The sequence below is a fragment of the Thunnus thynnus genome, chromosome 18 (genome assembly GCF_963924715.1).
Source record: "Thunnus thynnus chromosome 18, fThuThy2.1, whole genome shotgun sequence".
NCBI lineage: Eukaryota > Metazoa > Chordata > Actinopteri > Scombriformes > Scombridae > Thunnus > Thunnus thynnus.
The window spans coordinates 6,645,714-6,789,892 of record NC_089534.1 but is presented as its reverse complement, the minus strand read 5'-3'; the positions used below and the strand labels follow the sequence as shown (position 1 = coordinate 6,789,892).

Sequence of the window (144,179 nt, the reverse complement as noted above, 5' to 3'; positions counted from 1 at the left end):
TGTTTTTTAAGCTCAAAAAGTCTTGAAAACTGGCCTCAGAAATCACGTTCCGCTGTGTGATAGAAGTGTGAGGACAAAAGAAAGGATAAAAGTATCAGAGAAGGACCGGCGCAGGTCTGTTCAGCCGTTTATTGAGGATGTTATTTGAGCCACAGATCACAGCAGGTGATTTCACTGATTAGCACTCAGACAGAGGAGCACAGAAAGGAAATAATAGGAGAAATCACCAGCTCTGGTCTTTTGCTGGGATGATAATGTGCTCACACAATGTTCTGCACTGCGGGTCTGAATAACACTATAGCTGCATCCGAACAGGAGAGGAACGAATCCTCACTGTTCAAAACTTCAGGAGGGCAGTAACCCTCCTTTTAATGCAATACACACTACACACATAGCTGCTAAATGAGACTTTTAAACCTTTAGACTGGGAAAATGTTCTCAATCTGCAGGATGGGATAACAGTATGGGATCAAAAAAAGGAGCATCTGAACATTTGGAGCATTTGAAATGATATTCATTTATAAATCATGAAGTCTACCCAGCACACCTCCCTGGATGTTCCCTGTTAGCTGGGATATGGTTTCATGCCACCTTATATGACATGTAAACATATTTATATATAGAAACAGTTCCATAGACTAATGACAGCAATCACGTATTCAGTTACAGGAGAGTAGTTCTGCATAACCTCTTGACTTTGCACTACACTGTTTATCTCTCAAAGTACTTTCAATAGTTCTGTTATTAGTCTTTGGAGCCGCTTCTTCAACAAACTAACACGACCAAACTCTTCATAATGAAGGAACCAGTGCAGCAGTGTGGCTCATTGACATGTTTTTAGTTGTTTTGGACAACAGTGGAGGTCTATGGCACAGAGGAATAAGTTATATCATGTTGGTTTGGACCCAAATATGAGATTTGTTGACAAAAAAACCACCAAAATCATTTTTTAATGGAAAAGGATTCATCTAAAAAGAGGTCTGTGTATGTTATCTTCCTCATCCTGTGGGTCACTCTTTATGTATGGGGAGAGCAGAGAGAAGTAAAGAGTTAGAGATTTGGTTTAGGGGGAAGAAGTAGGCTATATGCACTAAAACCACTTCAGATGAACCGGTCAGTCATCTCTTTCTTGTCTTCTACCTTCCGGTTTTACTTTCAGAGGCAGTTTGCAGATTGTCAGCTGCAGTCTTCATCATTATAACCTCACACCTTCTGAAGCAAAAGACAGGGTAACTTTAACTAGATTGGTGCATTTCTTCTTCTGCTCATTCACAGATTCAGTGAGTGAGAATGAGACTCTGCATGAAGTCACACTGATGGCTGAGGAGGCAACAGTCAGGATGAAGGTCAAGAAAAAAACAAAGGTGCAGATGTAGAAACTGAAAAAAAGAAAAAAAGGATGTAGCCACAGTGACGTCACCCATTGGTTTGTGGACTGGACTCCCGTTTTGAAGCCTTTAGTTTGGCATTTTGACCAGCACCATCTTGAATTATTGGAGCCAGAAGTTACCATATTTGGACGACAGGGTGGAGCTGACCCTAATGCTAGCTGCTAGCTTGGTTAGCATGGTGCATTTATAGTCTATGGTTAACTGTGATAATGCTAATGCTAATACTAATTTTCTCTAGCAAAAAAAAGGCTTAAAACCACTAAAACATTCTTACCAGAAAAACTGAACATCCGACTCCTTAAGAGGGTCTTTTAGTACAACTATCGCTGAACAAGACTTTTTTATATGATCAAAATGTTACAATGAACTTTCATGGACTGAAAACAGCGACAGCTATGGCTTCACCTATACTAACCACATCTATTAACCAAAGTATTCACACCTAAAGCATACCCTGCTTTTTACCCTTGCTATTTTACTCTAAATGGGACCATAATTTACTAAATAAACATCATGCTGTATTAAAGAAGATTTGCAACTGGCGATTGAGACCATAAACTCATTAGGAAAGTGTTTATGGAGGTAACAAAGTGAGACGTAGGGTCATTTTCTCAGACTTCTTCTTGGAGGTAGTGGAGTCGCCCCCTGGTGGCCATTACAAAGAATGCAGGTTTGAGTCACTTCCTCATTGGCTTTTCAGACCAGGAGTTACCCGCTTGGTTGAAACAGATGTTTCCACCAACACCGACTGCAATGTTTACAGTAGTACAGTATCTCACTGGAAGAGGAAGAAGAAACGCAGCAATGTGAACAACAACAATGTTGGACGGTTTCATGTGAGTGTTGTTGTCTTTATTGTCTATTTTGATAGCTTTTATAGAGTTAACTGTAGCTATACACCACCTTTCTCTGCTCAAACTGTTGTAATCTGCTCGCATTAAACTAAATGTCAGGAAGCCACTGCGGAAAGGGAAATAGTATACTGTTTCTTCTTCGCTGGTTTTCTGTGGCTGACTAGCTTGTCTGTCCTCCACACATGCCCAGTGGGAGGAGAATTTAATGTGGATGGAGGTATTTGCAGAAACCAGCTGAGGATGCATGTTGTTTTGGTTGAAAACAGCATTTTAGAATTTAGCCGGCTTAATGTAGACACAGTCTTAGTTTATGGTCTTAGTCTTGTTATCTTATATAGGTTTAAACTACCTATTGCAGCACCTTCCAACAAGGCAATGCAAAGTCTTTTACATAAAACATAAAAGGTATTCAGACAAGATATAAAAGAAACATGAGACATTGTTTAAAAAAAAAAAAAATCAAATCAAATAAATAGAATACAAATTACAGTGTAGTGCCAGATATGAATAAATAGTCCCAAATTTGATTTATTAAAAGGCAGCAGCAAACAGAAAATGTCAAAATGACTTTATGTGTGTTTATTAATTATATTTTAACGATCTGGATCAAGTCAATTTCCTGTCAACTCTACACTGCTGCTTTCAAATAATAAAGGCAAAAATGTTTGAAAAATACAAAAAAATGTGATTATTATTATTAAAATAACACATTTATTGTGTTTTCTATTTATTGTCTGAACCCAAGTAGTTTTCTGCAGCTTCAGGCTGACATCCTCCTTTTGTTTCTGATCCAACATGTTGTTGTGACATCCAGTTACTCCGCTTTTTCTCAGCCACTCTGTAAAAGCATCATGCTTTGCAGATCCCGTTAATCACCTTATATTCCTCCAAATTGAATGTGAACAGGCTGACGTTACTAATAATTAGCAGCGTGCTTTTCCTCCTCTGTCAGGTGTGCTTTGTTGAACTTCAAAGGGAAGTTTTCATTCCGAGCCGGTGTTAATTGCTGACCTGCTTGATCATTTGTGGATCGGTGAGACGTGGAGGTGGATAAACATGCGAACATGTGGCGTTTTTGTGACTCATTGGTTGGATGGTTAATGGACACAGGAACGGGTTGTTGCACTCTACTCCTCGCATCAAACAAATTAGCCTTTTCATTCATTCTCATGTCCATCAGCAGCAGCAGCGTATTATTTCAACAGAGGATAATTAGATGTCATTATCATCTTTCATTCAATAATCTGCCTCCTCTTTCACAGCGTCCCCAGAGTCTTTTCTCTGGCCTGTTTTTTCTGCTATTGTACACATCATTTGCCGTCATATCAATAAGTAACACAAGCTGTTTTCAGTTTAATCAGTTTTCAAAGAAATGCATTTAGCCACAGTGATGAGATGTCCAATTAGAGCTCAGTGTTGCGTTGCCAGAAATACAATTAATTCTTCCAGTAAGAATGTGAATATGACTTGATCATGGATCGTTTGCACTGAATATCACTTTCAATTTGCATCAAATTACTGTGCTCCAATTTAGGAGTAATTTTACTTAGAAATATAAGACATACACTTCCCCTGTGTGTTTATGTATTATTTTGTGATGCCTGTGATTTAGTGAACGAGTCAGCATTAAAACAGGAAGGAATTTCTGTCAGCGATTTCATGAAAGAAGGTGGATTAGTTGGCTTTCTGATTCTAATAGGGGATGGTTGAATTACTTACAAATTGCTTAAATGATAATCACTTGTTCTGTACCATTGAGGGATTCTTAAAATAAGATTTATTATTATTTATTACACTGATGCAGCTTTTTCCATTCATGCCACTAAACTGTGGAATAGCCAACAGGCAACTTCAGTAGTGTTGTTTAAAAAACTACAAAAAAACACATTATGTTTTAATGAATGCTTCAGTTTTTATCTTGTTTTTATTATTATTCATTAATTCTGTATTGTTTTTATTCCATTTTATTTTTTCTCTTGATTTTCATTATGTGAAACATTTACGAATTTGAATATGAATACTTGTGAATTTTGCTCTGTTAATACATTTTAAAAGATTTTTTTAGGGGGGGGGGGGCAGAATAATAACAGTCACTCATACTTCTACTAGATAAAACAAAACTAACATGGAATAAATGCAAAAACGATTTAAAAATAAAGATGCATCTTATAACTACGTTGCTTTGGACATAAGAAGAAGGGGTTGAATTGGAAAAAGTCTCTACATACAATTATCTTTAAAAAGGCTGGATGAAAAAATTACTTTCCATACTCACATTGAAAACCTTGTAATGAAAGTGAATTTTTATTTTTACTTTTGTTTTAAGAAATGTTTTCCCTTTGTAGTGAGAACAGTCTTGTTCAGTCCACATTTGTATCTGTTTTAGATTATGTTGATACCCTGTAAACAGCTGTCAGACTAGATGTATAATGGTTATAGTCTACTCTGAACATGTATTTTCCTATTCTGCACCCTGGACTTGGTAAAATGTACAAGATAAACTTCTTCTGGAAACGCTGCCTTCATATCGAACATTCAAGCATCAAGTTCAAATGTTTAACGAGGAACGTAAATAGTCAAGTTTGATCTTTCTCGTGTTTCTCAGGTCCTGTTTTGTTGTGTTGCAAATGAATGACGTATGTTTTTATGTAACTATGTGACACCTAATTTTTACACTGCCATTTGTCCAGGTCTTCCTCATAAAGATAGAGAGGTCCTGTTTAAATAAAGATTGAATAAACGAGTGCCAGTTTGGTGTTTTGATGACTCTCCATGCGTTGCAGTGGGACGAGAGGCACAGTACAGGATGTGCCGATCCAGCGTCACACTGCAATCTTGAGGCCAAGACTGTTTGTTTTCTCCCCATTTGTGCAATGCTGAAGGTCTCCCAGGTGACTCACTTTACAGCAATCTGAAGGTGGCGGGTATCTGTCCCATCTGCAGTCTCTAATTGGGGTGATGTTGCACAGACTGACCAGACCAGACTGTTGCAAAATATCCACATAAACTTTGCTGGTTATGATTAAATAATCGATCATTTAAGACTCCCCTCTCTGCTGAAAAGTCCCTCAGGACCGTCTGTTCCCTTAAATCCTCTCCTGGTCACCATGCAAAAGTGCAATTTTAATTACAGTATATGTATTTTTTCATATTATCCTGCAATATGGCTGTCAGATGGCTCGCAGTGTCACCTGAGTATTCCCAGTTCTGATTGAACTGAGCAGATTTAGATGCAGGCATTTAGATCTCATTCAGCTGTCGCACTCAACACCACATTATCAAGATAATAGTTTCAGCTAAACTCCTAAAATAGAAGTGTGAACCAAATGTAAATTCATTATAACCATCATTATATGAACAGCACACAATGATCACATGTGGGATTTCTAAGAACAAAGCTATTAGCCGACAGTTTTTCTATCACTGCCCCACAACAGATACAGCTAACAGCTAATTTGCTGCAATAGATAAGGGAACAGCTGTCTTCCCTGCTCATTTCCCCACTTGTTACATTTTATATTTTAGGCATTTAACAGCTGCTGCCATCCAGAGCGAGTAAAAGTTAACTGAACAGAGCAGGAAGACTGACATCAGAATATCTCTTCATTCCAACTGGAAGCAAATATTATTTCTTCATCATTTTTTTTGCAGTCAAAAATAATGTCAACATGTTCAAACACATTTTTGTTTATTTATTAGGAAGAAAAAGGATTTTTGGGGAAATATCAGAAATACTCCCTTCTGTCTCAGCTGGCTGTTGGGGTGGCAGTGGTCGGTATCTGTGTTTGATTGACAGCTTTTAGAGGGGAGTGTTGGTGTCTGTGTTTGATTGACAGCTTATAGAGGGGAGTGTTGGTGTATTACTGTTTGACAGTTTATAGAGGGGAGTGTCAGTGTCTGTGTTTGATTGACACCTTTTAGAGGGAAGTGTCTGTGTTTGATTGACAGCTTATAGAGGGAAGTGTCAGTGTATTACTGTTTGACAGTTTATAGAGGGGAGTGTCAGTGTCTGTGTTTGATTGACAGTAGTTGAAGGAAGTGTCAGTGTCTGTGTTTGATTGACAGCTTATAGAGGGAGGTGTCAGTGTCTGTGTTTGATTGACAGCTTATAGAGGGAAGTGTCAGGGTCTGTGTTTGATTGACAGCAGCTGGCAGGCTACTGGTGTTACACAGACAAAGTAAACAAACTGCTGTAGCTACAAGTCATGGACAGGCAGCATGTCGCTAACAAGAATTTTGCAACAAACAAACCAGCATCTAACGGGTCCAAACTGACATTTGCAGGCATGTTTACATGCTGTTTGATGTTTATGTAATGTTTAATTCTCTGGAGAATTCACTGTTATATTCATACATGGGCTCAATCGGACTTTACACAGACTTTGTACCAGGCAGCTGGCAGGGTTAAGTCTGTTTAATGTCCAGTCCGACTGATTCGGACATTTGCGTTCACACATGCAGCTCCTCTGGGTAATGTCTGGAAAATTTCAGGGTTAGAGAGCATGTGTGAAAGGGGCATAAATTAGAAAAGAGGGAGACTTTAACAGAAGAAGGTAATATGGGTTGTTGTTCAGTCAGTACAAGCAGCATGTGATGTTTTAAAAAGAGTGGAAACTCCATCCATCTAAGGCTGGCACTGTGCCAGACAGATTTTGGAAACCCCACCCACATTCTGTCACTAAGCTCCTTTAATAAGAGTGATGAAGATCACTTTGCTTTGGGTGCAGGCAGGGACAGTGAAGTAATGTACCATGAGAGAGCAGTTCCGAGTATAAAAACTGCACTCTGAGTGAAAAGTATGTGCAATAACATCATGAGCCCCTGTCTTTGATTGGAAGTAAAGAGTCTAGTTAAATTGGATTAATGATGCCTCTCCTCCACTTTCCTGCTCACTATGTACACTGCAGCTCACATATCAGTGTTGTTTTTGTTGAACACGACAACGAAAATTATTCTTTGCAACATTTTTCATCATCTTGGTTTTTTCTGCAATAAAAGGAAGATGACGATTATACTATAAAAGCAAAGTTTGAAGATAAAAACTATGAAAAAAAGACAATTTCTGACCATGAACAAATATTATACAATAAAAGTAAATAAGATAATGTGAAACAGTCAAATTGTCCTCCAAACATGTCCTCCATCTCCCAAAATATCTTCAGTAAAGTCATGTTTCTTCCTAACTTTACTTTTAATCTTGAACGGATAAATGGATGATTTTACTTTTCAGACTCAGAGACAAATGTTTGAAATGATTCATGTAAAAATCGTGTATATTTCGAAAGATGTAGGAGGCTCACTAAGTTCACCCCAATATACGTTGTTTTAAGCAAGTCCTCATTTCCCAGAGTCTCTTAACAGAGCTGTGGAGTGCAAAGTTAGCATGACCCATAGAGCCACAATGGCCTCATTTATGGGAAAGTATTTTAGTGAGTCAGTAAACACAGCTTGTAAAATTTCAGTTTGTAAAACTAGACTAAAGCCAAAATTTTGGTCACAAGACTAAAACTAAATCAAAATCAGGTGGCAAAATGATATATTTAGTTTAAAAAATATAAATAGTACTCAATAGGTTTGTTTTCCAAAAAAGAATGAGACAAAGTCTGGTTGTTATTTAAAACATCACCTTATGTCTTTATCATTTTGCAGTTATTATAAGTGCAGAAAAACCTTCAGACATGGTTTAGCTTGAAACCCTCTTTAGAATATATTAAATTAATGAGTCGTATCATACGAGCAGGTTAGTGACCTAATTTCTTTCAGGGAAAACAAAAGAAATGTCAACATCATATATCATTGTTATGGTTTTGTTGCAGATCATTTTCTTTCCATCTCTTTTTTAAAAGTAGAAACACTGGAAAAGTCCCAGAGGAACAAAACTGCAATCAGCTGCTGCAAAAGGCCAAAGTCTGGGTTTAGGTTGAGCTTCACCAAACATGAGCAATGTACCATGAAATGCCTTCATTACTTTGGTGTCAGCATCAAGCAGAAGATAAGTCTGTGGCTCGACGTGATCTGCAACCTGCACAGTCAGCCCAGTCTCTTCAATCTGTGTATAAATAACATGACTTTACACTTTCGAAATTGAGTGCAGTGCATACGCCAAAGTCCAATTTTGCGTGCAGACGATTTGCCGATCCTTCCCAGAGAAGTGATGTCATTATAATGCGACATTCTTTTATTTTATAAGGTGATTTTTGGCTTATTAGAAGGGAGCAGATTGGGTGGATGGCTAGATAACTTGTTGTCAAAAAGTTGCAAAAGCAGCAGGAGGGCACTGTTCAAGACCGTCAACCGGGCATCTTCAATGCACGACGGGCATTTTAACCACAGAGTTTTTGCATCCCCTCAGGACGTTTTTATCGCATTATACTGTTTTAACCCAAACCATGATCTTTCGCTAAACCTAACCTAGTAGTTTTTGTGCCTGAACCTAACCAATGGCGTTAAATGAGATGCGAAAAGGTTAAAAATTCACTGTTAAGTTGGCGTATCACCTTGGACTTTGGTGTATGCACACAAAGTACACAAAGTGTAAACTCGTGTTATTTGTATGCTGATTGTGATTAACCCAGCTGATCCAACTCGTAAATGTCTGAGGCTGCATGAGTTCCTGTCTATAGTTCAAATGACTGGGGAAAAGAGGAAATGAATAACAACATCAATAATAATCATAATAATCATAATCAATCAAACCCACATCTCTGCCAATCTCTGAGGCAACTCTCTGGTCCATTTACTCCGTCACCATGTAGCCTAGATGCGATGTCATCACTACTGTCACATGAGTGCTTACAGTGAAAGTCCATGTCTGATTTTATTTTAGTTTGCACTAATGACTGTTCTCATGTTGCAGCGCTTTACTTAGATTTTTTATTTTTAATAGCCTATTTTTATTTTAGATATTGGTCTAATGGTGAAGCAACATAAATCACTATGAGTGGGATACATTTTTTATCCTCACTGGTGATTAAAAATAACTCAGCAGAAGCAGGGATATATAGATCAGAGGGCGGGGAATCCCTGCCATCCACCCCCCAACCTAATATAATAAAGCTTATTTGTATAGTACTTAAAGTACTTTACATAAAACAAATATTGAAACAGCACAGATTAGTTAAGGGAGAGCAACTCTAAAGCAGCCAATACTAGTGGAGTAATATGTTCCCTTTTCCTGGTTTTAATTAAAAGTATAGCAGCTGTGATTTCTGTTAAAAGTCCTCTTCAGTAGTCCAGGTGTGAGGAGACAAAGGTATGTAAAACAGGAAAATAACTTCATAATAAATAATAACACACATATAACATGGGACCAGGATCAATAGATAGTGCAACAAAGTGACTGTACATGTAATTTACTACCTCAAAAACTGTATTAACTGTTAATAAACATGGTTGTAATAATATAAAATATGTCTTCTTAGGAGAAGGTATAATTGTTGACAAATACTGTACATTAAAAAACACTTCAAAAAGGTCCTTATATCTGCTTATAACCACATTATAGTGTGCTATAAAACATTTATTAGATGTTTATATGGTGCTTATAAGGGCAAAATAGTGGAGTTAAAGAAAGTGTTACCCATGTATGAATTTAAATAAAATGTGTGTAGTTATAGTTACATGCAATTCTCAATTATTACAGAAAACAAGTTATTTGAATAATATTTGAATAAAGATGCATCTGTCATGTGTATGTAGGATCAGACTGCTTGAGCTGTGGTACCTTATAATTTTGATAAAACTATAAATATTTTACATCTTTTGGGATGTTATGCCATTTAATGTAGTTAATTAGATTACTTCTGTTGTGCTCAAGGGAGCTCTTGTTAGCAGCGTGTATTTCTATGTTATTTATATGTAGGAAATTGGAGGGTTTGGTTTAGTTCCAGTTAGTTTATTTTGGCATTTCTCACCCTGAAGCTCTTTGACTGAAGAGAAAAAAAACCTACTACTTTGGACTGTCATCCTGTCATGTTGCTCATCCTGTTTAGATGCCATCTCATGGAGTTAAGAGCCTTGGTTTACCTCCAGTTTGTTTATTTTTCACGGCTCACCCTGAAGCTCAGCGACTGAACTAAATAATAGACCTGCTACTTTGGACTGTCACTCTGTCTGCCGGTCAGCCTTCAGAGCACTGATGAGAAGGGAGTCTTTTACTTTTCATGTTGTCTGTTGCTATGACATGATAATAACGAGCCCCATTTAAAGATAGCACAACCTCTGCGGGGGTTGCTAGCCTTGACAGACCTGGATCTTTTGACTTTGAGAAGGAAAATGAAAGGAACGGCTGCATTTCATGTTCACTTTTGGCAGAGCAGATGAGCGAGCAACCAGAGGTAAAATGGTTAATTGAAAGACATAATTTACATCATGATATTTGTGCACATTGCTGAAAATCAAGTGTTGTTTTTAGTTTGTCAGTGTTTTATTATGTAAAAGTGAATATATATATATTATGGTAAATATTGCCATACTGTTCCAGTGCAGCTGTTCGGAGGGTTGCAGGTCAGATTGTTGTTGTACAAGTCTGATTCCAGATATGAATGAATGTGTTTAAATATATGAAAATCAAGCTGGACATCTCACGGGAAAAAAAGAGTCACAGAAGCTGTGGTAGCAGTTGCTAGGAGCAGCTGAGAAACTGAGAAACATCATGTTTATTCACTTTACATGGAGGTACCAAATTATGTTAAATGTTCGCCAAACAAGAAGGAGTAAATGATTAAATTTAACAATATGTTTTCCTCCGACAGTAGGAAACAGTTGAAGACTTTATCTGGTGATATTTAACTACATTTAACTGATAAAATGTTTACGGTTACATACTTTTTGAATGCAGGACTTTTACTTTACCTTTTTCAGTCGTTAGTACACAGGTGACTGTAGGCCAAACTACGTAGTAAAGACCGACATGTTTGTGTTGCTGCCTTGTCGTCAGTCTCGTCAGTGAGACTGGGCTTTTTGGGTCACCAGGTCTCAGGGGAAGGTTTATCTGTGTGTTGTCTGCGTAGCAATGAAAAGATACACTGTGTCATTGGATGATTTGGCCACGTGGAAACATACAGAACTAACTAAGTGTAGAGTCCTTATTGCCAATCCAGGTGTTACGATGGTCAAATAAAATGGCATCGCCATACCAAAACAACAGAATAGGTCTATTTCCAATGACTCTCAAAACAATATATATGAGTGTTTGCCCTCTAGAGGACAGATGGGGACCAGACGAACGACCCACAGGACTATTTTATAACATAATGATGTTTCATGGTGTGACAACACTGTGGTTAAAGTCTGGTTAGGTTTAGGCACAAAAACCACTTGGTTCGAGTTCGGGAAAGATCATGGTTTGGACACCCGAGCCTCTGTGACTTGCAGTGAAAAACACCAGTGAAATACAGTCCTTTTTGCAGGAAAAACACATCTGAACTGCAGCAATTTACAGTGAAAAACACAGGTGTAACACAGTCCTTCTTGTGTAAAATGACAGGGGGAGGGGTGAAGTTAGAGAACCCTTGTGTTGTCTTAAGGGTCAAAAATGAACAATGATACACACACACACACAATGAAAAATCGAGATTATGTGTGCAACTGATTGAACTCGGACAAAACTGTGCAGTATCTCCCCTCCATGACACCACACGACTAAAGTTCACAGACAACATAAAAATAATCTCAGATGTGGACTTCCGGTGGCGCTACAACAAGATGGACGTGTAGAGGTGAGCCCCTCCGAGTTGGTTTTTAAAAGTACCTTCCATCAATATAAAACAGCATTAAATCAGCTCAATTTAAGTATGAAAGGAGGGAAATTGCAAAGGAGTCATAAGACTGACAAGAAAATGAATAAAACACAAGAAAACTCGGATGTGGCTGAGATCACTGAACAAAATGAAACTGGTAACGACGAGAGAACAGCAGCAGGAGAAGCTAATGCGCCGCTAGAGGGTCTGATGTTACTCTCTAAAGAGTTAAAAGACTTTAAAAAGAAGATATGAGAAGAGATCTTAGTGAATTTAAAAACTATGTCAAGAAAACTTAGAAGAAGACCTTACTGAGTTTCAAGGACATAGTTTTGAAAGAGCTGCAGAATCAAAACTCAAGCATCATGGAATCAGCCTGCCATGAGATGAAAGACAGCGCTGACAGTACTGAAACAGAACATGGATACAGAGCAAGACAAGGTAGTGGATTTGGAGAGCCACTTTAGGAGAAATAATCTCCATATTTATGGGGTACTGGAAGATAAAAAGGGGAGATCAGTCACTGAATTTTTAAGTGACCTATTTAAAAGTCATCTCACACTACCTGATGGAGTGGACCTCGAAATTCAGCGGGTTCGCAGCGCATTGATCCCAAAGCCAGCTGCGACCTCAACTTCAGGATCAATAATAGTCAACTTTCAGCAGTTTCATGTTAAAGAACTAATCTTTAAGAAAGTTTGGGGAAAGGGGATTGAACTCGATGGCAACTTTACTTTGACAACGACTACGCAACTGGCATCATGGAAAGACATACAGGCCAATTAAAGCAGTACTAAAGGAGAAGGGGATCCGGTACCAGACGCCCTACAGGAGATGCGAGTGTGCTGGAACTTCGGACTGTGAATCTACCAGAGCGCGGACAATCTGACTAACACGGAATCAAGGTGATGGTGACGTCGGCGAGCGCCGTGACGGCTGTGGAGGAGTGACTGAACAAACTGACGCCAAGAGAGATGCTCACAGAGTTCAGATGAAGCCTGCAGTGTTTAAACTGGAGGGACTAAAAAGATAAGTGTGATCCAGATAGATAGTATAGATAATAAACATGATAGATCAAGATTTCTATATGACAGAGTTTGGTAATACATCTCGTTTGGGAAGAGGCACCTGCTGAGACAGAGGTGTAATTTTTAGTTATTAGAACTACTGATAGCTTTACAATCCTCTTATTATTTACACAATACAAATTTTAAGAATATGCCTCTTATATTCCTCTTTAGCAACTATGATGATGACAAATAGTAGTTGGTTGTTTTCTCTCTCTCTCTCTTTAAGATGCTAATTCTGGGCCACATACTAAGAAAGACTTATGACTTAATCAAACAAGTTTATGAAACTGATGGGAGTGGTTTATGTAAGTTTATGATTGTGGGTATTTTTTTCTACTACTAGGGAAGGCCCTGACAGTAATGAGGCACTGTACCCTCCTCCCATCAATAGGGAAATTAAAGGATGGCAAGATGAGTCCTTTTCTTTCGAAGTCACAAAGTTCTATGTTCGACTGATGTTTCATAGTTTATAACTTCTTTTTATGTTTGAGTTTGGATTGCTACAAAACTCACAAAAACAAAATGTGAATGGTTTGAATAACACTGTTAAACGTCGGAAAACAATGACCAAATCAAGGAAATACAAAGCACAGATTATATACCTACAGGAAACACATTTATCTTGGCAGGAAAATGAGAAGCTTAAGAGGTTCGGCTTTGCAAATACATTCTTTAGTTCCTTCCGCCGTGGTTGTAGAAGAGGCGTGACCATAGTCATTCCTAACTCAGTGAAATCTGAATGTAATAAAGAACTCAGTGATAAAAGAAAAGAGGATATTTTATTGTGAAAGGAAAGCTGGAAAATGAAAAAGTGACAATGGTTAATGTTTATGCCCCACCTTTAAAAAACATTTGTTTTTTTTTAAACTCTGCTTGATAACGTGATTTTGGAAATGGGAGGAATATTAATATGTGGGTTTGATTTTAATATTGTGATGAATAATAATCTAGACACAACATCATTCATAATATTAAGTCATGATATTATGTCTACATACATGGGAGCTTTTTTTCCCCTCACAGACAAACACAGTGTCATCTTGTGGAGGGTGTGGCATGAACAACATGACAACACAGATTTTTGGCAACATTATCTATAAATAAGACTTATTTGAGTTTCATTCTGCAGCAGCATCAGTCCATTTCAACATGAGTAAGAGATGGACTGTCTTCGAGGCTTTTGATCATATCTTTGATCATGACAGTGATATGGAGGACAGAGAGTGGTCTGAAATTTGGAAGATGTGTCTTAGGATGAGGATGATGTTGGCGAAAGAGGTGCCAGTCCTGCCCTGCCAGCAAGGACAGAAAAACCAGCCACACATGTGAGAAACACATCTGCAAGGAGCACACTAAAACAAGAACACACACAAACCATCTTGTTAATGTTCAATTTGAACGTATTATTATGAACACACACACAGAAAGAGAGAGAAACACTTTCCTCCTGTTCAAGTTCAGTTTGCATCTGCTATTTTGAACAAACTAAAGTTTTTACCTTTTTCCTGACATAGATCCATACGGGTCAATTCTGACCCGTAACACCAGAGATGTCACTATGATTAATAATATAAAGTTTAAAAAGCCCACAAGCAATTTATTCTACAAAACATGTTCTAATATTAGTCTGTTATAGTCAAATAACACAATTACCCCTTCTCATCACTATAGGAAATATAATGAGTGAATTTAAAGCCTTTTAAATTGAAAACAAGTGGTATATTGTAAGATAAATGGTGTTGGGACCATAAGAATAAAATTTAAAACACTGATTGCACATGGATATGAATACATAATAAGTTAGTTATGTGCAGAAAAGCGTCTGGAGGCAGGAATTCGTCAGCGGTCTCCTGCAGCTAAGTCCGCTTTTTGCCATCTATCAATCTAGCCGTCGACCCAACTTACCACCTCCGAACATGGACATTTGTCACCTTACATGGACGTCATCTGAACTGCATCACTTCTCTGGGTCATATTTGTCTGTCTACCACGACAAAGGATCCTAATTGACTATCCATTTGCATTGCTTCCGTGGTACCAGCATGTAATTTTAACACATTATGAGCCACCACAACGTAATGCGGTGTTAAGAGGTCATTTTACGTATTTCTGTGAGATCAGGCTGATAATCACTCAGCAAACTCTTGGATAAAAACATTGTTTGGCCTGAACAGTCTGTAGATTATTAAAATCATCACTGGATCTTTAGAATTTAACATAAAACCAAAATATTCAAATGATGTTAAACTACTATGTAAAATGGGAGAGCATTTAAAACATTTTCTGTAAATAACAGCAACCCTCCTTCCCTTTGCCTGACAGCAGGGATTTAAGGTTGGTGCTTCAATAAGAGGACTGCAGTCTCCCTGAGATAACTATGTCTCTGTGATGATTTAAAAAAAAGTCCAAATTATTAAAAGTAATAAAATCATACCATAAAAGATGTATTATTTAGAGATCTGATATTTAAAAGATTACAATCTGTACATTTACAGGATTACAATCAGGAGCAGAGGGTAATAGAGGTTGCCGAGGGATTTGAATTATTTTGTTATAATTAGCAGCAGAGGGGTTTGATACTGAGCATGCTGCAGTGGGTCCATGATAGGAAATAGGAGCGGATATAGAAGAAGGCATACCAGTCCTGTTTAGGAGAGCTGAGCAGGGTGCAGAAATAGGGGATGGCAGCTACTGTGCCATCAGGCCAGAGTCCGTGACGCTGTTGATGTAGGGGATCCCAGTGGCAGAACAATAGTCTGTCAGCCAGGTGCTTAGAGGCGAACAGTCTGGACCACCTCTCGAATCCTCTGCGGTGGGTGGGGATGGGGCCTGAGATTATGATCTTGTTACCTGACAGCTCAACAGTGAACTGAAACTCGCTATAAAGCTCCGTAAAGCCGAGGGGAGCAGCAGAGTCGCCACGACCAACACGTCACACACTGACAGCTCAGATGGTGTTATAAAAATATTGCATTATAGCAGTTTCAACTCTTTTGTAGCCACAAGCTGCGTATTAGGAGTGAAGTTACATTTTTTCTGTCTATACTGTCCCTGCTTTACCACAGTTGTACACCTGAATAATAAATATTGATGATGTATTTCCTCCATCATCAGTCTTGTTTTGTTCCATGTAGGTTTTTCGGAGCTGATACCAACCTCCCTCTATAAGCCTCGCAGACTCTGCTTCTCAAAACCTTTTCCAGGTCTTCAGTTTGTGTCGTCCTCCGTCTTTATCTTGTTTGAAATCATCCAACCAGACAAAGCAAGACAGAGACAGCAGAGAGAGAGAAGTGAAGCGACATAAAAAGAGACGAAATTAACGGCAGCAGAAAGAAAATCTCCACGCTAGATGAGAAGAGCGAGAGGGAGGAAACTCATGGCAGTGGAGAGCAGGTGAGCTCATTACTGAAGGAAAGATGACCTACACAACACTCCACACAGTGAGAATGATTGATCTGCCACATTAGGCCGCTTACACTGAAGGAATTCCCACATGGGCTTAACACTGGGTGACTCAATCCGTCAGAAGGTCCTTCCATTAAATTTGATTTTTAAAATGTGTGTAGGTAAAACCTCCTCTCAAATGCACATCAATTTCCTTCAGACTGGAAAGGGAAAAAGTTTCCTGACTTAGAGATGATTCCACTTTTCAATTTAGCTCTCAGTATGCAAATGTGGTCCCATCATATAAATGCAGACGGCAAAATAAGTTAGTAATTGGTTGCGATAAAAAGGACCTTTATCCATAATGAAAAAAGTAACAATTTGAAAGCAAAACCTTTGAATTTATTTTATTTTTTATGTTTTGATGCACTTTGCTAGAAAAATGACCTTTTTTCCATTTACAATCAACCATTAACATCTTTAGTACAATATTATACAACTGGACTAAAAGAAACGGAAGCTTTGCTCTCAAACACCGAGCAACAAGCTGCTCAGTGTTTATTACTCACTTCTGAACTGTGATATCACACTCTTGTCACAGTTCAAGCAATTAGAAAGACAATGTATTCACATAAATTTGAACATTTTTTGAGAACAAATAACTCAGTAATTGACAATATTCAAGATTTAAAAGGTTTGTCGACAAGAGTTCCTTGTCAATAAGAGATGAAGGAATAACAATATAAAAGAATCAATTATACAAACACAAATTTGACAGTAAACAAAGCAGTTTAATAAAATGAAATACTAAAACATACCTCACACACTGGGAACTCTATTTGTCTATAATAAGATAATAAAAGATCATTTCTAGGAGACAGAGTTGCTGCTAGAGAGCTTTCATATGGATCAGTCCTCCAGCCTCCTGGAAACAAACTTTTATGTAAATACTGGTTGAGATACATAATGCACAAGCCAAAAAAAATGTCCTTGTTATATAATCTGAATTTTAAAGTCCATAAAAAACATGTTTTTACCTCCAACTTTTTACAAACAAAACACACACTGAAGATTAAGTGAGTAAAAACTGTTTGTTGGATATTTTGGTCGTGATGATTCACCTGTTTGAATATTTTATGTCACCTGTCCTCTATCTGCTGCTCTGTTGTTCATGTTATCTTAAAATTTTTGCTTGTAGCCCCCCAGAATTTCTGTCATGAAGAAATTCCCACCTTCAAGTTTAATTCACTGCAGCGAAAGTAAAAAAAAACACATAATGAGATGCTTCATCATCATCACATCTGGCTTCAGAAATGTAAAATGTAAAAAGTCTGTGTGCAAATGCAGGCTGGAGAAAAATGCAAAAATGCAACCGCAGATGCATTAATACAGTTGAAAGATGAGTCAACTTCTCTGCTGCGCATGTATTATTCACAGACGGAGAACGGATGAAAGGGCTGTTTGCTCAGACGGGCCTGGAGCTGGACGGCTGGTGTGTGTGTGTGTGTGTGTGTGTGTGTGTGTGTGTGTGTGTGTGTGTGTGTGTGTGTGAGGTAGGACTGCACAGGACTAATGAAAAAAATACTCAAAGTGCAGTATTGATTACTTTTATTTTGGAGGGTGGGGGGAGTTTGTATTTCAGCCAGCTTCTCTGACAAGGTGTTTTTTGCTATTCGGTTTTCTGTGTTGCCTGCAAATAGTGTTTGTGTTAGAGAAAGAAAAACACTTTTTTCTTAGTTTAGAAGAAGTGAGATGAAACTTTATTGATCCTGTGTGGAGTCTCTGCAGCAGCAAAAATTATATTAAAGAGAAAAGCAAAACACAATGAAGTAGGGCTGCAGCTAACGATCGTTTTCTCTACATCAAATTAGAGCCCATGATCACTTTTCAGATGTCTTGTTTTGTTCTACCAAAAGTCCAAAAGATAATCGATTTATCATCCTGGGAAAGTTTTTCCCCTTTTTTTGCTTAAAAAATTGCTTAAAAGATTATTCAATTCTCAAAGTGCTGCTGATTAATTCGACTAGTCAACTAATTGTTGCAGCTCTAGTGTGAAGTGTTTGAAAAAGTTCGCCTTTATTGTTCTATAAAAATATTTACCATTTCTTCCAGGTTTGTTCTTAATAAAATTGAGGCTCTTAAAGGAAAATTCTGGTTCATTTCAACGTGACTTCTAACTCTGCACCTTCCACCTCCATAAAGAGATTTAAGAAAACAAGGACGTATTCAGCTTTCCAAATAAACATAATTTCTACATGAATCCTTTCATTTGTCTCGAGTCTGAACAAAAGTAAACACAGGAAGTAACCTGGAACGGCCATTATGGTTAACTACATCAGTATCTACGTCTGGCTGTATATTCATCTGTGCACACTGGTTTGTTTGTATGTATGAGGCTGACTTTTACTTCCTGAAGACTGTTGTGACGGACTGATGCTTCTTGAACGCAACCCTGCTCTCTGACACTAAGCCCTGCTAAACTCTCCCTCTGTGGTCTTTGGTACTTCACCTGCTGACACTCTTCTGATTAGTGCAGACTAGTATAGAGAATAGAGAGAGCACGTGCACAGATGATCAGCTCAAGTGTTGTTGGGCAGATGAGTGGCCAGAGAGACGAGTATTATGTGGTTTTATTCAAAATCCAACTGAAATCCCATTTAATCATCCCTCTCTTTGCACTCAAAAATAATAAACATGTTTTATGTGTGTGTATATATTAGTATTATTAGAATAAAGAAAAAAGCAGGCTCAGCTGGCTGGGGGAGCGTGTTGGTGTCTGTGTTTGATTGACAGCAGCTGAGGGGGGGTGTCTGTGTTTGACAGCTGTTATTTATCTGTTAATTTTCATTTGTATGCTTTTAGTTAAAGTATTCGTTTAACAACCTTGTATTTTAGCTGTGTAATGTAATAAATTTCCTATACATAACAATCCACATTGGTCTTAATTTGAAAACATCAGCTCCGTTATACTCAAACAGCTGACTGCAATCTTCCTGTAGACTAACTTTAGTACACAGATGAGGAGCTAAAGAAAGGCATAATCTGTTCTGGGTAAATTTACAGCTCTTCGGTTCATCTGCTCATTTTTTTTTTTCCACTTGATATATGGTTTTGTCTGTGTATAAATTCCTGCAGCACAAGGTGGAGTATTCAGATGTCTTGTTCTATTAGACAAACAGTCAAAATTTACATGTATGAGAGAGAAAAGCATAGAATCGTGACATTTTAGACGCTGGAAACAGCAAATATTTGGCTTTTTTTCTTAAAAATGATTAGTCAGTTATCAAAATAGTTGGCGATTTCATATTTTGTCTTTGACTAATCATTGCAGCTCTAAACTCCCTAATTATAAAAAAGGGTCTGAACTGAATTATCGAAGAAAACTTACATTGATGATGTCATCTGTTTACTTGATGAGCATGTTAATATTACTGATAGAAATGGGAAAAACATTCAAAACTGAGAATTAGCTTATTAGAATTTATGTTAGTTGATTGAACAAGTTTTGCTGTTTTGTTTTCCATCTTTAAGTCTCAATCAGCAGCTTATTTCACCCTTTGATTCTGTTCTGCTCTGAAGCGCCACAGAATTTAATTTATTTTTCTTTTATACTGATTATTCCTGCTTTATTTATTTTAGTTGGCCTTCAAATAATCATTCTCCCAGTCTTCACATGATGCAACTCAGTGTTTGCTTTGGGATTTGTCTGTAGCTGAACATCATCGACGGTGGGATTGGAGTCCAGAAAGCGACGTCATCGTCCTCCGTGTGTTCGGTAACCTTTGTAATCCTTCGGGAAATTCATTTCTGTTGACATGGCTCTGAGTCCTTTCTGTCCTTGTCGTGACAAAATGCAATTTCTTTTATCGATATCGGAGCCACCTCTTATCTGCTGTCACTAAATTGGAATTTAACCTTTCGTGTATAATCTGATGTTGTATCTGTCTCCAGCATCTTGTCCAGAAGAACCACAGAGACTTGAGACCCCAAACTGTGAGATGGTTCAGCTCCTCCTTTGTGTTGTTCTGTCCTGGTGGTTACAGACACAGCAGAGTTCATGTTATATCTTAAATGTTTCCCCCCTTACCTTTACAGTTTCAGGTTTTCCTACTAAAATCTCTGTGTCCCCTTAATCGCCCAATTGAATGGGAACTTTGGGAACTACATTCAAAGCCAAAAGAGTTGAAGGGGAGGCAAAGATAGCGCGTGAGGTGAAGAGTCAAAAATCCTTCTCAGGGGTCATAACTCAGTCAAATCTTCACATACAGACATGAAACACATAATCTGAGTCAGTGTGACTTCCACTTCCCGAGGATATAATTATCTCTGATGTCCATCGCCAATAAACCTCCATAAATCCGCCAAGAAACCAGAGGAAAAAAGAGGCTTCAGGCCTGAGAATCATCACGTTTTCTTCAGTATCAAAGTAATCTAGTGATACTTGTCTGTACATTCATGAATATATTGCAAACAGGAGCTGCTAATAGCTAATATAGCAGACTTTTAATGGAGCCGATGTGCCAAAATAAACAAATATAAAAAAATAAATAGGTACCTATATATCAAATTCAAGCTTTATTGGCATGACAGATCAGAAATCTACATCGCCAAAGCAGTACAGAAAATTATAAACATTGACAAATGATTAATAATTATACAATAATATGTAAAAATAAACAATAATATTAAATACAATGTAATAAAAGGCATTTTACAGATGCAAACACACAGAAACATTTACTACAGAGCTTATTTCTCTCAGATTATGACAAGACTTAATATGTTTTACAGCTTTTACTGCACATTGACTTTTCTCCCCACATAGACGGGACAGTTTCTGAAGATCAGGGAGGTGGATAAATTCAGGATATATGATTTTATTTTTTCAAAGAAAACTTCACTGTATAACAGGAAGTGAGATTCTGTCTCAACTTCTCTTTTGTGACAAAGTGTATATCTATATATCTGTAGCTCACATTACAACAACCCGTATTTCTACATACTGCTTGTGCATTTCCAAACACACTGTAAGTGTACCTGAAAACTCCAAAACTACAAATGTATTATAGGGGGATTTTAAAGTGTACTACCAATGTTCTTAAATATACACTACACCACACTTATGCACATGAAATGTACAAATCTACTAATAGAGTACAAGTACATTGACAATATATTGTCAGTGTACCTGTATAACACTCCCAGTACACTTTAAGTGTAACTTAATATTCCTAAAATGTATTATAAGTTAGAATTTAAACCATACTAACATGTACTTAAATTTACTCTGCTGAAATGTGAAGAATGTTACATACTTGCAATGTAAATTATGATATTTCAAATGTGTTTTAAGTACACCTGTTACGCAGGGCGAACAGGTGAACCCAAGTGCAGGCACTCAAAGTCGAGGAGGCAGGGATATAGTAGGAACAATGTGGGGGGTAAAGGAAAATGCAGGCCTGGGGAAGGTTGGGCTAAAAGCTGGGAACCTGGGGCCGAGGCTCGTGCTAGAAGCTGGAGAGAGCGGGGGTCCAGGGCGGGGAAGCGGAGCTGATGAAATGACGGGGACAGGAGACGGGGACCAGAGCCAGAGCAGATGGAACTGCAGGGAACAGGAGACAGGGTTAGGCAAGGGAAACCAGGTAACAACAACAAAACAGGATAAATGCAGGTGAAGTGGCTTGACAAACACTGATGGATAGCAGAGTCTATGATCTGGCGGAGTGGAAGTGGCATGGCTGAGTATTTGTAGAATACGGCTTGATTACTGAGATGAGTTGCAGCTGGCGTGGTTCTGCTCTGACGCCGGCACACCTGCAGACAATCACACACACACACACACACAGGGAGCGTCACAGCCCTGCTCAATGGGAGGACGGCACATGACTTTTGACTAAAGAGTTATCTAACAAAACATAAGTCAACCAATGGCAATATAAAGTATATAAATCAGTAACATCAGTAGCATTTTGAGTGTTTGAATGAGAAAACCTAACCTAAATGTATTTGGACTCTATTAGTTGTACATTTAATTTACATTATGAGTGTGATGTAGTGTTTATTTATACTTTAAGATCTCCCTGTGATACATTTGTAGGAGTTTTCAAGAACACTTACAGTATGTTGGAAATGCACAAGCAGTATGTAGAAACACGATTCAGTGCGAGTGCCAGGGCCGAGGAGAGCAGCAACCGAGCCAACTGCCAATCACAGCTGTCAATCAACGCCCGCACAGCACAGACATCAAAGCTACTATGATACTTCAAATCTTATTAACAAGCAATAATTTCCAAAATGACCACCAGCACACTTATTAGAGGGCCTGAATTAGGAGATTGACACCATAATGACTTATTGAAAAACATGAGTAACTTTGCACTGTTGATGGCACTTGGAGGTAATTCAGATTCTGTCCACACTAATGCGGATATTTTGCAAAAACTGACATTTTCCTCTATGTTTTGGCCTCTTATCCACACACAAGCAGTGTTTTAGGTAACTAAAACAGATTTTTTTTCTTTTTAAATGCCTTCTCAAGTGCAGATTTTTAAAAAGAGCGGTTCTGTGTATCTGTGTTGACATGTAAAACGGAGCTTTCAGACTATCGCCAAAATAAAATAAACTCACTACGCATGCTCAGAATGTTCTTCTCTGGTGTTTATCGCAGACTTTATCGCCACCCACTGGCCCGGCATGCTCGTTTGAGCGATTGTAGTCATTTTTGTGTTCTCGTGCACATGCAGATTTTTTGTTAAATGAGGGTTGTGTGGGCAGAATTTTTTCTTTTTTCCTTAAAATAGCTGTTTAGAAAAATATCCATATATGTGTAGACAAGGCCTCAGACTCAGGACATGGTGGCTGCCGCTTGGTTGCTGCACAGCTGGCCAATCACTGCATGAAGTGGGTGTGAATGTCTGATTGTTGGTTTCGGAGGATTGGCAGTTGAGTATACTGACAGCTTAAGTCCATTCGATCTGGGCACCAAATGTTGCAGAACACTTAAACAAAAAAGAAAAGAAAAAATCAGTTTATTTGTCAGTGTTCATTAATGCTCATCTATCATTTGTAGTTTCAGCACATGCATCATTTCTCTTCTATTTAGCTCTTACCAATCAACCACATGGTGTCCTTTCTATTTGCCAGATCTCCGCTGCTGCGCGCGGTGAAGCTGGGCTCCTCTCTGAGTTTCTTGCTGATGCAGAGGTCAACATGTGCTCTGACTCATTGTTAAATGGTCTCTTTCTTTCGCCTGCAGTCCAATCCTGCCTCTGCATTTCCTGGCATCACATCTGCCACTTGGACAAACGTTTCTCTCTCTCTCTCTCTCTCTCTCTCTCTCTCTCTCTCTCTGCTTTCATCACTCGTCCCCTCGACCCTTTTTGATCTTTTGATTTGTGGTCACACTTTCAACGAAAAATGCAGAAGTGATTGGCTCCGTAATGGCTTGTAGCGCAGCGGTCGAGGACGTGGAGAGCTTTTTTTCCTGATCTCAAGTTGTATCTCTGATATTACTCGCTGCCTCTTTCTTTGTGATGATTATGTGACTCACTCAATTTGGCGCTTACGTCTTCTTCTTTTTTTCTGCTTCTCTCTGAGTAAAGTCGGTAACATTATGGCAATCGTTCACAATCGATCTGACGCAATTTGTCTTCAGGAAACAGTTGAATAAGCAAGAGAATAAAAGACTACTTTATGGCGGGGAACGGGAGGAGGAGGGGGCCTCGGTATCCCTCCCTCATGTCAATAATCCTGCATGTGCTTGTTTTTGAATGACATTATCAACATGAACATTTCAAAGTGGAAAAGCTGTCAATAAAAGCTGACGACAAGTCAGATACACGTGCTTCAGGCCTCTGCTCTGAATTGAAAGAATAAAAAACAAAGAAAATGTAGGAGTCGGGGGCGTAGAGGTGAACACAAAGGCAAAGTCCCCGCTTCATGTGGCGTGTCACACCTCCTCCCTATCACCATAGCAATAAATAAAAACACCACAGGGTAACATAACACAAAACGCCATGTCGAATTAGAGTCAGGTGAAGTGAAGGTTGTGCATTTATTCATGTTTTATTTTAGGAAACTGTCAGAGTTCTTTCCAAACTTAATGAAAACATAAGTAATGCTTCATTAAGCGCGTCGAGCTTTTGAGGATGTTGAAGGTCAGACGTCTGAAGCAATATTTTGGTGGCACTCTGAGTTTTTGGAACATACTGAGCATATGAATTGACAGCAGAGAAGTGGATTAAGCCTTGTTATGCTTGACGCAATGTGCCAGGTGTGAGGGTGCAAGAGCCAAAAGTGATGTCATTGCACCTCTTGCGTCAACCTCATAGGCTCTTCAAGTTGTCACAGCGTTTGGTCATTCACTTCCCAGTTTTTGAGACTAGGTGCCCCCTCTGCGCACGCGGCCCTTTTCGTTTCAAGATGAACGAGCTTGAAAGGTAGACCGGCTGAACGGGGGACACGTACAGACATTTGTATGACCCTTGAGTGACCACAAGGACAGTCAAATGGCCTTAAAACTGTGGAAAGAGTTTAATTTACCAGGCACCACCGTTTTTGTGCACAAGCCAAAAAATAATGCACCCGAAATAAGAAGGTTACTGTTCTTCACCTTGGTTTGATTTAAAAGGTAACCCTTTAAATTTTACAACCAAAAAGTCAGAATGAGTATAAGTGATCCTAAATTATAGCACCAACAAGGTTAAAGTGTCCCACAGGCAGGACAGTGTTGTTTAACAGGTGAAGGAAGACTGGAGCACTTGGACCAAAATGCTCGCTAAAGTCGACTCAGAGCGTAAACCAGAGGTTAAATTTAAAAGCTACCAGGTACTCTTTGAGGTGGAGAGGGACTTCCTAAAACATAATCATAAATAAAAGATATTTTTTTGGCACGCCCCAGTAGCCTACTGGTTAAGATGCACGCCACGTTACTGCAACGTCCACAGTTTGATTCCGGTTTCTTTGTTGCATGTCATAACCCATTTCTCTCTCCTCTAGTTTCCTGTCATGTCTTAATCGTCACTGTCTAATAAACATATTCATATAGAAAATAGATAAAAGGCATTTTTCATTTTTGATCTCCAACAAGTGTCAAAAATACACAAAATAATGTGAATAAGACAATCACTCTTCTTGCATCAATTTTTTTTTTTGTTGATTAGCCATAATCACATAAACACACAGCAGCCATGTTTGGTCTCTGACGTTTACTGACTTTTAGCTTCTTTACTGAATATTTTGATTGCACCCCCTGGCATTTCAGATAATACTGCTACGGAGAATGCATTCATCATAGAAACCTCCGTGGAGGTCCGCGTGAGCATAGACAAAGCTCTATGCTGCAGGAGTCGTTTGTTTGCTGGAAGTTTTCAATTAATAAAAATGTGTCACCATCATGATTCATTGTAACTAATTAAATTCAAGGTGAGGACAATCCCCACGGTTGAGAGAGGGTTTCATATTTTACAGGTTATTCATCTAAAGTTTCATTTTATTGTCTAAAATGAATCCTCGTGTGCATACTTACAAATCTCTGTGAATATACTGCATAAGTGTTTTAGCCCTGCAGGGCCAAAGATCTGTGTGTGTGTGTGTGTGTGTTAGAGCATGTTAAAGCGTCTTTTTCTCTCCAGCTAATAGCTGAACTGACCAATGAACTCTGACAGCCCCAAAACACTACTTTGCTTCAAGGAGATTTTAATGGTCTTTCTGCCTCATAGCCTGATACACTAAACACCAAGGAGAGACCAGAGGGAAGGAGAGAGAGAGAGAGAGAGTTTGCTGTGTACTGTATGTACTGAGGAACATGTCACCCAGTTCAGCGATGTGGATAATTGATGTGTTTTTAAGAGTTTTGAACAACAACAGAGGGCTACAGCTCAGAAGAATAAGATATATCAGGCTTTGATAAACACACAATACTTATAAGTAGGACACGTTCATTGTTGGTTTGGCTCTGCACATGAGATTTGTTGACAAAAAAAATATAGAAACTCATCCTTTAACATTTGACTGAAACCAGCATCTTTCAGTAAGTGTTGCCTGAACCTAACCAGACACAGGATGTGATCCCGGGTCTGTGATGTCGGAGTCCTGCGTCTTATTTCTGCTGCTGTCATGATACAACATACAAACAAGTTGGTACATTTGTCTTTATTTACTGTAAAAATAATACACACATAGCATCGACACAATTATCACAGTAAGTAAAGTAAATGTACTTATTGTTATCAGCTTTATTTAGCCTATAGCCTCATATTTTGGGAGGATAATCAAGCAAAAATGCTTTTCTTCAACTTGACATCCACACTTCCTGTTAGCGTGTCCGGCACTCGAATATTCAGACACTATTCAAACACTTGAACTTCCCAGCATGAGCAATAACAACTCACGCATATTCTATTATGCTAATCTGTCATAAGGTGGGAAACATGAAACACGAGCTGTCGGATATCTAGATTCACACTCGGATTCATACTCGCATCTCAAAAATAACCACTGAATAGGGTGAAGGATATTTCCACTCTCGCTGTCACTCACTCACTCTCACACACACACGCACACACACACACACACACACACACACACACACACACAGAGGATCGACCCCGAGGCGAGATGAGAGCTGTGAAGTAAGAACTGGTGGCTGGTGTTGCATTAGCGTGTAACGCCTTGTCAGAGCAGGCACCAGATACAGTCACACACACACACACACACACACAGAGGATCCATTGTCTGTGTGATTAAGACTCCTTGACTTTTAATCAGTTTAATTAGGCAGCTGAAAAGGCCAATCTGTGCTTTACTGGTCAGATAATCGAGCAGGAAAGGCCGGCCTTTCTTCGCTCATTAAACCAAACTGATGGATTAAGTTTTTAAACCTGACGGGATAACAATTACTGACTCCGATCTTACTTAAATCTCTGCGGTTGGTCCTGCTCTCAAACTGAGGATCTTTTTATTTCTGTTTGACCAGCAAAAAGCCCACAGAGTGTCTTTGTTGCTAATGATTTAATAAAGACAGCCTGTGGAGTTTTCTTCTTGTTTACATTCAGTGTTGCTCACCAATGTAAGTACGCACAGATTTGATCTGAACTTGTGTGTGTGAACAACTTTTATCAAATGCACTCATGCTTTTGTATTGGCAAAATGTGATTAGGTACAAAATTGTGTTGTTGTCACTTCAGTTCAATGCAGCATATTATGATGTTTTTATCGTTTCTACTTTCTTATTGTTACGTTTGTCTACCTTCGTCTTTGACTGAGCCGTGTCAAAGAGGAATTTCTGTTACTTCAGGTGCATTTCAATTCTCTTATTTGATCGTTCCTCACTCCTGGAAAGACCTGGAAATTATTCCGGTCTGTCATCCTGAAGGCCGTCCCAATACATTTATTTCTGCTCTGAGGAGCGAGGAGGGATCTCTGAGGAGCCATGAGCGAGGATGCATGACAGCAGCCTTCCCAAAAGACGTTTAGCTCAATGTCACGATGTGTAAATACTCTCTACGTCTGGCACTATTGGATGAGTTGGCGGAGAAACAGTACAAGTATGAGTGCCCATTATATTCTTTTTGTTAAAGGCTCCAAAGAGCAATGACATTTAATGCAAGAAGGTGGGGATCCTAAACATTGTCATGTTTAAATTAAATTTATTTCATCCACAACCTGTTCTATTATGTAATAACTCTCACTAACAGCACTCTCCTAAGGTATGTATGTAAATGTAACATCTTTGATTACTATTATTCATCAGACCCCGTGTTAGAAACTGTTACATTCTGACAGTAACAAAATTACAAGTACTCACTTGGCTGCCAAATTTTATGTTTAGCTCCTCATTTTAAGAAACAAACTCACTCCTAAAAACCATACACATTTGCCTATCATGAATTGTTCTGCATGTTATATGAGTGAAATAATGTGTTTCATGGTTTGTAGGTTGCCCTTTACTGACAGGACTGAACTATGCCTCATTTAAGAGGGAAAGACAAAGACACGGCAAAGCTTATATGGTACAGGTTAGAAAATGACCACCTCATCACGATGAAGAGGTATACAGCCAAGAAAGCCTGGGGGTGAGTTTACTGTTTTAAGTCTGTTTTCTCATTGCTATCACTATTGTTCACGTGCCAATTAAATATAGTGTTTGCTGTAATTATTATGTATCTCGCTTATTACAATCACACACAGGTTCTTCCCCTTACTTTGTATGTGAGACTATCATCAGTCAAATGCCATATGTGAAAATAAACCTTGCTTGCTAGGAGACTGATGGAGGGGAGGCCACTGTGGTTTCCCAGATGCATTAGGACATCGGGATGCGGCCCTCAAATGATCCCCCAGTCCCGATGGACTCGTGTAGGAGGAAACCATGCCTCCGGTGGCAGTGGCTCATCGTTTGCTGAAGCTGGAGCTGCTACTTGTGGCCAGGCATGTGAGGAGGAAGAGGATTCTGCACAACCTGGCACATCTAGCGGCTCCACCGCACAGGCGGATGATGAGCCATCCACCTCTGCTTGTCCCCCGCCCACCAAGAGACCACATATCTCCACAGGGACATTAATGGCATTTTTAAAGGAGGACACAAAAAAGCAGGACTAACGGTTCCAGGCTGGGCAAGCCAACAATAAAAGATTGTGGATTTGTTTGAGGAATAAGTTAGAAAGCCATAAGTTTATAATTTCATTCATTTATCATGTATTTATTTATTTAATGTCATATGTATTATTATCCATCTGTCTATCTCTCTATCTAGGGAACTGATACTGAGCCTTGAAGAAATAAAGTTAAGCTTTGATTTATGTGATCTTTTACAAAGAAGTGTTATCTGTTTTTGATTCAATATCTTAGGAGAACAAACTCGATAGAGAGAATATAACTGTACAATAAAGTTGGCACAATGATTTATTATAAGAGAAAGAAAATTCCCAGATGGAAACTGGGAAATGCTAATTGGGCTGCTTTCCAAGAGATTAAGAGAGCTTGGGATACTGGCCAACTTCCTTCAGTGTGGAAACAAGCTTTAATAGTGCCTGTTGTAAAACCAGGAAAAGACCCTGCAGATACTTCTAGCTACAGACCTGTTGCCTTCACCTCCCATTTATGTAAAATCATGGAACGAACGGTCACAGAGAGATTAACATATTTCCAAGAAAGTAAAGCTCTTATCTCCCCATCAAAGTGGGGTCCGTAGGGGTCAGAATACAATGGATTCTGTATTGTGCTTAGAATCGGACATCAGGAAACAACAGACCAACAAGAAAGTAGTGATAGCTGTCTTCTTTGATGTGGAAAATGCATATGAGATGCTCTGGAAAGAAGGGCTACTTATTAAGTTGAAGTCATTAGGAATTGGCGGTAGAGCATATAATTGGTTTATGGACTTTTTATTTGACAGGAAAATACAAGTAAGAGTAGGTACAAAAAACCTAAATGTACATACGGTGGAGAATAAACCTCCACAAGGTAGCGTATGTAGTCCATTGTTATTCGATTGATGATATCTATCAATCGATCTATCTCTCAGGTTGAACAAAGTAGAGGAAAATCTTTGCACACCGATGATGGAGATCTGTGGATAAGGACCAAACTGTATCGTATGTGTGTATCTAATAAGAAAATGCAAGCTGCAATAGTTGACGTGGAAAAATGGATAAGTAAATGGGGATTCAAACTATTTGTAGCAAAAGCAAAAGTAATTTGTTTCTCAAGACAGCATCAAATTGCACCCATCTCCTTAAAAATTCTATAAACAACCTCTTGAGCAAGTAAAAGATTAGATTACTATTAGATTTCTTGGGGTTTGGTTTGCCAAAAAGCTTGCATGGAATGTTTATTTGGATGAAGTTAAGATCAAATATAAAAAGGTCATCAATATACTTCACTGTTTATCAGGGCAGGAGTGAGGAGCAAGTAGGAGGACGATCTCTACAAAATATATACTGGGCACTCATGAGATCTATGCTTGACTGTTGGTGTGTAGCTTACTTATCAGCAGCAGAATCAAACCTTAAGAAGTTAGATGTATTACAAACTCAGGCCTCTGAGAATCTGTAGTGGATAATTCAGAACAACTCTAGTATCAGCGATGCAGGTGGAAATGGGAAAAATGCCTTTAAGGGTCAGAAGAGTGAAGTTAATGTTGACATACTGGGTTTATCTCCAGGGGCAAAGTGATACACATCCTGTCTAGAGTGCTTTAACAGACTGCTGGGAACATAGTGAGACGAATTTCATATGTTTAGGGTGGATTGGTGATGTAAAGGCAGAAAACTTACTCCTCTTGCCCAGTATAGACCTCAACATACGGCAGGAACTGAAGGACAAGTCAGAGCGACTTCCAGTATCGCTCATAGTCAAGAACTATTTTGATCAGCATTTTTCAGACTCAGTGTTTATATTCACAGACAGCTCCAAAGATCCTGATACAGGGTGTGCAGGTGCAGCAGTATATATCCCAGTGAGTGAGTCATATTATGAAAAGGGTATCAGACCATTTGTCAGTATATACCACAGAGCTATTGGCAATATTATTGGCCCTGCAGTGGATAGAGAAGAAGGAGATAAATAACACCGTTATTGTATCTGACAGCTTTTCAGCACTAACCAGCATAAGATCTGGCAGATTGTCATGTAGAACAGATATTATAATTTAAATATTCCTTATACCCCTTATTTCCATCCTGCATATTACATCTACACACTTCTTTGGTTTCCTGCTCATGTTGGTGTGAAGGGAAATGAACTCGTCTGAAAATAGAGCACACAGGTCTCAATCATACATTATATAAAATAGAGAAGCACCCAAATGGAAAATGAACACACTGTAGCCAACCGGAAACAGTCAAACATGTACTACTTCATTGTTGAAGATCACCTTCAGGCAATAAGGAAGGCGAAACACCATGACTTTTCATTGTCAGGTCTGTTGGAGGAAAACAGAAGGCAAGATATGTTGTGATGTTATTCAATTTTTAAAAGAAACTGATTTAGCTAAAAAAAAAAATCTTTTTGATTTCCTCCATAATCTCTTGTTCCACACTCCAGTCCAGTTAATGCGCCTCTAAGCTGGTAAATACTAAAGAAGAAGAAGACGAAGAAGAGGAAGAATGTAGCTTCCACAGGGTTTCCACGGTCAAACTACTGTCCAGGTAAGTTATGTAGCTAATAGTCTGCTACATGTTTTGCTTATATGTTATAAGTGACGCCTTTCTTTGCCATTCCTCACATGGTTTACATATTAGGGCAGTGATTTAAAGGCTGACCAATTGTTTCATCTTTATCAGAGCAAAAAAAAAACCCAAAAAACTTGTGAAATCAGGCTTGCTGGCTGGCTAGCTGACGTTCAACATAAGCTAACACTAGTTTATGAGCTGAAGGGTAGCATGGAGCATTAGTATGGGTCTCACGCCTACAAAAATGTGTATGTTATTGTGTGAGCTCCACTAAACATTGTGATATTTTGGTTCACACATACAGTAATGTATCAGCCTTTTAACAGTGTTAAAGGAAAAAGAAAGATGTGAATTTTTATTAATTTATCTTAAGTTTTTATAACAAAATGTGAAATCATAATTCCTCAGTTTGAATAAACTTTTTAAACCTTTCAATATAAACTAGCCTCCACTACATAATTAACTTTTTCTGTTCTCCCTGCAGCTCATGTCAAACCAAACAACTGTAAACAACTGATTTATAAAACCCAAAGGTACTTCTAAGAGCCAACCTCTATCCATCTATCTATACTTCTATCAATCTCTCTAATCTCTATCTATATCTTTATTTATTTCTCAATCTTTCTCTCCATCTTTCTGACTACTTGTCTGTCTTTGTCTTTCTGTTTGTCAGTCTGTCTGTCATCAGTCTGTCAGTTTGTCATAATGCCAGGGGGCGTCTACAAAAAAGACGTGTTCCTTTTGTCGGGGCATTTTATTTTGTGTGCAGAAGATCTATTTACATTGTAAAAAGGAGCAGGCTCTGGAGCAGCGCTTTAAGAGGAAGTTTCAAAAGTCTGATGAGAAGCAAGAGGAATGGGTGAATCACAGCATTGCATCCATCAGGGATGAAGCCATGGTCATGGTATGTACATTTTTTACAGGACATTAAACTCTACAGATAATCTGGGAAATAAATTCAGTGGAACCATTTGTTATTATGTGAGCATGCCACTGCAAGGTCGGATTTATGACCTTTTTGCCAAATAATAGGCCAGGATAAATTTGAATTAATCATTTTTTCAATTATTTTATTTGTTCGTGCTGGCTGTGTCATCAGAACTAATTTATGTTACAATTTAACTGTTAACTTTGAAGATAGATGTAATTACGATTCTGCAAGAGTCTCATCTAAATTATTTATTACAGCATAATTGGAACACACAGCAAATCTAACTGATACTCAGGAATTCATCAGGAGTTCATAACTAATACAGGCCTACATTATGACAGAATCACAGGTGCAATATAATAATCAAAAGTTCTTATCAAGTGGATAGGAAATAACAAATGGAATGCATTCATACTACAACATTCATGCTCAAAGCACTTTACAATGTATGCACATTGTCTACTGTATATCTATGTGCAGCAGCATTCGCCCATTCAGTGACACAATCACAAAGGTTCTGCCTTTATTTTGAATAAACCTACAGATTGTTAGTGTTAACTGTCCATTTGCACAGTGGTTACACATTCCCATCTATGCAATTATGTTGCCATTGCAGCTTGAGAAAATCCATGTCATTGGCTAAAAGCCAGTGCTGCTTCTTGGCAAGGAGAAACAAACACAAAAAAACCAAATGTGAAATATTAACCCCTTGCTGCACACTTACCGCCTACGCCCAGGACCACCTTCAGAAGATAATGTCATTTTATGAGTACCTTTGCGAAGGTGAGACGCATGCACTGTATTTTTAAAGTCACAGTTCACAACTAGTGTTGGGTACGCAAAAGATTTGATCAGTTTTCACCCGAAAACTTAAATTCAGTCATCAACTCCTCACGTCCTTGTAGGGCTGCCCTCAACTGGAGAACAAACCGTCCATACCTACGGGCTATCCCACCACCAGTAGTTTAAATTCTTTCACTATTGCTACAGTTAAAACGTCCCAGAAATCTGTGCATTATTAATTTGTTTAAACTTTGTTAATGTTTTTTTGTTTTTTATGGTTTTTGTTTTGTTACAACTGGTTACAATCATTCTCAGTACTTCGTTTATTTTTTCAAAATGGTGTTGGTCCTTGAAATGAATGATGAAAAATGAAACACTTATAAAAGACATGTTTGGTAATGATAAGTGCTTGACACATGTTAAAAGGTTTAAGTTTACTGGAAAGACTCAACAAGTACCAGTAAGAGAAGAAAATTCCCCTCTGTTTTCAGTAGCGAATGGGCCCATACCCAGCAGCCAAAGGATTCCCTCTAAATTAATGCACAGAAATAAAATGTCATAATTGAGGTCATATCTCATCTTTTGCTAGTCGAGATAAGGTGAAAACGTCCAATTAGGTTGATACATGGAGTTTAACCTCAAGTAGGCCTTGTCACAATCCCAGCATAGCCCTTGTGTCCTCTTTTTCCCTCTACCTCCCGGTCTGTCTCTGTGTGTGTTCAGGCGTGTCTGTTCTCTGTCTCTCTCTCCCTCCACACCTGCTACTCGTTCCAGACCTGCACAGCTGCCATGCATCCAGTCATCACTACCTGCTACAGATACCCTGCTCAGTCTGCCAGTCCCTGCCAGATCATTCCTAGTCTCGGTTTGCTGTTGGCATATTTTCCAACCATGTTTTCCTAGCTTGCTTTGATGCCTGACCTGCCGGTAGCTCTGTGTCTCCACGTGCATAGTTTGTCTGTTCTGCTTGCCTGTTCGCAACCCCCCCCCCCCCCCCCCCCCCCCCCCCCGTCCTGGATCCCTCAGCTCTGTACACCTGTCAGCCCTCAGCTCAAACCTCCAGCCAGCTGGTCCTTGGGTTCACCTGTTCAGCCCCATGTACCAGGCCTAAATAAAAATGTACTTAATCCAACCCAGTTTCAGATGTTTTTCAGACACTTTTTTTTTATATTTTATGATTATACATCGTGCTTACAGCCTTATGACTTGTTTGACAAATCTGCATTTGGTGTATTTTCACTTTTACTGTTGTGAAAAACAACTAACAATTGCTAGGGAAAAAAAACAATACAGCTCTATGCTCCCAAGTCCCAAATGACAGAAAGAAAAACATAGTGCAGGCACGAAAAAGATACTTCCGATTCAAATACATTACTTTGAAAGTCACGCTGAGTGTCATGAAAAAAATGGAAAATTTGTGTCCATGTACACGAATCTATAGATTAGATTTTGTGACTATTTCACGAACTGCTGTGACACCGGGTTGCACAGCTCAAACTTCTTAAATACATGTTCAACTGAATCTGTGTGAGTTCCTTTACCAGTGAAATGCTATTTTATTCATGGATGTCTCATTACAATTCGAGCCCCTTAATGGGAGCCCTGTGAAATGGGTGTGGATGGTGTGGTGCATTGTGTGTGTGTGTGTGTGTGTGTGTGTGTGTGTGTGTGTGTGTGTGAGAGGTACCCAGGTCGGTGAGGATAATGGAAAATAAGAGGATTTATTTTCCCAGACAGCCTGCTTCACGCTCTGTTGCTGCATCCTTTAAAAAAATAAAAAATACAAAGACAGCAACCCTGTCCTGTTGTTGACTTTGTGAAAACAAACAGTGATATAGTGGTATGTAAGACTGTGGGTGAGTGTGGGTGTTATCATTAGGCAAATAACCAACTAATGAAACAATAATCAATAATATATCAGGCAGCGCTGGTTGTGATAGAGCTGGAGATAATTTTGGGAGTTGTGGCTTTATGAGTAACAAAGTAAACAGTTATTTCACAAAACTGGTACGATTTGGACTTTGACGTTGTTAGAGATTTATTTATTTATTTTATTTATTTATTACCAAAATGTATTTCTCGCTGTATTACACCCCACAACATTAAGGCCATTTTTAACTTCTAGAAACACATATTTTCACACCTCAGGCATCAAATCTATTATTATTGCCCATGATATGGGCACTTTTAGTCTAGTCTTCAACCCTGTTATGGACACTTTAGAAGCTGAGTATGATTTTTTTAAAATGTATTTGTAGTGAAATCAACACTTTCCTAGTAGTCAGATGTCCCTCACATTAATTCAACAATTGCAAATATAAAAATTTATGGAAAATATCACTTTTGCTATACCAAAGCCTGAAATGGGCACTTTTTGTGACAGCGACCCCCTCTTTTTTTTTTTTTTTTTTTTATTCAAAGATGTGGCTCAACTTCAGAATTTGAACTAAAAGAGTTCAACAAACCATTAAATTACTTTTTCATAACCTTAAAAAAATAAAAAAATGTAGGTGAGACAGGGTTGAGACTAGGATAACAGGACTGAAGAGACAAATACAGCCTAACATAAGTAGTTGTTTTTATTCTCAAATTCACTTTAAGATTTTCTATAAACATTGTATTTCATTAAGTAACAATATAAGAGGGACAGTAGATATGCATTGAAATTGAACAGAGTTTTATTAAACCAACTGCAGGAAAAACAATGATAACACCAACATAGCACACATTAAAACATTGTAAACTGACTGAATAGGTCATTAAAATAAAACACAACGCTTGCTTTTGGAATATGTGTGTATACGCACTTGCCTACCTATGCAACAGTGGACCTCGGTGTTGTTACACACCCACCAACAGAGGACCACCAAGCCAACAGGGGACATGTTGGAGGTCAAACACATCTATGTTTCTAGTAACAGTTGTAGTTACAGAAATTAATCCAAGTTATCAAAAACAATCATTTCAACGTTATGAAACAGTGATTCTGTGTTACATGTACTACCAATGTTATGACACAAAAATGCTCCATTTACATGAATTACTAATATTGTGACCCTTGACACTGATGCTCCATAATGTGAGCTCCCAATATTCAGGCACATGACACTGATACCCCGTAATGCAGGCTCCCAGTATTCAAACACTTAACATAGATGCTCCATAATGTGAGCTCTCAGGCTTCTGCCTCCCAGTGTTACTGGTCTTAATACTGTTGGCACAAATTTCTCTTGATAGTTAGTATTTTGTTGTGTACAAAGGATTTCACTGCTTTCCAGTCTCTTCCATTATTCCTTAGTGTATGACTTTAATTTAAGCATCTATGACAGTCCACTTTTCCAGGGATCTTCATTTCCTTCAGGAAGTCCTTGAAATGATTTTCAACAGTTTCTCTCGGTCTTTGACCAGGGCCTTCCTGATTTCTCTATAAAGTAACTGAATACATAGATGAATGAGAAATTACCATCAATTCTTGTCAACAAATGTCAAGATGTTCCATGTTCACGATATTCTTTAGAGTCGATGGAATAACGCACCCTTCTAACTTGATGGCAATGAAGATTTTTATAAATGTCTCGAATTGCAGCCCTTTCTTCAGAATGTCCATCCTTGGAGTTTCCTGAAACCACATGGGTGGAAACAAAATGTTTAAACTTAAAGTGAATGAATAATTTAAAGTCACACTGCATTTGGTGGACAGATTTATCTTTATTTCAGTGGTCTGAAATAAAGAAATGTAACCTATTCATTAATTATTCATGCACACACTACTTTTTTTTCATACAAAGTTATCATATGCAGTTTTTAACCACCTCTGGTTATGTAATTAAACCCCTAATTACCATTTCACACACATAAATTCTCTTCAGTGGGAGAAGATTAATCCATCAGGTCACTGCCAGTAATTTCTGGCTGATCACTGACAATACTCTCTGAAATGTCTATTCCATCTCATCTGGTGTTTGGGGAGAGCAATTTGCTGTATGGGTTTTGTCCTGTAACAACCAAAAAAAAAAAAAATAAATCCACACACCAAGTACTTGTTTTATGGTCTGTATCTTTTACTGACATGTGTTCATTCCTGTTATTATTGTTGTTCCTCTCATGCTTCATTCTGTTTTTTCACCATTTTAAAGTATTGTCCATCTTTTGAGTCTTTGACTAATATTTTAAAATTAGGTCAATATGCAGGTGTCACACATTATACAATGGTTGAAAATGGGGGTGGGCAATATGGATATAATCTTGTCACTGTAATATAACACTTAATTTTCTGGAAAGTCAATTAATATCCAGATGGGACTATCCTTATTGATAATCTAGAAAATGATTAACCTCACAAATTAAGGTGTACGAATCCTGGAAATCCCGTGCAGTCTTCCCATGCAGTTCATTTACAGCATTTCCCAGAATGGCCTTATACAACCAGAGATATTATAGATTAGTGCCTTGGTATGAACACTGACAAAATCTCTACCATAGAAGTCTTGGTGGGACATTCTTCGAACAATCTACTCAGCATTCTGTAATATCTCTTTGAAACAAGAAACAGGTGAATACATGAGGCAATCAACAAAGGCAGGAAAACACAGGAAGTAAAGGTAACAAAACACAAGGAGAAAACATTTCAAAATGAAACAAGAACTAAAATAATCAGACTACTAGGAACAGGTGACACAACACAAGGGCAGACTGGGAGCTGATAGACTGGGGAAGACACTTGGAGCAGGGCAGGGCTAACGAGGATAATGCAGAGCAGGTGAGAGGAGGAGCACATGAACACAGGAGGAGTGAAGGAACACACAACGGAATCAGAGAAAACCAAATCTCAGAACACACAACACAATCCAACCGAAAAAATGCAAGAAAGTCCCCCAAAGTCAAATAACATAAACAAACTCAACCAAATGACCCGGCAACATAAGGGTAACACATAAACCCAAAAGAACAAAAACACAGAGTCCAAACACAACAGAATGTCCTGGCAGGATGTGACAATATGAAAACCATCCCACAGTGTTGGAGCCACCACTTCAAAAGCGCAATCACCTTTTTGTTTTCAGTCAAGTGCGAGGGACAACCAGTAAGCCCTGGTCAGAGGATGGAGCATGCCAGAGATGTACACAGGTGCCTGACTATGCAGAGCTCTATATGTGAAAACAAGAACCTTAAAATGAATCCTGAACCTGATGGGAAGTCAATGTAAAAATGATAAGATGGGTGTAACCATGACCATTTTTAGATGGTACAGGGACGAATCGCTGAGGCAGGTGAAAAGGGAATTGCAGTTGTCTAGCCTGGATGATAGAAAGCACGAATAATCATCAAGGCCTTGAACAGCTTGTGTGCATCCGGCATATCACGGCCCTTCATGTCAGCTGTTCTTTTTGAGGCTCCCACGACGCCATCCGGTGCTACTTTGCCTTGACTAGCCTTGAAAAAATTCCAAGAGCCAGCCCTGAGGAGTCCTCTTCTGTCTAATTCTGTGCTAAAAAGGAAGAAGTTGCTTCGTTGTTTGTACTGAATACAGGGGCCAAAAAGTGCAGCACAGACACTTGTGGATGTGTGGACTAAATGTCTTGCTATATCCCTGGAGGGCCTTTATGTCTGCAGAGGGAGATGGTTTTTCACCAACATAAAACACCTGCATATGCAGAGTTGCCTGTTGATATGAAGCCTCAAAGTGGACTGCTCGAATGTGGGAGCTGAAATATTACATTACAACATATTGACTGAAAAGTCAATATGTATTAAGGCCTCTTCCCCTGACATGTTTCTCTTCAGCTTGCGGCAGAAGCATGGATGTATAATAAGATCTGGATAGGGCACTGCTGTTCAGCCAATTTTTCCCCAGTGGTCTTGCAGTATTGCAATGAAAAATCCCCCTGTAGCCCAAAAAGCATTTTTCCACAGACCACCACGGTAAAAGAGACATCTGCAAAACTGTTGACACTACACCTTGCACTGCAAACATCAATTATGACTCTTTCTCTTAGGAATTTTTGATCCATGGAGGTTTTATATTTATAAAACTTTCCTTGAGCCGAGAATCACAATGCAAAGTTTATGGGCCAAGTGGGAACGTGCGGGCCAGCAGGGGAAGCAGTACTATATGTAGCAGTACTAACATATGTTATGGTATTAATATGTTATATACTACTACTCTCCGTACATGCAGCTCGTTGGATGAGTTGCAGCACATCTTCTCTACCAAGCTTTCAAAATTGGCATTCTCAATAAGTTTTAGCTGATTGAGCTTCCAAGCCACAAAACTCAGATTTCCATGCAGCTTACAAATGCATGTCTCGTTCTGAGATCGTTGGATTAACGACCCAAAAAGGTAGAAGATGTCAAAACAAGGAATGAGACCTTTTCATCTCTGTTCCCTGATAAAAGACTTCTGTTAAGATTTTTCAGTGTATCAACCAGTAACCTTTTCTGCTTCTTGACTTTGTTCCTTGTGAATGTTTGTTTGGTTGGTGTTGTGATCCTACTGACATCATCTCTTACATAAAACACCTTCACTCTGGTCTTGAATTCATCAGTGAACCTGTTGGTCTTCTTCCGTTCAAAGTTAAGACTCTCCTCATGTTGCCAACACTTACTTGAAAAGCCTAGGGAATCCTCAGCAAATCTCTGTGACCTGTATTTTTGGACTGTTCCTCTCTGTCACTTTTGCAATTGGTTGTCTTTTCCTTTTCATCAGTGATTGCTGATAACAGCAACGTCTTCCTTATTCTGGGGTTTATGGGGCACTTTGCTGTTAGCTCATTCACCTTTGACTGCAGTGAATCGGAATGCTTCTTTAGATGTTGGCAGCTACTTTTTGTATTTTTCTTTTTGTTTTCTTTGTCCAGTCTTTCCTGACATTTTTATTTTCTTCTTCTTCAGCCGGTCTCTTTCTTATTTTTTTTCCTTCCTCACCACATGTTGCCTTCAAACACAGTCAATAAATTAGTAAACACCTCTGTGACAGCTGCAGCCCTGAGTAGTACCAGACTTTTTTTTGTCCGTTTCGGCAGCCATCCGCTGGATTCCTTTTTCAAAGACCTTTTAACCCATCCACAGTCCTGATTTTTTTTTTTTTATCATTTCTTGGTGTTTTTTTTCTATACATATTAATTTTCTCATCATTATTTAATAAATCATTATTTTTCACTTTAAACTTTGGTTCTCTGTGTTTTTTTTGTTATGTTTGATATCAGGGGGTTTCATTGGTAACATAAAATTGGGGGCTCGTCAACAATTTTATGTTATGGCTGTTCCTAGACGAGCCCCCAATGTTATGGCTGAAACACCTGATCTCAACCATAATATGAAATATATATATATATTTATATATATATATATATATATATATATATATATATTAGTACAAAGTTTAAAGTGAAAATATATAATTTATTAAATAATGATGAGAAACGGATATGATGTAAAAACATGGGAAAATGGATCAACCAGTAAAAGTATCACGTGCAACCTCAAAAACTAATAGTACTTGTTCTCTTCTAGTTTTCTACACTCAACCTAGTCATTTTCTAACACTTTTAACTGCTTATTGCTCTAACCTTGAAAATCCTGGCCATGGATACATGATCTGGACATTGTGAAGGAGTGGTTAAGTTCTTCAGTGCTTTTCTCCTTTCCTTGCTTGTTTTGTAAGCTGCTCTCCACTTTTTATGCCTCTGCCACTATTCTCTTTCACTTATGTCATTGATTCCTTTTTTTTCCCCTCTATCTCTGGCATTCACTCTGCAGGGATTTCTCCTTTCTTTCAGGATCGGCGTTTAGGTGTGCACAATACTGCCTCTGCTGGTGTTTTTCATGCCATCATGGACTCATAGATGTCTGTATATGTTTAAATTGATCATTAAATCAAACATTCTTTCAGAGCAATTTATTTAAGACTGAGATGTGCAAATCTAGGCAGAAACTTTCACAAGAATAGAGAACCCTTTCCAGTCATGTAATTCTAATAAGCTTATTATGACTGTATTCGTAACAGGATAACAAGATATGCTTCACTAACGCGCGCACACACACACACTGGTACTGCATACACACAGCTTTAACATGGACATTATTACATTCAACACATGCATGTGGTATAAGAATGTCAATCAAATATAATGTTTCATTTAAATAATTGGAGAACTTCACGACCAAAGCGTTAAAAACACTACAATCTCACAACCCTGTTATGATCAAACAAGTAACAAGGCTGAGTGTGATGAGGTTGTGATTTGTTAGTTAAGATGGCCGCTGTTCTAGATATGGTGAATAACAGTAGAGCATGTCAAAGCCGAGTTGGTGTCACTGGCACACTCCCTATTTCTTGCTGGCATCCTGGTGTACCAACAGCTGATGTTATAAATTAATCCCAATCTCAAGTATTTTTCTTTGCCGAAGGAGGAGCCCAAAATCATAAAGAACCTCCATTTGGCTGTACAGTGGGTCTGCAGCAACCCAGGGGTGTTCACAGGGGAGGTGAAAGAGTCAACCTTCCTGAGTATGGATGAAGAGGACCAGCATGACCACTGAGTTTGAAAACACGGGGGACATGGAGGTTTTGCTCACAGCCTGTTGGGATCAGCAGAGCCTGAAAGTCAACTCTGCATGTACAAACCCTCACACTCCCTTGTGTCCGGACGCTGATTAAGTGCCTCACACACACACACACCCTCATCCTCCCTTGTGGCTGGACACTGATTAAGTGCCCCAAACACACCCTCCCTTATGGCTGGACGCTGACCCTCCCTTTTTCCCCACACATGGCCTGCTTCTTGATGTGGTGAGTGGGCTTTCAACCAAGCCTGGCCACACCTGTTGAAACTCTCAACTAACTTAAAATTCTCTCTATTTTAGACTCAGTTTGACTGTGCAACTCTGAAGTCACACCTGTGCATATTCTTTATCTTTACTTTCTATATTCTGTAATTGCACACTGGAAAACTGTCACTTATCTATGTATACTTTGCACATAAAAACATGCTTAATCCTATAAATATGCCATCTGCACATTCTGTACATATGCTCTATACTCTAACAAAGATAATCTAGTTCTTGCTAACTTAGTCTAGTAAAATACTATACTGGACTTGTGAATAATAGTGCACTACTAAGTTGCATTTTGTTAGCTGTGTACTTGTACTCTGCACAATTAAATTGAGTCTAATGTAATCTAATATAATAAATGATAACTGCAATGAATAGATTGCATTCTCTGGCTCATATAATGATAGGATATGATGTAATTAGGTTAACTGTTGTGTGTGTGTGTGTGTGTGTGTGTGTGTGTCAATAAATGTATATTGTTTAATCACTGTGTTAATCAGTGTTCATGTCCATCACTGAGAAGGGTGACAACATTACAACTATCTTTAATTTTAGGGCTACTGGAGTAAATAAACAACATTTATTACATGTACCATTATCACTAAAGAAAGTAGGGGAATAGCTAAACATAAGACACACTGAGCAAGAGAGAGCAGGAGAGTGAGAGGGAGAGAAGGAAGCCATTGCTAACTGCTAAGCTAAAGTAACTAGCAGATCTGAAAAGCGTGTGAACAACTGTTTGACTTGTGAGAAAGTCCCTAAAACAAGGAGAGAGCTAAAAGTGAGCAGAACTAGTGTACGTTTAAATTTACAGTGGGTAATAAGCCGCAGTAATGAAGAATATAGGAAAATGAACTGGGTTGAGATGCAGAAATGCTACCAATAACACAGAAACGCCCGCAACTGGAGACAGTACACTTACCACAGCACGTCATGTTGTTTATGTGTTTGTATTACACCACATGATGTACAACGGTATGGTGTAGAATAAGTTCACTTTTTATTGTACACGATAGATCTGGTAAAACATAAAACAACAAGCTGTCGATGCAGCACCAGGCGCAAAAAACACTCCTCAACTACAAACTACTTCTTCTGCAGTTACTTAGCTAGCAGTACTCTTTCGACAAACAGCTTCACTCTGCCCCCTGCTGTCGGGTACAAATATACATACTAAATCAAAATAACTGAATATTACTGATAATACTTAACCAAATGTGAATAAATGATATTAACAAAGTGCTATAAAATAAAATATCCTTTCGGGTGCTACATTTTCAAAAACATAAATGACAATATTTCGAATTTGGATTGAAATTAATTTCTAATACCTTTTTAGATGCTTGTTGTTATGTCCATAAGACCCTAAATTACATGGTTAGAAGGCTATTGTGTATTTGTGTTTCCAGTGGCTTTAAAACAATCAGGTGCCCATGTGAACACTGAAAGAGGTTTTCCTCGTTGTAATTATTCCTCTTGTTCATACTGGCTATTAAAGGATCCGCTTCAAATATGCTTTCAGTGTCTATATGTTTTTTTCTTCTGTTTGTATTTATGTACTGTATGGCGTCTGTTGCATTTTTAATGACTGCTGCAAGAAGTGTTTTTCTCAAAGGAACAATAAAGTCAAGTCTTATGAATATATAAAATGTAATTTGGTGCACAGTGGGTTGAAGGGTACATGCAGCCTCACCATAAAATAACATTTATTTCTTTGTAGTTATTATTCAGCCGATGGAGTTGTTGGATGAAGATGAAGAACGCTTGAAAGCTCCAGAACAGCTACTAAATGGATCTTGAGATGAGCTTGTTTTGTTAGCTGCTTGTTTTCAAGATCAAGAATGAAGTTTGAACATTAAATTGTCAGATAAGTGTTTCTGTTATTTAGAAGTAATAGATGAGATTTTTTTTTTTTTTGGATTATAAGTGTTTGAAGAATCACATTTTGATTTGACAAGTAATGATTTCTATCAGATACAGATAAATGGGAAAGGAGATGGGAAAATACTCCTATATTTATATTCTGAAGCTCTACTGGAATATCTTTGCATGATTTACAGAAAAATGACTGAAAATGTTGAATAGCTAAATGAAAGTGGTTCGAGCAGGAGGGTCAGTACAAGCTGAAAATCAAATTCAGCCAGTCTCAGGATGTCCTGTTAGAAGATTAAGAACAGGTCGTCCCTCGCCTGTGCCAGAAGCTCATCACAGAAGTTAATTATGAAAATATCTTTTTCCAGACTATAATTGGCAACCACAACAAACCAGATCATATTTTTGTATTTCAGTATATTAAAATAATAAATACTCACATAGATATAACACACTCTCATAGATGGATGTGTGGCTGTGTATCTAATTTATTGAAAGCATGACAAAGATTAGATTTCTGCCTTCATCCAGCATTGTGATATGCTGCTGTAAATGTGCTGATGTTGCCTCTGGTTATGGATATTGTGGCTTGAAAGAACAGCTATTAAGTCATTGCAAATAATTCAAGAACCATGTAAATTCTGTATTTAGCAAGCTGAAAAAAAACTTTCCATTTAATTCTACACTCCTCAGGTGTAGAGAGAAGATAGTCACTCTTAATCTCTCTAATATTTGCTTTGGCAGGCTGAGCTGAAGCACTGCTAAGTGTCCCGGTGTGAATATACAATTGAATGCTTTTGTGAGTGACCAATAAAGCATGAAAATGGTGTTAAATGAATCAGAACCAGATCTTGGCCTTTTTAAATTCAGTTCTTTTTCTTTCATTTTTTGACAGGTGTGGGCAAAGATTAATTCACAGCGTGCTTCCTTGTAATATGTCCCTTTTGATATATTCATGAAAAGTAACTGATGTTTTGAGGTAAAATAATTCATCAGCCAACCAGGGTCATAGTGATGGAAGGACAGCAGGGTGAAAGAGAAAGATATTAAATTTTTGATGTTCTCTTGATTGAAAATTGCACCACAAAATAGAGGGAGTAAATCCAATAAAACTACTAAAGCAACTCACAAAACTTATAATGAACTCATTACTCATCTGAACCTGTTCTGTCCAGTCAAGATTGCTGAGGGTGTATCACAGGAATTTGTACTCTTCACCATTTGTTTAAATGATATTTTATCCTCCCTACCTGATTGTTAAATATATTTCTATGCAGACAATACAGTTTTATATGTTGCTGATTCTTTTCAGTTAGCCACTGGGGGAAAAAAACAACTCCTCTTAAATACATTTGAAGATTCTTTCATTTCAAGGGACATCTTATACTTTTTGTGATTTTCTGTTACATAATTATATCAGTATATAAATAACTGATAACTTGAGGTGAACATATGTGGAAATACTCCCTACATGTCAAACTGCTATGAAGGCTTGGTTTGCAATATTTTTTTTCTACACTGAGCTGGTCGTGCATGCCCATGAATGGCCATCTGTTCCGTAGCCGTGGTTGCTTGGTTGCTACGGTTGTTGTTAAGGTTTTTCCATGTGTTCACATTGTCCCCTCTCATATTTCAGATTGGATTCAGCTCCAACATGTACGGATGTATTTGAGAAATTTCCATTTGGAGTAAGGAAGGAGAAAAGGAGGTGAAATTCTGCTATTATAGTTTATTTGTGTATAGTTTGAACTTGAGCTCCTATCATACCACTCACTTGCAAATTGATGGCATTATGAAGTAGTCTAATTTATTCTGAAAGAAGACACAAGTCTTATTTTGTAATGGCAAACTGCTTATCATTTTTTGTAAACCCCCTGGAGACCCCTCAAAGATTCCTACAGGGGCGGAGCAAGACAGTTCAGGTGGACGGCCTGGGGACTAGACAGAGGCAGAGCCAGAAAGTTCAGGGGGACGGCCCAGGGGCCAGACAGAGGCAGAGCTAGGAGCCAGGAGCCCCAGGCGAACAGCTTGGTGGCTGAACAGGGGCACAGCTAAAAGTCTTAGATGAGCAGGGCAAGCTGAGGACCTCCGGTGGGCAAGCGGAGGACAGTGGCAATGGCTAAAGCTGCTCTGGAGGACAACCAGGAGGCAGGACAGACGGGTGAAGTCGCTCGGGAGGGCAACCGAGTCGTAGGACAAACAGTTGGAGTCGCTCTGGAGGTCAGGCAGAGGGCCAGTGGCAAAGGCAGAACCCCTCTGGAGGTCTGACTGTTGGTTGGCAACAGGAAATCTGAGTGATACACAGAACCCACAGCAGCGCTGTCTGTAGCTTCGGTGTCACTGCAGTCTTCACAGGAAAACAATTGGCTCAGTTGGCATTTCATTAGCGGTCGGAAACATCAAACTCTTCTAAGGACTCCACCCTGTTGATCTGACTTGCGGAGTAAGGTTCCCTCTTCTGCAGCAGCTTTTTTATCTTATCATGTAGAGTCACTAGCTTCGTAGTAATGATTTTCTGGGACTCTGGCAGAAAAGACAAATAAAGAGAAACTTGAATCACTCACAGTAATCCTGGTTCTCTGATAACAGCAAGGCAAGGGCGAAATCCTCAGTCAGACTCTGGGTGGGAACGAGTGGGGAGTGAATGAGCAAATAAAAAAGTGTGTGTGTTTGAGGATAATACATCCAGTTGTGTATGGAAGCAAATAATTGCCATTATAATTGGAAATATATCAGCAACTGAATATCAAATTTTGATATTTAATCACTACTGAACACTTGATGTTGAAATGTAAATACCACAGAATTTATTTCATTGAAATATTTGACTTTGAAAATCATCTCAATTCTCAATTGTCACTTTCGAGTTGTACAATGCCAAAAACTTTCAAGGATATATTGATTTTAGGGTTCTCAAATTAAGATAGAGAATTCATGTGTATGGTGCTATATAAATAAAACTGACTTGTATGTTTGAACCCAAGTATCAGTATTCAGTATTTATAATAACTTGAGTTATTCTCTATCCACTAATATCACCAACTTTTAGGTTTACTATATTTTGTTAACTTGGTATTGGAACATTGCAAGAGTTAATCTCTCACCTCAGTCAACACCAAGCTGTCCCTTTCCTGCACACTGTGTCCTGTCTATATACCACGGTGATTGTCCTAAATTCAATACCCACAGGAACACCAGATACAACTGAGTTAGAGATGCAGTGACACAGTAGACATTCAGTTACAATTCTGTTCAACATTAGTAAACTTAAGGACAGCAAAGAACTCATGAAATGTACAGAGCACAAAAGAAGAGAATTGTAAATCAGTTGTTGATTCTTGCTGTTTTCCAGACTATATGACACTCCACTTCAGTTACATTACTATTATTTGCCTCAATTCAATAAAAATATGACATGAAAAAGCATCAAACTGCAACTAAAATAATAAAAAAGGATGAGTGTCAAAAACTGTTAAATTTAACATGAACCAAACTGCAGAAAAGGCAGACAGAAGACATTTCATGGGTTAAGGAGGTTACTGTTTTCATTTTACTTGGTAACTCACCTCTGTCGCTGCTACACTGTTCCTGCCATCCCTTTCCTCCTTGCTGTACCCTGGGACTACATGCTGATTCGCCCAGATGAATTACATTACCAGACTCTCCCATACAATTCTGTTCATCCTAGGACTGAGAAATATTTGCACGTAGTGCAAATATTAATCATGTGAGTCACATAAATATATATGTGACTCACATGATTAAAATGAACACAATTATCTTTACCGCAGCCAATGTGTAACTTAAGATGCACATATAGGTAAAGGCACGCTAAATCAAAGTGGTTAATTCATGTTGAGATTTTACGTCAGTTTTCACTCACTTGTGCATCTACTCATTGCTCAATAAATTGCAGGTATGCACATTATATTGGACAGTTATTCCTCATCTATTTCAGTTTTGTAATTAGGACGAGTAAGGCAAATCCAGAGAATGAAAAGAATCTGTGTAAATGAACCACTAGCATGTTGATAATATTAAGTGCACAATTGCCTTTAATAATCTATAACTGCAAGAACATTCTTTCTCTCTTTGCCATTTCCATGAGGTAATGAAATCATCCTAAACAATGCTGACAGTTTGTGCAACTCACTTGTCTTTTAGGCTGTTTCATAAAGAAATGCCTTACATCTGGCCCCTTCTTTGTCCCTAGTGACTCACTCATAGTTGCTGAGTTGTTCTGACCGCAAGGAAAGCAGTGACAGAGGATCAAAGCATTTATGTACTGACAAACAAGAACCATACACATAAAACTAACATTATCATGCCTGCCTGATAGGGATATAAACATTTAGGCCCTTTAACTTACTAACTAATACATAGCATACATACATGTAACAATGTAACACTGATAGGTCTCTGTTTCTTAACCCACTAATATTGCTTCTCCTAAGGACAACAGCTAGTGATATGGAGGTTGACTGCTAGCCAAGTTCTACAAACTTTTGTCTCGCCCCCGACAAACTGACAAAGAAATGACAAACTTCAATACAACACTTGACATGCTGCCAACAACACGTTGTGTGAATGTTGTTTGAGTAATACAGTGTCTCGGTGCTCACCTCAAACCCCCATCTTATCAGTTCGCCTTCTGTCTGCCTCTTTAGCCTCTGTCTCTTTTTACCAGAAGGTGTGCGCACACATATACACATATACTAATAACTTTATTTAACAGGGAAACTTTAACTCTGTATTTGACAAATCCTTTGACGTTTCATTTAAGAACAAGGTTATCAGGAGATAATCCTAGACTGTGTCACAGCACAATGACATTAATGCCTTGTGTAACACATTGTGGTGTGCGGTGCCAAGGCAACAAGATGAAAACTTGAACTATGAGAGAGGCTGAGTTACCAAACATAGTTAGAAGGAGAACGCAGTGTAATTAAACATAAGTAATTAGTTTGAGTGTCACATGGAAATATTCTTAAGATCTAAGCAAATAAAAGTGTGGTGTAGCCATCAAACGGATTTAGAGTGGATGCGCAACGTGCTACATTGAGTGACAAAACCAGTGACAGTGGACCTGCTCTCCATGGCCGGGGACCTGGGTGGACCTGGCTGGACCTGAACAACCAAAAATAGAAACATCAGTCAATCATGATCAGTAGTAAGGTTGTCAAAAGTACTGATACTTGTTTAAAATGATACAATCTCCATTAATTACACATTCGATAGTATTGAAAGTACTGCAGCTATAAAAAAATAAATAAAAAAACAGTTCTGCAATCATTTCTAAACTAATTCTGGTCATCACTGGATGTCCAGATTAGAGCCTGTCAGTCTGATAATTAGTTCATTATCAACTTCAATTATCAATTGCCTGAAAACCAGAAAATATTCACATTTTTGAAGCTGGAACCAGCATTTTTTGCCGTTTTTGCTTCAAAAATAGCTTAAATGATTATGTGATAATCAAAATCTTCTGTCGATCAAGTAGTCGATTAATCCACTAATTGCTGTAGCTCTAAATTTTAGTGTCTAAAATTGAGACACTAAATATAACAAAACACTTAAACAAAGAGGCACAGAGAGCCAGAGATATGGGCACAAAGCCAGAGGGAGTGGAGGAAAAGAGGAAGAACCGGTGAAAGATAAACATGGACAGACAAACAGAGTAATCATCTGGCTTGGGGCTGAGCGCAATGTAGCTGGTCAGGTGATTTAAGTCCCATTCTGCTTCATAAAGGCTGCGGACAGATCAATAAGGTTTTTCCCCGGTAGGTAATGAACATCATCTTCGACCCAGTGATTCTTAAATGCCTCATCTGAACAATACTGACTCACAGGCAGGTCTTATCACTTGAATCTAAAGCAGGAAATGGTTTGCTACCCATAGACATCACTTTGGTTCAATTGATGAAAGCCCAAGCTGTCAGATCCCAGATTGCTTCATATGTCAAGTCCTTTTTTTCCCCCATGTTTTTTTTTTTTTTCCCAGTTAAAAATGTATTTCATTTATGCCTCTGTCTGCCTTTCATACCTGCCTGTCCAACCAAGAGCAACTAACAGCACTTGGCTGGAAGCAGATACAGGCAGGTTTAATCAATGAAATCAGCTGTTGAGGTTTAAAAAGAAAAAAAAACTCACACAATTCTTACATAACTGCACACGGCTGATCCACAGTGGTATAGTTGAACAGTATTTCCAAGTTTAACTATATATATAAATATATCATTTTTTATTTTGTTATGAGATAAATCACAGACCTCATCACTGAAATCAGGAGTGTTTTCATGATTATTCATGATGTTATTATTTTGAGGAGGGGGCAGGTCTTACACGATTCTAGGAGGAGTTTGTTGAAGTACAACACCTGTAAATGGCTTCACTTTGTGAAAAAAAAAATGCACAGTACATTCAAAATGGCTGAATTCTTGTTGGACTTGGGATCTGCCTCCAAGCAATTTTATCCCAACATGCATTTGGGGGCGCTACAGAGCCTGCTGGCCATGTCCGTGCCCAACCACTACAGAACTTTGCAGTTTTCACCAGTTTTGATGTGTGTGCCAATTTCCAGCATCCTAGGCCCCTCAAAAATGCAATGACGTAGGGGATAATAATAATAATAATAATAATAATAATCTTTACAAAAACAATAGGTTCCTCTCACTTTCATGTTCAGGCCCTAATTAGTTTTTAAGAAGCCCCTCAGGGGTCATGTGGTGGATAATAGTATTGTTGTTGAAATCTGTATGTATGGACTGATGAACCAAGGGAACAGATTACACATTTGATGGCGAGGAGGCCTGTTAAACCTCCGTTGATCTCCCTGTGAACACTTACACTGTGTTTTAATGCTGCTAAATTCACAATATAGGTGTTCTCAATTACATATTTTTCTGTTGTCAGGTAACAGAACAAGTATGAAATTTGAGTACAAGGCTATGTTGACCAGTAGTCATCACCAAGCTGCTGAGCAACATATAAAGTCAGTAATGTAGGATCACAACATCGTCAGATAATATAGAGAAAATTACACCTTAATGACAAGAAGAGATCTGGAAGTCACTTTACCTTTGTGTGACCGACAACCTCCCTGTCACGTTTAAAAAATATTAAGCCCCACCCACTTGAGCTTCTAAACAGATCAAAACAAACATTATGAAGTCTGACCTACTGTCAATAGTCGGCTCTTGATGCTCATCACATAAAGCTGCTGTGACAGATTAGCATTCAGAGAGGCCAGACGCTGTCTGGCCACGTCCACTTCTATTCATGGTTTTATTGGCTGATTGGATTAGAGGAGCCAGATATGCAAAAGAATACTGAAAATGAATAATAATAAGACGAAAGACAAATTAGACAACTGAAGATAAACAGAAGAGAGAGGAGTGTATTTATGTGTTACTGTGAGTTCAACAGTTTGTGATGTTTTTTGGATTATATCTCCTCTCTGGCAAAAGCTGAATTAAATAACTGGATTTTATTCTTTAGGAGCCATTGTTGACCACTGACACCAGCTTCTGATTCCATGTTTCAAAACACTGGCTCACTCTCTGTTTTTATTAATCTTGTACACTGTGATGTTTTAATCTTCGCTTCTGCATGAACAGAACATGCAAATTTTATGCTAACACTGTACAGATCAACTGAGCGACCATAATGAGGAGGTCAAACTGAACGTAAGCATTAAACCCCCTGTTGGAAGGAAGGAAAGTTAGAAGAAAAAAATAAAATCTGGTGCCACAGAGGGCTGGAAGATGAAGACAATCTGATCTGTTCAGTTTTCTATCACAGCATTTCAGTCGGACAACAGTTTAACCACAAAATGTCACATATACTCAAATCATATTAAAACAAGCTCACTACAGTTTATTAAGTATCTTTTTTACAGCAGCCATGTTTAAAAATCTGATCTCAGCACTGCTTAAACTGCAGACAGACAACCAAAATTTCATCCACACAGCTTTGCTAGCTTGTTGTGCTACATATCACAAACTCTTGACCTCTTGCACTACATTAGAAATGTCTCAAAGAATTTCAGTACAAAGTCATGAGGTTGTGATATGTAGCACATCAAGCTAGTGAAGCTGTAAAAGTAACTGTGTTTCTGTCCATGCGCAGTGGGGGTTACTATCTATGTTATTGCTGTTTTTACTCTTTGGAGACATTTCTAAACAAGCTACAGTAACCACTCTGTTCAGGAAAATGTCACCCAGTGTTTGTAATATTCTGGACAACAACAGGGGTCTACAGCACAGCGGAATAAGATATATCAGGCTTTGGATACATGCACAATACTAGATCAGTTCACTATTGGTTTGGCTCTGCATGAGACTTCTTGACAGTAAGAAAAATATAGAAAATTGCCAGCCAAATCCTTTAAAGACAAAAAAAAAAATCAAATGGGCTTTATTCCAGTATGTTAATGTGTGAACTAATCCATGAAAAATGAAGTACTCTGTTCTAAAGTTGCTCACCTTGGCTTGTCTCCATTTTAACACAAATCACAAACATCTCAGGTACGCTGACAAACACTTTATTTCTGGTGTATTTGCATATGAATACATCATCTGTCTTCTTATCTCAGCTCTTTAGAAGTGCTGATCGCGAGGAGTTTAATATAAAGTAGCGTCGTTTGAACTCAATGATAAATACATCAGAGACAGTTTAAATAGGAAGTATTGATCAGAAACAGACCATGAAGGGTTTGAAACTGAAAAGCTATTAACAAAGTGTGCCAGTTATCCACTCTCTCTGCCTCCTGTATTACACACTGGATCAATACTGTTGATTAGTGCTGTGTAAATGGTTATGCAGCAACATGTTTCTCCCTGTGGTTTATTAGTACAGCAACCAATTAGTGGAGGTTTTTTAGGAGCACGCTACATCCAGTTTGTTTGCAACCAAAGGGTGAATTGAAAGGTTGTTAAATTCAGTTATTTGTTGAATAAATGATGTATTTGTATTTCACTCACTCATTTTTAACATATCTCTGCACAATTCAAGTCCTAATAGAGTATTTGTTTGAAGTTGTAGTTAAAATTCATTGTTGTTGTTTGATAACAGCTCCTAACTGTCAATCAATGTAGGTTTGGGACTCAATGGCATTTATTTGAATTAGAATCCAGCATCAGATCAACTTATTGAATCTGAATCCTTCTGGTGAAAAGGACAAAGTACCCTTTAATTTACATCCGGCAATGTAAAGCTGATTTATATATGGTATCTGACTGGCCATTAAATGATTAACTAATGTTATCGAAAGCTTAATGGTTCTGATTTAGAGCTATTACATTAGCAAGCTTAACATATTGATTATATATGATAGAAAACCTGTACCTGTTGAACCTGTTACACTCTGTATTTAAATGGTGATTTGATTGAAAGGTTTTGATTTCACAGCAAAATTTCACAGTTGATTTCCTCAGGGGGGGAGAAGTAAATACGTGCACATTTTACATAACTTACCCATTAATTTGTGCCATTGATCAATAGCAAGCTGTTTTGACATTACTGAACTGAGCGCTGAAGAGTCCAAAACAGAGGAAGCTTTTGTCACACCATCAAATTTTAACCCTCTTCTTTGTGAGTATAAACTACTCCACAAACATGTCTTTTAAATTAACTGTGTAAACTTGTAGCTCAGAGAGGTATTGTAACTAGCTAATGCTAGAGTGCTCGAAGCTAACTGGTGCTTTACTACAGAGTTGCAGCTTCTGGTCAGTGCCATTTTTTCCGTTGGATGACAGGACCTTCCAACAACCTTCCTTAATAACGGAACGTGGATGAATCCAAGCAGCACGTCTTGAGTTTGAAGTGCCACTAACGGCCGCTAGATGCTCCAGCTCACTCCCATTCAAAAATCCTCAACTTCTCTCTAGAAATACTAAGTCAATCATTGTTTTCAATGAGTCATTCTGGTCTCTAAATTCAAGCCCACTAATAGGTGTGCTGGTGGTCATTTTGGAAATTATTGTTCTGTTAATAAGATTTGAAGACATAGTAGGTTTGATGTCTGCCGTGTGGGTGTTGATTGACAGCTCTGATTGACAGTTGGCTCACCTGCTGCTTTCTCTAGCTCCTGGACTCGTACTGAGTTGGACTATTGTCGCAATATTTCACTAATTTATTTGATTAAGATATCTGCCCTGTTGGCACAATTTAGCTGAAGAAGCTAACGTTAGCCGAAGCAGTGTTCAGTGTTTCCAGTAAGCTAACGTTAGCTTTGGTCAGCGCTAGCGGGGCGTGTTTCCAGAGCGTGAAAGGCAACACCCCGCACTTCTATGGTCCTGGCTTCAAACGGAAAGATGGCGCCGACCATAATCTGCAAACCAATGGGTGACATCACACCTTGCTACGTCCATCTTTATATACAGTTTATGACTGTGTCTCAAATCACATACTTCTGTTAGTACACTTTCGTGTAGTACACTGTGTTCAATATGTACTTACTGGCGTAGTGCATGAATTTTGACAGGGTAGTGTTGTCTCAAATCAAACAGCCGTTGTGCACTTACCGGAAATGACGATTGCAAATTAGCATTGGCTAGGATTATCGTTTGCGTTATCATTAGCGCTACCAAATCATTACAGACTGCTAAATTAACCCAAAAAACATACTGATGGCTTATATCCGTGGTGATTAGTGCTAAAAAACACATGTATAACTTACATTTGTACAATGTGGCGATAACTTACATTTGTACAATGTGGCGATGTTTACCATAGTTACAACGTACTTGGCTGCCATTTCCAGTTTGAAAAGTGGTCCTTCCACTTCCGCTATGGAGCCAAGATGACGACCATTGAGGGCGAGAAGTCTTCATAGTTCCACACTCAACTTTTTGACCGTTTTGAGTGCACCATCCGGGTACTCACAATGCACTGCATTTTTCCATACTTCTCAGTGTGAACGCACTTGAGCACTCAAAATGTTAAGTACAGAAGTATGCGATTTGAGACACAGCATATGATTGAATCCAGTCCAACGTGCAATTAGACAGATGACACTCCTAAATATAATATTCTAAGAAGGATTTATTTTTCACTTCATATTCTTATCACCTTTCCCACTTTAATTCACAGCCTTGTCAGTTTCAAACATTTGAATGAACAAACTCATCTAGTGTTTCATCTGAAAAATACATACTCTCTTTCTTACTGACTCTCACACACACGTACAGGCAACGAGAAACCTGAGGAGTGTCTCAAAGCATGCCTTGGATTTAATATTTAATGCTCAACGATCCTGACAAATTAGATATAGATTTTTCTTCTCGTCTTAATTTTATTTAATATTCACTTTGATTGCCTTGAGGGCAATTCATGCTGCCTTTATTTTCTGAAGTGCTTCTAGAGCGTTTATGATGTTCGTCTCACAGAACTGATACGCTTCCATTATGAATCAACCCATATTAAAATATGACCTCCAGCGTTTTCTAATGCTCATAGTCTTTCAACAAACCCCCTGCTGTCTGTAAGCTGTGAACTCACGACCTACATTAATAGTAATCGATAAGGGACCCCCGCTGTCACTATGAGCTTTGTGGTTTGTGGCCACGGAGAGCTGCAGAGAATCAATAAATAAGCACAACACTTGTTTCCTAGCTTTAAATGAATGTAGTCTGTTTGAAAACTGAACAGATCAATAATTTCTGGTGCTGTAATAGAAATATGACTTTACATTGAATGGACGAACACTTCATAAGATCTGTCACCCAACTGCCCAGGGCCCCCAAAAGTTCAGGTTTATTCCACATCATTTGGGTCTACATAACCTGATTAATGAAGTCCAATGTGAACTCTGACTGATCCTCCATCTTCCATCCTGTGGTCCTGATCTTGAGGAGGAGTTAAAATCTAGTTTAAAGACTTTAATAGCTTTAGTTTCTGTTGAGCTCATTTGTTGTAAAGTTGTGTTTTATCAAATGTCAAACTTGTACGGTTCATGCCAACCATAAATGAAACAGGCTGCTGTTCGCGTGTGTGGATAACCAATAAAGTACGTCTTTGGTCTCCAAGTGCAACACAGGAGATGTATTCAAATACCAATCATTTTTAGACAAATGAGGATTAAAATAAGCTGTTAGCCCTTTATGTGAATTGTACAAGATGTGGGTCTATATATTAAAGAGAAAGGGATCCTATAATAACATAAAATCCTACACATACAGGGGCTTTAAAGCTTCACTTTCCCATACAAACACAGAGCTGGAAACCTGTCATTTTACTTTATTAAGAGCACGTTACAATATGCATCAATGTGGTGGCAACACATTCAGAAACATAACAATTGTTTGCATGTCAAAGCATCAAGAATACACAATTAATACAGTTAAGCAAAGCAGAAACAGGGAAAACTTAATTCAGACAGCATTTAAAACCAAAACCCACATATAATAACACCATGATGTAACTTTACACGCAAGATATAATTCATAACAATTCATTCGTTTCATCACATTCCTCCAACCGAAACATTAGTTTTCTTCATTTCCATGTTTTAACATTTACTTTTGCTTCACTTTATGTAGCCAAATTTGTTTAACAGAATTATTTTTTCACTATGTTTTTAAATTTAAACTTTTTTTTTCTCTTCTTTTGTTAAATGCGTGAATAAATGTCATGTTCGTGCAGTATCAGAAAGTTTCACAAGAAAGTTTTCTCAGGTAGTTTCATTCAAGTTCATTCAAGTTTCATCATTCAAGTTTTTTCAGGGACATTACCTCAGAGATCTTCCCTCAAATGTTCAGTAATTCAGTTAAACCTGCAGTTTACTTTGTCCTGGACAGCCGTCTGCAGTCATAAAAGATACAAGTCTAACAGTCAAAATCTCACCGGTCATCTTTTACCTTTTGAAGTATGTTTCTCGAGGAGAACAGATCCTTTTGATCCCTGTGTTAATTCTATGTTGGTCCTCTTGGTCGCATCAGCAGCCCTGTTTCCCATGTTTGCCACAGATTGGATGAGTAGTTAACACGGCTTACACTCATTTTCTTTATCTTATTTGTCCAGGGATTATTGGTTCCTGTTTCTCCACAAAGAGCCTCTCATTTAGCCGTGATGGGTCTAATTAAACCGATGACTGACGAGACCATTTTAAAAATCCCAAGTGATACAGTATACTCATATCCATCCCTCCTTGTTTTAAAAGGTGGAAATAACCGTCAGATAACGTTAGGCTCTTATAAGCGACGATCAGTTTGAGCTGCAAGTTATTTGCTGTACTGACTGTAATAATGTCTGCCTCTGCATAGTTTATTTCCTACATTTCCCAGAATGCATCTCATCAGAGCTTATGTACATTCAGATGTGGGATAAAGGATAAGGCTGGTGTTATTTTATATTTTTCTTATTGTGGACAAATCCCATTGAACGATCAAAACTAACCACGTTAGCCCGTCTCAGTACTTTATGACTTCAAGGGCTGCAGCTACTGGTAATTTTCATTGCCAATTATTTCCTCGACTAATTGATTAATTGTATAGTCTATGAAACATCACAACTTCCCAGAGTCCAAGATGATCAGATCATTTCATAAAACATGCTGCTGTCGTTCTGTCAAATGCTGTCAGATTTTTTGTTTACTGTCACTCTTTGAACATGAAATACTACATTCTATAAAATTCTACTTTTTTTGTAAGAGTGCGGATGATCTTTTTATGAAATGGGACTATTTTTGGCCTTGTTGTTTTTTCGCACCAGACACTATGTTTAATCAGACCAACAGTCAAAAAACAAAAAATATATATTTGATTTACTCGCATATATGATAAAAACAAGCAGTAAACCCTTACATCTGAAAAGAAGGAAGCAGCAAATGTTCATTTTTTCTTGAAAAATGACTTAATTAATGATGACTGAAAGGCTGAATTAATCAGTTGTTAAAATAGTTCCTGATTCATTTTCTCTCAATCAACTGATCAATTATTTGACTGATTGTTACAGCTTTACTGACTTCCCTACCCGACTCTCAGCTCTAAGCCCACTGGTTCCTGAGGAAGTAAATCCTAACTCATAAATATCTTCTTTCATGTTTTAAAAAGGCTCAGTAATTTCCTAAAACAGTCACTAGTTTTTACAGCCTGGTCGCCAGAATAAAACGTTGGCAGTTTACGTTTCTGCAAACCACAAAAACGTTGAATATCTTTCATCATCATATTAACATTTCTACAAAACATAGGATTTTAACATTTCAACATTTCAATAAACGTATCATATCAGCTTTTCCAAAATACATATCATGTCAACATTTTTAAAGTGACGTAGTTCACATGTGATCTATATGAGCTGACTTTCCTATTAGGAGGAGGAGGAGGAGTTGGTGGATGGTTAGGAAGTTTCTTGGCAGTAAGTTGGAAATCAACAGAGCTCGGTTCGAGACCACCTTGAAACCAATGTCCGCTTCCCGTTTCAACCGACAAAAGCGGGTGTTTTTGGCGAGACGTCAGGACATTTGCAGCCGTTTTTCTGGCGAGAAATCCGGGTGTTTTTAGTGAGACATCGGCCGTTTTTATTTTATTTTTTATTTTAATTTTAACCCAAACCATGATCTTTCCCAAACCCTAACCAAGTGGTCTTTGTACCTAAACCTAACCAGACCTTAACCACAGCGTTGTCACACCATAAAACATTATTATTCAACGGGTAGAAATGTTAATATGCTATGTTTGTAGAAATATTGATATGCTATTTCATGTGTTGAAACGTATGTATTCAACGTTTCTGTGGTTTGCAGAAACATTCAATGCCAACGTTTTCTTCTGACGACTGGGTTGAGTTTTGAACAAACAACTAGGAGGAAAAAGTGCATTTGTTGGGGACTACTTTCAGTGGTGGATTAATCCACATTTGGTGCTCTAGTGAGTCCTTCTGGCAGCAGGAAAGGTGTGTGCAAGACTGAATCAAAATAACCTACAGTCTTATGTTTATTGATGTGATTTTAATAGTTTTTGGACAACTATGGAGCTCTACAGCACAGATGAATAAGATTCATTCATAACATTCAGTGTTGGTTTGGATATTTTTATGGGATTTATTTATTATTTCCTTTTAACATGTCAGAGTAAGAAAGACTGAAGAAACATTGAGAGTTGCTCAGTGAATTAAACTGTGGTGTATAATTTAGAAGATTTCTTCCTGTATAATTGTTAAACTTGTAATCTTCATTAATTATTTCCTCCCCTTTAATTCATCCACTCTGCAGGTGGAAACTAAACTTCACTTCATTATTCAGCCAGACATGTTCATGTTAACCAGTTTCAGTTTGGGAGGGCTTGTTGATGATGATTATTATTTTTGCTCTAGTCAGTCACTAGACAGTTACATTTTCTTCCTGCAGGCGTCATTTTCGGTCACTAAAGAAGATGTGATAGCGTTTTTTTACGGCGATAAAAGAAATATGTGGATTTATAACCTGTTATTTCTGTAATTTGACAGCAGCTCGTGCAGCAGCATCCATGTAATCCACACTTGTCGTCTTTTTGTGGCTATTTTTCTAAATCCCCAATTCATAACCAGTCGTTTTTCCACTTGACAGAAATAGCCGTGATCGAGCATAACTAGACTACTTAAACACTTTATTTTTTTATATTTTACACTTTATTATGAAATGTTGCTAGCATGCACTTCCTTTTTTCCCATATTCACATTTGAACAGTTCATTCACACCGAGAAGCTGCCCGTATTCTCAGTTATTAAAATCATGTCAGTATCACCTGCAGTGTTGTAAATGGAGCATAGTGGTAATATACTTTCCACAGTAACTCAATCCAGAGTTCTGATTGTAAGTTTTTTAACAGTATTACAATTTGTTCTCTAATGTTTCAAGGATAAGAGTTAAAATCTACCAACACTGCAGTTCTTAAATTCAGTTCCAATAGTAATAATAGCCTAATGTTACTTTTATATACTTTAAATTAAAACGTTAGCAGGTGTACCAGACAGAATGTCTCTATCAACAGCAGATATTCGTCATTAATTAAGGAAACCAGTGAGCCAAATTTCATGGTATACATTTAAAGAAAAAGTTTGATGTTTTGCCAAGAGTTAAATGAGAAAATCTCATGTCTGTATGCAAAACATTCTCAGGGGAGGAGAAGCCAGACAGAGATGCTACAGGAGGTGCGGAGATAAGGAGAGAAAGAGGAGAGGGATTGAGGTAAGTGGACAAGAGATGGAGAAGAGAGAGTGATTATAAAAAAAATAAAACCTGAAGGAGAGAGGCAGAACAGAGAGGCAGCGAGGCGAGAACACAAACGACTTGCAATTTCACCCATCTAATAGCTGCTGAGATATTTCAGTCTGGATCAAAGTGTTGCTCAGGCAGACTGACAGTGACAAAAGTAGTTTGAGTGAAGAAAGAAAGAAACACTGCAGAAAGTGAAAAAAGTCAGAAAGGTGAAACAGAAGGAAAGCATGAGATTTAAGCTCCGGCGTGATGTTTTCTCATTATTTTTGTCACGGCAACAGTAAGAGATAGATTAGTGTGTTTGGATGCAGGGAAGGAAGGCAGCCGTTAAATAGTGAATTATAATTTTTAGCATAATAAGTGCTCAGCTAATTTTATGCTCAGATGATCAAATGAAATAAATAGTGGTTACTGCCTGTCCCATTTATAATATATAATAATAACATGCATGCACAGCAGCCTTCAATCCAAATATATCTCAGTTTTAGTTTGGTGGAACTCAGGTCACAAAGTAACCGCTGCTTCTTAGATGGCTTTGAACATAAAGAATTCATATAAAAATATAAGTTTACAGGCGACCTGTCACTTTTTAACTCGTAAAACAACAGTAATTAATGACTGTAGTTACAGTTTAACTTTTGCTGCTGTGATAATTTAAATGTCTGCTGCAGGAACAGTTTGGCATATCGTAAAACAATTCATAAACCTTTTTTTGGGGGGATCATGCGACCATGTTATTTACGACATGTGTTTAAAAATTAGTTGAGCAGGAGAGGTGAAAAATGTTTTAAATCACATATCATAAAAAATGGGTGTGACCTATAGTGATAAATTTGTCTTGTTGCAGGAAAAAATTGCATCTGTCTTCACCAATTCAGGAATTATAAACCAAAACTTGAGATGCTTTACGGAAAACCTTTCCGTTCTTTTCATGAAGTAATGATAAATCAAATTTAGTTTACATCTGTTATGTAGTTGTTGAGATATCCTGCTGTTAGTGAATCAAATAAGCCCAATTACAACCCAATTTTAAACATTTAAAGATGGTGATTTATATATTAATGTGCACTTTAGCCAGCATCAGATTAGTAAGTTTGAGCAGTTAGTATAACTTTCGAATAAAGCACCATTTATAAAAGCTTTATTACTTGTTAATAAATGATTCACAAATTCTTTATAAATTAGTGATGAGCCATTAACTAGTGTTTATACTTTCTAGATCTTTTGGTTCTTTAGATGATCAGTAAGACCTCTAATTGACCGTTTGACCTCTTACTGACTGGGAAAGTGCTGTAGAGCATCTGAACCTCAATCCATCCAATCCAAGTATTTTCCATTTACAATTAAATACTTTTTACGGTTGATTTAACTTTTTCTGTTGATACAGTAGAGCCTCTTGACCCTTTTATGTCCCACTTTATAACAGTTTACAAGCCAGATAGATTTTTGCAACGCTTTACTTTAAGTCTCATTATTTAGCAAATTCTATATGAACATTTAATAAATGATTTCTAACACTATAATGTAGTTATAAGCATATATGATGTCATTTTAAGTCAAGTTTTAGTTATTACAGCTGTGTTTTACTATATTGTCATTGATTATTGAATGTTAAAAACATGTAAAGGAGCCACACCGCTGCACTGGGTGACATGTTCCTTCATCATGAAGAGTTTGGTCACGTTAGTTTGTTTAGAAACGACTCCAAAGACTAATAGCAGTGATCATGTTTTCATTCTCCGGAGAGTAGTTCTGTGTAAGGCAGACGCAGTCCTGTTTACAGCTTCGCTAGCTTGTTGTGTTACATGTTACAACCTCGTGACTTTGTACCACATTATAAATTTCTCAGTAGTAGAACTTCAGTAGTGTTTTCAGTAGTTTTTGGACAACAATGGTGGTCTACAGTAGCCATATCCTTTAAGTCTCCTTGAGATCAAGGTGATAAATCTCAAGGGCTCTATCCTGATTTAAGAGATTTGACATGAAAAACAAATATTCCTGCATAGTGTGTCATAATCCATAAAATATAAGTTTATATACTGCTTCACAATCTGGCAATCCAAAGGTTGTCGTACAGTAAGAAATGGCTTCTAACTGATCCACAATCCATAAATAAATGGTTTATTAACTATTAAAAAGTCCTTAGTTACAACCTTAATAAAGGTTTCCTTATTTGAAAGTGCTTCCAAGCATTCCTTTGCTTCCTCAAGACAAGACCTTAACCCTTAATACTGATAATACTGGGCAGCTCCTGGTGGATTAAATCAAGAATTGATTCTCTTCAGCAGCTCTCAGTAGATTACATCAGAAGACCGGAGTGACCTGGAGGTCTGTCACAGGTTCAAGCCCTGCTGTGAATCATTTCAAAGTGGACGAGTGGCCTCACTTTTAATGAGTCTGTCTCGGTAATGTCTGCAAAACGGCAGGAGAAGAAAAATCATCCTTGTTATTCAACTTCCCTCCAGTTAATGACATGTCAGAAGTTTATAGGGACCAACAGCTGACTCGCCCACCCACCGCTCCACCGCTCTCTCTATCTCTATGGGCATAATGACAACCACCAACAGGTGCATTCAGACGCTCCGACACCCACCTACTCGCTGTAATTTCAGCTCCACTTACATCTGATTGTCTCTTTGAAGATCTAGGAGCTTGAGGTGACAGCCAGTGGTTAGGCTGTCCTAAAACATGTCCTGTCTCAACCTTTAATGTTGCCTCTTTAAAAAAAACTAAAAAAAAACATTGATTTCTATCAAAGTATGGGAAAATTGCCACAGTCTGGGAGTTGGTGTGTATGTGTGCTCGAATAGGAACATTTGGTATATGAGTGTTTGGGATTCAAGCATACTTTTCTAACACAGAAAGGTGAAGCATGCCGGGCACCAAAAAACACATCAAACATTTTAAAGAGGACAAAAAAACAAAAACCAACATCAAAATGCAATCAAAAGTATGTCACAGCATCATTATTTTCTGAAAGCGCTTGTTTTAAAGATATCGAACTGTGCACACATACTTCATCACCTATCAGGTGATGCCAAAGCAGCAACACAAAGCACTGACACTAATCGTATGCTCGGCTCTGTTAGTCTATGCATCCACCAGGAACCTCTCTTTATGCTGCTGCATGTTTACAGCAGGTCTCAAGAGTTTAACAGTCTTTCTCTGATTGGCATCTTGGGACAAAAAGATACACGAGGTGATTTCACTCTGGTTGAAACCCAATAAAGGTGACATGATTTAAAGAATATGTCCAAAATGAGGGTTACCTGATTGTAGTTAGAAGAACACACCACCAGTTTAGCTTTGCACCTTGATAACATTTTTTTTTTTTTAAAGAATCTAAATCAATGCAACGGACCCAGAGATATTGTCTTTTTATTCCCCACTTGCTGCCTGCATTACCCACAATGCAACTTGCCTGCCAACAGTACTGTCAGAGATGGTCGTGTGTGATGCTAGTAGCTGCTAATGAAGCCTCCAGCTGCTAGCATCCAGCAGAGATGAGGAGCAGGCTACAGAGGTCTGGTAACCTCACTTCTTTCTAACTTCACACTCCCAGATTTTTTAACTTGTAATACCTGTAGTCTTCAGCCCCGACCGACACTGACTCAAGTGACATCATCAGCTCCCTCTGGAGACACAAAAGGCTTTATACTACTTTTCATACAGAGAACACCTGGAAACACGCTGAGGTGGAAAATTGCTTGAGTTCACCTTCAAGGCTTGACTACGCTTCAAACAAAGTGCCTGTTGGGTTGGATAGTTTTAAACTTCTCTCTCAGGCTCTCTTTTTTTCATTCTTCACACAACCACTTTTCATGTGAACAATTTAGTGTGAAGACTGTCTAAAAGTGTGCATCCATCCCTCCAGTTACATCCATTTGACCTTGGGACCTCCCAGGGATGCAGGAGATCCATCTCGCTGATGGGCAGCATTCTCTCTATACTTGGAGAGAATCATCGGTCTAATTATGCGTTCATGTCATATCAGAGTTACTGTAATTACAAATTTCTGACTTTTAAATAGCGTTCATGTCAACCTCTGAGTTGCAATTACAACTGGGAAACTGGGATTTTATTTAAAGCTCCAATATATCCGACTCAGCACTTAATAAAGCAGAAGAAAGTGCCTGAAAACTAAACACACACAGACACATCAACCAAAGTTTACAGTTCAACAAAATTAAACCCAAATTTAATGGATGTGTAATTTTTTGTAACCCCCACACGACCAACTTGCATGCATGTTGTAAACTCGGTAATCTTCCCATGACGTGACTCTCCGGGCTGCACATGCGTGTAGATCGCTCGGAGACATTCGCGGGGTTTTCTTTTATATCTGTTTATAATACATTTATGTTTGTTTTTGACTCTGCTTCAGACCCATCTCCTGATTGGAACTGAATCAACCAATCAACTTGCTTGACATGGAGGTCAGCATGTCGCATCGTTGAGATTTGAAAGGTGTGCACGTCAGCTCCTCTACAGCCTGTGGTTACCCATAACATGTATCTTTGCAGAAGCATAATTTCAGCTTAAGCCTATTACAAGGCATTGCTGTGATTATATTAGAGGTGTGTTTGTTGTCCTTTCACACTTATGTGTTATTATTCTCATATTTCCAGCAGACCATTGCTCAAAACATGTAATGCAGTAATGGGTGGTAAGAGGGTCCCATAAAACGTAACCCAACAGTTCAGAAATACTTTCACTTTTCAATCAAAGCCTGGCTGTGATGGAGACCTCTTTTGACCTGCAAATCACCAAATCACTGCTTACTGGGTAATGGCACAGGTTCAAATATTTCTTGTATGTGCTCCTGTCCTTCTAAGATGACTTTATGAACAACAGGAGCTGCAGTTACAGTAGCTCATCCCACAGAGTGATTCCTGATGGACACAGAGAGTAACAAAACCAAACAGAGTTCCTCCACAAATGAGATATTTTGGTTTCAAGGCTTCAGTTTGTGTTTAACTGCCACAACAGTGTTCCATCCATCTCCAAAATATTAGTAGCAGGAGTTCAGAGAGAGAGTGACACCGACGTTCAGTCCTTCAGTGGACCCAATCATTCACAGAAATGTGCTCGGGCGAGACGTGGATTCACTCAGATGTCGCTCCGTGTCTGATCCTCCTCACCAAGAGGTAGCAGACAAAAGACTTTGCCCTCTCTCTGTGGATCGATACGGTGTCACAAAATAGATGAGAATGGGATTTCAGATCAATCCAAGACGAGCACAGAGAAACAAGCTTTTACAGTAGACATGCTAGTGTGGTCACCATGCCGTCCTCTCAGGCGGGTGGTTTGTTAAATCTTTCCTCGCCATTTCCTCCAACATCTTAATTATGATACAGTCTTTCAATGAATTTGGAGAGTTGTAGAAAAGTAAAGCAGTTTTATCATTTTTTTTGCTTTTCCCTTTGACATCTGACCTCGTATATCCAAGAGGCACTTTATGTTTGGTGGCCAAGTTGAGGATGAAGACGATGAAGTCCAGTGTGACAGGAGCAACTGGTACAATCATTCAACTGGTGTAAGGCCTCCACACAGTCATGACAGAACCTCTCCTGGTCTTGTAGCTGCAGTTGGCAGGACTGAAAATTAGCCTCCCCCCCCTCACAGAGCCACCTCTTGTCTGCTGGAGTTGCCGTTGGCGGCAGGGGCGGCGACGACAGCGGCGGTGGGCGTGGTCTTTTTGATGGAGGTGAGGCGAATGTGGGAGGTGCTCTGCACGTAGCTGGCCTGGCGCTCGGGCCGCGGACCTCGACCGCATCGCAGCTGACTGAGGGAAAAGAAGGAAGAGGTAATGAGTGCACAAAGGCTGTAATAGAATAATAAATGTACAAATCATTTAACTGTATCACAACGTCGTATTAACTGACTTTTTGCAGGCAAATTAGATCCAACATAATTTTTAAGTTTCCATTTAATAAACTGATGGTCATAATGGAAAATTGAAGAACTGAATTTGATAAACACAAGTATACAATAAAAAAATGAATTCAATTTTCCAGTTGTCTATTATTGATTTTTTTTTTACATATGGAAATTGTAACTGCTAAGTGTTACATGGACAACTGATGTTATTGGTTTCCATTTTCATAAACTGACATCTTGTTTTGTACCATTTGATCCAATATTTTGGTTTTGACAAGGTTTTGTTGACTACAGTAACATTGAATTGATTGTAATTTAGCTTTCTTGGTCTGTTCTGTGCACACAACATCTTTTTTCTGTCTGCCTGTCCTGGAGAAGGGATCCCTTCTCTGCTTCTCTTCCTGAAGTTTCTTCCATTTTTTCCCTGTTAAAGGAGTTTTTCCTTATTCTAATCAGGGATCTAACACAGTGGATGTTGTGTTGCTGTACAGTTTGTAAAGCCCCCTGAAGCAGATTTGTGATATTAGGTTATACAAATAAAAATGACTTGAAAATATACATCATCAGTCATCATCATTTAGTCTAGAATACAGTGAACTACAATGCAACATAATGTTGCATTAGAGTTGGCAAATGGAAAGAACGTAAATTATTTAATAAACTCATACAGAGCAGAAATATGTTATTTGATATACTGTGCAGTCTGTGTTACTGTGTCAAGCAGCGACTACCATGTCTTCAGGCTGAAGCACCTTAAAGTGCCACAGACGGCTGCTAGATGCTCCAGCTGACTCCAATTCAAAAAGCCTCAACTTCTCTCTAGAAATACTGATTTTTTTAAGAAGTCATTATGGTCTCAATCTCTAAATTCAGGCCCTCTAATAAGTGTGCTGGTGGTCAATTTGGAAATGATTGCTTGTTAATAAGAGTTGATGATTTATATTAGCTTTGATGTCTGTCGTGTGCTTGTTGATTGACAGCTGTGACTGACAGTTGGCTCACCTGCTGCTCTCCTCGGCTCCGGGACTCACACTGAGTCAGACTATTGTCACAATATTTCAGTTAAAGTTTAATGTAACCAATGCAAACATCACACCTCGATACGTCCGTCTTTATATACAGCGTGTGGCCCCAGGCTGTTTGAAACTCAGCGGAGAAGAGCCCTGAGCTGCATAAACCGAGCAGCTGAGCCACGAACATATGAGCCTCACAGCCGGAGGTAACCATGGTGACCCTCGATATGACCTGACAAACTGGTGACGGTCCCCCACCCTCGACTGAGCTGTACTACTACATTAAAAATATCCTGTGGTTTCTTGTAAACAAAGTCATGTTTACAGTCAGTGTTTCAAACCAGAATGAATCCTGTGTGTCCTTGCGACAAAAACAAACATGCTGAATTCATTTCCTTCCCCATAAAACATTTACAAAGCTGATTTGTTTAATATTTCAAAAGCTGCATTGTTTACATCTGCAGTATGTTTCTATCAGCTTGCGGTTTTCTTTGTCTTTTAATCCCATGTGCACAAGATAAACACAAAACAGGCACATGCTCATAAAAACATTACTCCATAGCTCTACTAGTGGTCCAAAACACAATGAATATACCACAAAAAAAGTGTTTGTTGTCTGAGGTGTAGAAGTTATTGTATGGATAAAAAGCAAATGTGAACAGACTTGGAGAATAAATGATGACGTTCATGAAACATGTGACTCAAACGTCACTGAAGAGACAGAACATCAGATCTGTGTGGAGCGATGAGGAGACTGTAACCTTCCTCAAATTAATACATCGTTTGAGCTTTGACTGACGTTCTTTTAATGACGTTATCGCATTACGTCCTCTTCTTCTGCAGTGGTTTAATGTCACCAACGGAAGAATCAGCGCTACCAGCTGTTTATCTCCTGATATTCACACAACAGAAGTAGATGGAAACATGCTTTAATTTGCATGTTATTTTGAAGATGTGGTGGAAATTCAGTTAAAATTTGTGCTACATTTGGATGAAAACGTGACTGCTTTCCAGTCTGCTCGTCTTTATAGAACATCAATTCTTCGCATTATAAACTGGACTGAATTCTTGCTAGATAAAGATTGGTTTATATCAATATTGAAACATTGTTTGGTGCTTTTTTGTTGAAAATTAGTTTTAAATGTTTACAAAAAGAGATGCAGGTGATATTTTCTAATTACAGTATGGACAAATAACACTTTTTACTGTCATTCTTGTTGCATTCATAAAACACCTGACTGGTCACGGTACAACACTGCACAGGGATCCACAGAAAGTTGGTAAAGATGTTCATTTTTAAAACAAAACCAGACTTAACAGAAATCTGCATTGGGTGTTTATGTGGTTGTGTATGATTTGTAATCCTAAGAAACAGGAAAATAAAGATTAACCAACTCCTTGGATGCAAAAAGTAAAGCTTTAACATTTCTATATTTTATGGAAATTATCACACTTCGACCAATAACATCATTCAGATTAAACCCTCCTTTTGAATAATGAGAAATAAATCCAAAGACAGGTGAATTATAGTGTGCGCTTCATGCTACAGACCATTATAATTGCTTCCCAAAGGCACATTTTACTTTTCATGCATAGTCTCTGCTGCTGTCAGGATTTGCCTGCAAATCGGAGCCAAATGAGAACACAAAGCCTTCCCCGGGTTACTGTTTCTCACTACTGTGGCAGTCACATTTTTGAGAGGATTGTGCCAGAGTTGGAGGTAGGAGAGTTCTGAAGAGCGTTTCCATCCTGCCGAGGTAGAATAATAAGTTGCGGGATGTTTAGTGGAAGTGGGAACACTCAAAAGCAGATTTAGAAAATGACGATGCCATGATAACTTCATTTTGCACCGAGGTTACAGAGTCCATTCATTTTGAAAAATGAGGCACTTGCCATCTATTCGTTTCCCCGAATCTATTCCTGAGTGCTCGCAGTTTTACAAATGCTCAGCCTTCTGGAAAGTTTTGATTAGTCTACAATTGCAATTTACCGTGCTCTGTACACAGAGTACAGAACATCAGCAACACCCTGCCAATACTGAGCAGCAGCCTGAATCCTCCTGCTGTCAATAGCTCCTATTTATTTGCATTTTATAGACAGAACCAATAAATAAATTATTGTTAACCCAATGCATGTTTTCCATGCAGCAATAATAAAAACTGAACTGTCATGCTGAAATGTGGAGCCATATTTTGCCACAAATATATAGCAATATATGGCAAATATACAGTATATTATCATATATCATGTTATTATATTAGAGCTGCAACGATTAGTTGATTAATCAGTTAGTTGATCGATTAATTTGTTGATTTGTTGAGGCAGTAAAAGTATTTATATTTTATTCAAATAAAAGTGGAAATAGGCGTAATAATCCTGATTTTGTTTTAATTGCACCTATAATTTCAGGAACTATATTAAAATAAGAGTTCCTCAATAAACTGTTTTTTTCAAATGAGGGTTCCCCTACTGGGTCTGGAGCCCCGGTCTGCCAGACCTCAGACGACTGCACTAATCACTCAACCAAAGCTCAGCTCTGTTCAGACCCGCAGCTAGTTATACATCCTTGACAGACAGCAGAGCGGAGCAGAGGAGAGACGGATACAGCGATGTAACCGAGTCCTGACCTGCATGCTGTTGTTTGTCTTCCCAAAAAAATTTTTTAAGATATTTTTATGAAATAAATAACACCCACTATTTGTGCTTTTCCAAATACTGTATTCGGCTCCGCCCGCCCCCCAACGAGACTGAGAGATAGGATGAGATAATACCATTTGTATCGATATAGTTTGATGTAGCGTTAAAATACATGAACCGTTTCTTCATCGAAGCCGCGCCAGTGTTTGCATCTCTCTCCTCTCACACTCTCCACGCAACCCCACACCCACTCGCTCACAAGTTCTCCTGCAGTAGGAGGGAGACACAGTCCCAGTCCAGGCAGAGAGCGAGGCTATCGGGTTCAGCAACAGTGTTGTTTTGTTTTGTTTTTTTATCAATAGGTTATAATAAACAGTAGCGTTACTTGTGAATGGAGTCATGCAAGCCAACTAGCTTGCAGCTGGCAGACAGGTGTTTTACTGAACTGTTTCTCTTCCCACTCACTTCCTGTCTTCAGTATGCAGCCTGAGGCTATTGATAGGCTAGTTCTCCTTGCACAAAACCTAACAGATGTACAGGGCTACATAGAAGGAAATACTTCGTCTGGCAAAGAACTGTTGTTGTTCTGTTTACATTTTTATTGTTATTTGCACAGCTGTGCATTCAAAGGCTAGACTGAAATATGCTTTCTGATCCAGAAAGTCTTATTTGGACTGAAAATATTATACTGCAGTTATTCACCACTGTACCTGTGGAGAATATGGAGGATGAGTAATGCCTGAAACCTGCCATCACTGGTAAAAAATCATTTCCCTAAAGAAGTCATAAATGCTATAAAACAGATCAGACCTGTTGAAGTGCCGGCGGAAACTCTCGCTGAGCAGATAGAGAGCAAAGGGGTTGACGCAGGAAGAGGAGAAGCTGAGGACTCTGGCCAGCAACGTGATGACAAGGTGGGCCAGTGACAGGTCCATCTGGTGGTAGTGGAAGGAGCGGTACATGTAGAGCACATGGTTGGGGAACCAGCACAGTGCGAACAGACCCACGAACACCAGCACGATCTTGGCCAGACGCTTCCTCGTCTCCATCTGGAGGAACGGAGATAAAAAAGACACAATGAGAGAGACAATCAGCCGGGTCCCAAAGAGGACGGAGGGATGAGATTCTACAGCTCACTCATTTGAGCACAACAGTAACAAGACTTCATGGGTTTCATTTGATTTTACTGTATATTTAAGGGAGATATACAACCCTGTCAGCTGAAAATAAAGTTATACCACTAAATTATTCTGGAGGATAGATCTTGGTGGGAAAGTAATTACTATGTGATTAATGTTCACTTGCAATGCTTTTTCCAGTCAAGGAAGTGTCACCTTTCTAATATTTTGTCCAGCCTATTAACATACATGAGGGATGTAAAATATGAGGAACATTTTTCATTATAATGCAGTCCAGTGCACCACCAGCACCACCCATTATGACCTCAATAATAAACATAAAGTAGAATTATCACCTTTATGTCAATGTCAAAAAAACTGAAAATGTATAAGCTTTGTAAAATTACAATTTATGGCAGAGCTGTTGTATTGGATTGCATTAGATTGCAAAGGTGTTCCTAATAAGTGCTCCATGATTGTAAATTGTATGGAGTTGTTAAGTTGCTCATGTACAAAGTGCAGGACTTTCACAACATACTATTCTGTCTAGTTAACCAAAACCATGAAATGCTAAAATGCTGAGCAAGAAATGGCTTTTTTTTATCACAGCAGCTTCAAAATCCATCATGGATGTTGTAGGACTGCTTGAAAGCAAAAAAACAATAATAACAAGCACCCATAATGTCGTATTTTAGTGGAAAACTTTTATCATGCTTGACAGGAGTGAAGGTTTGAAATCCACTTGGACATGCGGCTAAAAGCTCCCTCCAAATGTCTTACATATGATGACATGGACTGAGACAGAAAAGTAAGTGCACGGAACAGAGAACGGATTTGGAATCATCACAAAATGTGACATTACGTGTAAATCTTACAAGGAGTTCGACCTTGTCAGACGGATGCTTGAGGCTGGTCGGAGACTTATAAAAAAAAAAAGGTCAGTTATGTCAGTCAAATGCATGTTACACCGACCAACCATCTCTGCACGGAGGGATTTAAGTCAACACAAACATAAAAATGTCAACAGTGTATGTCAAAGTGCTTCTCTGTGTATCTCTGACATTAAACACATCAGACCGTCTGATGCTCCTGATGTCTGAACTGAAGGATCTCAAAAAGCAAAGCAACTTTTCTCTTTTCTTTTTACATGCTTCCAAATATATTAAAGTTTATGTGCACACATTAAACTCTCAGGACCTCATTAGACTTCCTCACCCCGAACGCAGAGAAACAGAAAATCAGCTCATACAGTATGTTGCTGACACGTTGGACCACACAGAGCGCCTGACGGAGGATATTTATTTCCCTCGGGTGCAGGCAGTTTTTCTGTGAGATGAATCACTGTGAACCCGACTGCACTGTAGAGGACTGGAAACAGATACATACTGTAGTTGTAGTGTGTCTTTGGTGTCGAGGACATCAGGGATCTGTGTTGTTCAGACCGAGTCAACGCTGCGCAGTTTTTTGCTGCCTTAAGAGTCGAACAAGTCCTCTAAAAAGAAACTACCAAGTATGTGGTTTGACCATGTGACTCAAGAACGACACACAGGAGCATTTTATTATCTAAAGCCTGTATCAGCAGTAATCAGCAGGACATCTTTTGTCTGTGCTTTCAAAAACGGTTACAACGCTGTGGTTAAGGTCTGGTTAGGTTTAGGGAAAGATCATGGTTTGAGTTAAATGATCACTTTAAGCTTAGAGAAACAGTGGTGTGGGTTAAAGTTACTACTTCCTTAAAGTTAGGCCACCTTTGTCGTCATGGCAAAAATAATAACAACGGATTATAGGAGGTCAGGGGACGATTGTAGTTATGATTTTTAAAAAACTGTCCTGACTTGTGGTTAGAAACAACATACCTGACAACATTTAGGTTTCAAAATACAGACGATTTTTGGGGGGTTTGGGATGAAGTGAAAGATGTTTTACTTGAGTTGACGACAACTACGCTTATTACTGTAAGTGCAACAGGAAGTAAAAATCCAATAAGTAATTTATCAACCCAACTGTTCGACAAGCATAAACACGTAGAAAAGCAGCGTTCCATCCACCACTGGTATGTGTTACACAACCACAGCACGCTGGTTAAGCTAATTAAAAAAAAGCTGTCTGCATGTGGCCTAACTGTTGATCTGAGTTTGCCATCTTCAAATTTGGCGAATAATTGTAAACTTGGCTGCTGGTTCTGCCGACAGTATCTGCAGGCAGTGAATCACATCAGCGGCAGAGGGAGGAGGAAAGACTGCCTGCCTGTGCAGAGAGCAGCTGTGCACACACCTGTTGAATCGGGTTTTGGTGACAGATGGGTTGAAATTGTATGTCATGTGTAGACTGTGTTTCATAGGCGATCTGGCAACTTGGGTAACATCAGAGAAACATCCAAAACTCATGGATCCGTGTGTATGGCGATTATTCATTGAGGGCTATGCAAATCACGGAAGTTTCCTGGGAGAAACGACAAAACATGAGCAGAGCGGGAGAGGGGTTGAAAATACATGAGAAACCCGGGAAAAACGTGTTGTGTTCGCAGGTCCGAAACAGAAAACAAACAGCGGCCTCCTGTGGCAAAGTCCACTGTTAGGTTAATGCCTCCATCCACCCAACCCACCACCTCCGAATGAGGAAATTTGTCAACTTATATATATGTCAACTGAACTGCATCACTGCTCCTGGTCAGAATTACTACGGCCACTAGATGGCATCTGTCACTCAAAGGTTACTGCAGTTTTTGGGCAACTGACATAATGACCTGTTGTGTCGTTTTTCTTGGGAGAACAGTCTCTAAGAGTCATGTAAAACCCTTTTACACATATTTGACCTCAAACATGTGCTGAAAACACAATTTTGTCAGTCAGACATTATCTGAACTAAGTTAGATAAAACACTGCTTCTTATCAGTGCAATTCATCAAAAACTGATATAGGGTTGAGCATGAAAGTTAATTCATGAAACATTTTGACAACAAAATCTGAACCACCTACTAAGATTATCTGACAAATTGTTAATTGGACGTTTCAGGTAATTAAATCCCTAATGCCAACTGAAGATGACAAGAACAGGAACACAAATGCACATCTATATCTCATTTTAGACTCAAACCAACAATGAACTGATCTGCTAACAAGTATTGTGTGTGTATCCACAGCCTGATATGTCTTATTTTTCTGTGCTGTAGACCTCCATTGTTGTTCAAAAACTATTAAAAACAAGTCAATAAGCCACACCGCTGCACTGGGTGACATATTCCTTCATTATGAAGAGTTTGGTCACGTTAGTTTGTTTACACCACTGAGAATGTGCAAGATTTTACACTTTATTCTGTTTACAGCTTTGCTAGCGTATTGTGCTCCATGATACAACCTCTTACCATCATACAGTTTGTTTTTTTTCCAATCAAGTCTGTTTTTATTGGTTTTATTATTACAGTTTCATAATTTATATTTTTCATGTGTTTTAGTCTTATTATTAGTCATCTGTGAAACACTTTGAATTGCACTAATGTGTACAAAAGGTGCTCTAGAAATAAAGTTAAAAAAACACATTAACAGCAAACTTAATGTCTTACTAGTTCTATAGAGTTGTTTGTGCCATTCAGTTTTCACCTGTTTCCAAGGAAATAGAGAGTGCAATCAAAGAACATTGGCATATCGTTGAGACAGATCCAGTACTTCAGCAATGCTTTTCCAAACCCCCTCAAGTGGTCTATAAGAGACCTCCTAATCTGCATAACATGCTGGTGAGGCAGATCTTCCCTCTCCATCATCCTCATATTTTCTTAGCTCAGTCGCCTCTTGAAATTACCCATATGGCCACTGCCAACAATGACATTTCACACCAAAAACTTACTCGTTCAACCACCCTCACACAGGAAGAAAATACAACATCAAAGGCATTATTTCATGTTCTACTGCCAATGTCATATACATGCTTAAAAGCCAATGTGGACTGGCCTACACTGATAAGACCACCAGACCTCTAAAAATTTGAATTGCTGAACACCGCAGCACTATCAGCAATAATGTAACATCTAGTCCTGTGGATGTACATTTTTCCAAGGCAAAACACAACACATCCACTCTCAGATATGTGGGGACTGAAGCTTTAAAACACCCCTACAGGGGATAGGGAGATAATAACTCTATGCTCCTAAAACATGAACTGTTCTGGATACATACACTGGGCACTTTGGCCCCAAAAGGCCTTAATGAGAACTTTGGCATTAGACCATTTTTTTGATTACATAGCCTATGTATCATCTCTTGAACAATAATATTGCCTGTCTGTATGTGTTCTATTTTACATATGGTTTCACAGTTTTTTTTTCCCAATGTCAAAGTTACATTTTATAAATAGACAGTCACCTCTAATAGGTAGTATATATGACAGCTATCTAGCCTTGGTGGAGTACAAACCATTGGGGGTAGATGTATTGTATTTCTTTTTTGTACCTTTTGTATATATTCGTATACATATGTAGCCTATTTATACATTTCTGTGTATTTACAAAATATGTATGTAAAATATTGTAAGGTTTGCTACAACTTTAATGACGGCAATCTATACCTGGTGTGTTATGTCACAGTTTTGTAAACTTTGGGTATTTTATGTATCAGAAGCAGTCTGAGCCTTGTGCTGGAAATGTCACGCAGTAGAAGATAAAAGTCCTGTAATCAGGAGCTATTTGGGGTGTGGATCTCTCTCTCTCTCTTTTTTCAACAGTTCCAGCTTATCATCATTAAGTTTAACAGCACCTGGCGGCATCTCACCTTGATTTGCCTCCTAAAGATAAACTGAGAGACAGTAAATTAAGAAATTAAAAAAAATAAAACGTAACCAACACCAAACTCAACTGATTACAGAGCAGGGATCGTCTCTGTCCTCCAGGCTGCTACTGATTTTAGTTTGCTCTGATTTGCTGCCAGCGGTTGGGCAGAGTCTGGTGATTTTCCCAAGAAAAGCTCTGGGCCACAACTCATCTGGAAGGGTGGATTATGTGAATTTGTTTACATAAATTTATGCATTTTCAGAGGTATGAATGTTCTTATTTTGCTTGTATTTCCTTGCATGTATCCCTCTTCATGTGTGTACCTGTCTGTACATGTGTGTATTAAGTACAGACACACACACACCTGCAGCTGCTTCAGTAGTATATCCAGGTCTCTGTAATAGAGTTTCTTCTCAGCTCAGTGATGATAAATGTTCAGAGCTCCCCGGCAGAGCCTCCCTTTGTCACCAAGGAAGAAGCCTGCAAAGCCATCTGGGAGTTTCCAGCTGCCAGCTCCCATTATAGGCACATTTGAGAGCGATCGACACCTGAGGTGACTGCGGTGCAGCGAGCCGTCAAGTTGTCACTTTTCTATTACGCTCCAAATGTTGAAAAATGTCGAAATCCACAGCCAACAGTTCTTCATTTGTGCACTTGTTATCCTGCCAGGTTTGTAGATGAAATGCAGCGGCTGATGAAGTCTCCCATCATGCGCTTGAGGCTTAAAAAGGCACCACTCTTCATTATTCTGCATCCATCATGCAATTAAGAAATATTACTGATCCATTCCTTTCAACTTCTGATGGCTTGAAAGATAAAGATGTGCAGTTGTCATTAGATAATTGGTTGAACAGGTTTTCAAATCTGTTGGATGATGAATCCAAGGGTGGAAGTTGCCATAATCAGTGTCCAAGTGCCACACCCCTTTGACTCTGATGAAGACACAGTAGTGAAATGTTAGTCTGTTTACCCAATTAAAGGCTGTGAATTAATCAGTGTGCTCCAGTCCCTTTTGTTCTCTGGAAATCTGCTGTCCTCCAACTGAGAAGCACCTGATCCAGCTGCATTTTGCTGGAAGATGTGTGGGGAACCCTGTTGCGGCTGAAAAGATAACTACCTTATTAAAGATAACTACCTTGTATCCAAAGCTTGCAAACAGTAATAGAAAGGAAAGTAGAAATAAAGTCAACTGAAAAATACAACATAACCTGCTCGAAAACAGGGAGAAGGCTGGAAAAAATACTTAAAAACACATCAATGTAAGTAGCTGTGATGCATTTAGAGATAGAAGTGGGAAGGAGGGTGAAGTGTGAGTTCTGGGAAATGTGTTTTCATGGTATTGTTTCAGTTTCAGAGAGAGGGTGAGAATGTGTTACTATGGACAACATGACCGTTGGGTCTCCATAACGTCTAAACAAAAAGATGAAAATGAGATTCTACTTCAGTTTGCACGCGCTGCTCGGTAACAATGACAGGACGACAGGAAGCGTCCGTCCAAGAGGCTGTTATTTACTGTGATTACAGATGAGACAGCGATGATACAGATGTAAAGAACTGGCAGCTATTGTTGGCTGGTGCGGCTATATAACACACATGTGACTCACATGCTGAGCCGGTATTGTAGTTAACCTCCAAACATTTCATCCATGTGCCTCATCTACAGTTGCAGAAACACATGTTAGGACAACATGAAATATAAAATTTCACTTGTCCAAAACCTTCATGACAGGATATTTGAAAAATCAATAGCTACATTTCCATCGGATTAGCTGTTTATAGTCATAGTTCACAGAGAATGAACCCTAATGTTGTTCATAAACATCTTAAATGTTGCTCCAGCACCATCATGAGGCTGAATCTTAGATTTTAATGTATGAAACACAGCAATGAGCAACCCTTTCTCTTTAAAAATTACACTCGGAGGGGACATATCAGCTTTTTGTGGTTTTCTGTTATTTATATCCTGTTCTGAAGTTGGATGTTAAACATGGTTAAAGTTCTAAAACTTGAGGTGAATAAGTGTAAAAATGCTCCCAGCAAGTAAGAAACCAGAGCTACAACCTGCTACCTCCTACTGATGATGACATTTCAAGTAACAAAGGAGAAAAAGAAGTGAAATCCTGCTACTATAGTTTGTTTATGTAGCCTCTGGAGCTGGAGGAGGCTTCCTGAAGCCGACCAATCAGAACAGAGCCGGCTCATCGGGAGGAGGGGCCTTAAAGAGACAGGAGCTAAAACAGCCTGTTTCAGACAGAGGCTGAACTGAGGGGCTGCATAAAGGGCCAGTATAAGATAAATAAAGAGTTTTTAACTGTAAATCATGCAAAGATATTCCAGTAAACCTGAGTACTGAATGTGTTTGTGCCTACATATTGTTTGTCTTGCTCTGTGATGGTGATTTGACAATGCCTGACGAAGATCTCTGGTAGATTGAAATGTACTCTACACCCTCTTCATCTAAGATATTCCAGTAAAGCCACAGCATATAAGTATAGACGTGTAAATGTGCAGAATATATCACTCTGTTAATCTTTATCACTGCACGACTCTCTCTCTCGTTGATTTAACACTATCAGTACAGGTTTAGGATTCATTTTACGGTATAGAGCCCTGCATGGACAGGCACCTGAGTACATCTGTGATCTTCTCCATTCTTCATTTATGCCTGTAGGTCACTTAGGTCTTCTGATCAAGGACTACCAGCTGTCCCCTCGCTCTTGACTGAAAACAAAAGGCGATTGTGTCTTTGAAATTGTGGCTTCAACGCTGCGGTCTCTGTAGAAGCTTTTAAAAAGCAACTGAGGACCCATCTCTTCAAACAGGCCTTAGTCTTACATGTCTTAATTATCTAGTGATTGTTCTTTTGTTTCCTTTGCAGTTCCCTGTTGTGCTGTGTGTTGTTTGTTTATCTTGTGGCTTATGTTTTTATTGTTTGTATGTTTTATGGTCTTATTTTTAACTTTTATTCTTGTGAAGCACTTTGTGAATTCTGTGAAAGGTGCGATACTAAATAAACCTTTTTATTATTATTATTATTATATTATTAATTTGACACACCTAAGGCTCAAAATGTCGGCATGCTTCTTATATATCTGGAAGTGTTCTGATGCTGCTTTGAAGGGCTAATTAGAACATTTATCCACGCACACATCAAAGTACTTCACTGGATACTAAAGCGCTGCAGAAGAAGACATCTCCAATCACATTAAGGAGAGGTGTTGTGTTTTTTTTAACCCTCCAAGCTGCGAATCAAACACTTTGTATGCTGTCTTTATGTGACATGGTAATATCTATACGTGGAGGTTCAAAGCAGCGACTTGGATGTGTTCCTTCTCTTATTTATAAACTGTTTGAAGTTGTGAAGACAGAAGTTTTCTCCAAAAAAACTTCTTCCACAAAAAAAAATCTAATTTCTCCTGATCAAGTTTGTGGTGATGCGTTTAAGTGCAGGGTTTTCTGATCACTGCAGCGTAAAAAGGAAAAATCAATCTATCTGTTTTCTCCTGATGTGTTGTGATTTGCTCTAAAATAATGAGTTATGTAAAGTATTTTCAATTTATTCATTTCAGGTCAGTTGCTCTACATGAATGCAGATATTTCTATAAGTCGCAGAAATCACAAGTTGCATGTTTTACAGATTGAAAGATGAGCTCAATATTCCCCTAATGAACATGAATGTCTCATTATGCTCAGTATTGATCTAAATAAAGTGGACTTGCAACTAATTATTATTGTCATTATCGATTAATCAACAGATTAATCAAGAGTTTCTTGCCAACATTGATACCTTTAGTTTGTTATCAGGATCTCAATATGCAAATGAGGTGGGCGGAGCTGGCAGCTTGTCAACGAACATGTTGCAGCTGCGACATGTAAAAAGTCACGTGACAGACAGAGGCTACGTTTTGGTAGCCTTGCTAACGAGGCTAACGCATTCTCGCTGTGTCGGATGGATGGAAAGGATCGGAACGATTCCCATGTTCAGGACTTGTTAGCGTTAACGTCATCTGACATCAAAAGAAGGATTTATGGTACAATATGGTACATTATCATCATCCATTAAATGTAGATTTAATTACATTGAACAACAGACTTTGGCTGAAATGAGGCGTCAATGTTTGTTTGGTAATCTTGGTGTAATAATGGGACAGCAGAGCGCGTGCTGTGACATAACACACATACACACACACACACACACACACACACACAGTTTGAACAATTGAATGTGAAAAAAAAAAAAACTCGAGAGGAAATGAAGAACTGTCTGATTTCATTCACAATGTGAGACATCAATCTGAAAGACAGTTATTGTCTCACTGTACACACACACACACACACACACACACACACACACAGCGTTGTGTATTTCTGTAGCTGGAGTGTTTTTCTGGCTTTTCTTTTGCCGTGATTTCATGAATAAACATGAACTCTTGTTATTGTTTTTCATAGAAGAAGCAGAAAAAGAGAGAAGTCTGAGTTAAACTGCTGCTGCTGCTGTTGCTGCAACACATTGTTGTTTTGATGTTGCTGCTTTTGTGGATTTTTGCTGTTTCTGTTTGTGTTGCTGTTGTTGAACACGCATGTGATTGAATACGGTACAAACGCAGAGTTATTTGTGTACTCTGCCGTCTATATTTAGGCTGTCAGACGGGATGTATCGTTACGTTTTAGGCACTCAGCTCATCCACACAGAACAACGTATAATGAATGCACGAGTAACATCAGCTTATCATCATGTTGCAGGGAATTTCCATAAAGTTAGAGCCGTATGTATATATCCTTTTAAAGCATGTGTGGCACCGTGATGAGGATCACCTAATAAATAATGTATTTTTTTTTTGTCCTCATTGCATTAAATGTTGCTGTTTAGCTCTGCCTCTGAGGTCTCGGATGTCAGAGTTTATGCGAACGCACCAACAAGAAGAGTTTTTTTTCTTTTTAAAAAAAAAAACATTAAAATTTGATCTGAAATTTCAGACGTTCACGTTCAGACGATGATCCTTTAAACGCTGCGACTGCCTCAAACAGAACCATAAATAACTTATGATGTAGTTGCGATCTGGAAAACAAAAACGTTTCTTCATTATGTTGATAAAATTCAAGGGGGATTACTGTATATTTCTCTCAAAAAACATGTCTACTTCCCAGTCTTTATAACTGGTTTACCTACTGGGCAAAGCGTCAAGGTCACACACCCTCAGGGGTACCAGAAAGCTGCAGGTTCGTTGCCCCATATTCCCAGTTTTGTTTTGCTTTTAATAAATTTACCACCCACATGTGGAATCAGGTGATATTCCAGTGAGAGTGGAACGAACAGATGGTTTCTGGAGGTTTTTTTCTATTTATATCCATCCTGACCTGGCCTTTGAGAAAATGTCATTGAATGATTTGTGCCACTGCTTCATACTGACACATTCTGTTTTATATTAAACTATATTAAGTTTTCTGGTTACTGACCCACAAAATATAATATGCATATATTTTGTGGGGGAGGATGAGGTGTTTAATGTTTATTTTTGTTTTCATTTCATACAATTTCATGCTCAATAAGTGAAACTCAGCTGCGGGACAACAAACCGACGTTACGCTATGCATAAAAAAATGTCCATCATGATGCCAGTTTTTATTGAAAAATATATTGAATTTCTTCTCATACATAAATTAGACTTTTAATTTAAATTCTAAACGTGTTTTTAGAACAGAAAACGTCTGCGCTGAATACTTATTAATCATAACCTGAACCTGAGTGACTCTCACAAGCTGCTGCTGCTGCTGATTTTCTCACCTGCACATTTTTTCTGTTTCTTCTTTTACTCTCTCTCTCAGATGCCATTCAGTGCTCCTCCTGCCATCTCTCCTCACCTCCCTCTTTAAACGTGTCTCCCCTTCATCTCTCTCTCTCTGTATTATTCTGTCTCGCTGCTCTTTTTCCCTCCTGTGAACATTCACCTCACTCGCCTACAACATCTCTCTCTCCCCCCTCGCTCTCTTCCTCCGAGGTCTCTGGTGATTGTCAGTCCCATTCAGCGAGTCTTAACAGCATCAATGGCGTCTTAAAAAAAAAAAACGCTGTAAATGTCTATAAGATGAACAAGACTGTCCTGTCTTCATGCTAAACTGGGCTAATCGCATCCTGACTCCAGCTTCATACTTTACACACAGACATGAGATTAATATTCATCTTTTCATCAAGCATAATGAGTTTTTAAAAGTATTACTTTGAGAGATTCTGGAGTGAAATGTGTCTCCTCAGTCGGTGTTGAGCTGCTGTTTTCTCAGGAGAACCTCATTTGCAGTAACTTTTGGCTGCAAGCGACATAAAATAAGCCTGAAAATCAGTTCAGTGATCTGTATGAAACCCCACAAGTTCTGAAAGATGATATTTTTGTATCTTCTGCAAACGACCTTGTTATCACAAGATCCATGTCTTGTGTGCACAAGTTATTATCTTGTGCAAACAACATATTAACAAAATGCGAACAATAAATGAACAAGATATTATTGGGCACATATTAACAAGATGTTATCTTGTTTGCATGAGATATTAACTTGTGCACATATATTAACAAGATATTAACAGGATATTAACAAGATGTTACTTGGACACACGTTCACCTGCTAGTGTTACAGCTAGCACTAGCTTTGCTGCTACAGAGGATGCTAGCTCTGCTACCAGACCTGATGCTGCTGAATGTGGATTCGCCACACGCTGTTAGGCTATTACTGATTTATTTATCCCTCCCTTAATGTTAGTTATTTTAGAGACCCCCACAAAGCTCAACAAGATCACTATCTTGCATAAGTTACACACTATTTATTTAGATTTCTGTCTGATTAAGGTTGTTCACACTTTTCACTTCAACCAGTCAGAATTTTCCACAACCAGTGAGCCGATCATGTTGTTGCTGTTAAACTTTATCTGCTGCTGTCATCAGATTGATACAGTCCCGCTTCACGTCACATCCATCCAGACCTTCAGCTATTGTTCTTCACTTGTTCACCACCACCAGTGTCCAGACTTAATGAGACTAATTAGACAATTAGTCTCTTCTGATTGAAATTCTACATTTTCATTATTTGTTGTAATGATGGATGCTCTTGTTTTTTGGGGGGTTGGACATACTTCCTTTGCATGCAGAATCTGTTTTCTTCCACTTTCTAGTTTTCAGATATAATTCTGTTTTCCACCTTTTAAGAGAAAGTAAACCTCAGTACACAGATTCTTCTTCTTTTGGTTTGGAGGTAAACTTTATGGTCCAGCTGCTGCTGACTCATTAACATTTATATTAAACAGAGACAGTGAAAAAACTCCTTTTTAGTTTAGAGATCTGCGCATCAGACAATTTTTATTCTGACAGATTTTATATCTGTGTCATATACAGATATATGGCTGCTAGTTTGACTCGTACACGTCTTGCAGGTCTTGACTTGCGGTTGTCAAATTGTAGCGTTTTTGAGAAACTTTCTTGAGAACTTTCAGTGGCATCGTGTCATCCTCTCTCTGCATCCCAGAGACTAGCTGTTGCTCTGCCTCGGGACGTATACACACCCACTAAGATTAGCAGCCTTGTGTAGGCACACAGATCAATTGCATCCATACTTTTCCAGTTGTGTCCATATTCCAGGATGATTTTTGTGATAGCTGGTGTGATGAACATGTAGAATATTTGAGGTGATGTCCTGGGCATGGGGCCCTGGAGTCATCTTTATGACATTTTTGTGCTGCCATCCTGCCCGGTTGTTACAAGGATCATGTATTTTTGCTGTCCTTTGACAAAAATCTCTCTCTTTCAGCTTGGGGGATTTCTTCTTCATCTGAAGATGATGCATCGTGCTGTGTGGGTAGTTTTCTTCCCCATCATCTTCCTCTTCAGACACCTCCTCCTGCCTCCGACTGCATTCCCCGTTAGTAAACAATTGGTTTACTAATGGTGTGTAAATGATTTGCTGGGCCAATGACCCTAAAGCTATCTTTGTACCCTGGTGGTGTACAGCTTTCATGGAAATATGAACAAAGGCGATGTTTCACTTTTTTAATGTATGTTGGGGTCACTAAAGAGAAGTCATCAGATTTCAAGTTGAAAAAAGAGGTTTTCTCTGCTGTTAAACGTAGCGGCGGGACATCTTTGACCTTTAAGACAACACAAGGGTTAAACTCCACAGCATGGAGGCTGATTGAAACTAATCTGTAGGTCAGTAAAATCAAGTTAAGACTTTGATTATCTGGTTGAATGCACAGAGGGAAGCCCAGACATGGGGGGTTAAATGCCTGAATCTCAGGAGGCGATTCTGCTCCAGCTTCGGTTTGGAGGGGTGGGACTCTCATCCTCTCATCTCTGCAGCACAAATCGGTGATTTACAGTAAAAGTATTAACCTGAATGTAAAGAGAGAGAGATTGTGCAGCAGATCAGTCAGTCACGTTCCTCTTGACTCTGTTTTAACACATTACTGCTACTTTCTGACAGACTTGTGATAAAACTGCAAGTGGATTTTGCTTTTAAAAATGCTTTTCTGTTAAACTTTTATGTGAGCGCAGTGTCTTTTCCTTGCATATGAATTGCTTTGGGGGGGGGGTTTCAGGTGTGTCATTGTCCACCAAGAAACACTTGATAACAACATGACTTTTACAAACAGTCCTACATAACTACATATCTGTGATGGAAACACAGAGCAGAGTGTTGCAGAGCAGCATGTTTCCGTTGGCTGCTCTGACGCTCTCAGCTCCGGTGTTGAACGTTAGCGAAGTCGGCTAAAATACTTTTGATGCAGACGGTGGAACAACGTCCTCCGGTGTGATTGACTCAGCTGTCAGCTGCCAGGCAGGAGGATTCAATAACTGAACTATCACCAGTACACACACTTTCACAGCAACCCGATGCTCAACTTTCCAAACTCGCCTCCTGACAAGTTTCCTGACAAATTGAGCTGCACATGAATTCAAAGTGAATGCTTGTGCAGGCGAGGTAGTGAGCTAAATTCTTATACAAGTGTTTACTCACCGAGAATGCTCTTTCTTCAAAAAAAAAAAACCAAGTAACAGTATATGTTGCTTCATGCTCCTGCTGCCTTGTGTCAGGAATGTTCTTATTCTCGAAGGCTTCTCATTGATACTGTAATTTGGTTTGACCCTCATTCGTATGTCGCTTTGGACAAAAGCGTCTACCAAATGAATGAATGTAAACATTCTTTGACTGCTCTAAGTGGAAAAATTGACATTTTCATATCACAGATGGTGAACAATGACATTAAAACACAAGTCATGAAAAACGAGACTCACATGTGCTGTGAAAGGAGTCGAGGTCGGTGCTGCTGCTGCTCTGCAGGTGAGCTGGATTACTGTAACTACGCTTTGAAAAATATCTAAGGATAAGAAAAGCCTTGAATCACAAGCAGAGCTGATGTGTCGATCCGGAGCTGTCTGCTCCAGACGCTGCAAACATTTGTCGGTAATCTGCACCGTTTATAGGCCGCACAACAGCACGCACGCTGCAAGCAAAACAACAATCATATTTCAGGCTGCAGTTCTGCTCCTTGTATTCACCTCACAGCTCACAGCGTTCACACGGAAACGTTATATTCAAGGTAACTCATGAAGATTCATCTCAGAGCAGCTTTACAGGAAAAAGGTTTAGACTTTTAAAAACACAGTCTATATATTTAATATTACTACTTGTTATGTCAGAACCTTTAAGTCGTGTGGATTGATGATGATGCTGTATATCAGCGAGAGGAAGGAGCAGTGAGTTATGAAGGATGAGGTGATAGATTCACCTGCAGCAACATGCAGACAGTAAACTGTCAGAGTGTTGATGTTTTTATCCTTAAGGACACCGGAGAGACGAGAGGAAAGAGTGATGATATAATATCAGAGAGCCCGGCCGGCTCTCTGAGGAGGGAGAATTCAATCGCTGCTGTTTTTTTCACTTTAATTTGAACAAATAAGTAAAGCATTAGTGAAGCGGTGTTCTCTTTTAGAGCCCCGGGGGCGTGATTTTCCCTGATAATGTCGACTCATAACGCAACTTTATTGATATTTTTCAAGGAAATTAAAATTGAAACACCAAATCCTGGAAAGAGCAGAACAAGATGCTTTTTTTAAAAAGCGTCTGAAGCTTTTAATTATAGGACTGTTGTTCCTTGATTTGTTTTGCTTTGTATTCATTGTTGTATTTGGACACTGACAAGATTGTTTTCTCTACATTTTGGTAGTTATTTTTTGAGGACAAATATGTAAAAAAGTAAGAATATTATTACATAATACTGTTGAATCTTCTTAAGTGGTTTGGACTTTAAAAAGGTCTTGTTTGACAAAGGTCAGTGTTACTTAGCAGGCGTTCAGGCAGCGTTCAAACAAAGTAAAGGGCTGTTGCTGGTGTGGACGTGTTGTTTCAGGTACAGGTGAGACATGATATACGATGCAGGAAGTCCAGTTTGAGTTGCAGATCAGTGAGTTTGAAGGTTTATCAGATGTCAAAACACTGCACAGTGGTTTATAATCCTATGAGAGAGGATTTTACACCTCTGGAAGTTATCACTGAGGGAATTATTTTATGTTTTGTTGCAACAATGACGAGATAAGGCAAAAGGAATAAGGGATGTGCACGTTAACGTATTTGCTCGGCCAACGCAGCACCTTGTCAGATGGCGTCAACTTGTGGCATTTGTGTCAACCGTCGTTTGAATGATAGGAGCGACGTCTGTTCCAGTCTGGGTCAGCTGGTGTTGATAAAATCATTAAGTGTGTGATATGTAGAGATCCTAATCTGAGGTCGCTGTCAGTCGTTCTCATAAAGACATGTTTGATATTTACGACCGATGACGTCACTTGTGTGTCACCTGAGGGGGGTGTACTGGTAAATAAACCAAAGAAGAAGAAAGGTTTGTAGTGTGAGAATGGAGAAGAAGCTGATTGAGCTGTAAAAGGAATGAATGTCTCTACAACACCACAGCTGACCAGAAGTTTTCTTTGTTTTCACTTACTTCCCAGTTACATTACCCACACCTCTCCATCCAGGATCTCAACCAAACTCAAACCAAACAAGATGTGTTTCTTTCTTTTTTTTGCCTTTTCAGGACAAACTGCACTGCATGTAAATAATGATAATAAAGAAGCTGATTGTCAACCATGTTTGTTTTGGTACAAGGACGCAATAATTGACGTTCTCAGAGGATTTACAGGTCGTCCACCTCCAGACCTCCAGACGTCATTGAGCAGCTGTTCAGTCTGCTGTCTGTGTGATTATTCAATCATAAGATTTATGTTCCTCTCTGCCAGTTGGTAGAAACCATCTTTATGTGTGATCTCAGTCTTTGTCCACTACTTTTTCCATCCAGCAGCCTTTTGAACTGTGGTGCTGTGAAGTTACTCTTGAAATTTTAAGTTAAATACTAAAAATATCAGTTATTAAACCGATAACAAACTGAATCACCTCAATTTTACAGAAATCTCATCCAGTGCAGAGTTAAACTTGCTTGTGGAAGTCACTGTTGACTCGTCTTTCTCTCAACAGTCGGAGGTTGTGGTGAAACAGCCTCCGTCAGCAGAGGACATGGACGATGGTGAGGATGATGTTAGCTGATAGGTGAGCAGAGAAGTGATGAGGCCTGTTGAGGTCATGTATTACATCTCACAGGAGGAGGAGGAGGAGGCAGTCTGCTTCTGAGTGTCTGCAGCCAGTAATATCTCCAGTATCATCAGTCAGGGAGCAACGTGTTGCAGTTTGAAAAGATCTCGGGTTGTAAAGGGGACCTCAATTCTCTGAAGTAGAAATCAAAGTGTTTAATGAAGCGAGAAGTTATCTCTGCAAACTTTTAGTTTTCTCTGGTGGAAGCTGACTGAGCACACTCTGGACTTAATCATCTCCAAGGATCTGAATGTATCTAAGGTTGTGGTGACTGATGTTGCTCTCTCTGATCATTCCTGTGTTTTCTTGCTATCTCTGTGCAAGCAAATGTTCAAACAGACGTAATCAGAAAACGGTATATCACTGAACACACCAGTGAAATCTTTATTCAGACTTTCTCTTCCACACCCGCCCCTCTTTTGGGTCTCAGTCAATGAGATGTAGATAATTTTAGTTCTAAGATGACAGGTGTTATTGATGCTATTGCACCCACTAAGGTGAAGGTTGTCAGAAAAGATCTCCATGGAGAAATGCCACGCTGGTCAGAATAGAGAAAAGAGAGTGTTGAAAAGCTGAACACAAGTGGTGAAAGACAAATATCCAGGTTCATTATGACATCTATAAAGAGAGACTTCACATTTATAATTTGGAACTGAGAGATGCAAGGTGGTCCTTCTTCTCTGACATCATCGCCACAAACAATAATAATACACATGCCTTGTTTGCTACTGTCGACAGGCTAACAAACCCTCCCGTGTCAGTAGCTTCTGAACTTCTATCCACCAGGGCCTACAAGGAATTTGTCTCTCCGTCTTCACTGACAAAATTCAGAAAATTAGACAAACAGTCAGTGCCTCCATATCAAGTACAGGGTATGTGTTGTCCCTGTGTCCACTTAAAATCAATTCAAGTAGTATGACACAATTTTATGCGATCAACCATAAAAACCTGGAGGACATTATGTAACATCTGAAATCCTGCTGCTGCTTTGATATTCTGCCTACAAGCTTTTTCAAAAATGTTTCAGATTGCATAGCCTCAGATCTTCTACACATCATCAACATGTCTCTTCTCTCAGGTTTCTTCTCATGGCCCTGAAAACTGCCGTCATCAAGCCACTCTTAAAAAAGAACAATCTACACACGTCACTAATGAACAATTATAGGTCCATATCAAACCTCCCATTTTTAAGTAAAATCAACAACTGAACAACTTCTTGGCACCAAACAACTGTTTTGATGTCTTCCAGTCAGGATTTCAACCACACCGCAGCACTGAGACTGCTCTTGTTAAGGTCTTCAATGACATCCACTTAAACACAGACAGTAGCAGAATTTCAGTCTTAGCATTAGTGGATCTCAGTGCTGCATTTGACACAGTCGACCGCAACATATTACCAGACCAACTGGAAAACTGCGTGGGACTGTAGCTGATTCAGAAAGCTGCTGCTTGAGTCCTCACTAAGCCAAGAAAGTGGATCACATCACCCCAGTTCTCAGATCGTCTTTTGATTTTAAAATACTGCTGTTGGTTTATAAAGCATTGAATGGTTCAGGGCCAAAACACATTTCTGATCTTCTGCTACGTTATGAACCATTCAGACCTGTCAGGTCATCTGGAACAGGTCTGTTTTCTGTCCTCAGAGTCAAAACTAAACATGGAGAAGCAGAGTTCAGTTTTTATGCTCCACATATTTGGAACAAACTCCCAGAAAAAAACAGCAGGTCTGCTGCAACTCTGTTCTTTTAAATCAAGGCTGAAGACTTTTCTGTTTGCTGCTGCCTTTGATTAAATCAAATAATTATTAATTTCTTACCCTGCACTGTAACTGTCTTACTTTAGCTTGCTTTTATTTTCTATTCCCTTAGCTCTTTAATGACTGTTTTAATAGTATTTAAATGTCCTTTTTTGATGTGTTTGTCACAAAGCTTTTAATGTTTCATGTAATGCACCTTGAATTGCCTTGTTGCTGACATGTGCTTTATAAATCAGCTTTTCTTGGCTTGGGTTGCCAGCTTGTTTTGGCCCCAAAACACCTGAAACCTACAAAAAACACTTTCATCTGCTGGACAGTGACAAGCTCCAAATGAATAGTTTTGGGTTTGGTGCTTTCCTTAAGGGCACTTTGACAGTATTTTTAAAAGTCTTCCTTTTTCACACTCTGTATATCAGAATTCAGCACAGTATCCTGAGAATTACATCCATATTGAAAGATTCTCTCACCGTTTAATCTGATGCCAATGGGAAGACAGGAGGTGAGGCTCACATAACTCTAGCTTGTCTGCCTGTGAGAAGGCAGTCAATGAAGAACAAACATCATTTTAAATAAAAAAAATGTATAAGTAGTGCACAATGTATGTCAGACTGCTGTAGAATAAAGGCAGTATGTAGGCACAAGCTGGAAAAATCAGCTTGCACAACACAACATATTCACACTTCCTATGTATACAAGAAGTCACCAGACAAAACAGCAGAGATGGAGCACTACTTAGCGGTAGTGCTAGCTCAGCAATCTCTTTACTGATTATATGCTGCATTCATGTCACATCAGAATTATCATCCAAGTCACAGTTACGACCAGGAAACTGATTTTCTGAATGCTCCAGTATATCCAACTTGGTGCTTCATGATACGGAAGTGTCTGAAAGTCAAGTGAACATGGACGCCTCACATCACCTAAAGACTGCTGTTCAAGGTGATTAAACCCACATTTACTAGATATGGTGTTATGCTATCAGTGCACAGTATTTGAACCCTTACTTGACCAACTTTGTCATCATACATACCATACCATGATACAAACGTTTTGAGTTTTCAGTACCGATACAAGTGCCTGTCACAGACCTGCAATATACATTTGCCTTTTTATTTGCACAAATACTGTAGAAAGAAAGAATTTAAAAAACGTTGGCTTTGGATGTAACTCAAGGATTTGCAGAATTGTCCGACATTGATATTCTTGTCTGTTGATATGGCTGCAGAAGTGACCCAGTCTGCTTCTTTAAACGTCTATACTATAAGCCCTGATCACGTTCTGACACTTCAGCGGCTTATAAAGTTTGTTACAAAATGTTAAAAATACCAGCTCACCTGCATCGTAGGCAATCTTTTGGTGACTATAAGGCAAGAAAAGAGGATGTCAGGTAGATTCTATGGTGTACTTTTAGTCTGGGTCATTTTTTCCTGGTTTGAAAACTTTCTGCAGCCCAAAATGTTGCTTAAAACATCGTCTACGCCTCCTGAATTTCTCTCTCCAGCTCTCCTCGGGTGTTTGTAGGTCTGAAGTGCTGTAATTTTTTTTTTTTTTTTTTTTTTTTGTGATGCCAGTCATAGACTGGGTCATGCCCTGCACTCTACATCACCTGCAGCTAAACCACACAGACACTGACAAAAGGTTTCAGGCAGTTTCTGTCACCCATCTGCTTGTGCAATCATTTTGTCGAATCCTGTAGCTGTCAGTCAGCTGTCACTTGAAATGATTCAATCCATACTGCTGCTGCTGCTGCTGCTGCTGCTCTGTCCACTCAGTGACGGCGAGTGAACAGAAACTGAAGTCTAGATTATTGTTCTGTTGCACAGCGGTGTTTAAGTGAAGCAAATGTCAATTTAATTACAGTTTTTCCTCACATACAGGCCAAATACAATAAGGAATTCTTTACACTGTGTGATGGAGGTACTTAAATTAAAGCTCAACTATTGAAATTTTCATAAACTGTTAACGACTCGATACACGCTGGTACCTTCTTCCATCTGAGACAGAAAAATATCTTCATTTTGTTAAAGTGCGACTATGTAACTTTCACTGAGCAGCAGCAACAGCACCCTCTGCTGCCGCTAGTGTTCACTACAGGACGCCGGCACATTTAATTCTGTTGATATCTGAGCGGAGGGTCAAATGAAAGCGAAAAAGATGCGTTTATGAATTTAGTCGGCTTAGTGTGGACATGGCCTTAGTTTTATTTAGTGGAACCATGTAACACTAACTGTAAAATTAGCGTACTTTATAGCTGTTACCCTCCAAACATTAAGATACTGAATCACAACAACAAACAGTGATAACAGAAAAATGTAGCTAATCTCCAGTAACAAACGGAGAGCTGAAGCCGATGAAGTTACTGGTGGAGTAAAGCAGACGGCGTCTCAGAGTCAGCTGTTTTTTCTTTAAACTATATTATTGTTGGACCATGAAGGCTTAATTGGTGTGACTTTTTACCTTCTTCCATCCATTTTCCTCCATCTGAGATGGCAAAAATAAAAGCACCAAATTGCATCCCTGAATCCCCAACAAAAAAGTAAAAACTGTAGTAAATGAAAGTTTAAGTCACAGAAAAAACAATCTCAGCAGTGCTGCTGGAGGTGAAGGTAAATGGATTCATCAGTAGCAATTATTTGGATTTCGTGAAGGCCTGCACAGCAAAACGCTGACTCGTATATAAAATCAATTGCACTTCATGCCTTCTGCCTGCCTCTTTTTCACTGTTCATTATCTGCTGCTTTGTTTTTAACATTTCTTAGACCTCCTGTGGGGTGAAGCAAAGATATTTTCTGTTTGTTTTAGACGCTGTGCAGTGTCAGAATGTTCGATTGCCGTAATGGCCTCAGGTCCGATTGATCCTGCGGCTTAATCTCAGAGAAAATGATGATAGTTTTGATGTTTTCTGTCAAAGCTTGAGCTCGCAATTATTCTGTTATTTTGTAGCTGTCACTCAGCTTCCACTTACAATAAGAGTCAAGTCTGCTGCTGGAGCGGCGAGTCAATGACAAATGACAGAATTGATAGAAATGCAAGTTGTTCTGAATCACGACTTCTCTGAAGTACAGCAGTGTTGGTTAAAAGTTTTTATCAGAGCAAAATGTATTTACTGTTCATTCACACTACAAACTGCTACGTTATTCATCTAATCAAATCATTTTTATTTATGTGAAAAAACTAATTAATATACCAGCAGAAAGCGAGATGGCGTGCTAAAGTTTTTCTCTGTAAAGCACTCTGTAACGTTATTAAGCAAAGTGCTCAACAAATGACATTTTATGATTTTATTATATATATATATATATATACAATACCAGACACTGCTCTGTTGTTTGTGACGCCATCTTGTTCACTGATGCTATGTCATGTTGCACTAATAAAAAGGGAGAAAATATATACATATGTTAGTTTACCAGTAAGATTAATAAAGCATCTACTGTGTAACTGCAAACTGACTAATTTATAGTGTTTGTCCATTTAACGGTTCTAAAATTTTATAAGAAGGCTTTTGTGATTTAATTTTACTATTCCACTCTTTTAATAACATTTCTATCTTCCTTGTGTTTTGCTTGAAATTTTTTCCTTTTTTTTTAGTGTCCTTTCTTCAATAAGTCCTCCCAACTAAATCACTTTTGTCATCAGCTTCCAAAACAACCCATATTAGCATTTTCTGATCAATAATGTGGTCTGGAGTTTAGCTTTCCAGCTCTGGTGTGTATATGTCTGTGTGTGTGTGTGTGTGTGTGTGGGTGGGTGTGTGTGTACCCGCTAATGTATTTCTTATCTCAGGGAACATAATGAATTAGCTCTGCTCTCAGATAAGATACAGCCGTGTTCAGTATTGATGTGGGCGTTTGCAGTTAATGCAGCAATTGGCGTCCAACCTTCTAGATGTGAAGATACGAGCGGACGTGTGAAGAGGCTTTTCCCATTTAAGAAGGTGCTGATATCATCGCTCCCCCGCAAGTAAGGCAGGGATGGACTCGACTGTAATGAGTTGAATTAGACCACATGCATGAAGTGATACGCAGGGCCGAGACACTGAGGGAGGGAGACGATGGAAATTGAATGTTACGGTATTTTTCCCAGGTCTGACCTCAAGGAACATGAGAATGTCTGTTTTAATGGCTTCTTTTCCAAATTAATGGGCATTAATCCGCTTCTGTAGCAACTTCCACTTATCTGGTTTTATGGGTCTCATATTTCCCAACAATTTCCTAATAATTTATTGTAAACTGGAAACTGCAACCTACTGTGTAATCTGTGAATTATGGAGAAAATACAGATAATAGTTGCTGTCATAGTTGCTTGTGAATAATTGTGTTGAGTTAAAAAGCGTGAGGCTGAAGTACCTTAAAGTGCCACTGATGGTCGCTAGATGCTCCAATAGACTCCCATTCAAAAGGCATCAACTTCTCTCATGAAATACTAAGTAAATACATTTTTTTCAACAACTCATTATGGTGTCAATCTTTAAATTCAGGCTCTCTAATAAGTGTGCTGGTGGTCATTTTGGAAGTTATTGCTCCGTTGATTAGATTTGAAGACTTATAGTAGCTTTGATGTCTGCCGTGTGGGTGTTGATTGACAGCTGTGATTGACAGTTGGCTCTCTTCTTAACTGATGTTGATTGAGTTGTATTGTGGGTAATATAGGCACCAGGTTTTAACAAGAGAGATATGTGCGATAAAATGATGATATCTCTGGGTCTGTGGCACAGATTTCTTTTAACTATCCACCGTGAGTCTTACAGTGTTATCGGAGTAAACAGTCTTAAACTGATGGATGCCTCTTTTAGCAGTTAATTGGAATTAATTAATTGTAATTGCACCTGTTGAACGATCACTATTTTGCAAAATCACATGGCTCTTTCACGAAACTCCCAATGGAATTTTTTAGGAATTTAAGGACCCGTAAAATAATATCTTTATGGAGGTGTTTTTGTGTACGGGAGTATTGTCATATCAAAAGTGGAAATGGACAAAAATGAGCTGTTGAAAGAACATTAATGTAAAATATGTTTGTATGCTGGAGCATTGAGATTTCCTTTCATTGCAACTAAAATACCCAGACTAAAAGTGTGTAGACCGGGGGGTCCGCATACTTTTAACCACATATTGAAGCTTTGATGCATGGATCAATAAATCAATCAACATCCAGCAGCACAAGTGAGAGGAAAGGTCAAAGACTATTTTAGCCCTGTACTGTACTTTTATACCTCTCATTGGGAAACTTTGTTCTAAATGATCGTCACAGACTCTCAGGAATATTTTGGGTAATTTCTCTAAGACGTCTGATCCTTAAAGTCTGCTATTGACTGCTTGTGTAAATCTACACTGAGGAACCAAACACAGATGAAGGTTTTATCTAAAGCTAGAGAGCTTGAAAACCATCAGGCTGTGTTTTTCACGTTTCAGTGAGCGCCTCATATGATCCTCCTTCTCTCTCAGTTCTCAGCGCCTGGAGTTGATTCACTGTTTGTTAGTCAGCGACTCTCCATTAACCCTGAGTGTGTCGAGGTCAACATCACTGAAAAGTGTTCCTCAGACCTGCAGAGTCTCACGGAGCTGCAGCAGTGCTCTTCTTTTTTATGTCACTGAGATGTCTTCCACATCAGTATTTATGTGTTTTTAGGGGGAAGTCTCCAGTTAATGGCCTCCACAGAGAATATGAAAAGAAAACAAAGACTGATAAAAGGAAACAACATAATACAACAACCTATTACGTCTATTAGCAGTCTGAAATCAAATCCTGTTCTGTGGGGCATTATTTTTCAGCAATAGTCATTCAATGCATTTAATATTCTGTAATTATCACTCTATAATGCTATAATGCTAATGGCGAAGTCTGCCACTCTGTTGAGCTGTTTTAAGTTACTGTTACGTTAACACATTTCCTAATGCTGCTACAAAATAAGATGATAAATAAGACGAGATTTCTGTCATTTTTTTCACAGCGGATCAGTTTAAAATATTGCAGGGATCCTCAAAGAAATTTAAAAAGTCTCTGTACACCTGAATATATTTCAGAGGAAAACACAACTTGAATAAAAATGAGGAAACTCCTGCATACTATCTATACACTCGCTGCTGGAATATATAATATATACCTGAACAGAAAAGTTGCAAACTAATCAATATTTCAGAGGTGTGCTAGACGATGTGCGGAGGTTTTCTGATTTTTATTCAAATATTGCAGGAAATAATGAGCAGTCAGGGGCAGCCACAGTGAGCTGTTAGATGACGAGCTGCACACCTCTTATTGTGCCCTGTTGTTGTGTGGAAAACTAATTGCAACATGTGCAGCATGAAATCAGATCCATGTTGTAATTATTATTGACCGACTTCTTTATCAAAACAGTGTGTTGCTGCTCTGTAGACAGAAACACCAGCTGCTCTTCTGATATATTTCTGACAAAGAGAGCAGCTGCAGTGTTAACTCTCATTTGATGTTACCACCTGTGTAACATTTGTGTCACAGATCTTAAGGATTATAACTTTAAAATTACTTTTTCTGTCTACTACAGCAACATGTGTTCTTCTTTGAGAAAGAAATCACAAACCAAGAGGGAGAAATTTATGTATTAAGTGTTTTGATTTCCTGATGGCTCATCCAAGTTTTACATTATTTCAATTTTCAATTTCAATCATCTACTTATGTAGCTGGAATCCTTATTTCCATATATCAAATCAAACCATTGCTCTTCAAAATCCCTTAGTGTCACACTGTCTGTCCGTGACTTGTAATTACAGCAGTTTGTTTACTTTGTCTCCGTAGCCTGCCAGCTGCTGTCAATCAAACACAGACACTGACACGCCCCTCCAGCTGCTGTCAATCAAACACAGACACTGACACATGCTTCCAGCTGCTGTCAATCAACCACAGACACTGACACGCCCCTCCAGCTGCTGTCAATCAACCACAGACACTGACACGCCCCTCCAGCTGCTGTCAATCAAACATAGACACTGACACGCCCCTCCAGCTGCTGTCAATCAAACACAGACACTGACACGCCCTTCCAGCTACTGTCAATAAAACACAGACACTGACACGCCCTTCCAGCTGCTGTCAATCAACCACAGACACTGACACACCCTTCCAGCTGCTGTCAATCAAACACAGACACTGACACACCCCTCCAGCTGCTGTCAATCAACCACAGACACTGACACACCCCTCCAGCTGCTGTCAATCAACCACAGACACTGACACGCCCTTCCAGCTGCTGTCAATCAACCACAGACACTGACACGCCCTTCCAGCTGCTGTCAATCAACTACAGACACTGACACGCCCTTCCAGCTGACAAATCAAAGTCAAGTTGTACTTCATTTGAAATGTCCAAAAGTCCAAATCAAATCTCTGGTTTGAGTCAAGTGTGAAGTGCTTTAGGGAAAGTCAAGTCTTTCCCTAATTTCAAGCAAAATCTTTTAGGCAGGTTGAAGTCTAAACCAATTTGAAATAACTGGGAAGTTTCAAGTCATTTGAAACAAGTCAAGTCTTCGCACAGACCTGAGAATGGATTTCTTTTGTTATTCTGGGATTTTACCAGATCAAAACTTGAGACTTAAATGTTTTTGTGTTCAAGTCTCAAGTAAAGTCAAATCTTCAATGTGTCAAGTGTCACAAAAAAATCCAGGTCACATCTAAAGTCCTTTTTTCAGTCATCTGTCTTACACACATCTAATGGAACTGATAAACTTACACTTAAATCAAGGGAAGGAAAAAAGAAATTACAAAACAGATAAATAACAAAATCAGTAAAGTGCACTCTGATCTCTTACTTTTGCAAAAGATAAACAGCTTGGAAGTTTCGTCTAATGCCGATCGAAGCTTTTTGCACCCACACCTCCCACTCCCACGGCCTCAGAGGCCTCGGTAAATATTTCAGCCATGAGGGAGGTTTAGTGGAGGACTGTGTCAGCCGGAGTGAGTAATGACTTAACACCAGCTTGATCTTCACAGATGGAGAAGAGGTCAGAGGGAGTGGGGGAGCTGAATTATTAAAGACCGGACAGCAGCAGGTCAGATCAGGTGTACATGATCAATGATGGAGGGGCACAGCTGGGAATCACTACTGTATCTCTGGGGATTACCGTCGTCGTTCTTACTTCACATGGTGATTTCAGTATAACGTAAACTTCCACAGGATGAATTCTGTCAGCACAGCAGCAGAGTCAGTGCTGCTCTGAGTTTCTCCTTTATTACACAAGTTTACACAGGCAGTATATCAGCAGAGCCACAGCTTCAGTCCTCCACCAGTGTCCAAACAGGATGCGTTCAGGTACAATGTCAAGTGTAGGTCACCTGTGTTTTGGCAGCACTCAGAGTCCGACACACAATCGCTGTAGTTACACACATAAAATGAAAGAAAATAGACTTAAAGCATAGAAATATGCATAGGGTATGCAGTTACACACAATTCAAACTGGAATGATGCCTCTCTGAAGATATTCTCTGCAAGCCTACGCAGAAACAGGTGTTATGGTCAATCGTTGGTTGCAGTGGAGCCAACATGCGCACCTTCCAAATCCAACAAGTCCTCCAATTTAAAGGATCAGATACATAATTTGACCATGTGACTATAGAACGACACATTTTCTAATCTGCTGCCCCTATCAGCAGTAATTAGCAGGACAATATCATTTGTTTGTGCTCTCCGAAACCATCACACATGACCGTATCCGTTCAGTCAGATGAGATGAACGACTGATAAACAAGGCTGAAACACCTCCTGTGTAAACACAACTTTAGTTGCTGGTTTGCTTCAATTAACATTTTATTTATTTTCAATAAAACTTTGTTGCTGATTTAGTAAAAATTCTCAGCTTCTCAGTGTGGGCAGTTGATTCTACTTAAGTTTATTGAACTTGTTATCTCTAGTTGAGTTAACTAAAGTCAGTTAATTTATATTTTCACAACTCATCAGACAACTTTAAACTGATTATTCAACTTAGGTTCAGTTAACTCGCATTTTTATGGCAGCAGGGAAACGTTTTCTGTTTCTAAGTTGAAACAGCTTGAAATGTTTTATAGTTCACCGAAGACAAATGCAGAATAAAATACTATCAGCAGCATAAACTCTGTAGTTGAACAGTAGCTGAAGTGCATTTCTCTCCATTTTTCATTTCATTAACTGCAGCAAACAGTTGTTTTGCATCAGGAACCAACCACTTTTGGTTGCATGTATATATAAATTTTATGTGAGGATCAGTTTGTAGCAATCTGTTACTATTAAAATATCTTTATTCTTCAGTGAAATCAGTTAAATGAACTGTTGTTTGGTTGAAAACATGCAGAATCTTGTGTGACACCAGCAAAAAATTCATTCATCCATCCATCCAGCGGTCACCTGTCTCTTGGTGTGTTCGCTGACTTCTCCCGGCATGTCGTGGGCGCTCTTGATGAGCGTGCGAGCGATGTGGTAGTAATACACCGAGATGATGGCCAGAGGGATCAGGAAGTAAACCAAGAAGATCATCACTGAGTGGATCTTAGGATGCATCTGATTAGACAACGGGTACGGCACGCAGTTCACAAAGGTCACGTTAGTGTCGTCCCTGTGACCCTGAGGAGCAGAGGAGAGGAAGAGGAGAGGAAGAGGAGAGGAGAAGAGGACAGAAGTAGAAAATAGAAGAGGGAGGGAAAGGAGAGGAGATGATGAAAAGAAGGATGTGGGAGAGGATAAATGGGGTAGATAAGAGGAAAGAAGAAGATGATGGCAACGGAAAAAGGGGTGAGAAAGGGAGAAAGAAGAGGAGAGAGGAGATAGAGAGGAGCGACACAAAGAGGAGGGAGGAAGAAATTGAGGAGAAAAGGCAAAATATGAGGGTGTACAGTAAATGAGAGGATGGAGAAAAGAAGGGGAGAAGAAGATAATAAAAGATGAATGATGGGAAAAGAGGAGGAGGAGTGAACAAACAAAATAAGAAAGGAATCAAGTGGGGAGGGATGAAGAGGAGAAACAATGCACAAAAATAAAAGGAGAGGACAATTAGGAGACAAAAAAAACAGATTATAGGAAAAGAAAAATGGATAGAAAAGTGAAAGAGGAGAGGAGAGATAGAGGACAGACATTACAACACATCAGTAAAGCTCGTAAAGCAGATTGACGAGTAAAACGGAGGCACTTGTCATTCATAAATCTGATGATAAAAGAGTTAATAGCCGTCGGGGGTGATGTTTGTTCGTCTGGTGGGAAACCCCGCTGAGACGCTCGTTGCAGTTTCATCCTCTCTGTCGGTGATGAGCCTTCAGCAGGAAGTGATGAACAGCAAACATTCAGTCTGAACGTACAGGAGGTCAAAACATCTGCCGGCAAAAAGCTGTTAGCATCAGATTACGCTCATATCTACATACCGTTTGGTGGATTGTTGAGTCACAATGGAGCGAATCATTGATTTCATCCTTTTAAGTTCATACTTTGAAAGCTCTGTGAGGTGTGACTGATTCATTTAAGTGCTGGCACTCCATGTAAACATAATTAGTAATTAAAAAATAATCGTTAAGCAATGTAATAAAATGTGATTTTTATGTTTTTATTTTTGTTTTCCCCTTTTTGCCTGCTGTGCACATGTTGTCAAATTGATGTTGTTTTCCTCATCTGCTTGTTTTTTTCTTATGTGTTTTCTTAAAGGCAATTTTCTATATTTTTCTTCTTGTCAACAAAACTCATGCTTGGAGTCAAACCAACAATGAACTGATCTACTAACAAGTACTGTGTGTGTATCTAAAGCCTGATATATCTCATTCATCTGTGCTGTAGACCTCTGTTGTTGTGCAAAACTATTAAAAACACATTAATGAGTCACACCGCTGCACTGGGTGACACCTTCCTTCATCGTGAAGAGTTTGGTCACGTTAGTTTGTTTAGAAACAACTCTAAAAAGCAACAATAGCGTTGAGATTATTCGCCGCTGCTCATGTGTGTGAACGTGGTTCTGCGTACAGAGCTTCACTCGCCGCCGTCTGCAGGGTCACAGGAACATGTCACCCAGTGCAGCGGTGTGACTCATTGATGTGTTTTTAATAGTTTTTGGACAACAACAGAGGACGTTTCAATTATCTAGTTTTTTTTGTTCCTGTTTCCTTTTAAATAATTATTATTTTCAGTCTTTATTTGGTAGGAGAGAGTGCAGATATACAGGTAATAGTGTTCTGTCTCTAACAAAGTCCGCTATGTTTTTATGAATATGTTAAAATGTCAAGAAATTAAAACAAAACCAACTTGAAACATTGACTTTCCATATTGAGTCTCCAGAGTAACAACATCTATAGTTGAAACAATCTGTAGTTGAAATCAAGGACCCTGTTTACACCTGGTATTAACATCCGTCTCTGGTGATCCAATCACAAGTGGACAGCTCTAAGTACAGGTGTAAACGCACCCACAGACGCATTGAGGACAGATTGAGATCCAATCACTCAGACCACATTTGGAGGTGGTCTGGGTCGCATGTGGCCACATTCTTTTAGTAGTGTAAACGCAAATGCGTCCTGGGCCACATTGGAGGACCACCTACTCAACTGACGTCCTCTATTTTCCGGCAGACTAGACACAGGACCCTCCGTCCAAAGAATATTTACCCTGTTATCAAACCAGTTGAACACAGCTTTGGACGAATAACGAACAAATTTGTCCAACTTCAGGTTATAGATGGTTAAAAGGGGAAGATTTGCCTTTAAGTCTTAACTATGTTATCATTATACAGTAATATTTGTTGTATTTTTGGCGTTTTACCTGCATGGAGACGACTTGTGAGAAAATGGCCTCAGGAACAGCCAGCAGGACAGACAGCAGCCAGATAGAAACGGCCTTGAGACACGTCCAGAAGACAGCGCTGGATGTCTGGATGTCCATCGGGTTCACTATGGCCTTGTACCTGACAGAGACAGACAGAAGTGTCAATAAAGCATCTAAAAGCCAAACAGAGCAACAGGTAAACGTCAGAGTAAATGATCTCAACTCATCGTGTAATCTGGAAACAACCACCGAACAGTGTGATGATGTAACACTGTGCTGCGACATTTGATAGTTTGATTCCTACAGTATTCTGCTTTAAATTGCAAAGTGAATAATTAACATGTGAACTGTTATCGATAAAGTTTCAATATATTCATATGATCCTGTGGTGGTTATATTGCATTGCGTTACAGTGCAGAAGAGTCTACAGGTGTGCCAGCAGCTCTGTGAGGCTGTGATGTACAATGTAAAGAAAAGTTCAGGTTCAAGTTTATTTGTATAACACAATATCATATAAAAGCATTACAAAGTGCTTTACAGAGTGATGGAGCAGTGGATGTTCCCATCTTTAGGTGCATAAACACTGAAGTTTTTGAGCAAACTGTAAAATATTGGACAAGTTTTAAAGGACGGTGTTCACAGTTTTTAAAGTCTGTCCTAAAACAACAGTCACTGTATTTAAAACTGTATTCAACATTTATTTAAAAGTTTATCTGAATATAGTATGAGGGGAAAGTCCCTCTTTTTGTTACTATACTTCCACTGCAGCTCATCAGGGAAACACTGTCCGAGGTAACACAAAGAAGACTGCTAAAAAGACTGTAAATCTGTCAGATATCAACTTGATATGACTAACTCAGACTGCTGAAGCCTCATATAAGCTTCACATCAACTTCTAAATGCATTTTTGCACAAAACGGAGACTTGATTTTATCATAAGTGCCTCGTGAAGGGATAACTTAGTAGCCAACATGAACAGGATGAATAATTAAACAGAGCTGAAAGATATGGGCACTTGACTGTTATTTTAAGAAAGACTTGAAAAACTGTGAACCTGTCCTTTAATTTTGACCTAAATTCACAAAAAACATAAATATCAAGCCATCAAAAACCAAATCGCACAGGTATCCATCCAATCCATGTTTCACTCTAAATCACAATTAACTTTACAAAAGCCAAAAACCTCAAAACTAATAAATAATAAATGGAAAACACCACCTACTGAAACTACAGTAAATCACTTCTGACTCTCCTGCTCTCAAATCTGATCCCTCTCAGTGTGACATTTGAAAATAAGAGTGAATCATGACTTTACAAAGTGACTGGGAACTCCCTCACTACACTGATTTAATACAGAGCACTTGTTTTTTTCTCTGATGACAACACACACACAAATATTTCAACATCAACAGCCTGTACTCTCATCTTCCTTTAGATGACATATTGAGCCTAATTTTTTGAAGTAAATTCATCTACTGGCACATCCTGCATGTGACTAACTGTTGACAAAATGAAAAGAAATGTTTAATTCTTTACAAGACAAGTAATAAATAGGTTTTAGGTGTATGTACTTTAATATTGTTTTAGATTGCAGTGCATGCAGAACAATGCTTTATAAAGACAAGTGAATGCACAAAATGAACAATAAACCAATGGAGTAGTGTAGTAAGAAGGAATTTAACTATGATATATAGAAAATAAAGCATGTAAAATGTACAGCACAGCATCCATGAGCAGTATATCCCCAATCGTTTTAGTTTGTTGATGAATAAAACGTTATCATCAGCATATATGAGAACAAAATTAATTCTTTCTACTGAGAAAGAGTTCAGTGTTTCCACATGACATCTGACTGCTGTTAGACGTCTTCATGAGACACAAACCAACATCCTGAACAGCATGTGTGCGTTGGTTTTGTGTGTGCGTGTGTGTGTTTCTTTAGTAATCAAGTGAATTTGGGGTTTATCAGGGTTGGTAGTATGCTGTGATCCCATCGGGACCCCGTCTTTATGGGTGGGGGTGATGGCCTCTGCCCAGTCTGCCTGTGTGAGTGTGATACTACCATGGTGTGTGTGTATTAACCTGTGATGTCTTTTAGGTGCCTGAGAGGCTTGATTGTGGTGGCTAACCTGATCTGGAGCACCTGGGCCCAGTGCTCCCATAGGCTATAAAAACCTCAGTATTCAGTCAGGCTACAGACCACCACACCTCACATCCCGGTTCATTTTCTTTATTATAATAAATGTTAATTTGCTGGCATTTGTTGGCGTGTCCATTCCCGCTCTTTGTCATAGCCTACGGGCATGTGGGTGACACACACACACACACACACACAGGTGTGATGCCTTGCAGCAGTGCTGCTCCTGCAGTGCAGGTCAGTTCCCATGGTGCACTGCTGTGGTGCACAGCAGCAACAATAAATCCTGATCATCCACTCACTTTGACCTTTTACCTTCTAAAGCTATGAGGAGAAATACAAGGGCTGTGTTCCAAATCACATACAAACTGCATACTACCTACTACATGAACTATTAGGAATGCCATTACCAGCAGATTCACACTGAAATATACTCAAGCAATGCAGTCACATGACGATATTGCAGTCCGCCATTGCACAGTCTGAAGAGATGCAATGCAAATTTGGGCAGTTGCTCACGCCGCATATTCATAAATTCTTGCTAATCTAGTATACATCCAGGCATTTCTCGCATACACAAGATCATACTATGCAGTTGGAACAAACTACATACTCAATTTGACGTTGTAATTAGTATGAATAGTACGTTAGTATTAATAACACAGACAAGCAGCTCCTTCAGTTTTCTTCACGTCGCTGAGTGACTGCAGGCTTCAACAAACCTCCTCTCAAAACAGCTCCACACTTTTATTATTCAGCAGCTCACACAGAATAATAAAAAGACATTTTGGCTGAACTTCAACATGGATCTACGAATAAACAGATTAAATTAGACCTCAAAAAGCTGCCACTGTAGATATCCACATTAATAAAATCATAAAAACCATTATGAAATGAACCCATCATCCCTCTTCAGATTTTCTGGTCCAAACATAAATCATTGAATAATTATATAATTTCTCTTTTGACAGCATTAGCGGCTCCAGATGTTAGTTAATGAGAAACTCCATCAGCCATTGGACGGCTGCAAACCAGAGGACAAGGAGAGGAAACACTATATTCATAATTATTCTTTATGTGTAATCATGGAGCTGCATTTTAAACTCCTCATTAGGCAGAAAATCTGTGATTCAGCAGGACAGAGACACAGAACAGGACTCGTTTATAGCGCTGACTGACAGCCATCTGTTGATTTAACGGAGCTGAAGCTGCTTTTAAGCCAGCTTAAGTCTAAAACGCTGTTTTCCAACAAAAACGACTGTGATGTGTCCACAGCAGAAGTTTCAGTTTGTTTCTACAAATACCTTCGTCCACATTAAAACACCAAAACAGGTGATTCTCCTCCTATCGGGCATGTGCAGACGACCACCATCGATATAACAGCATTTCTACAAAGCTCCGTTTTTCTCGTACACACTACGACAGCAAGCCGGCGTTTTAACATTTACAAACTCTGAAGGATGTTTTGGAAAATGTATGTTTTCGGAGGAGAAAAATGCTGTTTCAGTCTGGATGGAGGGCCGAAAGGGAGAAAGTTATGAAATGGTTAACTCAGGCTTTTTTTTTGTTTTTGCTTTATTGTTTATATTCAGGCTTTTCACACAGTCACTGTATATCTTTGACAGCAACAGTCATGTGAGTTTATTGCATGTCACATTGCTTTACGATGTCATTTTGAGGCTGTCAGGTAACGTGATGAATGTGTGGTGAATCGTAGCTCAACTCAAGTGTTGTACTCAAGCACAATTTTGAGGTACTTGTACCTGTATTTTCTTGTACTATTTTCAATTTATGCCAATTCAGAGGAAAATAGTGTACTTTTTACTCCACTAAATTTTTTTTCCAGCAATATCTTTATTTAAATTTTAAAATTGCTTCCAACAACAAAGAAATATGTTTTCATCCAGCAAGAGAAATATAAAAAAGCAAATAGATTATTGTCCAACATTGAAATTAAGCCTTCCCTCACATGCCAGACATTTGGAAGATAATAACAGAACAATAATAAATTGAAAAACAAATAATTAGTAAATATAATTAATAAAATAATCAGTGAAATTCAAATAATAAGAAAAATTAAATAATTAAAAAAATAAAGGTAATTAGTTTCTGTTTGTTATATTCATATCTTCCTTTTATTATTTATACATTGTTGTCATAAAGTTCACATAGAAAACAACAAACAAGCATTAACAGGAGTTAGTTCATTTAAATACCTCGTCACTACATTTATTTTACTTTTTTTTAACATTTACTTGTTGCTTCTCAGATTTTTCATCTCACAACTCCTCAGATTTATCTGGTGACCCCCTTGGAGGGGCCCGACCCCCGAGGTTGGGCACCAGTGGACTAAACTAACTGTATATAAAGTAGTTATACAGTAATTTAAAGTACATTGCAGGACAAAGTTATTATAAAATACTGTAGAATGTGTTTCTCAGCCTTGTGATGCTTGTACTCGACTGTCAGGAAGTTAAAGTGTGTTTATGCCTCTCTGACTGTTTCCAGAGCTGCTTTCATGACCGGAGTTTGTATTTCCACCAGAATATCGCACACTGCTGTTCTGTCGGATCCTATTTTAATAACTCAAGACTCAAGCATATTTAAAAAAAAAAAGCAGTTTTTCCCCCTCTCTCTTCCTGCTGTATTTTATTCAGAGACACAAACAGGGTCACAGTGAGGTCGGATCGGTCCGGCGTTTCATTGAGAATGATTCATTCAGACTGTGTCATACACTTCTCACCCATAAATCTTACATCAATGTGCTGTACTTTATGTTTTATTGATGTGGTGGTTTATTGATTATTAATGTCATGTGGGAGCAGGTTTTCAGTTTTGTCCCCGGGGGCTTTAAATTTTGGCGGACGAAGTCCGAGGTGAGTCAGAGTTGCAGGTGATATTAAAGCAGTAAGAATGTTAAAAATGGAGCAAATCAAATGAAACTTACAGGTCAGTGCAATTCAAAGTGCTTCACAGATGACTGACCAGCTGATAATTAGATTATTATTAGAGACTAATGCACACAAGACATGAAAATAATGAAAATAAAACCAATAAAAGAGGTGCAAATTGAAAAAAAACAACAGTAAATTTGATAAAAGACAATGACAAATATAAAAGATCAGATGGAGTAAAACATCCGAATCAAACAAGAGGCTCAAGAGGTTTGAATTTTAAAGACATCAACACTTTCAGCTGCTGTTAGATCTTCATCAGACTGTTTAAACAGCTCACAGCATAAAAACTAACAACTAACTGCTTTTGAACGGCACTTTAGAACAAAAAAGAGACTCGTGCCAGAGGACCTGAGGATCATGGTTTATACTTTGCAAGCATGTCAGACAAGTGGGCTGCTGCAAGACCATGAAATGCTTTAAAAACTAGTTGAATAATTAACAAATCAAGAGGAAAAAAAAACATCAAAAGACTGAAAACTGACCAATGCAATCAATGTAGATGTAATGATTATAGTCTAAATATAGATTTTTGAGGCTGATAATGATAATGATACTGTGTTTACACAACCTGTGACATAAATAAACATTGTTGATGAGTTTTTTTAAGTCCAAGAAACTATAGAACAGTGACACTGTTTGAAAATGTACCTTTGACATTTCTGTACTGCAATTTCTAGTCATTTATCAGCTGACATATACAACAATACAGATATACGGTATCTGCAACGAACTGATACTGGCAGATTTATCAGTCAAGCTTTAGTAATAATGCCAACAATGGAAAGTCTGTATGAGCAACAAAAGGAGAAAGATGTGGAAACACTGTTCACCATCTCATGATGTAAAAAGCATGAAAATGTATTTTATTTCCCTGGGAAATGTGGTCACCCAAATATTACACCACTATGTGATGGTTGAACATGTGATTTTAACACCACATTCATTAATCTGCTGCTGGAACAGCCTCTTCTGCTTTCCACCAGATGTTTAAACCTGGCTGCAAGGATTTCCTCTAATTCAACCAAAAGAGCATTAAAGGACAATTTTTCAAGTGTCTTAAATCAACAGTCAGTGAAAGAGGTTTTTCCTCGCTGTAATCATTCTTCCTGTTCATACTGGCTGTTAAAAGATCCCCTTCAAATGTGCTTTCAATGGAAGTGATGGAGGACACACAATCATTTAGAGCAAACAAAAGTTGATGTGAAGCTTATATGAGGCTTCAGCAGTCTGAGTTAGTCATATCAGGTGGATATCGGCCACATTTACAGTCTTTTTAGCATCAAATTCCCTCTTTGTGTTTCCTTGTTGAGCTGCGGTGGAAGTATGGTAACATAAAGAGGGACTCTGGCACTAAAAAGACTGTAACGTTGAAAGATATCTACATGATTTGACTCATTTGAAGCTTCACATTAGCTTCAGATAAAGTTTTAAATATAAACTTTTCCATAAATACAGTAGTAAACAAACACAAAGACATACGTTTAGGGATGCGTGGTGCTGTAATTACTGTACAGAAGAAAGACAAAAAGAAAACAGAAGATGCGACTTTTGAATCGCTCAGGGAGGAAGGACGGAGAATTCCTGTCTGAGTGAAGAGGAGAGAAAGTTCAGCGAGAACTTCATCCAACAGCTCAACGTGACTTTTGTTGAGTTTTGAGAGGAAGTAAACCCAAACGAAAAGCTTTATTTTCATTTTTATATTTTCAAGTGACACATCAGAGTGAATGAATGAATGAACAAAATCATGTAAAATCGTTCTCGCATTGTTCGAAGTGTGTGTGTGCACTTGTGTGGAACATATTTTGGGTCTTGGCGAGGTCCAGTATTGATGTTGGCTGATAAAACCTGGCTCACAGTCAACGTTCCAGTTCATCCCAAAGCTGTTAGAAGAGGTTTGGGTCAGGACTCTGAGCACACCAAACCAGGAAAACCAGGACAGAAAGGGACAAACACAACCTGTTGACACAAAGTTTAATATATTAAACGCAGGAGCATTAAGACTTCCCTTCATTGGAACAAATAGGCCCAAAGTAGTAAAACTTCTACACAGCCACTAAACAGTTGGCAGTTCTCTACAGCCTAACAGTCCCTGAGGATGTATCTGTTACTGAGAAGCTGTACTTCAGGTCCAGGGTCAGTATCATCTGTCTGAATCTGTCCAAATGTTCTGAATATGAGAGAGGGTGCATGCCCTTGCAAATAAATTAAGTTATTGCTTGTGATCTTTTATTTGCAGCCCTCTCAAAGGTGGAACATGGAGCGTAAATATCAAACCGTGCTGCTGCAAAAACATTTCCTCCTCCTGTGTTTGTGGTTTTAGGAAAGTATCGATCTGTTGTCTCTTCCACTTTAGTCAAAGAGGAAGAGACAACAGATCAAACTGCAGCCTCATTATTTCAGCTTCACATAAACTTTTAGATACTTTTTTTTTCTTTCACAAAACAAGGACGGTGGATTTTGTCCTCCATCACTTACATTGTAAATGCATTATGTCTTCTAATGGGCATTATGAGCAGGAGGAATGATTATGGGAAGAAAAACCTTTTTTCTTTGTTCACTTCTGTTTTAAGACGAACTTGAAACTAACCTTCAAGGCCTGAATGAGACACTAAGGCAGCGTACTGCTGTGTGAAACAGGCAAAGTGTGAAATAAAAGTTTCTCAAACCATATAAACCATCATTTTCACTTTTTAAACCATATCAGCCCCACATGTTTTCAGCAAAGCCTTGAATCTTTTACTGTCCATCACATTTGGCATTTTTGGTATTAAACCCAACTCATAGCTGCATAAGAACCAATATGTTTTAAACAGATTGGTTGGAACAAACCCTTCAGTCGTCTGTGTGAGCAACACCAGCCGGTTTCTAGTTTTTATCTCCTGACAACCAGTCTGCTAAAATGAATAAAACTCGGGGGCTCAATTCTAAAATCTCGCCTAGAACGTCGTCTCTTTAGGTACCGACTGGATCATTTTCTAGTTTTAATGACACATGGAAGTTTCTGTGTATAACAACTTACCAACTTATCAACTTATCATGTTATAGCGAGAAAAGTTTGTTTTAATGAGATACATTTACTTCATGAAATAAGTTTTGTGTTTTAATGATTAAGTGATGTGCTGCCATAAGATGCTGTTTATTCTTGTACAGTTCGTGAGGTATTGCATGAATTAATTTGTCCTGATAACTCGTGTGCCCATAGTGTTACAGATAAAACTTAAGGAAGAGATACTTTTGTCACAGCTGTTAGCATTTGGCTAAAACTTTTCTACATCAGTTCCTCTGACTTGTTAGAATAGAGAAGCTCCAGGTCTCAAAATCTTCTAATTATGAGATATTATTATTTTCTTTTTTTGGTCAGCAGTCCTGTATTAAGAGTGTTCTGTTTGTATGGATGATATATTAGTCCTTTAATCTCATTTGTTACAGTTAAAACACATGAATGGACTGAAAAACGCCATAAAATTACGTCTTTATTCCAGTTTTCTGATTCCAACACTGCATTTTGTTTTCTCTACTAAAAATGATGCGAGGGGCTCGTTTACATTTCCAAACAGATATAAAACTTACAGGAAGAAAAGTTATAGCGTAATAAAAAAGTAACGTATAATAGCGCGTTTATATACATGCACTCATAAATCAAACTCTGCTGTGTCATGATGTGATTCAGTGGAGCTGTGAAATCAGCACAACTGTCAGAGCCTCGACTGTTTATCTTCAAGGTTTGTGAAAAAAAAAAAAAAAACAGACTGAAGAGCGTCTCCGTCTGTGTGAGTCACCCTCCGCATATGAAACTGTCCATTAATCACACTCGCTGGATTCAAAACTGTTTTCTAACCTTTATTTATTCAAGGAAAGGTGACGCCTCCTGCTGCCCTTTCATTCAGTCACACACACACACACACACTCACTCACTAGAGGAAGCTGGTCAACGGTTTTCTGCTTTACACCCACAGAGCAGCTCCACCGGCCTTGCACCTCAGTAGCATTAACATCAGAGGTGTAGAGGTGTGTGTGTGTGTAAGTATACGCACCTCTGAGCAGATATATTTATCATATACCTGCCTAAAAACAGACACACATATGTATTAATGTCCATCTTGCAGAGCAAAGTTGCAGCCAATCATGTTTTTTTTAATGTAATCTGTGGTGTTTATTGCACATGAATGAGATATTGTTCCCTGATTTTAGTCTTAACAGAGGGAACTGACTGGGCCGAATTGTTTCTAATGAATGTGGTCACGCTGTACAGATCAGATCACGTTGAGAGCCTGATCACATCCAGATGTGGTCTGGCTGTTCTGAGTGAATTTACACCTGCATTGACGTGTTTTTTCTTTGTTCAGATAACGTATCCAGATACAGATCACGTGTTAACGCCAGGTGTAAATGAGGTAATAACGAACAGTGAAGAAGAACACAAAACAACTGTCACAGCAAAGAGAAAAACAGTGAAGTCTGTTCATCGATCTGATGTGTTTATTTGATCTTTCACTTGTTTAGTTTTGACAAACTAGACCAATGCAAAACATTTACCAAATGTTTAAACAATGAGAAACAAACTAAACACTTGTAGCAGCCAAACTCCCTCCAAAATATGACATACTCGTTATGAATATTCATGCAACGTGACTTCCAGTTCATCAGAGTTTAGAAAAACACATTTAAGGATCCTTCAGTTTAAGTTACTTTCCTGTTTCATCATCGTTCTATTAGCAGAAAACCAACTGGGATCAAATGTCTGTTCAGAGAAATTAAAGACGGAGCTCAAGGCCAGTTCAGAAAGAAACAACTAATTATGGTTAATTACTTCTATTAACATGAATAATAAATCAATTATCCCTCTCTTTATTTACCAATCAAATAATACATCACATTATATATATATACATAACTTTTTGTGTTGATCCACAGTGCAGGAAGTGGGTCACTCAGATGTATGTAGAAGTAATACTACAACTACAAGCAATACTGCAATATAAAAATACTCTTTTAAAAATAAAAGCCTTTTATTGAAAATCTCAGTTAAGTAAAAATACCTCAGTATTAGCAAAATGTGCTCAAAGTACCAAAAGGTATGTGACTCATAATTCAAGTCCTCTTGTACGTGTTAACCTCTTAGACCCTGTTTACACTTGGTTTTAAAATGTATCTTGAGTGATCGGATCACAAGTGGACAGAGACCACTGAGGACTCTTCTCATTTCTTTATTTCCTGCCTCCTCGTCTCCTCTCTCATCCGTCCTCCTGCCTGTGACCCGGAAATCTATCTCAGCGTGTCACGTTTAAGGATGTCTCAGTTCCTAAAATGCATCTGGAGGAGAGAGGAGGCTTGCCGGAGGAGCTATGAGTGAGGATACACAGGTGTATCTTTTCGGCACTCGTGACGTATAAAAGATATAAGATATAAGAGGCGTGACGCACAGCTGGAATATACAAACCATTTGTAGTGCTTCACACAATAAAATATATAAAGGATATGTGTGTGTGTGTGTGTGTGTGTGTGTGTGTGTGTGTGTTTGTGTGTGTGTTAAATAAAATATAACAATGTATGACATCCCTACATTCTTGTCATATTATGCCACATTGTGATTTGAATTAGTAAAGTAAATATATAAGTTGTCATGAACACTGTTCTGCTCATCTGTCAGAGATCATAGAATACAGCGACAGGCTGTAACAAAACCATGGACAGATGACGCAGCTCTGCCGCATGTTATATTTAATTGACATGACGGCTCCGAAGCGAGGACGTCTCATTTTGTTAAACGCCTGTTGCCTCGACTCCTCTCTCCTCGTGTCTCTTCCTCGCCTCCTCAGGTGGGAGGGACTAAGACGCGAGGAGAGGAGGCGAGGAAAGGAATCAAGGATGTACAAACTGAGAAATGAGAAGAAGGGCATGACGTATTGTGATCTGATCACTCAAACCACTTGCTGAGGTGGTCTGGGACGCATTTGACTACATATCCTTTGTAGCGTAAATGCTAATGCGTCCCCGACAAGGACGTAACAGGTATATACATCATCAATGCAGGACATGGCGGTTGTTTTAGTGACTGCGCGCCAACGCCAAATGACTTCGTCCTGCCAATCTCAGCAGTTGGAACAGCCCGTATATGTATTTTAGTTCTTGAAACATCTTGTTCAGCCTGTGCTTGTTTGGCGACAGACTGATGTAATAACTGTGCGCGGCGCCCTTTGACCTTCTGATGGAAGTGACATAGGCGGTAATGAAAACAGCCTCTTTGATATTCTATTATTGGATTATAATTTCTGCGGCATTAATGAGTAAGTAGTGTTGTAGTTGGTACAGATGCTGCTAATTTTAACCTTTTAAGTAAGTAAGTAAAGGTTATTTGTATAGCAGCTTCCACAGATACAAAATCACAAAGTACTTTATATTAATGAGAAAAAAAAAGGCGATATTAAAACAAGCGAAGGCTGAACAATAGGATGTTTAAACTGGTTTGGGATGGAGCCAGTTGAAGGGGAGAGATTGATCATGGCTACAATAGAGGAGCCAATTTAATTAAAAACATTTAAAAACAAGGATGAAGCAAGAATGTCAAGGAGGCCAGACGAAGATTTAATTTTCTGCAACAATTTAGTGATGTCCTCTAAGGAAACAGGAGAAAATGAGTTCTGGATTGTATTTTGGTGTGATGATGGAGGAATATTTGCTCTGATATCAACGACTTTGTCAACATTTAAGAAGATTATTGCATAAGTGTTAGAGAAGACGGACACTTGTGGAGCAGTCGGAAAGACGATAGTGTTTATAGTCCCAAAGAGAACTTCTGAATTTCTTTCGTTAGTTGACGTAAAGTTGGCAAAATAGGCCGTCCAACCTTCCCTCATCATTTCATTCAAACTGATTAAAACCTCTTTAATCTGCAGCCGATGGACCTCTAGTTTGGTAGCTTTCCATAAGCGTTCTGTCTTCCTGCGTTTCTGCCTAAAATTGCGGATTGACTCATTAATCCGTGGTGAGGATTTGACAGAGGAGAATTGTCTAAATTTAAAAAGGAGCCACTATATCCAATACAGAGGAGCACTGTTCCTTAAATAACTGAACCAAGGTCCCCACATCATTACGGCTTAACAGCACATCGGGGTCAAATTAAGTTTTCGGCTGTGCTCTGGTTAATGATGCGCCTACGAGACGTGTGTTTATGGGGCGGCGGATCCAAAAATGACCACAAACATCCGAAATAACCCACTTATGATCGCTGACGAGGAAATCCTCCAAGTGAACATTATCAGTAGTTAGACCGTGTGAAAAAGTATGCCCCACTTTATGTGTGAGTATAAAGTTAAAAGACTAATATCAAGAAAGTCAGATGCAACCTTAGACGTGAAAGTTTAAAATCACCAACGATTAAAACTTTGTCCAACTTTATAACTGAAGGTAAGAACTCAGCTGGGCCAGGAGGTCAGTAAATGAAAATACAGTAGAAAGGCTTCAAACTACATAGAATAGAGGCTGATTGATGGTGATATTAGTTAGTTTTGCTTATTTTTCTTCAAATAAAGAAGGAACATCATGTCAAATAATTTCTCCTTTAGAATAAACTGTGTTTTCCTGCTATTACTGACACGAGCACTGTGGTTCAAAATGATTACTGACAGTTTTTATCCTGTCGCTCTGCACTGTTGGACACTTTTAAAAGAAAGTAAAAACTCCCAGCTGCAGTAGGGGAACTCTTGGATTATCTGTTCGCACTCATCCTGAATGAATACATACATATATCAGTGTCTGGATAATCTTATTTTGCCAGCTGCTTCTACTGTAGGCAGTAAGTACCGACCTCAGCATGGTGGCCACCATGTTCCCTCGTTAAATACAGACCATTCAAAGGTAACAAAAGAGCGAATTTGCAATAATAGTCAGGTGGATCACTGATTACAGGTTTCTCACACACCTGTGACACAGTCGGTAATTTCTTTTCTCATCCCAGCTATTCTTCTTCCACGCATTCACTCCATGAAGTGAAGTTTGTCTTGTGGATGTATCATTAGTGTACTCAATGAACTTCAGGTCAATCTGCACGTCAAATGTTGATATTTCATGTGTACAAATTAAAGTTTCAGCCTTAAGGTGGTGTTAGAAGAGGAGTCAGAGGTTCGCTGAAATCCTTACAGGCTGGATTCATTTCAGCTATATTTTCTGATGATTCATTTTTAATAAAAACTACATCTGGCTGCATAACAACTGAGGTTTCACCAATGCTTTACACATGTACAACCCTCAAACTCTCCTCAAACTGAAAGAGTCTCTGTACACCTGAGTATGTGACGGGTATGTCAGAAAAAGGATACACAGCTTGAATAAAAACACCTGCACACTGTTTCACTCACTACTGGACTATTTATTAGTTATTATTACAAGGTTTTGGTCTGCTACAAATAACATTCATATATCATTAATGTGTACACACAACATTTTGAGGGAAATGTTATTTCTGCCTGGATTATGTTCAGTGGTAACACTTAAGTACAAGTACAGGATTTTGATACCAGTTGAAGTAACAAAAGCACTTCGGTTAAAGTTATTTAAAAACAGTTTTTCAATTTCTAACCAAGCCTTCACATTGTTTTTTTTTAATCTTGCTTCAGTTGCTACAAGCAGATATTTCTAGGAAAACAAATGTTGGAAATTTTTATGTTTTTGATGTCAGCTGCACAAGTCGACAATCTGTTTATTTGTACTTATTTGTTTATTTAATTGGAACCTCGTTAGCTTTTGTCAGCAGTTGCTAGTCTTCCTGGCACCCACACAAAAAAATATTGAAGATAAACATTAATACAACGAGCGCAAGGTCCAAACTAAACATTAAATTACAAAAATTAAAAAACATTAATTACAACAAAAACAGATAAAACAAAGCAGCTGAACTTAAAACATAAGAGCATAAACATGTTCATAAAATTCCTCATGGTCAGTGTTGATACGACAGGAAATGACATTTAATTTGCTCTCTGTATCAGTATTAATTAACAACATTGCAACATTAGCATCATTACATTGAGAGAAAACGCAGTTCAGTCAACATTACATTTCTAGCAAAACACATTTGTTGTTGCAATTTAGTCGTATATAAATGTAAAATGTAAGACAGAGTTGCTTCGGCAAATGCTGATGCTGTTGTTTCACCTCTTGGGAGAACAGTCTTGCACATCCGCAACAAATGTAATGGGAACTTAGACATTAGTTTTCAGAATACCTCATCATGGACCAAAATGTTGACACTAGACAAAATATTCAGATTACTCCATGAATAACAACAGCAAAATCTCACAGCAATGTAGCCAACAGTTGCCAAGATCTGGACCAGCACCCATCCTGGAAGCGCTCTGCTTCCCTGGCTGTCGTTGCCATTTCCTGAGGTTTTGGATCCGGTTCCCCGTCCTGCGGGAGTTCAGCCTCACCTCATGTCTCTCTCTCTGAATGATGTCTTTATCCTTCTCTCTCTCCTCTGTGAATAATGCCTTTTCTTGTCTCTTCTCTCGCGTATGTGAACGGCGTGAGGTGAGACTCTCCCGTGTACATGTGTATTCTGTCCTCCTGCCAGGTCTCCATGGTGATTAAGGTCATTTGGCTCAGGTTCTATTCTGTTCTGGTGGCACCTTGAAGCCGCTTGGCGTCTTCTTTATCACATTATCTTGTTCATTGAACTGCTGTATATTGTGTGTGATTTGTATACTAAGATTGTGGATGTGATTTCTTCCTTTTTTCCCTGTTAAAGAGGTTTTTAAGGGAGTTTTTCCTTAATCGTATCAAGGGTCTAAAGACAGAGGTTGTTGTATTGCTGTATAGACTGTAAAGCCCCCTGAGGCAAATATGTGATTTGTGATACTGGGCTATAAAAATAAAATTGACTTTACTTGACTTTGTGGATATTTTGTTCTGAACCAAAGTGTTAAAAAGTCAGACTGACGAACCGTCTCACCGACATCGTCATCGTCTCGCTGTGGTGCCAGCAGAGCAGAGAAAGTCACAATAACAGAGTCTCTGAGGCATGATTTAGTCGCCATTCCTCAGGAGAAAACTTTCACTGAAAATGTTCAGCGGGAACATCAAATCACAGCTGAAAATACTACCATGATGTCTTTACGAGTGCAGCTGAATTGTCGTTTCGTTTCACAGAAAATGTGGACGCCAGCTGTTACAGTTCGGTCTCAGAGGTGCTGAGGAGACTGTTTTCATCTGCTCAGTTTAATCATCATCGACTGAGGCTGAAATTGGTGCTGAGGTCAGAAATTATTTGGTGTGTAGATGAGTGTCGGTTTGATTGTGAATCACAGCAGATACAGAGGACAGAGGTTGTGTCTTTGAAGCCAGAATGTCCTTGTTAAATACCTCCAGACTGTAGATTGGTATCTTGATGTATCGTTATCTTAATGTATCCTTAATTTCTTCCTTCGAGTCCTCGCCAAGAAGTTCTATTAGGGAGAGCTGCCATTTTTGTTTCATTCTCCATTCTCTCCATTGTTTTTTGTATTGATAGGAAGGTAGTTTTAGTATTGCAGCCTTTTCTTTTGGGGGTAGTCTATTTAGCATTGTGGTTTTGTTTCTACTTAGGGCTGGTTTGGTTATTTTTGACTCTCCCTAAAGTTAAACTTATGCTTCAATAACAGGCAATAAACAATATAAATTCTGAACAAACTGAGTACTCATATTCTTCATCTGGTTTGATGTTACTCCCCTCTACCTTAGACCACCAGTCCTTGATTGTTGATAGGGTAGGTAATAAGTAATAATTCTGTTATCTAAGTTATTGACAAAGGAGACTCATAGTTTTCAAACGCAGATTACTCTGTAGTAGCTGGTACTATTTGGTAGGGATGTGCAGAGATCCCAGTATTTGTATTTGTATTTGTATTTGTATTTGTTGAGGCAGCAAAATTATTTGTATCTGTATTTGTATTCGAATAAAAGTGGAAAGAGGCTCAAAAATCCTGTTTTTAGAAAATTAAAGTGTTACAATAAGTGTTCATGAATAAACTACAGGAAGTAAAGGAGGTTCCCACGTCGGGTCTTGAACTGGAGTCTCCCAGATCATAGACGACTGTGCTGATTATTGAGCTAAAACTTTACTCATCACCTCATTGCAGACAGACCTCTACCTATTTATACACCCATAACACAGAGACAGCACAGCATGTAACATGTAGGGAGGAACTTCAAAGGCAATTATTGCTTTGCACTTTTCATTTATTGCCTATTTTCTATATCCTAACATTGTGGAAAGGAGAAGGGGAACAACAGGTTTGGAGAGTCCCTTTGGAGTACTTTGCTTGTGTCAGTAACTCAGCTTTATCTCTGGGGAACATCCCCAACAAATAATTTTTTAAATATTTGTATGAAACAAATATTCATATAAAACCCACTATTTGTGCTTTGCTGAATAATGTATTTGTATTCGGGCATACCCCTACTATTTGGCAAAAGCAGATAACTTAAGAAAGTTAAAAGAGGCTTTTTCAACATGGGTTTATGGCGATTGGGCTTCCTTTAAATGCAAAAAATTCCAAAATTGTCTTAAGAAATTATGGTTAAGGTCTGGTTAACACTACTTGGTCGAGGGTAGGAAAAGACCACCACAAACTGGACTGCAGGGTCTAAAAATCACACTTTTATACGCCCAACCATCCACCTCAACCTCCTCCAGAAGAGGTTTTTTAACATCACACTATTTCCTGATTTGCTACTAAGAGGCAACAGTCATTATCTGGATGACCACAAAGGGTCACTTGCCAGGAAAACATCAACTGTGGTCCATTAATCGCAGGGTTGGCTAGTGTCCACATTTCAAAATATCCTTGAGAAAGACATTAAGCCAGCATGGCAGCTGTGATGGTAAAAAGTCAGAACAGAGAAGACTGGTTTCAGGTGCTATGCGCCTTACTACTGAAATAAACTGCAACACAGCCTAAAGTTAGTTCATGATGAGAATGAACTGTCTTATTGTGATCTTGTGTATATGTAACCTGTTCTCAGGTTTCTCTTGCGAAAGAGATCTTGAGATTGCCTGAATAAATAAATAAAACTTAATGGCTTCCATGGAGAACCATCCAGTATAAAAAGAGAATCCATGAACGGGTTTTGAAGGGATTCCTCATGGCACATACTGGGTTTCTGTTGTGATTGCAATCTAGATCATCTGCCCACCGAGCTTTTAAATCCACAAGAAAGTGGAATATTTTTCATTCTTAATTATTTGGATTCTTAATAATTCTTCTTAATTAGCAACAGATAATATGACCTCAGCATCACTTTAGCTGGTGAAAGCGACTAAAAATGAGAGGCTGGTACGTGAATGTTTTGTACACTGCTCTTTTCTAATGATAATTAGTGTCTGAGTGGCGAATACATGCATTTTTCCAACCTCAGTGTCTTAACACACCTCAGCGTGTCACTTCCATACGGTGCTGCTTAAAAGTTTGTGAACCCTTTAGAATTTTCTCTATTTCTGCATAAATATGACCTAAAACGTGATCAGATTTTTACACAAGTCCTAAAACTAGATAAAGGGAATCCAATTAAGCAAATGAGACAAAAACATCCAACTTATTCATTTATTTATTAAGGAAAATTGTCAAATCTTACATATTAGTGTGAGGCAAAAGTATGTGAACCCTTGCTTTCAGTTAGTGGTGTGAACCCCCTTTTGCTGCAATAACTTCAACCAAACATTTCCAGTAACCGTTTATCAGCTCTGCACATTGGCTTGGAGGAATTTTAGCCCATTCCTCCTTACAGAGCAGTCTAAACTCAGGGATGTTGGTGGGCTTCTTTGCATGGACCGCCTCTTCAAGTCCTTCCACAGCATTTCTATAGGATTAAGGTCAGGACTTGGACTCGGCTATTCCAAAATATTATCTTTCTTTTGTTCTAACCATTCTTTGGTAGAGCGACTTATGTGTTTAGGGTCTTTGTCTTACTGCATGACCCACTTTCTGTTGAGCTTCAGTTCAAAGACGGATACCTTGACATTTTCCTGTAGAATTTGCTGGTACAAGTCGGAACTCATAGCTCCTTCAATGATTGCAAGCCGTCCTGGTCCAGAGGCAGCAAAGCAGCCAAAACCATGATACTACCATCACCATGTTTCACGGATGGGAAAAGGTTCTTATGTTGGAATGCAGAGTTTGCTCATTGCCAAACATAACGCTTCTCATTCAAGCTGAAAAGTTCGATTTTGGTCTCATCCATCCACAGAACATTTTTCCAATCACCTCCTGGCTTATCCACGTGGTTTTGAGCAAACCATACACAGCAGCAATGTTCTTTTTGGAGAGAAGTGGCTTTTTTCCTTGCAACTCTGCCATGCATACCATTGATATTCAATGATCTCCTGATGGTGGACTCATTAACATCGACTGTAGCCACTGCAAGAGATTCCTTTAGTTTCCTAGACGTTACCCTGGGGTCCCTTGTGGCCTCCCGGACTATTGCACACCTACTCTTGGGGTAATCTGTGTTGGTCGACCACTCCTGAGGAGGGTAACAGTGGTGTTGAATGTCCTCCATTTGTACACGATCTGCCTGATAGTCAACTGGTGGAGTCCAAATTCTTTAGAAATGGTTTTGTAACCCTTTCCAGCCTCGTCAGTATCAGTAACTCTTCTTTTAATGTCATCAGAAGTGTCCTTTGTTTGAGCCATGACACACTTCCACAAACCTGTGTTGTAAAGCTCAGACTTTGATAAAGAAGACCCAGATTTCTCTTCTTTAAATACGGCAGGGCCTCACATTTGATTGTCATCCCACTGATTGAAACACCTGTTTCTAATTTCCCCTTCAAATGAACTGATAATCCTAGAGGTTCACATACTTTTGCACACACGAATATATAACATTGGATCATTTTCCTCAATAAATAAACAAACAAGTGTAAGATTTTTGTCTCATTTGTTTAATTGATGTCTCTTTATCTAGTGTTAGGACTTGCCTGGAAATCTGATCACGTTTTAGGTAATTTTTAGAATAAATGAATGAATATTTAGAATTTTAGATGTAGAAATAGCAATAGCAGTAGGGTATATGAGTGAAAGCTGAGGTGAACAAAACACAGAAGACAGTACAGTAATGAAAGGATAGGCATTTGATCATGTTGGTGTGGGGCATGTACCTACCAATATCAAGGTGTTGTTGAATTGTCCTTTCCAATAGCTTTACAGATATATTTTTACCGATCTCAAATGATTAAACAATCCACATATTGTTAGCGGTAAGATCTGTGCAGAGCTGCCAGGTTTGTGTGTTTTCTGCAAAAAAAAGTGGGTTATAATGACAAAGAGTGAAATAGATGGAAATGGGGGATACTCTACTTGATGATCTGGCAACCCTCAACTTCAAACTGTTCACACGTTGTCGACTAGCTGCCCCACAGCGGCAGTAGTAGCAGAGTCTGTGATGAACAGTGGTGAATCTGAAGCGTTTAGTATTTATAGTTTAAATATTTAAAATATATAATATATATGGAATTAAAAAGTTATTCGCTGAACAAAACTAATATCAGTTGATATTATATTTAAATTTCAGACATTAGAAGCCAAAATATCTCCTTTCCAGGAGCTGCCATCTTGCTTGTATGACGTCATTTGTAGCCAGAGTCTGCGCGGTAGAGTTGGACGGCGTGTTGACAGCCCGTGGGACACGCCCCCTCAGCCATCCTGCTGCCTGATGGAGGTTTGAGAGCGGCTGTCGCAGCTGTCAATCATGACAACACACCCCCTTTTTTTATATCGTCAAATAACAGATTAAAAACAAACTGATAAGAAAAATGAGCACTTGAACAAACATCAGCACGATAAGAACTACCTAAAATGACAGAAACCATCTTTGGGAAAAATTTATTTGATGTGTACTTTGATTTTTTCAGTTTGGCTCATGTCCCATCTGCTAACAAGGAGGGGGCGGGATTTATCAGGGAGCAATCAAGATATTTTGGCTTCACTTTTGGGGAGCTCTTTACATACAGTCAGTGGTTATACAGTAGAGAGTGGAATGTATTTTAGACTAAAATAGATATATACTGTATTGGTCTTAATAAAAGACATTTTGTTTTGATTTTTCCGGGAAATACACCTGAAAAAAGTGGAGTGTAGACTTTTAAATGTCAATATACATAAACAACAACAGATGGTGCCAAAAATTTGTAAAACGAGTGCTCCCCTCCTGACCGAGGCGAGCCAGACACAGTGATCACCACGAACAAAGTGACTCAAAAGTAGGCCAAGTAAACCAACAACTAAGTAACTGTAACATAATGAGTATCGTCAACTCGACTACTTCACTGTCTCTCCTCTGCTCTGCTCAGCTCTGTATGTGTGTGGCGGCGCAGCTCCACCTGCACACTGGCCTGAAATGAAATAAGTGCACATAAATTGGGTAAATATCATAAATAAACATAGTCTCTAATGCGTTTTGCTGTCATTTATATTCAGGTCCAGGGTTATTGCACAGTGCCACAGTGAGTTAACTGTTTCTTAAATGTGACGGTCTGGTGGTTTTGGTAATAGTTATTTAGCCGTTACTGGATGTTTATATTTTTCCAAATTAAAGACAAAAATAATATCTTCTATCTTTCTTTTTTTTTCTGCTGCACTGAAATTGTAGTGAACCATGACCCCAAAGCCGAGGTGCATACCAAACGGTGAATTTTATGCACCGTTACACCTCCAGTAGCTACAGTGTCTTCATTCACTGACAGCCTGAGGCTTTATAATATCCTACACAACATAAACTCACCCACAGCTCCTCTGAGACTTGTCTATATGTTCCATTTAGAGGCTTTGTTACCCAGTGTTCACCTGGTCCAACCCACTAAAACCAACATCTGTTACCATAGCTACCATTCTGGTGCAAATATTAAAAAGTTGTCTTTTTCTTTTCTTTTTAAAAAGAGTCACTGAGCTATAATTGCAGCTCAGAATGCCTGCGTCTCAGCATGTGGAGAAAGTCATTTTCTTGAATCCGCAGCCCTGCTGATGTAACGCCACGGCTGGTGAGTCACGGATCAACCTGTGGACGTGCAGCCTGAACAATGACAGTGTGTCTCTGCGGAGCGGCTTCACCATGAAGTCTCCGGCTTTTCTCACTTTAGTCTAGCAGGTTTTGTTTTGATGTAACAGAAATAGAAACAGAAGAAGAAAAAGATGCATCCAATTGCTTCTTCTCGCTCTAGTTCAGTCTCTTCTTCTTGTTTAATCTCTTCCCCTCCTCACTCTCAACTTTCTTTTACATCTTTTTTTTTTCTTCATTCTTTGGATTCTCACCCCCTCAAATCCTCTCCTCCTCTTTCTGAATAAGCCATTTTCTGCTATCACATACCTTCATCAAGTGATTTCCAGACTTCATCATCACTCCAAAAGGCAGAGCAGCAGATTTGTTTCTTTTCTCTCTCTCTCTCTCTCTCTCTCTCTCTCTCTCTCTCTCTCTCTCTCTCTCTCTCTATCTTCTCGTCTCCCACTGTCGATGCTTTAATGGCAGAAAGCTGAAAGAAAAATCGATTCTGCGAACAAAGCTGGAAAGGAATCCTTTTTTCTCTCTTTCCGTCTCAGCTTTGATTCCTTTTCCTGCCGATTCTTTCAGTTTTGAGGATGATGTGGCCTCAGACCCTTGATTTCTACACCGGTTGATTGCACTGCTGGTGATCTAAGGACGAGTCGTGGCCTCCGAATTATCAGAATTAACAAGTGATGTCACTTGAGTCAACATCAGTTGGGCCTGAAGACTATAAGTTTAAAAAATAAATAAATCTGGGGGTGTGGAGGTTAGAAAGAAATGAGGTTACAAGATCTCTGGAACTTGCTCCTCATCTCTGCTGGAGGTTAACAGCTCCAGGCTATATTAGCCGCTACTAGCATAACACACCACAATCTCTCTTTTGACAAGTATGAAGAATGTATGGAATATAAAATACTTTACTAGATTACAAGCCGCTGCATGTATTCCTTTGAGATTGTCCTCCCAAGAAAAACAACACAATAACTCATAATGTCAGTCAAAAACAACATATAGTTACATTTGAGTGGCAGATGCCATCCAGCAGCTGTAGTCATTATTACCCGCAGCAGTGGACATGATTTACATCGATGATGTAAATTTCCTCATTCAGAGGAGGAGAGGCGGATGGAGGCATTAAAAAACATCAATTTTTCAAGTCTGTCTTAAATCAACAGTCAGGAGCCCAAATAAACACTGAAACATGTTTTTCTTGCTGTAATTATTCCTCCTGTTCATACTGACCATTAGAAGATCCCTCCATCATGTACTTACAGTGTACGTGATGGAGGACAAATCCACAGTCCTCCTTCTGTGCAAAAATGTATTTAAAAGTTTATCTGAAGCTAATATGAAGCATCCGAATGAGTCAAAACAAGTAGATATCTTTCAATGTTACAGTCTTTTTAGTGCCAAACACTGTCTGAAACACAAAGAGGGAATTTGATGCTAAAAAGACTGTTAATGTGTCAGATATCCACTTGACATGACTAACTCAGACTGCTGAAGCCTCATACAAGCTTCAGATAAACTTTTACAGTCATTTTTGCACAAAATGACTGTGTGGACACACTGTGGATTATGTCCCATCACTTACATTGAAAGCACATTTGAAGAGGATCTTTTAACAGTCAGTATGAACAGGAGGAATGATTACAGCAAGGAAAAACCTCTTTCACTGTTCATATGGACACCTGACTGTTGTTTTAAGACACACTTGAAAAACTGCAAACCTATGCTTTTACCCAATGGTTGACTTCACCACAGGAGATCACTGTTTGTTTCCTGTTGCCAACTGCAAGTCAGGACAGTTTTTAAAAAGCATAACTACGATCTTCCCCTAACCTTAACCCAGTGGTTACTACTGTAGCCATAGCGACAAAGATGGTCTAACTTTAAAGAAGTAGTAACTTAAACCCACACCGCGTTTCTCTAACCTTAACAAAGTAATCATTTGAACCCAAACCATGATCTTTCCCCAAACCTAACCAAGTGGTTTTGTGCCTAAAACTAACCAGAGCTTATCTACAGTGTTGTCACAACATAACTGTTTAACAGTGATGTCTAACAGTTTTGGAAAGTACAGACAAATGATGTCTTGCTGATCACTGACTCTCCTATGTGTCGTTCTGGAGTCACACAGTCACTTACTTTTATGGGAATAAAGAGAGTTGTAATGAATATGATTGAAGAATTTTCTTTTTGAATGTTTTTTAAATCTTTTTTATTAGCAACAGGCTGGTTTAATCCCCCAGTTTCTCAATTTTGCCGGATTTGGAACAGATCTTGCTGTCTGTCCATTTCCAAACTGGCAATCTCAGGGTCCCAGTTTGGACTGGACAGCTACCAGGGACAAAACACAGCCAAGACCAGTGTAGGACAGCAGCCCTGACACATTTTGTCATGTTTTTATCTCTACAGTGAATTCTCTGGCATACTGTCACTGTTTCACAACCTCATTACAGGACGACTGACCACCCAGCAGCCATCGGCTCCTGTGATTGGGTACATATTCAGCTAAACAGGGTATCTGTGTGCATCATCGTGATGGGAAGCGATCGGGGCTCCAGTAGCCTCTCTAATCATTATGCTAATTATCCATTAGTTATGCTCGTCAAGGACCTTCAGGCAAGTTAGGAGGCGTTATGGGCTCGTTAGAGGCCTTCAGTATCGTTAGGGGCTCATTAGGGGCTATCAGGGTCAGACACACAGCCGGATCGCCGCCCAGAGCTGTGCGATCAGGAAATGAGTTTCCCGTTAAGAAGCTCTGATATCACAGCATTTTAGAGGGACGACGACGCGGTAAACACATTGTCTCACAGAGCGGGAACAGGAGACCCAGCGGTGCTTCCGAGCTCTGCGGCTTCCACTCATTTCACACAGCAGAGCTAAGAAATTAAAACTATTATTCAGTTATTTCAACAAATGCCTAATAATGACATACGTTCACGCTGAAAGGAGGAAATTGTGTGATGTCAAAATAAGCAGTCGAAATTGGATTCTTTTAATGCATGACCACAATGTTTTCCTTAATTAAGGAGTTATTTCACCCAAACAACAATCTTACCCATATGCCTAACCGAGCCGTTTTCATGCCCAAGACTAAACAAACCTCAACCATAGCTGTGCAAGAGCAGAAAACTGTTTTATTTTTGTAATTTGTAACTGTTTTCAAAAGCACTGACAAACGATGTCTATGGGATTAATTCTGTCTGTTAATAAAAACACAATGTGAAAAGTGGGAGAAAATAACTGCAACCCAAAAGTGTTTTCAAAGAGACCTCAGCTTCAGTGTGACTTTATTAGCTGCCTTTTGATTTGCATTTCATGTTTTTGGTTTGCGATTCTCAGTTTTTATTTGTTTCTTCAGAGTTTCGGTCTTAATTGGACAAATGTTTTAACGGCGGGGTCTCTGTGTGCTGCGGCTCATATCCTGCCAGGGATTCTGGGAAGTGATGACTGAACTCTGATGTGAGTCAGATTAAGTCAGTCAAATTAAATTCAAATTAAAAAAATTCAGTCTTCATAACTTATTTATGAAAGCTTACAATTAAGTTAAGACGTCCACATTAATCCAAGTTACTGGCATTTATTGTGAGTGAACAGTAGCACACATGCTACAGCGACGCTAAACCAGCTGAATCTGGAAATGCCGTTAAACGCTGTGATCTTAGACCAAACTGAGTGAAAAAAATAACTAGAAAAGCAGACTTTACTGTTGATATTATCAGGTTTTAATGGCCTTGTGTTTACTGCTTTAATGGACACTGGACATTAAGATGTATGGATACTTTTTAATAATAATAATAATAACTTTATTTATATAGCACCTTTTAAAAACAAAGTTTAGAAAGTGCTTTGACAGACAAAGCAAAAGCAGTACAGTGCAAAGCAAAGACATGAAACAGAAAACAATAACAGATCTGACCTTACAAAGATGGCGGCCGAAGGCAAAGAAAGACAATAAAGAAATGATAAAAAGTTTAAAAGAAAGATGATCCCTAAGACAACATTACATAAAAGCAAGTCTGTAAAAATGGGTTTTAAGAAGAGGTTACTGATTCTGCAAGCCTTATCTTATCTTATCTCCTCAGGCAGGTCGTTCCAAAGCCGAGGGGCCTTGATGGAAAACCTTTAGATTTAAGCCTCGACTTTGGAACAGCCAGAAGGGCCCCACCTGGCTCGTACAGGGGTCAGCATATCTGTTATGTAGCTTAGAGCCAGACCCAGACGGCGCTTTAAACGTGATCAGTAAAATCTTAAAATCAATTCTAAAACGAACAGGGAGCCAATGGAGAGAAGCCAGAATCGGGGTGATGTGATGTTGTCAGTTAAAACCAGTAAGAAGCCGAGCTGGAACCCTCCAGATCCACTTGATCGCAGCGTCAGACAACAAGTTTTAGCTGATAAAATAGCAGCAGCCAGTTGATTCTGACAACTAAAATAATCGAGGCAAACAGCATCTTCCAAAATAAACATCAGTGTAGCAAATAAAAAAATGATTTAGTATTCAATTCCATGTTTGAAAAAGTTGATTGGTGGGAATTTTATCTCAGTTCAAATCTCTTTTTGACATCCTTGCTGCTCTTAGCTGAATCTCTGTGATCATTTGATTTATTTATTTATACATACGCAAAACACGTTAAAGTGATTTCACTTATTTCCAACATGCTCCCCAGATGTTAAAAACCAAAACACAGACAGACAAACAGACATCCAGCTGGTGTTTAAATGTAAAACTGGTTGTGTTTTGTTTCATTTTCTTTGAGATCAAACCTCAGATTTATTAACGTTCTGAAGATTTCAGCTGCTCCACATAATATACTGACTTTCATGTTAACAGCAGGACACACACACACTGCACCCTGAGTCACTAGGAGCTACACAACTGTACATTTGTGTGTGTTTGTCCCCTGACGTCTCTGCCTTGAGTCAGAGCAGAAGTGTCTCTGTCTTGTCTGGTTTTGTTTTGTTTTGTTGACTCGTGTCTTGTGCAAACAGATTTTGTAAACTCTGTCATGTACATTCACACAACCAGCATGATCAGGATAAATGAATAACAAATACTTCCATTAGAGAATAATGGAGCTGAGATTTTGTCCAGAGCTCAACCCAACCTCTCTCTGTCCTGAAACCCTGATCGGATGTTTCAGACACACAGGAGAGGAAAAGCAGTCTGTTTTGTTTCAGGCATGTCGTGCAATAGTTTCCAAACTTATTTAAAGGAAAAGTTTGAATTTTTGGAAAATACACGTATTCGCTTTCTTGCCAACAGTAGACAAGAAGATTGATACCACTCATGCGTACAGTAAATATGAAGCTATCACCAGTAGCTGGTTAGCTTAGCTTAGCCTAGCTTAGCAGAAAGACTAAAAACAGGAGCAAACAGCTAGCTTAGTTCTGTCCAAAGGTCATTATAGATATTAGACTCCAGGGGGAGGTAAAACAGTGATAAGGAAGGTTGTGTTTTTCAATAATGTGACCTAACAGGAACATATAGATGAAGAAGAGAATTGGACCCAGTACAGAACCTTGTGGGACGCCAGAAGACGGAGACGGAGGCTGAAGATGAATTGAGACAGCAGATCTTTCTCAATCTGCGTTCTTGTCTGCACTTGTGTTCTTGTGAATCATCATCAGTCACAACTCAACTATTGTTCCATTTCAAAGTCTGCATCTGGCCAAGAACAGTCCAAATGACCGGAAGTGTTCTTGGATTTATACTACAGGAGCTGATTTGTGTGGACTTGGGAAAGCCAAGAATCACACAAAGTCTGTTGTCATCCCGGGTAGAAAAATCTAATCTCAGCAGCTTTTGTAATTAACTGCTGGCTCTGTTGTCTCTGTAGTTTTGATATATGATATACATGATAATTCCTTTTGGAAGATGAATGTTGGTCTCAGAGATTAAATATAATATTTGTTGCTGCCACATTAGTTTGTTTTTAATTAAAGGGAAGCTTCAGTGCTGCCTCTGTGGACTTTGGGCTCCTTTTACATTATGTTCAGATATCACCACATTTCAATACAAATCTATAAATGGCCAACAAGAACCCCCGCCAGGCCAAAAACATTTTTTTTTAAATGCCAAAAATAATGCCAAACATCCATTAATTCGGAAATCAATAGTGTTTGGGAGCCGCTGAGCAGTGCTGTTTCAAAACGTGAGTCAGCGTCTATGTCGTTGCCTGGGAAACTACAGGTAGCGCAACTCCTTTTAAAGAACAGGGCAGTGCGTAAGCGAGTGAGCGAGAGAGTGAATGTCAGAAAAGTGAAGGTGAATGTGAGCAGAGCAGAGGAAAAGGTCAGCAGTAAGTTGTCGGTCTGGCGGTAAATGTACAGTACAGACTACAGTGTGTCAGTTAATAAATGCTGCAGCTTGTCAAGACCAAGAAAAGTCACGTCTGTTGTTTCCCAAATGTTGGAAAAGTGAAGGGGGTTAGCTCTGAAGTTAGCAACAATGGGTTAGCCTAGCCTGATGACGCTAAAGAGAGAAATAGAGAACAGAGAAATGTGTGGCTGCTAATCTAATCCTAACTTGATAGTTACTGCATTAAAACTATTCTTTGTGTAAGTGAAATAATATATTAAACATATAAAAAACTGCCTAAATCTTAACTCAACCCTTCTTACAAAAGCTCCATATGGTCTCCACCCAAAATGTGGTGCAATGTATTTTTTAATGTTTTTCTTATGTGTACAACACCTTGAGTTACAACTACTGTATGAAAAGTGCTGAACAAATAAATAAACTTAAACTTACATAAAAACAAACATCTTAAAAATGTACCAGGTTTTGACCTTGTCTTTTTTCATATACATATTTATTTTATAGCTACATTTCAGCCTGAATAAAATAACAAACTGCATCTCACTGTCAATTAGCTTATTTTTTCTTCTGTTAGTGGACCTCTGAGATGATTTTGTCACAGTACAGTCTGGAGTGTTTTCTGTTGTCAAGAACACTGTCGTTCCACTTGCAAATGATCGTACTGCGTCGTCCCGTCCTCCAGAGTTTGGACTCCCAAGTTTTAAAGCTGCCAAGTTCGAACTCCCAAGTATGCAAGTCTGAACTTGGCATACTCTGCATTGAGAAAGGCCTTCTGAAGGATCTGTTGGACGAATATGAAGAGACGGGTTTTTGCCCCAGGGATGCAATTTGTGTCAAACTTTGTTCCCCTTAATGTCAAAACCATGACTCTTTAAAAGCAGAATGCATATTCATCATACACACAGTGTAAAAATCAGCAGAACTTCCTCTTTGCAAAGATGTTTTTTTCTCTGTGATGTGTTCAGGATCAGCATCACTTTGAAATCAGAGACAAAAGATGCTCCTTATAGCTCGAGATCTTGGATCATAATCTTTTTCTCCAGTTAAAGTTTTTTACAGCTACATTCATGCATTGATGTGTGGAAACCAGAAGTTTTGGAGAAGCAAACGCAGCATCAAACTCTGATGTCACGAAACGTATCGATCCCTGCTGGCTGATACAGAACAATTATAATCAGCAAATCAATCAGAGTGATCAAATCAGTGAAAATGTTTGGTTTGGCACGATCAGTACATGTTTAGACATCACTGAGGCTCATAATCTCCTCTATCCTTTCTTATATGGAGACATAAATACATAAATAGTTACATGTCAATTTAGTTTTTGTTCCATAAAAAGTCTCCTACATGACGTATAGCACTACTCACATGCAAAATGATTTATGAATAGCTAAACTTGCCCATTGATTTTACCTGTGAAAGAAAAACTGACACTTTCAATTGTAGTCTGCAATACATTTGTCAGCATATAAAACAGCACTGCTCTTACTTAACCCTCAGGAGCCAATCATCATTAGGTGAGCTTGGCAGCTTGGAGAGGAGTCTGTAGGGAGACAGTTTCTGATGCTGGTTGTCATGTCATTGATGTTAAACTGCTGGCTGCAGCATTTTGTGACGCTGCAGCTCATTTGCTCCGGATGCTGTGTACAAATCATGTTTACAGAGACATGAATAACCATAACTCACTGTGTTAACGTGCAAACACTCTGCATGTATTCTGACTTATAATCAGTATGTACATGCACAGGTGCTTCTTCAACACAAGTCACACAGTAGACAGTTAAAGCTGCTAGAATCAATATGTTTAAAGTGTATGAGCTGTCAGTGTATAATGTGTTGTGTGTGGCTCATAGTGGATGAACCTACAGAGAATTATCAGCGACTCTGCAGCTCGGCTTTACAGAGCTCATTGTTTATCTGTCCGGCTGCTACTTTACTGTTTTGGTTCACTCAGCGCTCTCATAGCGTCGTTTTCAGCCGCAGCAGGCAGCTGTTTTCAGAGGAAAAGTTCTAAAAAGCCACTGTACACAACCTGCTCAGCAGCAAACGGCAAACAAACACGGTTAGCTGCAGACTAGCTGGTGAACATAGTGGAGCATTTAGCAGCTAAAGAGCCAGATATTTCCCTCAGGAGTTGGTAGAGAGTAAAAACAGAGCTAAAAGAGAGTAAATATTGGACTTAGATTCACCAGGTGGACAGAAACACGACTCCAAATGATTGATAATGTTGCTCTGTAACTGCTGGATGTGGAAATAAGCAACTATCTGCAAACAAGTTCAACATATCAACTTAAAAGGTGATATATCCGTGTTGTGCTCACTACTTGTTTCTAATGACAAGTGGACATAACTTACGGAAGCCGAGAACAGCCGCGCTCGCAGTCATTTGTCTTTTAATGCCGTTATCTCAAGATCACGAGCGAATTATTTCATCATCTCCAGAAAACAAGCTTCGTTAGCTGGAGATAACGAGATAATCAACCCATTGACACGAGAAAATAAAAGGTCGTTTCCTCTCGTTACTTATAATGTTTACCAGAGATGAGGAGCGCCATGCCAACATGCGTAGATGGCATCCTGACAGCTGTAGCAAGTGATTTAGGCTGAAGCCATTATTATCATCAGCACCTTTATTAACGACGTCTGTTTCGCATCCAAACGGCGGGTTGATTAACTCCTGCTCATGATATGATGGGATGATGCATGTAGGAGAAGTACAGAACAATACCTTCACTTTATTAGACACTTTATTATGAGAGAAAGGAAAGCGGAGTGGAGATGTCCTTAAAAGCCACCTGAAGGCTTGACCTAAATAGTTGAGCTGAGGGAGACGTGGAGAGGAAAAGACAGGAACGAACAAACGAGATCTTGTGATAAATTATCACGTTAGCTTGAGAGATCGGCCTTTTGTTTTCCCGAGAAAACAAGATAAATGAATCCTTTGTTCCCGTCATAATTACTACGGCTGCTAGAGGGCGCTGTTACTCGTATGTAAGCAGATGTTTTGGAGCACTTATTGAAACTGATTTTTTTGTTTTTTCTTGGGAGGACAGTCTGGATTGTCAGTACATTGAACAGCAAATCCTGAAACAGCTTGCAGGAAGACTATAAAGATTTGATTTTGGACTCACTGCAGCTTCACTACAGAGAGAACAGACTGCTGCTTCTGTCAGGTGGAGTCGAGCCGCCGGTGTCCCAGGAGCGTTTTACAGCAGGACAACTTTTTTTTTTTTTAATTTATGCTCTCAGCGATGTGGAGGTGTGGCCTGCGAGGCTGACTCAGGCTCTGCAGGCGCCAACAACTCACCGGCTGACACTCAACAAACACTTAAGATGCACAGAGGTTTATAATTCACCTCCGAGCGGGGGAGCCGAGTGTGTGTGTGTGTGTGTGAGTGTGTGTGTGTGTGTGTGTGTGTTCCCTCCTGGGTCTCGGCGTGTGAGATCTCCTTCTACTGTCGGCACCGTGAAAGATGTTATTTCCTGTCTGCTCGTCATGTCATTACTCCTGACCAGCGCTCAAAATCAGCAGTGACTAATCCTTCCTAACCAATGAAACACTCTGATGACGCATGAAACGCTCCTTTAATTAGCAATTAGCAGCCTAATTCTCTATGAAATATTTAGCCCGAGACACCCTCTGTCTCACCTCTTAAAATAAAACAGGGGAGTTGTGGTTCAGACTTTTTCTTTCCTTGCTTTAAATCCAAAGTCAGTTCTGTCTGGTAACTGTGAGGAAAGAACACAAACAGGAGGAGAGAAAATGAAAAACGCCACAATCTCGTTGTGTTTTCGGGGACGAGAAACGGAGCTGACAGCCAGATCTCCCTGCAGGGCGGCACGCGGATTAATCAGCTTCTGTGCCTGAATTCGATTTGGCCGCGCCATTTGCAAACCAGATAACCCACCGTAACATCCCATAATGTGTACCAACGACACCGCGGGTGAGCATGAGAGGAAAATTTGGATTTTTTGAAATAGCTGATAATAAAGTTTACAAAGTCAAATTCATATAACAAACTAAGATCTTGTTTTCCCAGAGATGAAAAGTTCAACAAGCATGTGATTTAAAGTCGGCTGTTACGATTGGTTACATGCACAGTTCAGTAGTGAGTCCACACAAAATCACTTTTTTTATTGTGTATATGTTGTTTTTTAATGGTTGACAGTGTAAGAAATCTTGTATACTAGAGTGGATCTACAGGAACGAGGCAGAAATGCAGCAGGAAAGCTTTCAGTGGGCTTTATTTATGACAATCTGTCACAAAGTAAATACAGAATACAGAACTTTATAATACTGTGATATATAGTATGAATCAGAATATTGCTGTAGGGTTGAAAGCCTTAACTTCATCCTGATCATGACCTCGACCCTAAAACCAAGTCTTCAGCCATAAACAGCCACACAAAGAAGTCTTCTCTGTCCAAAACTGTCCCTCCTTTCTAAAAAATATCCTCACTTACCAAATAGATCCCTGCTTAATACCTACAAAAATGTCCTAACTTTACATAAATGTCCTCTCTTTCCAAACTGTCCCAGCTTTCTAAAATGTCCTCACTTTCTAAAAAAAACTGTGCACTTTCCAAAAGCTTTCTCTATTTCTTAAAATTTCCTTACTTTCTGAAACTGGCCTTACCTCCCAGAAATGTTCCCACTTCCCAAAAATGTCCCCAGACTGGAAACATCTGGATGGGTCTTCAACTAAAATGGGAATCACCTGTGATTGTTTTTTTGGTCGAATGTAGACGTATTTGGTAGATTGATGTCCATATGAATGCATGTTAGTGTGTTAGTGAACATATACTGAAGATTTTTTGAAGTGAGGATGTAAACATTTGTAAAAAATGTGCTGCAGATCCACAGAGTTTCATTGGTTGTTTGTGTCTGAGTAAGAAAAGGATTCAGGAAATCTGAAGGCTGTAGTCACTGAACGCTTCTCATGTGTAAACAATGCAAATGTGTCACAGTTTGCGCCATAATTTGTTGCTGTTGTGTCGACTGTGTGTGGAGTTTTGAAGATGCGCACTCAGTATTGAACCATGTGAAAAAACTGAGCATTTGGTCTATAAAATGTCAGAAAATAGTGAAAAGTGTCCACCTCATGTTCCCACAGTCTGATATGACATCTTAAATAGTTGTTAATGAGGTTGTGTAGCGGATCAGGACTTGAGTCATGACATGCTCATTAAGCCTGATTCATGTGTCACCTCCTGAAAATATTATAACAACATGAACTCTTCCTGTTTTGCAACATTTTGAGCATCTATCATGTGCGTTCGCCGGCTTATATGTTACTTAGAAGTTAATAAAAAGTGTTAGAAACGTATAAAAAAATTCAAAACGTGTCCCACTTCTGCTGAATGAAAAGATTCCATTTGAAACACCTGAGCTGCTGCTCAGGAGAGCGGTGTGTGTGTGAAGAGTCGCTGAGGGTCAGGCGGATACGTGGTGAGCGGCGGCTGCGTCTGTTAACGTCTGAACAGGAAGTCATCTGATGCTACGCGTCGGGATGAAGTGCTACGTGTGGTGTGCATGTGAAGCATACTTAACAGCTGCAGCTTTGACTGCACCGCAGAGAAATTCAACAGAAACTCTCTCTGGCTGCATTTTTCACTCCAGCTGACTGCCGATAACAGATGAAGAGACTGCGGTGGAGCTCGGGGCTGAGAGACTATCAATAAAAGAGTGAGAGTGAGAGAGAGAGAGGACGGAGATGAACAAGAGTAAAAAGCCTGAGTATAGAAGGTGAAGTATTTACAATATTAGGGACGGTTATTCTACACGTGGATGATGAACATCTGCATCACAGCTTCAACACATTAACTGTAAAGTCAGTTTTAGTTATAGAAAAGCTACAAGTGTTGACGTATCATCATCTTTTAAGTTGATATGTTGAACTTGTTGGCAAACAGTTGCTTATTTCCACATCCAGCAGTTACGGAGCAACATTATCATTCATTTAAGTCCAATATTCACTCTCTTTTAGCTCTGTTTTTACTCTCTATCAACTCCCGAGGGAAATATCTGGTTCTTTAGCTGCTAAACGCTCCACTATGTTCACCAGCTAGTCTACAGCTAACTGTGTCCTGTGTCTGCTGTGTGGTACTGAGCAGATAGTGCACAATGGGTTTTTTAAAGCTTTTTCTCTGATAACAGCTGCCTGCTGCGGCTGAAAATGACACTATGAGAGCGCTGAGAGAGAACCAAAACAGTAAAGTTGCAGCCGGACAGATAAACAATGAGCTGAAACTCGCTATAAAGCTCCGTAAAGACGTCATTTTATACATCATTATTATAAAAAAACAGAGATTATAGCCGCTTTAACGATAACTTTTTAAAAGTAACTCATAGTGGCTGATATTTGACTTTAACAGGAACACAGAACTCCTGAAATCTGGTTATTAATCAAAGATTTGTCCAAAGGAACTTCACAGTTGCCAGTAGCAGTAAATCTAAATTAAACCGAATTATAAACTGAAGGAAAGCGTAGTTCAAAAGGTAGTTTAGACAGTCAACTCCAGTCCTCCGCTCACATGACAAACTCTTCTCACTGCCACTTATCTCCAACTCACACTTTTAATCATGTACTTGCAATAAGTCCCACCTGCACCCAGCATCCACCTGTAGGCTCCAACTACAGTCATAATACTAACTATCCTGAGGAGGGGGAGGAGGAGGGAGGGGGAAGTAACTAATCACATGCATTCTCTCTCTGTCTCTATCGGATTCAATTGTTCAATTTTCTATCTCATCATTCTGTCATTATATATTTTCCTCACCGTAATCAGTTCATCTCTCGTATCCTGGCTGCTCTGTCTCTCTCTCTCTCCCTCCTCCTCTTTCTTTCCCATAAGCAAACACTCTCTCTCTTTACACACACACACACACACATCTTCTCTGCATTAAGTGTTAAACCCTGAATGGTCTTGGAGCTAGACAGAGACCCTTAAATATGTCAGAGTTGGTAAATATTTAATATGTTCAGGGACATGAGTGAGCTGCTGCGAGGGCACCGAGAATTATATTTCTATACATGTGAGGACATTATTTGATCTAAAACTCAAATTGGTCTCCATAAAGATATATATACACCAATAAACACTTCTGTCATCTTTCAAACTGTAAAGGGACGAGAATATGAAAGTGTGTCTTATATCAATCATATTTTATTGATTTACACTCTATTCTGTTCTGTTGTGTTCTTCATCCTGCAAACCTTCCTCTTGCATCACTGCTCTCTGCTGTTTTACTCTGCATGCATTATCATACTCTCCTCCCCTTCATTCAGACAAGAATGGTCATTATCCAATACTAATCAATGCTCCGCCACAAATCAGCTTCATCTGCCGTAATTACGCTGCATAGTACAAGACTCCAGGGACTCTCTGTCTGCAGCTCCGAGTAAATCACACATAAAACCCAGCTCCATGTTTAAGACATATTCCAAATTAAGTGTCTTTACCTTTAGTTTGAATTTACATATGACTGCACAGAACGTCCAGAATAATCACGCCTGCCGGACGACTGAATCCCTCATCCTAATTGGACGTCCCTCTGATATATTCTCACCGTGAGAAAATGTGCGTTAGACTTTATGGTAGAGCCACTCAGCTGCTCCACAGTGAGCCAGTTACAGCCAGTCAAGAAGGAGTAATGAGCTGCAGTTCAATTCATCTTCATGACCACAGTCAGAGCTGAGAGTCCTGCTGTGAGTACTGGATGTCCACGACGAGGAGGGAGGGAGGGAGGAGGGATACTATTCAAATTAGGAGATTAAAAATATCTTAAAAATAGCACTGAGTCTGGATGTGATCTCATGGTCTTCTCAAATAATCTTGCTTTGTGGTTTGACATTCTTGCAATGTTGATTTCTGGTTGATATTGTGGGTGTATGTGACGTGCTGTTGTGTTTGGTTTTGTATTTTTTGTTTGTTATTGTGCTGTTATGTGTTTTAATTGTAAGGGACTGCAGATGAAAATGAGCTTGAAGCTAAATCTGGTTCAGCGCATCATTTATGTTAAAAACTGCACACTGTCCCGATAAATAAATACAATACATTTAATTCAAGATAAGTATAGAGTTATGAAACAGGAGGAGATATTTCGGTTGCCCCTGGTTCTGGAAGTAAAAGTAAATTTTTCCCATAGATGATGTTAAATATTTCACAGTTCTCTCTCTTCTACAGTTCGGATCAACATGAAACCCTCCCGGTTAAATCGTCAGCGCAAAAGATGAACAAGTGTTTTGGAAAATATCTGGTTCTTTGATAAGAAGTTGAAGCTACAAGCCTGTGGACATAAAAACTTTGGGGCAGAAGTTAACTACGACTCCCAGGGTGCATTTTGGCAAAAAATATCTGATCACTGAGTGACATTTCCAGGTCTGTATTTATATTCTGAGGCTCTACTGGAATATCTTTGCATGATTTACAGTTAAAAACTCCTTATGTATCTTATACTGGTCCTTTATGCAGTCCCTCAGTTCAGCCTCTGTCTGAAACAGGCTCCTGTCTCTTTAAGGCCCCCCTCCCCTCTCGATGAGCCCACTCTGTTCTGATTGGTCAGCTTCCGGAAGCTTCCGGAAGCTTCCTCCGGCTCCGGAGGCTACATAAACAAACTATAGTAGCAGGATCTCACTTCTTCTTCTCCTTCTTTACTTCAAATGGAAACTTCTCAAATGCATCCGTACATGTTGGAGCTGAATCAGATCCAACATATGAGAGCGGACGACATGAACAACCTCAGCAACAAAGGCTACAGAGCAGACGGCGGTTTATGGGCATGTTTGACAAGCCGACCTCAGCGTGTCAGCAAGGTAGAAAAAAGATGTTGAGAATGAAGTGTTCAGAACGGGTTGAAGCCCTGAATTTTGACTTCCAGGGAGCATTTTTACATACGTTCACCTCAAGTTTTTTAAGCTTTGATCATGTTTAACATCTTCTAGACTATCCACATGTTATGAGACTGAATGGATCAAATCCTGATGGAGTCATTTTGCGGAGGTCGCGTGACGCTCAAAACAATTTATCCACCGTTTTACAACTGCAACAGTAGATTATGACCAGTACTGGCTATCGGGCATACTGGGACAAATCCCAGTGGGTCGGTGGACTGTCAAAACATATCTGTTTTTACACATATCTGTGTTCCTGTCATTCGGGGTCTGCATGAGAGCTGCTTCATGACCGCGTCAGGCAATCACAGCTGAGCTCCCCCCTTTACTCTCACTGCCAGAAGGGGGAGACAAAATCCCCGCACTCCATCTTTAACTACTTTATGTACTGTAACATGTCATCATATGTATCATTATATACAATAAGATCATTAATCATTGTAGAGGGGTGAATGTTGTGGAGTAAAATGCACAATATTTCTGAAGTATAAAGCAGCATAAAATGAAATATTTCAGTACGAGTATCTACAAATTGGACTTAAGTTTTGTACTTAGTAGAAGTTCATTTGCAGTACAAACATGAGAGGGAACATTTTAGTTTTAAAGGAAGAAGAAGATGACTGGAGATGTGATTCAGGTCACTGCACTTCCAGATTTCAAACACGTTATGAATCATGTAGTTTGCTGGAGATCAGTGGTCAGAGAAGAAACCAAATCTTACACCGTGTAACAAATTTCTGTTCCTGGGTGGTAAATGTTATTTCCTAATTGCTTCTACCCAAAAAGTAGAGTATAATATATATACTATTCCCTCCGAACATTTTACCTATTTCCAATGGGAAAACAGGCAAATTTGCACATTTTCACTCACAATAAAGTCAGAAAAAACAACATATGAATCACCAGATACGATGATGGGAGACTATATTTGGGGGATGATTCATGAAAGCAACTTACAGTATAATCTCGAAAAACTACTCACATCTAAATCTTTTGTGGTCCTCTTGTATAACGTCATTATAAATACATATTAATGTCCTCATTCTTATGTTGTTTTTTCTGACTTATGTGATGGAACATGCGCATATTCATCCATGTTCCCATTGGAAATTGGTAAATTTCAAAATATCATTGTCCAGGTCACAAAAGCAAAGTTTGAAGGGAATAACAGCCATTTTCTGTACTTTTTAGTCAGGAGCAATCAGGAAATAACACTTACTACCCAGGAACTACCCAACACAGTAGAAATATTATGCCACAAGAAAAAGTATTTCTAGCTAATAAAGTAAAAGTGCAGAAAATGTCTGATTATTGCAGAAATGTGTAAGCAGCATTTTTATGTTGTAGTTGGTCAAAGTGAAGCTGCTTTAACTATTATATAAACATAATATATATTTTATAAGGTAACCATCCTGAATGTTTTCATCTTAATTATAATAATAAATCCTGTGGAGGAAAGAGTACCAACATTTCCATCTGGATTACAGCGGAGTATTAAGTATCTGAAATACTCAAGTAAACTACATCATATTTGTCCTGTAGTTCAATAAACCTAATTAGTTACAGTTTTACCATCGCTGAAAAACAAGCATGATGCTCAGGATCATACCACCGTCTCAAGTCACCTTTTGAGCGCAACAGACATTATATGAGAATATTATAGGAATATTATAAGGTTTTGTCATCAGGGAATATTCACTGAATCATCAAGTGAAAGATAAGATGGAGAAGAAATATGAAAGACTGACAGCTATGTGCCACCACTTATGGGAAGATCACTAGGATGTCGTTCATTTTAAATGGGAAATATTGCCGGACAACTATAAAAAGGAAAATTACAGCAAATATCTTAAAAAGTCATTTGAGAGTTAAATGCATGAATAAGAAAATGAAGACAGACTCCAGACTGAACGTCCTCCTCCTACCTGTCCGCGCTGAGCGCGGTGAGCGTGAAGACGGACACGCCGACCGAGGTGAGCTGGATGACGGGGATGAGTTTGCACGCCGCCTCGCCGAACACCCACTCCTCGGAGAAGTAGCGGAAAGCGTCAACCGGCACGCAGGTGACCAGCAGCAGCAGGTCTCCCGCCGCCAGGCTGGAGATGAAGATGTTGGGCACGCTCCGCATGGCGCTGTTGGTGATGAAGATCTTCACCAGGGTGATGTTTCCTAGCAGACCCACGGTGATGATCAGGATGTACACCGAGGTCATGACGCAGCGCACGGCGAGGTGGACCGTCTCCCCACCGTCCCCGGACGCCCACCAGCCGGGCTCTTCAGTAGAGTTGGGGCTCAGAGCGTCGGAGTCTCCAGCCAGAGCCGGGGGTAAGTTAGAGAGGAACTCGTCGTCCATCGCCACGATGCGCTTTTCCTGCGCGGAGCGCGGAGAATATCCACAGAGGCGCTCCGGCCGGCGGTGACAGAGCGGGAGAGAGGCAGCGCTACCAGGCGCGCAACGGGATGCTCCGCGCGTAAAAGCGCAATGAGAGCGGAGGTTTTCACTCCGAGACAACCTGCCAAAAGAGGAAAACTTTATTTATTTCCTGAGAATCGTCTATCTGACTGAAGACTGTTATCTGACTGACTGAAGGGTGAGAGGCGACTGATGCGTAAAGAGGAGACACATCTTTGACAACACAGACTCTCTCTCTCTCTCTCTCTCTCTCTCTCTCTCTCTCTCTCTCTCTCTCTCTCTGTGTGTGTGTGTGTGTATGTGTGTGTGTGTGTGTGTGGGTCTGTCATAGGCTACTTTCGGGGACAAATTTCTGACTTCAAACCAGTTAATTGGGGACGGCTTGTCCAACTGGGGACACAAATCATGTCCCCAGTTGGTAAAATGTTGATTTTTGGGTCAGTGGTTAAGGTTAAGGTTAGGTTAAGGTTAGGTTAAGGTTAGGTTAAGGTTAGGTAAGTCGGGGTTGGGGTAAGTCTCCAAGAAATGAATGTAAGTCTATGTAATGTCGCCAGAAGGGTCCTAGGACAACGTGTGTGTGTGTGTGTGTGTGTGTGTGTGTGTGTGTGTGTGTGTGTGAGAGAGAGAGAGAGAGAGAGAGAGAGAGACTGAGAGAGACTGAGAGGAGAGGGAGGAAGTAGAGGGCACATAGATAGATAGATAGATAGATAGATGGATAGATAGAGTGAGGAAACAAGCGGCAAGAGTGCAACAGGATTGAGAAAAGGGAGCAAAGACAATGAAGAGAAAAACATTTAAAATGGGCAAACAGAATAAAAGAGAAAAAGAAAGAAAGAAAGAAAAAGAAAGACATCCATTGAAATCATAATGGCTGTTTTGTTTTCCTCTTTCAGGTAACATAGGTCCATATTATAGTGTGATTGTGAATGTTTTTTCTCCATAAACCTGAAGAATACACTCTCTCTGCTCTCTGAAAGCCTCATTTAGGATTAATCACCGATTTTTAATGACCGGTAATATATTTAAGAATGAAAAATAGCTTTATGTTTCAGAACTTTGGTATAGAGACGAATTATGAAGGGTCACTATGAAAAGGTTCATCTTTGGGTTTTTGGGAAGAATATCAAGTCAAAAGGCAAAGGTCCAAACGGAGTCACCAGTTCTGTCGAGTATAAAGTCACAAGGCTCTATAAGACATAAATCATTACACATTTCTGCATCATGATAAAAAGCAGCTCTATGAGGAAATGTTTTTCCAGTATGGCGTGGAAGAACTTGAGCTCAACCCCATTGCAATGACATCCAACATCAGTGTTGGATCTCACTGACGTCCTGGTGGCCGAATGGGAGAAAAACCCTGCAGCCACGGTCCAGCATCTGAGGAGAGGAGACTTTTATTAGATTAATGCACACAGTGTCAGAATCACATGTTCATCTATTACATATTGTACGGCTGTAATGTTCATGTTTCCACATACTTTTGTCTATATGGACGAGGTTGGGGAGAGAGAGGAACAAAGAATGTAGATGAGACAGAGAGAGAGATGTGATCAAGACAGATGGGCCGCTGTGGACATAATGAGATAATGAAAGAGAGAAACTGGGAGGCTGACAGAGAGATACTGGCCATGATGGAGAGAGAGAGAGAGGGCACCGGAGGGTGCTGTAGAATAAATGCTGCCATCAAAACTGTTTTAATTTTTTATAATAATTGAATGGCATGTGTGTGTGTGAGAGAGTGAGAGAGTTTCAGGGTTTTTTGTCTGTGACATCCATCTGAAATAATCCAATCATACAATCCCTAAAAGTTTTATTATAATTGCATGTCAGGAAATCACCTGCTCCTCTTAATCAAAAGTAAAAGTTCCACATATTTCCTTTTATATTTGCTTTATGTGGCATTAAGCATATTCTGATATTAATAGCAGACACTCAGAGGACTGTGAGCCTCTACAGGTCAGTGGAGGAACTGCAGGACGTCGGGAAAACTTGGATGCAGTCATCAGTATAGGGATTATAAGTGGTTTTCTCTTAATATGTCTTTTATTCACATTTAAAGACTCCAGCTTACTTGATAACTGATCAGTATTACTGTTAATCGTTTTTGTGTATTTTTCTTCTGAATGGAAAACCAATAACGCCGCAACACTTACTCCAAAGCCACAATTTTAATTTAAATAGACGTTGTTTTGATCCAAGTCGGATCTTCGTCAGGTCAAAGAATTTAGAAAAAGGTGCATTTCAAAGGGCACAGGTGCAAAGATAACACATCAACAGATCAAGCATACATCAAAATATCAATAAATATGACAATAAATAATTTTAAACTAGAGAAAAGGGGGACCTTAAAATATTTTCTAACAAAAACGTCTTTGAGAATACATGCCTGACCTAAAATAATCTCATCAGAAAATATCCACACATATGTATTGTATTATTCTATTGACATAATTTTCTAGTGATAGCATTTTTTATAACATCTGATTGTTATCCATTTTTGATCTGTATGATATTTCTTTAGGAACAGTTCAACATTTTGGGAAATATTTGCTTTGTTTTCTGGAGTGAGAAGTGCGTAACTGTCTATGGCAGAAGAAGTATTTAAAGAGGATATATATTCTGTTTTTTGCGGTTTTCTGTTATTTATATCCCGTTCTGATGTCAGATGTTAAACATGGTCAAAGTTCCCAAACTTGAGGTGAACATATGTAGAAATTCTCCCTGTAAGTCAAAATCCAGGGCTTCAACCTGCTCTGAACACTTTGTTTGCAATGTTTTTTTCTACCTTGCCGATGAGCTGATGTTGGCTCATCGTGCATGCCCATAGATGGCTGTCTGTTACGTAGCCTTGGTTGCTAAGGTTGTTGCTAAGGTTTTTCCACGTCTTGTTCACGTTGTCTACTCTCATATTTCAGATCGGATTCAGCTCCAACATGTACGGATGGATTTTAGTTGATATTTTGAGTAAAGAAGGAAAAAAAGAAGTGAAATCCTGCTACTATAGTTTGTTTACGCAGCCTCCAGAGCTGGAGGAAGCTTCCTGAAGCTGACCAATCAGAACAGAGTGGGCTCATCAGGAGGCGGGCCTTAAAGAGACAGGAGCTAAAACGGCCTGTTTCAGACAGAGGCTGAACTGAGGGGCTGCATAAAGGGCCAGTATAAGATAAATAAGGAGTTTTTAACTGTAAATCATGCAAAGATATTCCAGTAGAGCCCCAGAATATAAATATACACGACTTTGTCAGTTAAATTCAATACATTTTAACACTACTATTCTAAGGCCTTTTTTGAAGCAGAATTTTCAAAACCTGCAGATAAGCTGTTTAAAGAAAAACTCCTGTACTGAACATAATTTACCAAAAAATCTTGTAAAACCTGCAGTATAACGAGCAATAAGCGACAGTAACAACACACACTATCACTGTGATAAATGAGTAGCTTAGAGGGAACATTGATCTCATGTCTCTCTGTGATGTGACGTCTTCGTTTCACTTCAGATACACCTCCCCAATAGATTCTGCAAAAGCCTGAGATGCATTTTTCAAGTTTTTTTTGCACAAAACCCCTGTCAGTGATTGGGGTTAAAATCTGCAGGTAGGCGACGAATAAGATTTAACAGACATCTAGGAGTCCACGAGAAGCATGAAAATCACAGCAGAGTGGGATAAAATACATTCATGGGCTTATCATCGACTAACAGCTGCATGTTTACTTTGTGTGGACTAATTCAGCATATCATTAAATGTCCGGGTTTGCTACATGTTTTAAATACTATCAGAGTACTTCCTCTAATCCTCTACATTTCCTTCGCTATCTGGGACGTACAGGTGAATAAAAACCGACAAACACACAAATAAAAAATCTGTTTTGTGCTCAGAAATTTTATTGAATGATGTTGATCTTTTCCACATTTAAATCCCTATAACTTTAATTGGTTTTTTACCGCGACATATTCTGAAAACTCTTTTCCACCAGGAGGCTCCGTCCTTGATCAACAGATTCGGTTAAAAATAAGATGAATGTGCTTTATGAGAAACAACAGGGGCAACGGTGGCAGGTTCAGGGATTAAGTCACAGCTCTAACGGTGGTCTGAGGTCAGCCTGTTTCTCAGAAGTGCTTTTTAGCAACTTAAATCTGAATCAAAACAAACATAAAGCCAAACGGTTTGGTAGTTTGGCAAAGATAAGGCAAAACTGGCTCACAGTCTAATCATACAGCAGGCTGGGATTTGTGAAGTTTTTTGGGTTTTACTTAGTAAAAACTTTTGTCCCTATGTGTGAAGTTTGCGATCTGCAGGTTGTGATTCTGCTGCTTCAGTGAGCACAAATGGACTTCATGTCTTTCTGTGTTGTTGACAGTCACAGATGGCGGTGTAAAGGATGGCACTACATGAGTTGAAATTTGATCAACTTGGAAGTTCTTCGCTTCAAAAAGCCACATAAACTTTAAGAGTGTTCTGATACATAACTGAGAAAGTGGGAGTTATTAGAAGTCAGTATTTAACTGATGATCATGATTCAACCAACAGGCCTGTTTTTCTGCTCTATGATCAGACTTTCAGCACCAGAAAATATTAATAACTGTGGTTTAGTTAAAGCCCAGTGATCATCTTTGTATGATAACACATGATAGTTAGTTAATTTGGGATTGACAGCATGTTCCAGAGTTTATTA

General features: G+C 39.0%; 1 protein-coding gene and 2 long non-coding RNA genes across 3 annotated transcripts; 1 reads left to right on the top strand and 2 right to left on the bottom strand.

Moving 5' to 3' along the window:
* The first annotated feature begins 32,094 nt into the window (after positions 1-32,094).
* Positions 32,095-33,395, top strand: LOC137169296 (uncharacterized). The gene is made up of 3 exons (XR_010924434.1): positions 32,095-32,145; positions 32,286-32,516; positions 33,160-33,395. It is a non-coding gene; the product is annotated as an uncharacterized lncRNA (long non-coding RNA).
* A 12,970-nt stretch (positions 33,396-46,365) lies between these two features.
* On the bottom strand, positions 46,366-48,421 carry LOC137169356 (uncharacterized). The gene is made up of 3 exons (XR_010924444.1): positions 48,187-48,421; positions 47,138-47,717; positions 46,366-46,556 (listed from the first exon to the last, which is right to left on the bottom strand). It is a non-coding gene; the product is annotated as an uncharacterized lncRNA (long non-coding RNA).
* Positions 48,422-61,144: 12,723 nt separating this feature from the next.
* nmbr (neuromedin B receptor) lies at positions 61,145-140,716 on the bottom strand. Its single transcript, XM_067572442.1, has 5 exons — positions 139,018-140,716; positions 100,760-100,901; positions 98,372-98,587; positions 70,569-70,807; positions 61,145-66,013 (listed from the first exon to the last, which is right to left on the bottom strand). The coding sequence occupies exons 1-5, from the start codon at positions 139,443-139,445 to the stop codon at positions 65,848-65,850; spliced, it is 1,191 nt and encodes a 396-aa protein (XP_067428543.1). The 5' UTR covers positions 139,446-140,716; the 3' UTR covers positions 61,145-65,847.
* Positions 140,717-144,179: the final 3,463 nt, after the last annotated feature.

What these genes read in the sequence shown, in the direction of transcription:
- nmbr (XM_067572442.1), bottom strand. Translation starts at nt 139,445, where the DNA reads ATGGACGACGAGTTCCTCTCTAACTTACCCCCGGCTCTGGCTGGAGAC. An exon ending in GCGAACACACCAAGAGACAG is followed by an intron (nt 70,808 to 98,371) that starts GTGACCGCTGGA and finishes CCGTTCCTCCAG; the next exon opens with ATGGAGACGAGGAAGCGTCT. An exon ending in TTCCGCCGGCACTTCAACAG is followed by an intron (nt 66,014 to 70,568) that starts GTCTGATCTGTT and finishes CTTTTCCCTCAG; the next exon opens with TCAGCTGCGATGCGGTCGAG.